At 41.3% G+C, this 144,179-nt stretch overlaps 4 protein-coding genes across 5 annotated transcripts; 2 read left to right on the forward strand and 2 right to left on the reverse strand.

Moving 5' to 3' along the window:
- Positions 1-6,270: 6,270 nt before the first annotated feature.
- On the reverse strand, positions 6,271-12,397 carry TFPI2 (tissue factor pathway inhibitor 2). Of its 2 annotated transcripts, none has more exons than XM_086741517.1 (5): positions 12,000-12,397; positions 11,717-11,896; positions 11,036-11,215; positions 9,582-9,755; positions 6,271-7,346 (listed from the first exon to the last, which is right to left on the reverse strand). In XM_086741517.1, the coding sequence occupies exons 1-5, from the start codon at positions 12,079-12,081 to the stop codon at positions 7,258-7,260; spliced, it is 705 nt and encodes a 234-aa protein (XP_086597643.1). In that variant the 5' UTR covers positions 12,082-12,397; the 3' UTR covers positions 6,271-7,257. The 2 variants fall into 2 exon arrangements, with proteins under 2 accessions (XP_086597643.1, XP_086597642.1); XM_086741516.1 differs by having other exon boundaries at positions 6,271-7,349; positions 12,000-12,390.
- A 2,789-nt stretch (positions 12,398-15,186) lies between these two features.
- On the forward strand, positions 15,187-18,547 carry LOC104486053 (guanine nucleotide-binding protein G(I)/G(S)/G(O) subunit gamma-11). The gene is made up of 3 exons (XM_086741631.1): positions 15,187-15,330; positions 15,493-15,591; positions 18,089-18,547. Exons 2-3 carry the CDS (start codon positions 15,496-15,498, stop codon positions 18,212-18,214), a joined length of 222 nt encoding a protein of 73 aa, XP_086597757.1. The 5' UTR covers positions 15,187-15,330; positions 15,493-15,495; the 3' UTR covers positions 18,215-18,547.
- A 159-nt stretch (positions 18,548-18,706) lies between these two features.
- Positions 18,707-105,990, forward strand: LOC104483594 (putative acyl-CoA dehydrogenase 6). Its single transcript, XM_086742340.1, has 9 exons — positions 18,707-18,862; positions 34,352-34,472; positions 73,062-73,191; positions 80,221-80,327; positions 86,215-86,382; positions 92,394-92,567; positions 98,465-98,626; positions 98,795-98,945; positions 104,976-105,990. Exons 1-9 carry the CDS (start codon positions 18,707-18,709, stop codon positions 105,064-105,066), a joined length of 1,260 nt encoding a protein of 419 aa, XP_086598466.1. The 3' UTR covers positions 105,067-105,990.
- Positions 105,991-108,049: 2,059 nt separating this feature from the next.
- On the reverse strand, positions 108,050-116,965 carry BET1 (Bet1 golgi vesicular membrane trafficking protein). The gene is made up of 4 exons (XM_086741616.1): positions 116,891-116,965; positions 111,886-112,001; positions 109,843-109,899; positions 108,050-109,313 (listed from the first exon to the last, which is right to left on the reverse strand). The coding sequence occupies exons 1-4, from the start codon at positions 116,907-116,909 to the stop codon at positions 109,158-109,160; spliced, it is 348 nt and encodes a 115-aa protein (XP_086597742.1). The 5' UTR covers positions 116,910-116,965; the 3' UTR covers positions 108,050-109,157.
- Positions 116,966-144,179: the final 27,214 nt, after the last annotated feature.

Consider the following 144,179-nt stretch of genomic DNA (forward strand, 5'->3'; position numbering starts at 1 on the left):
AAGGCAGTGGATAGATTTGCTGGAAGGGGTGAGGAAGGAGGGCTTTGCCCCCAGCCTCAGCACCCCAGCAGGCCAGGTCCAGTGGTGGGAGCCCCTCTGCTCACTCCCACTCTCCCCAGAGCCACCTCCCCATTCCCACCGGAGTGATGCACCCAGCGCTGCGTCCCTCCCCATGCCCTGCTCCTCTTACTCTGTAACTCTCAGCCCGTGTCCCTAGCGCAGACCTGCCCATAGCTTTTGCACAGCACGAGGACAGACATCCACCCCAAATCAAAGCAAAGATCCCAGCACGGACTGTGACTTGCACTGGGAATAGGGATTTTCCCAAGTAATGGGAAGTGCCCGGGGTGCCCAGAAGGATGGGCTTATTTTTTGTGTCATGTTCTCAGAAAACTTATTTGCATTTCCAGCATTATGTTAGTCTTCACTCCTACAGTCACTCATACTCATAGGAAAATTTGGGCAGAAAGGGGCTTGGAGGTCATCTGGTCCAGTCCTGGCACCAAGGGAATGGTGAGGTCCAGCGTTTCCCGGCTGTTGCAGGAGCCCTGTGCGGGCAGAGGCTGCTCATGAGGGCATTGCAGGAAGGAGTGCAGTGAGTCAGAGAAGGCTCTCCCCTCCTCCTTTCAGCCTAAGATTCCCCAGCCAGGGAATAAACATCGCTGCATAACTCAAAAATATATCTCGTGACCAGGAGGGAAGCTGCAAGAGGTGTGACTATTTTATTTTCCTCTGATGTATCTTTCTCAAGTGCTTAAGATATGCCCTACCTCTTTTCTCTCCAAGGAGCCATCTGAGCTGTTTCTCAGTGGTTTCTTCACCAGGCCAAGGGATTCAGCAGCAAACAGTTTGAGGGAGTTTTGTGGGTCTGAGGTCCAGAGTCTCACCCTCTGCAACTGAGACTCAGCACACTTTTTTGGGCTGAAATAAGAAAGCAATAAACTGAGAAAATATAAAACAAAATGAGGTTTTTAAAGAAGAAAACCTCAATCTTAAATGCTGCTGAGTACTCGCTATCACATTCAAAGGCATAATTCTGTCTGTTGGGGATAGAAATATTAACTACAGGTGTCAGTTCAAAAACAAGGCAATAAAGGGTTGGATGATTCTCTGCCAGCTCCATTGCAATAGGTTTGGAAAGAGCTTCTTTATTGTATATCTGGAGATGAAGAGCAGCTTTTCATCAGCATAACTGCAGAGTACAATCTGTAATCTTTTTTTGGTCTCAGTTTTAAAAAGAAAATACAAAATTGAAAAAAAAAAAGTGAGTTTTACTTCAGCAGCACATTTTCTTTCCTCAGGTGTTTGTAGGTTTAAATAGTTCTATGAGAATTAGAATTTATTGCGATTCATACAGTACAGTTTTACCACAGCTTAGATTAATGCACACTACAGCAATGCAAAATTTATATTATGGGATCAGTTAAGGAACTCTGTTTTTCTGCCAGTACAAAAGTGACACTTAGAATAGGTATCTACTAACATATAATATATCAGAAGGAAGAATATCTAGCTATCTGATTACTTTAAACCAAACTAAGGAGATTTTTAAAAATTACTTCTTCAATATAAATCGATCTTTATTTATCTGAATATGACTTTAGATTTTAAAAGAAGAGAGTCTTGAGAAAGTTGGAAGGAACAATTCTGATAAAACCTAATCAAGGAAATGCCTTTAATATTAAGCCAGATATTTTCTAATGTTTTTATGTAATAGGCTTCATAGCACTTTCGATCCTGTCCGTATTTGGAGACATATTGGAATAAAGAAATGAGTTAGTGTTTCCTTTCTCACCCGAAAGGAACCTATTTCCCCAGCAGAGCATGCAATCACTCACACTGTACATCCAGCAACCACGTAGACACTGAAATAAAGGTCAGAAATTTTTCGCTTGGCTTTTGTTTATTTTCTTATACCCGCTGATGAACATTGAGGAAGAAGAGCTTGGGTAAAGCAGACACACGTGCTGCTGTAGGAGAACGCTGCTCTATGCAAGATCACATTTTTGCACTTCAAGGAGGTTATCAGCGTGCTTGGACTCACTCCAGGTCCTGTGGGAATCATGGCAGAGTCCCTCCAGTTGGCGCAGGGGGAGCTGGACGGGCTCCCTGCACTCCAGTGCAGCACCCTGCATCCATGAGAGAGCAGTAAATACCATTTGTCATCACAGTTTTTCTCATCAGAATTCCCTGATGAGAATTCCCTGGCACTTTTAGGGAGTTAACAAAGGGAAAAAAGTCTTGCTAGTCTCACTATTTTCTACTGGAAGCATTTTTATAAAGTATCCTTTTTTTAACAACAGTAAAACTCAAGATTTCTGTTTGTTGAAAACTGCTGTGATGATGGAAAGCTTTTTTTCTGTTTTGATAATAAGGTATATTTTTCGCTCTTCACTCTCTTGACTCTTTAAATGCTTTTGTTAGTGTAATCTGTCCTCTTTATCCTGCTTCCCACACAGAGGGAAAAATAGCCCATAGAGAATAGGGTTCATATGCATTTATCATTTATTATGAGTTTTATTATTGCATTTCATACTAATCTTTAAAAAATCTAATAATGCATTGCCCTCCTAGAAAAGATGCTGCACATTTGCTAAGTGAGTAGTACCTTACCTCCAAGAAAGCTCTCTGAGCAAAAATGTTGCAATTCAGCTGGCAGAGATAAGGAAGAATTTAACCTGTAGTTAATACACTAAAGCCTTTAATGAGGAGGTATCTCGCTAGCATGAGAAAAAATAAGGCTTAATATCACTGCATGCTCACCAGCTTGAAGCTTGGCCCCACCATGTAAGACAGTGTGATGTACTTTAAATCCAAATTGCATTTAAAACCCCTCACACAAACGCAGTTAGGCACCTAACCAGCTGTGTCTGGAAGAGCATCCAGTTTGTATATATTCATCTGAGCAAACGGTCAGTGCTGCCAGTACAAAGGAAGCCTTCATTAAAAGCGACTTGGTTTATTCTGACATAATAGATCAAATGTTTTAATAGATACAATGTTTTAATTTCATAAATTAGTCTTTAACTTGCCTGAACTATCTCTCTTCTCTGAATAGTTCAGATATTAGCTGGGAGTGCTCATTTCTCTGGCACTTATTTGGAAATCATGGTTCGTGAACACATCAGTGGCTAATACCTCAAACCATACTTTTATGTGTCTTGTTTACACAGAATTTTTCATATCACAGCTGTTCACTAGGTTTTATATATTATGACTAACATCCCTTCTCCTCAGCAATTATTAATTAATTAATTAATTGATTATAATTATAGACATTACTATACAGGACCATTATACACTGAAAAATTGGGCTCACTTCAGCAGAAGTGAGTATCTCTGTGCTGATTATCACTAGTGATAGTTATGCATAGTAATAAAAAGCTTTCTAGAAAGATAATGAAGCAGATTTTGCTTTCAATAACACTGATGTAAATGCATAATGATTCTGGCTTATCTGGAATGTGGTTCTTCCAGATTCACGTCACCACAGCTGAACTGCGTGTATCCAGTAGAACAGATTTCTTGTCACTGCCTGGATCCGAACAGCTGCCCTCAACACTACAGCTGACTTCAGGCTTAGGGAAAAAATGTTCCACCTGTGAGCTGAGACACAAGTTCAGTGGGGTTTTTGGGTTGTTTTTTTTTTTTTTTATGTGGCCCATTGTGTCCCATAAATGATTAAAAAAAAAAAAAATAGTTCCATGTTTTCCACCTCGTCAGCTGATCAGAAGCAACAGAGGAATGGGGACACTTCTGGCAGTCAGAAATCTGACTCCAGGGACACAAGGCAAACTCATCGCCGTTTTGCTTCTAAAGTATGGAATTATGAGAAAGGAATTTATTGGAGCTAGTCACTGTTAAAATGAGATATGGTGAAATTTTGCTTGACATTATTTAGCTTATCAATAAAAAAAAAATATGTTTCCACGTGGATTTTTTTGTTTTCTCTTTTTGACACTTAAGATTCCACTGAAATACAAAGATGAAGCCACTTTCCTACTCTTGAAATACTTTACAAAGCAATTCCCTTGAGTGTTGCCACAGACTACGGATGAAGAATCAGCACAGATTTTCATTTTTATAGAGTCTTTGTTACAGTTCTTCACCAGATATAACTAAGAAAAGACCTGGAATTATGGGCTGCAATGGAAAGTTAGAGCACAGTGATGTAATTTGCAATGGAGTTTAGTCAAATCTGCTTATTTCAGCAACCCCTGTTCAGCAGCAGGTATGACTGTCCCATGCAGATCACTACTCATGAGTTTCAGCGGCACTTTGCCTATGCAAGACAAGATTAACCTAACCAATTATAATCATGCCTTCCCTGCTCGGCAGTAGAAATTTGCGCTGTGACACAGGATACCAGCTGCTGGACACTGGCTACTATAATAAAAGTTAATTTGCAGGATGGTATGGGCTGCGTTAATTTTCAACATGGCAAAATGCTAACAGTTGACCCAACCTTGGGCCAGTGTTGTTTCATCAGCAAACTTGAAAAGGAAGTCAGTCATGAGTCATATAAAATGCTGCAGATGATAGAGAATTATTTAGATTAGTCAAAGCCACAGGAGTCTGGAGGGATATTACAGTAACTTAACAACACGAAGCAAAACAGCACAGAGGCAGTTGAAATTCTCTGTAGGTAAAAAAAAAAAAGAGATTAAGGCATTCACCTGGAAAGCAGGTAGAAATTTTACAAAGTGGAATAGCTTCACTAAGGGATTGAAAGAAACTTCCATGGCCTCCCTCCTTTCTCCTCCCTCCCCAGTCCTCCAGAACACTTTACAGCCTGCTCACTAGGAAACCCTGCAAGAATTATGGATTATTTCAGTTAAATTTCTGTGTGATATCAGGTAGATATGGGATTAAAACCCAAGCCTCTGATATTTTGCCGAATATCCTAGCAGTAAGCCCTTGGACTTTGAATTACGCTTTTATGCAAGAAAGGAGAGAGCATGTGGAGCAGCCACATTGTAAAGGGCTGCAGTGGCCACTGCGGCATCCGGCATGGAGCCCAGTCCATCAAGACAGCTCTCACTGAGCCCCTGAGGGGCATAAACAGAAGGTTATCAAACTCTTGGATCCCTTTTAGGATTTTAGTTGTGTATTGCATTCCCCAGGATATGTTGTGACATGTGAGCAGGCACAATTCTGAAACTAAGACAGAGATGCTCTCAGATGTTTGGCTTCCTTTAAATCCCGGGTCCTCTTTTGTATCCCACCCCAAGATACTCTTACATTAAAAGTCAAAGACCCAGAGAGGCGAGGAGTCCATTTCTCAAACATGTTACCAGAGATTACACCCCACAGTGATGCTGTTAAAAGATGGCCATCCTCTACAGTTAAAAACGGTGTTTAAATTGAACTTTGACTTCTAAAACGGGCCTGGTTTTTTTTAAGCCATTGTAAGAAAGCTGCAACTAATGCAGCTGAGGTCCTCCAAATGATAGTGCCAGGTATGAAAAAATATTCAGAGGGACACTCTGGGCTGCTACTCCCAGCAGCACGGCCAAAATTCACAGCCCATGGGAAGGGACACAGGCAGAATCCATGGATAGCATGCCCTGCCTCCCCCAGGGAAGTTAGACTGTCACCATGTCTGCATGAAGGCTGGTTACCAGAGAAGAGGTTTGGTATGGGCTAAACACTCAAAACTGTGTCACTAGTTACCTGTAATTTTCTGTCACAGCGCATGCTCATTGCTCTGCACTAAGTGACAGATTAACTGAAATAAGGTTTTTTGAGATCAAGAACAAGAAATGGAGTGGTAGAAACACTATGGGAAGCACAGCTTACTGCTTTAATTGAAAATCCAGCAGTGAGAGAAAAATCAGTAAGAAAAACAAATCTTGACTAGTTTTCCCATCATGTTCCCTCTCTGAAATGGGGATAAAACACACACCTGACATCTTCCAGCTGAAAGCCAATGTCATTTCAAGCAAATAGCCTGCTACCCACACAAAAGCTCTTCAGGTAGTGCAGCATCAAACAGGAGACCCAACAGCAGATAATCGGCTTAACTAAGCACCCCTTTGAGAGCAGCTCTTCAGGGAGAGCCAGCTGAGCTGTAAAAACTGCTGGGGATGAATGACATCAGTGCAATTTACTGGCTTTCTTCAAATAAAGACCTCAGCGTAAGGAAATAATTTAAGAGACAACTAAACTATGCTAGAGTCATAATTAGTAAATAATAGGTTCCATTACACATATTGGTGTATACAGCTAATTCAGGATAACGAAGAGAAGTACGTGACAGAACAAGCTCTCTTTTTTTTTCCAAAAAAACATTTTATTAACATTACTTATGAACTAATATTTAGAAAATATTCTAGGTGAAATTAACTGAAATTCAGACATGGCTCAAATACAAAACATAAAAGAAGGTGCACTAATATTGCCATAGGCATAGTCCACCACAAGAAATACAATAGTGCCTCAAAAGAGGGATTATATGAATTTGCAGAAGCTTCTGCTTTTCTGCTTTAACAGCCACTGCATAAACACAAATATCAAGATCCTCAGCAAATGTAGTCAGTGTAGCTCCATTAAAATCAATTAAAATATGCTAATTTATGCCATATGAGGATCTGGAGTATAACTTAGCAGAAATTTCAAAGGTAGAAGTAATGGCTACATTTTCATTTTAATAGTCAAGTAGCTTATTCATTGCCTTTGTCAGAGTGTTTATCAAAGTTTCCCTGTTTCCAGTTTTCTCTTGTGGGTTGAACCAGATTTAAATTTATACTTCTTTTACTGTTATGAATGCTTCTGAAAGACTTGACTATGAACATAACTGTAAAGGACAGTCTAATTAAATTGCACTTCTGAAACGTTCCTTTTCTTTAGCAAGCAGAGGATGCCAAAAATAAATCCATGGTAAAGATTTAGCTTTGTACTCTCCTTAGTTATACTAAGAGATAATTGATTTTTCAAATCTTAATTGATTGGTACCAAATGAAATATTCTCCGAAGGCAGTAGTAACATTCCCCCATAAAAACATGGAAATCTAAATACATGGCTTTGCCAAAGTATTACTGCAAAGACAACAGAGCAGAAGAACCAAATTTAGGTTCATTCTTCTTCTATTAAATGCAGTTTTTTATAAAAAGTAAGTTGGAAATAAAAAGCAGTTCTGAAAGACAGAACTATGTTGGTGTATAAAACTGTGTGGAAACTATCTTACAAAAGAAGAAAGTGGAATCAAAAGAAGGTGTTTCAAATATCCAAGAGCAAACAAGCTTTAAGACTTCTGGTTATACGTGTTGAGGTTTTTTAATCAGTTTTCTCATCATTTTTCTGCGGTATATATTCATTGGCTTGCTGATTCTTGGTTTCTGAGTCCCTGCTAAGAAAATAAAGGAAGCAGTTAGGAAAACAGTATGACAAAACTGTTAGTACTCTTCATTGTTTGGGGTGGGTTTTTTTTTTGTATTATGCTGTTCGAGCAGTTGATCCAATAATAACAAACATATCAGAAACTGTAAAATGTGTTCTGGACTCCCTATTCTCACACACTGCAATGTGTCCACCTTTGGCACTGGAATCCTACTTTGCTGCTCTTTTCCTGAGCAAGTATCAAAGTCTTTTCTAGCTGCCCTGCAGTGACAGCAGAATGGAAGTAAACATACTGCTCTAGCTGAAAATAAATAAATAAATAAAAGAACTATTACTACATTTCTCTGAACAACATTGGGGCAAAGTCTAAAAAGTCTAAAATATACAGCACTTGTGGGAGACGAAAAGGTAAAATGATTTGGGTTTCTGCACAGAACTGGGTTTCACACAGAATCTGCAAAGTGGCCAAAGACAGTCGGAGTTATCTCCAGAAGTGCTTACCAAGGTCGCATGAAATGTGAGAGTGCAGTTCAGAAAGTAAGTACTTTGCAAACCTGACTGAAAACCTTTTGTCTTTACGCTACCTATTTACCCGCATGTAGAGCCCGCGTGGCCAGTTCCCAATCCTGTCACAAATTTGTTTTCTTTTCCAATATAAACTTTTTAAATTAAATGAATCGGAAACTTTTTCACTCCAAAAGCTATAGAACAATTTAGACAGCAGTCGCATATTTGCACAGGGAAGGTCAACTTAATTCAACCTGAGACTCCAAAAGGTAACAGGAAAGATGCTGGGGAGGGAATTATGGGAGTGGGAGAGAAGGCGTGGCTTAGGTTGCCTGAAAGATCTGTTTAATGTTGCTGTACACTCCCAAGCTATAGAAATGAATATATATAGCACAACATTAATTAGCACTAATTATGTCCTTAACTATGGGCTTTGGTTGTAGCAAGCCCTACTGAATTGTGAAATCCACAAGTTGGTGAAAAAGCTTAAAACTGATCCTTTATGTTTGGCTATCTGGTGCTCTTGCCACGAGACAGATCACATTTCCTTACTTCTTTCTTCCATGAAAAGAGGGAGAAAGGGAGAACCCCCCAATGGATCTGGCTGGGTGTGGGTAGGGACAGAGTGCAGAGGAAGGACGCTGCAGAGGCAGTTCCTTCCTCTTCTCTCTTTGCACACTTAAGCTGGAGCCTGGCCCTACCTTTTCCCAGGTAGTAATAGATGCAAATTAGATAATCACAAGCATCTCAGATAGACTTAGCACGCTATTAAAGACTCTCTTATAAAACTAGAATGACAAAGACACACTCAGACTTGTCACCCACAGAAATATTACTACCATGACTAACTGGCAGACAGTATTTTTACTTCTGAGGACTGTTCTTAGGGTGCAATCCCTGCCTCAGCCCTGGACTTCCAGCCTAGAACTAAAGAATCATATCTCTTTTTTTTTCCACCAAAGTCAATGTACATGCTAGATACAGCCTTATTTTTTTTTCCCATTAGTACCAATTTTTAAAATACTTTGCTGTGTCTGCTTCCTGAGTGCTCTGGGGATCAACATATAATTATGCTTTTCTCTCTCTCATTGATTTACATATCAAATGAATTAAACAAGAGTATTAAAATTTGGAATAGCTAGTATAAACACAGGACTGCAGGTAAAAGCACATCCATTTTGACTTACAAGCACAGCCAGCAGCTGATTTGAATAAAACCATTACAAAAAATCAACTATCATTCCCAATCCTTCCCCTCTACAACCACAGAAACAGTTGACTCAGCGTAACTGATGAGGCAGAAACCTTTAGTAAAAGGAATGGGAAACAGGAACAGGTAGCAGAGAATCAACGGAGGATGGTAACTGGTGAAAATGCGAAGGAAAGAAGTCAATTGATTTCACAACTTACTTTAATCCTACTTTAAAATACTTGGAAGAAAATGAGACCTTAATTAATGTTCATGCTGGTTCTGAACAGTTTAAAGATTGATTCCTTGTGGGCTCTAGTAAGTTAATGTCTTTTTGTGTGTCCTCCTCTACAATCCATTCAAAAATGGTGTAACCACCTCACATCGCCCTGTTCTCGTCAGAAGGATTTAGTCTTGCATCTCAGTTTTCCCTGCCTTTGAAAACACTGAGTCCAAAACGCAAAAAGCATACAGTTGTAACAAGCCATGGTGAGTATTTGCATTGCTTTATCTTCTTGTGACTGACAAAATATAAAAAAATCTTACCTTTTCTGCAGACATTGTAGCAATCTGTTTCAGTAACGAAGTTATTGGCATTTCCACCACAGCCAGTATATTTGAACTCCTTACATGATTTACTCTTGGAGTCGTAGTAATAGCGAGGTACAGAAGAAGAACACAATCCTTCATCCTTTGGGCTATAGCATAGCAAGGGACCAGCTTGAAAAAGAAAAGGGGGCGGGGGGGGAGAGAGAGAGAAAGACAAATTACACAAATTTAATCTCTATGGCTTGCTTCTTAAAATTTATCCTGCAATAAATTTTGTGGCTAAACAGCTCTTGTTCCCATTGAATTGATGTGATTGTTACCAATTACTTAAAAAACTTATTAGATCTTATTCTTGTGACTTATGAATTTGAGAAAGCAACAGACAATCCCAGAAAACAGGATTACTATCCCACAAGTGAAATTCATCAGCTTGCCCCATTTGTGGTGCCGTACATAAAACAGCTGAGATATTTACATAGTCTGGCCAGAAGTCTTATTCCATACATACAGGAATATAACAATAATTCCAGTGGAACTACCTCTGTAGAGGAAAAAGGCACTATTTTGTTTATCCTTGCTATGATTTTGCCAGCAAATCCTGACCCTTGCAGCAAAAAGCACAAAATCCACAACTATCGTCACAAGAATCATGCTTCATTTTGCCTCAACAAAATTTTACTTTTCTTGCTGGAGACCTTTTATCAATTTACTGGATGTGCAAGAGAGAAATTAAAAACAATTCAGCATTCACTTAAGAAAACGCTGACAATCTGTCATCAGCCAAAAATAACTGTCTCATCAAGCACTAATAAAGCTTAGGCAGTGACAGCTTTTATATATTCTGGTAGATCTCTCTTCTTCAAAGACTCTATCTTGCACTGGATATTAGGCTGGTGTTTACGACAACACTTAGCTATAGTCACCTGCTCATAATTACCACCTCTCTTCTTTAAAGCTCGTATGGAGAGACAGTGAAGAGTCACGTCAGGCAAAAACTTTTATCAGAAGTTGAGCTGGTGAGTGCCAAAAACCCAAGCCACTTAACACCATCTCTCAGGCCTGAATTTTAGAAAGGCACTTCCACTTTCTCAGCATATCACTGCCCTGAACGTGACTGCTGCAACGTCTCACGCATCTGCCTCGACACAGACCTCCAGCCTTATTTCCCTGCAGATTGCACACATACAGTTCTCTAGAAGCCAAGAGATCAGTCGAGTGTAGCTGCGGGCATATTTAAGGTCCCAATATTAAGTTAATGTGCCATTTTTCTCTTTCAGCAATAGACAGCTGAGACAAGTGACACATGAAAGTCTGCAGACAATGCAAACATCTGCTTCACAGAAGTCTCCAACAACACCACTGTATGGGTATCCAGAGGAAAATATCAAATAAAATATCTTCATATCGCTTTCAAACCATCTATTTTATTAAAAATTCGGAACAACCATTACTTTTCTCTGGCAGGCAGTGGTCCACACAAGACTGCAGATCTCTGAAGTTGTTGCCATTTCCGTAACAGCCACCGTAGATGAACTCCTCGCACCTCATCGAGCTCAAGTTAAAGGCGTATCTTCTCAGATGGCTTCTGCAAGGTCCTCCATCAGCCTCCATCCGGCATAACTTGGGCACTTCTGCAAAAAAAAAAAAAAATGAAATTATTTCATTCTCTGTAAAATACTCCCCGTGCTGAACAACATGGTTGTGTAGACAAAACGCTATTACTCCGCTCGCAGGCAAGTCCCAGCTTGTCCCACTATCAGCGTTCTTTAATAAAGTGGGATAAGATTCACAGGAGGAATCTGATGCATTAATTAGCAACTAGGTGTAATTTTACATGACATTTAAAACACTTAAATTCTGCACGTCACCTCTGAGACAACTTGCTCTCGTTTCTCTGCCTAAAACTGCCACCAGCGAGAAGTTGCAACAAGCAGGGGGGACAGACGAGGTGGGTGCGAAGCGTCCCGCAGGCAGTCCAACCTCCCCGTCGGGGCTCCCGCAGCGCCCCCCCCCCTCCCCCCCCGCCAGCCCCAGCCCCCTGCCACCCCAGGCGCACTCCGGGCAACCGGGTCCCATCGGGACGGCCCCGGGGACCGGGGAGGGCGGCGAGGCCGGTCCCTCGAGGGACTCACTCTTGATGGTCCAGCAGCTCTTCTCGCAGTCGTCGAGGGTGAGGAAGTTGTTGGCATTGCCGTGGCAGCCCCCGTAGGTGAACTCCTGGCAGCTCTGCGTATGCCGGTCGTAGTACCAGCGCGGCACCAGGGCGCGGCAGGGGCCGTCGTCGGGGGGCAGCAGGCAGGCGCGCTGCTTCTCTGCGGGAGACACCGGCGACCGGGGCTGAAGCCACCTCGGCGGCGGAGGCGGCCGCGGCCCCGGGCAGCCCCCCGCGGGGTCGCGCCCAGCGCCCGCTCCTACCTGTGAGGGTGCGCGGGGCCAGGGCCGCGCAGGCCAGCGGCAGCAGCAGCGCGGGCAGGGGGAGGCGGCGGCCGGCGGCCATGTCGCGGCGGAGAGGGAGAGCCGGTGGCAGTAGGGTCCCGGGAGTGAGCAGCGCTGCCCGGCCCGACGGCAGTGTTTTATATGCGCCGAGGTGGCTTCCCCGGGCCGCCTCCCTCCTTGCGCATGTGGTGGGAGGGGAAGGTCTGATTCAGCGGGGCAGCAGCTCCCCGCTGACCCGGCCGTCACCGGGGCGCGGCAGGCTGCCCGCCTGCCTGAGGCCGAGCGGCGGGGGGCGCGGGAAGACCCCCTACTCAGCCGCCGTCGGGGAGGCCCCGTGGTCGAGGGGAGCAGCCGGGCCCAGGCAGGGGTGGGTGGGGGGCTGGCTCGCCGTCGGGCTTCCCCCGCCCTCGACGGCGGAGTGGCCTCCGGCGCGGGGCTGCGGGGAGCTGGCCGGGGTCCATGGCTGTCCCGTCCCGTCCACACCCCCTCCCCGTGCACTTTACGGGATGATGCTCAAAGCGCATTTCCTGTTAATCACGGCGAAATCCGGGACGGGTCACTTAGCAAAAGTCCTCTCCCCGCTTGGCCTCACCCCTGGGGCCACTGTTGCCCGGTGCCCGCGCAAGGCTCCGGGCAGAGGGCGGCAAGACACTGAAAATCAAAGACGGGAGCCGGGCCTGATCCGGCCGGGCCAGGCACAGGCCCCTTAGCGAGTAACCCTTGCGATAACATCAATAAACGTGGGCGACCAGTCTAAAACCGTTGTGTGTCACTCTAATGAGCTTGAGGAAACCGAGGCACCGTTGGCGGGTTCGGATCCCTGGGAAATCCGAGGGGCTGAGGGGATGAAACCTCTGGCTAGCCCAAAGAGAGCTGGATTTCAGGAAATACCATGACTTGTCTTATTCTATAGATTTTCACCCCGCTAGGCAACCCGGTGAGGTGTGGGGGAGGAGGGGGTGAGCGGCGAACAGCATGCTTTCCCTCTCTAATCTATTTGAGCCATTACATTAATTAGCGTTTACTCCAGATACAATACAGTAAGAGAGATAAGAGTGGCTGCAAATTAGGCGTGCTCTCTATAGAAAACAATAAACTAATCTGATCTCCTATTGTTCTTCTCCGCTCCCTTTACAGCACCGGTGTTGGGCCTCAGTCCTGCATGCAGGCGCTGCTGTCGATGGGATTGCGATACAGGGCCCTGGAAATCTGTGGCCTGCAGGAAAGAAACCGCAGTCCGTACGGGCTGTGAGGAGGAGGAATTTACAGCACCCTCATTATTTCAGGAACTGACTTTCTCTCCATGGCTTCTCTGCTTTTCTTATCTCATAGAGGATTACAACCAAGTTTTCTGATACAATTTTATTTTTCATAGAGGCAAGAAAAAGGAGCAAATTCAACCCCCACCTAGGTGGCTTCTGGGAGTGTATGAACCAGACCTCTCCCCCTCCTTTTTCAGCACTGTTCCTTTTTTCAGCACCTCCGGTTGTCAAAGGACAACTGGCTGCTTTAATGACGAAAAGCCCCCATAAACCCTGGTACAGTTTGAGACATCACCATGGGACAGATCTGCCATGTCTGGGAATGTTCCAGCTGCAACTGCTAATAAGAGGTGTCCTCATTTTTAGTGTTGGGTTTTTTTTAAACTTATTAAGCACAGCAACTACAATACAGCTTAGGTCACTCTGGTAGGGAGAAAAATAAAACAACAAACCAACATATCTTTTATATTTCCAGAGAAAATCAAAAGGCCATCTTTCTAATGTTAGGAAATTCTAAAGTGATTGTAATATGGCTAGACTGATGTCCTCTAGCTTTCATCATATTTAGCTGGAATTGCAAAGAAAATCATTGAACTATCACTTTAAACAGGAAAATGAATGCTGTTGTGCAAATACTATTTTCTGTATTTTCCATTTCCTCTGTGCACGCACACATACAAATCAAAGTTTGAGCTAAATCCACCTATCCAACAGCGCTGGCTCCCCCGGGACCCTGGCTGGCCAGCTCCTTCCACCTGTTTTCACTGGCCCAGGGACCAGCAGCTGGTGGGGTTTGGGGATAAAGCTGCCAGCGTAGATGACGGGGGTGTAGAAATTGCATTCCAACAGCTGGGAAGGGCGGGGATAATGGCCAGAGGGAGAGGAAGATGAACTGCTTTTAGTGAACTGGCTAAAATAAAAGAAATACAAATCCCGAGAGCAGTATAGGAGCAGCACTGGAGAAGAAAGATGTGAATCTTACATGCTGCTGACAGCTGCTTACATCTGGTGAGTGGGGAGAGGAGGAAAAAGAAGTGTCTTTAAGGGGAAAAGCCAGAGGTGCAGGAGTGACTGAAGTGCCAGATAACAGACGGATTCATACAGGCCCATTTTAATGGCCTGCAGCCTTGTTCAGTGTAAGGGGTCGTGGATTCTGCCTCCACTGGTTCTGTAGGAAGGCAGCTGCTGGGATCCAAGATGCCAGGTGCTGTACAAACACGCGTGGAGGGACCACCCTGTTCCAAAGAGCATAGCGCCCTGCTTGGATTATAGACCTCCAAAGTATATGCAGCCACGGGAGAAGTTCCTTGGCCCAGTTCCTTCTTTTAACCCATCATTTCTTCTGCAGACAGTGCCCCATCCTCAACACCCGTTGGAACTCCATGACTGCAGAGATGCTCTGTGCAAGTCAGGCACGAGCTGCCTCTCACACAGAGCTGCAACTCTGCTTTGCAGACCTACCTACCCACCAAAGTTGCTGTGCCTGCCATCAATGGCCTTGCCACCTGCCGGGACGCTTGACCTGAGAGCGGTTCCTTCCCCTACCTTTGGTCCAGTCCATTCGTAGTTTCCATGCAGAAGTATCGAGGAGCGTGCCCCTGCAAACCACCTATGGCTGCCTTCACTGCTCGGCAGAGGAGCCCGCGGCCCAGGGATGCTGGTGGCACAGGGGCAAACAAGGATCATCGCGAAGGCCAGGAGGAGCAGGAGGGCAGAAAGACCTTGCCGCGGGGCCAAAACACCCGGCCGACCCCTCTGCCTTTGCCCCGCAGCGGTGGTGAGGAGGGAGAGGAGGGGAGAGGCCCGCACAGGAGGGGACAAGCCAGCTCAGGGGGCCCGGGGCCCGCGTCGGGGCGACCGGACCTTCCCCGTGCAGGCAGGGCCCGTGTCAACGCCCCGGCAGCGGGGCCGGGTCGGGCGGCGGGTTTTAATCCGGTTAAAGGGGGGGATTAGCGTGGCGGTTTAAAGGCCGGAGCAGAGCCGGGAAGGGGGTGACAGGAGAGGCGGAAAGGAAGCAGCCGCCGCCGAGCAGCGGGGCAGCCCGGACGGTACCGTGTTGAGCGAGCCCGGGGGCGGGCCGGGGGCGGCCGTCCCACCGCCCCGCCACCCCGCGCCCGCCCGGGGGCTCCGGCCCCGCGGCCTCGCTGCCTAGAGGTAACCCTTTTGTCCTTCCCTCCTTCCCTCCCTCCCTCGGCGCTTTGGTGGTGTAGACGATGCCAGCCATCAACATTGAGGACCTGAGCGAGAAGGACAAACTGAAAATGGAAGTGGAGCAACTCCGGAAAGAAGTGAAGCTGGAGAGGCAGCCGGTGAGTTGGCCGCGGAGAGGGGGCTGCCCGGACGGCGGGGCCGGAGCGGGGAGAAGCCCGTTGCTTCTCCGGACGAGGGTGCGGGGGCTCATGCGGCGCCCGGGAGGGGCTGTGGAGGGCGGCGGGAAGCCCTGCTGCAGCACCGCTCCCCGTCCCGTCCCGTCCCGCACCGCCCCGCACCCGGCCGCCGCCGCCGCCCTCTCCCCCCAGCCCCGCTCCCCGGCTGGGCAGCGGGCGAGGGATAGAGGCAGGATCCGTTCAGCCCGGTCCAGCAGAAAGACGAGGCCTGTGGGCCAGTTCCGCTGGTGGTGCCTTTCCGCAGGTGAAGTAGTTTCCAGGGAAAATTTTGTATTTTTTTTTTTCACATTTTCATGGATGACAGACACGCAGAACTGATCCTGCTCCATGATAAAACTATTACTCTTTTTATTTTTTTTTTTATTCTGCATGCCAGCAGAAGCAAACTACATCTAAATAAACGCTTCTAGTTAAAGCTAAAAATACATTTGTATGTGGGAATCGGTGGCATTAGTCACGGGAATTACGTTGCAGGTCTAGGTGTTCAGCCTATAAAATAAGAAAGCTACAGTTACATTTTAGCTGTCAGTTAGGTATCAGTGATTGTAGATGTTATGGTATAGTCAAAAGCTCCAGCAGTATTGAGGACTCCACATCCAAGAACTATAGATATCTATATCCTCCCTTAGAGAGTATTCAAGCAACTGAAATATAATCTGCAGGATGTACAGATTTTGACTTTTATAAGAATAATTATTTAAAATTCTTGCCTAAATTTTCAGAATCAACCAAAAGTCTGATCACGTCAGGGAAATGGATATTTTCAAGTCCCCTATAGTAAAGCACAGGCAACATCTTCACTTTTACCAGTGCAATGTAATACAAGTTTAACTGTGAGAATGAAACCAGTGTTGTAGTGGTCAGAGTCCCCTGGTACCTGTATGGGTGTTATGGGGACAGCGAAATGCAGAAGCCGCACTTCTGTTGTCACCAAAAATAAAAACGTTCAGCCAAAGTTTTCTTGACCTCTTCCTATACCTTTACAGCACAAAGAGGAAATATCCTTTTGAATATTTTTTTTGAGTGAATAAAAATGTCTGAATGTGTATTTAAGCAGACTTTTTTTTTTCTTATGTGTGAAAAAGATCCCAGTGGTGCTGACTGAAGTAAAAAAAACCTTGGTCCTGCACATACTTTGGAGCACAACTGTGCTGTGGCATAAGGCGCCCCAGTTTGAATGAGTAGGGTTTGCGAGGCACCAAAGAGCAAGGCACATGTAATGGGATTTGTAGGTCTAAATTCTTCTCTGCTGTAAGGCAGCTAGGGGTAGTTAGACCTTGTTTTATGCACTGTTTAATTGGGAATTAACTCTTTGAGTTATTTCTGATGGCTTAAAGCTTAATTTTGCTCAGGCCATACTCTGTTGTCCCGTGATAGAGCAGGTAAATTCATCGGTTCTCTTGTCATAATTTTATCTATGGGGTAAAAATATCATTAACAAAGAAGGCAAGGGGCCTTAAATGAGAAGTACGAGTCATCTGGTGGCCTGGCCAACAGCTGGTTCCTGCTGCTGACTCTGCACTGCCGTGCCTCCGCAGGGACTGCGAGTAGGAAGGGAGGAGGTGGAGACAGGGTCGGGAGCCTGTCCTCAGACCTGTCAGGTGTTCGAGCACCCAAGGACAGCTTCTGCTGACACAGGGAAGGGAAAGGAGAGATGTGCGTGGCCCAGGATCCTCTGGAACTGGTGGGATTTGCTTGTGCACCCTCAGGCTCCGCAGACACTGTTACGACACGTGCTCCTGTCTCAGCGAGCAGAAACTAAACTCGTTTCTTCTTCACAGGGGGGTTCTGTGCAGGCTTCCCTACGTCAATGCTCATTTGCTATCAGTGTCATGCAAAGTGTTCTCTCATATCACAACAGTCTGTTTTATTAACTGTAGTGCGAAATAACCCCAGGTAACCTGTAAGTAAATTGTCTTTCCTAGTCAGATCTTTACTCCCATGGTTGGTATCGTAGAACCACAAAGTGAGAATTTGTGTTACCACTGAAAAATCATTACTGCATGTTTTGTTTGGGAAAAACACCTGAAGTCATAAATACTTTGAAATTGAATTGAAAGTTACTGATCCTGAACCCATTGACAGTAACTTATGCTGATGCTGAAGCTCAATAAGGTATTTTAATAAAAGTATATCGGGTAATTAAAAAAAAAAGGCAAGTTTAACTGTGCAGCAGCTGCTGTTCCGGGTGGGATATACATTCCCAGTGCCACTCGCACATTCTGTGAATATCGGGCTGCGAAAAAGTGGAAGGAAGCTGAGTCTGCACATGCTTAGGGCTGGCTCTGCGGTCAGATGTTTTACATGGGACGGGAAGGTAAACAGGAGCAGGAAGGACCTGAATGCAGGGCTTCGCTGTTCCGATGTGCGTGGTGAGCTCCAGCCCTAACGCTGCCCCTTCTCTCTCCTTTCCCTCCAGGTCTCCAAGTGCTCCGAAGAGATCAAGAACTACATCGAGGAGCGGTCGGGCGAGGACCCGCTGGTGAAGGGGGTTCCCGAGGACAAGAACCCCTTCAAGGAGAAGGGAGGCTGTGTCATCGCCTAGGGAGGCGAGCCCGGCGCCCGCCGCCCGCAGACGCTGCGGTTGTACCCGTAGGGAGTCACTAGCGTGTCCCCACCGCCGCCGGTCCTTGTCGAACGAGCACAGGAGTGGATTTATTATTGTTATTATTTCCCTTTTTTTTTTTTCTTACAAAAATAAAGAAACCAAGCCAAAAACAGCCGAGCCCCGCGTCGGTGGCTCGGCAGGGACCCCGGTGGGCCGTCCCTCCTCCCGCGGCGGGGCCGGCTCCTTTCGCTTCGCGCCGCCCGCTTTCGCCGCCCGTTTACCGGTTGCTTCGTGGCTGTTCTTTGGCATTAAAAGAAAACCTGCCCGTAACCCGAGAGCCCTGGCTTGCTGCGAGGGAAAGGAGCTGGAAGAGGGACGGGGACGGGGCACGGGGGGGCGAGGAGCACCGGGGCCGTTACCGCCGGCCGGGCCGGGCCGCGGCCTTCGCGCGGGGCGGGGCGGAGCGGCGCGGGGCCAGCAGTGGCGGCCATGGCACTGCGCGGCAGCAGGCGCTGGGCCCGCATGGCCTGGGCGCTGCGGGGCGGTGCGGCCCCCGGGCGCGGCGGCAGCTCGGGGCGGCGGGACGGCGGGCGCGGCGCCTGTGACACGGCGCAGCACCGCGACTTGCGGGCTGCCCTCAGGAAGGTACCGCGGGCGGGGGGGGTGGGGGGAGTGAGGGCGGGCGGCGGCGCTTTCTCATGGCGGGACACCCGGCCGCACCGCCCCGTACGGGGAGAGCAAGCGGGGCACGGCCGGGAATGTGTTTAAAGAAGTAAACTTCCCGCTGGCAGTGCCAGAAACGAAGCCACGTGTTCCCCCGCATAGAACACGCAGGACAGCAAAACACTTCCCTGCCGTGTGCCGCTACCGGACCCGTGCCGCCACCGGCCGGTACGCGGGAGTCCGGAGCTCCCTCCCTCCCGGCGGCTGCCACAGGCAAGGCCAAGGTTGAAGTTCGGTACCTGCTACAAGGAGTAAATGCCACCATCGCCCCGCCGCATGTGAACATTGGGATGTGCACGCAGAGGGACACAGTACAGAGTCTAAGGACTCCTCCCTCCTTTACCTATAGATAAGTGTACAAATCCTGGCCGGTGCCAGAATTTTAAAATTTTTAATTTTTAAAAAAGTACACACTGGATTGCCAGGTATTAACTCATTTATGTGACTTTGGAGCTGTGGTATCGTATCTTTTATAGATGCTTTTTAAAACAACACAGAGGTTCCAGCATTTTCATGGATAAACTTAACCTTTTCCAAATTTCACCTCTTTCCAGTTCACTGTAGGCCAAAGATAGTTGAGCTACTTTTAGAATCATAGAATGGTTTGGGTTGGAAGGGACCTTTAAAGGCCATCTAGTCCAACCCCCCCACAAGGAGCAGGGACATCTCCAACCAGATCAGGTTGCTCAAAGCCCCGTTCAACCTAGCTTTGAACATTTCCAGGGATGGGGCATCCACCACCTCTCTGGGCAACCTGTTCCAGTGTTTCACCATCCTCAGCATAAAAAATGCTTAATCAATTTTTTTATGACTAAGATGAAATCTGTTATCATTGAGCTGTAGCAGTTGTGGGTTAATCTTCAGTGTTACAAAAAACCAAACCTGAGCGATAGAGAAAAGAGATGCATGGTCAGTCTGCTTCCTAAGAAATTAGTTTAATCAGTCTAAATTCCTGGACTTTCTGCAAAGCAGAAATAAACTGCCAGAGGAAGAATCAGTAGAAGAAGTTGTAAATGAGTCCTCTCCTCTCACCTGGATTAATAGTGAAGGATTGGGTAGGTAATACCATAGTGTCAGATTTGTGCTGATCCCGTCTGGAGCAAGCATCTGCAGAGTCAGCTGCCCTCGCACGCTGCTCCCCGTTACCTGCCCGGGCACTACAACTGCATTAGTGAAATATCAATGTCCTGAAATACAGATGACAAGGACAGACCTTGTGAACGCAGTAATCTGGAAGATTTTAAAAGTCCTGCTTTGTCAGGGGTAGGTTAAGACAGACAGACATTGTTTTGTATCTCAGGTGTTTCTAGCTGTGCATTTACTTAGAGATCAGGTGAAAACTAGGGGGAAGTGGCTGTATTAGTGTCTGCTGGTGGGGTGTTTGCTGCTCTGCTGTGTGACACAATGAATTTTTTTACAAATAGTATTTCCTCCCCCCTCCTTGTTTTTATTCTCGCCATGCCTCTTGAAGTTCAGCTGACAGTGTGCCCTGCCTTCCTGGGTTTAGTGCAGATGATTGCATCATGGGCGAAGAGGGAACGTTTATCACATAAATTCTTGTGATGAATATATTGTACAAGAAATTATAGTAAGCAACATAAAACCAGTTTTATCTTTGCCCTGTATTTTACAAAATGCTTATATAGCATTTATTTTAGATTGTATCTGACCATATAGAAAAAAAATAAATCAACAATTTATGTGAAATCCAGTCTGATGTTGTTCACCGCAAAGCTTCTAGCAGTCAATGTTTATTTTGACTTAAGTTAAACCTGTCCCAAATTACTTCAGGATAAACTGAAAAGTCAAGTCTTTGGGAGAGAATGACTGCTCAGGATCTGTAGCACATTTTTAAGTGTACCTGTTACGTAATTTGGGACACTCTTTCCTCTAACTAAATTCAGATGCAACTACCAGAGACATTGGAGAAATGAGCAGTGGAATTCCACTAGTGAGAACTGTTGTTTTTGTTTTTTTTTTGTCTCCATTCATTTTATTTTTTAATCTATTAAATTAATGTATTTTAAATGGTCTGTAATTTTCCAATTGTTCTGCACAGGATGAGGAAGAGAGTCTCGTATTTCCAGAGGGCTGTTTTTAGCAAGTGTATTGAAATAAGCCTGTGAGTGGTTTCCTTTACAACTTTATAGGTCACCACCCTTCCTCTTGGAAATCGAAAACTTAACTTTTCCTTAACTTGTTGAACAATGCTTGCAGTGCAGTGGTATCCTACGGCTTGCTGTAGTAGTTAAATTATAGTATATCTGGCTTGAAGGAAAAAGATTTAAGTTACTCAGTGTGTGTGTATGCATAACAATATGGATCTACATATAGGATATACACATGCTGTCCATTTTTCTTTTCCTCTGGCATTAGTAGTAAGAAGCTTTGGGAAGTAGGTTTGAAAAGGATTGGCATGTATTTTGCTGGACTTACATATAATATAAATGAGATTTCCTTTTATATCCAGTGGTGACTTGGTCTCGTTAGGCTGTGTTACATCTCTGTAGGATAAGGGGGATTTCCCCTGTGACAGTGAGACTCCACCTAAGGACACAGCTACCTTATTTGCCAATCTTGGCTTGTATGTAATGAGTTTCTCTTTATTAATATATGTATTTTTACAAGAATTAAAGCCCCCTTGTATTAGAGCATGCAGGATCTGAATTAAATATTGACATTAACTTTCTAGTAAAATTAGTGTAAGTTCTCTGTCAAAAGAATATGGCCGGTTTTGACCTGCAAAATACTGATGGGTGACCACCTTTGCCACAGGAGCACCTCGGATGGAGTTGGTTTATTTATATTTGTAGCAAATCATAAAAACCAGTGACAGAACAGTGACATAATGAGTTGCTGGTGTTACACATAAATCACTTAAAAGTTAGTTTCTCACTAAATTGAGGGGGAGAAGAGACACAGCTGGATCTGCAAAATACATGACTTCCATCTGTAATTTTAAAACCTTGTTCATTATGCACCCGAGGTAAAAGTTTCAGGAAGGAGAGAGTTAAAAAATATGACATTAGTAAGGCTCACAGGTTTTGCACTGAGTGCCCTTCTGTCTAAGGGAAGCAGAATGTATTCCCAGATTCTAGGGTGTTTGCAATAGTCTTTGTCATCTTGTGTCTGACAGTTTAGGGGCTACTTCTCTTGCTGGTGTAGATAAACAGAGCGATATCCTTTACTACTGCCAAGAATTTTTGGTGGTAATTTAACCAAGAGGAAATTTTCATAATTGATTTCTGTTGTTATTGGAAAGGGCAGCTGGGATATAACACTGTAATAAGGACCCATCCAGTACATGCACTGCTGCCCTACCAAGAGTTGCTTTTAAATCAATTTAGGAGAGTAGGAGAGAAAAAAAAATGAGCTTCAGCACAGTCAAGCAAGCTCTGTAAAAAGCTTTTTCTGATAATCAGAAAAATGTCACTTAATGTACAAATGCTTCATTGTGTAGCAAAAGTGCAGTAAAGGCAATTTTATGAACAATGCTTTTATTCGCTACTCAGTGTCGGAGTAGTGCATGCATCTGAGATTGCAGCTGCTGTGTCCAAACATTGGATTTTTTTCCTACCCCGTATTCACATTAGAACAAATTGCCACTGCATCTAGTTAGACTTCTCAATGAGGACCTTCTAGTAGGAGAACTGAGCCTAAAGGATATTTTTGTGGTTCAGGTCTAGCTTTTATGTTTCTTTATCATTGTCACGCCTGATCGGGTTATGCAGTGCAATTAAATCTCTCCCCCTGCCCATGTACCCACATTAATGAATGTGACATCTCCCAGCCAGGTGTCAGGGTGCTCTGGAAGCTGGTCTGCGTTTTGGCTCACTTTGGGATAAGCACAATGGTGTGTGTCATGATTGCATTTTCAAAGGCAGAAAAGGAACTTAGAAACTCCTCTCTTACTCTTCAGAAGAAACCAGCCTTTCCCAGGGGAAACTAATAAAATCCTGGAGGAAATCACATTGTTTGGAGAGAAACGTGGAACATTTTATTTCAGTTTAGCATTCTCCCAGTTGCACACACACACGCCCAAAAGGATAAGTGGAGAACAGAAGGAACTAACTAGAGCATGCTGAATAAAAATGTTTCGCATGATGCTGGAGCAATGCAGTAAGTAAATCCTGTGTAAGCTTCTTGTGGTTCAGGTGACAACCCAAATCTTTAGCTGATGATTCAGTATTATGAATTAACAGACCTTCAGTGAGGTCAGTTGTTTTAATCCATGAGGATACCCCAGAATTATTAGATACTTGGCTGGTAGGTGGTGAGCATAGTTTAAGTGCCAGCACATATAAAATGGCATAAGCTATGGGTCTGTGGTGGGTCTCCATCTATAGTTTGGCATGTGCAGAGCCATTCTTTGAGTAGCTCTAGAGAATATTTTTCCTCTTTCAGTGACACAAGACAAATAAAAGGTGAGGGCAACAATAGAGTTAGATCAGTTCCTGGGACTGTTTTCTGTTTTTCTAAAGGATTTGGTCATGATGTAGGCCTCCTGGCTGCAGTCAGTAAATCATGTTTTATGTCCAGGACTGCTTCTCTGGATACATGGGTGATAGCACAGATATCTCTGCATGTGGCCCACTGATGCACTGGGAAGTCCTAGAAGTACCACAGGAGACCCTGGTTGCCACTTGTGGTTCTGGTTGGTGAATAAGCATCATAAACATTTGGAAGCTCTGCTAATGGAGATCTCTTGATGAAGGAAATCCGTCAGTCCAGGTGAATGGTGTAGCCCACCCAGCACTGGGTACAACATATGATTAATGCAGCCAGTCTCTCCAACTGTTATGCAATTTTCAGTTTGCACTTGTGCCTAGTTGAGTGCTGAGCCCTTTGATGGGGAGCAGTGTGTGGGTGGCGAAGATGGATAAACTCCAGAGGCACATGCCTTTGAAGTTGGATCCCATCATATAATTCCACAATGTCCTGGAACCTTGTAGCAGAGAGGTGCCCTGAGATGGTGTTGGCCACAGTGAGATAACTTATTTTGTTCCTGCAGGGCTGTAGCCCAGAGTCAAAGCAGGATCCAAACCCCAACATCCCAAACTCTGGTGAGCATTACACTGTACCTCAGCTCTGCATCTCTGTGTTGGAAAGTATGAGTTACGGGGGAAAAAAAAAAAAAATACTTCACTTGCTCGGTCCTGCATCACTTTCACAGCTGGATACAAGTAGCTAGAGCTTCCTAAATGCTTGTCTGAGATCAGCACCTAAATGGACGTGGCACACATTTTTGCTCTTGTAGGACTACCCTGGTTTGAATGCATCTGCCCTTAGATCCTGGGAATAGCCATAACCTCGGCACTCACTTGTTCCCACTAATTCTACGTTCCCTGCATGCCAGGCCAGGAAAAAAAAAAAAAAAGTCTTTGCCTATTATGTTGTGAAAGTGTGTGGCTTGTGCTCACTCTGGTTCCTTCTGGGATGAGCTCTCCAGTTGAAGGTCAGGTTGATTGGGACAGTCCCATGTGGGAGTTTTTAGGTATGTCATAATCCGCGTGCGAGGGAAGATTAGTGACAAGATTAAGACTATGAAATCATGTGTTCTGGGAGTGGGTGCTGTGGGCAGTCTCACGGGGCACACAGAGAAGTTGTCGAATACAAAGAATCATGATTCTTGTGAGCAGAATTTGTGGTTGCTGTGGATGAGTCTGAACCCCAGTCAATCAATGGCTGATTGGAGGTGGAAAAAGGGATTTCTTTGATCTGTTGCCCGCCTCCCACCCTCCAATGACACCACATGCACATGTGGTTCTTGTCCAAGAAGAACACAGGGCCCAACATGGCTTAAAACACACGGCATTGAGTATCGACTGAGAAGTGCTCTTTTGTCTTTGAATGGAAGATACAGTCGATATTACTGACAGAGAGGTAGCTTAAGTAAAATACAATCTGCATGTGCTCAAAGGAGAGAAGATGAGAAATTCCATGGAACTAAACACAGAACTGATTGCCTGATCTCAGGAGGCTTTACAAATGTGTTCCTGTCCTCCGCTGCAGAACAGATTTCATAGAATCATAGAATCATAGAATGGTTAGGGTTGGAAGGGCCCTTCAAAGGTCATCTAGTCCAACCCCCCTGCAAGGAGCAGGGACATCCCTGACTAGATCAGGTTGCTCAGAGCCTCATCCAGCCTGGCCTTGAACATTTCCGGGGATGGGGCCTCCACCACCTTTCTGGGCAACCTGTTCCAGTGTTCTACTGTTTCAGTATGGCAGCTGCAGTTCTTGGAGTCCGGGGTGGAAAGAAATTTTGGGATCCTTCCTTTTCTGCCGTATTCTTGGATAGAGTAGTGAAGGGGTTGTGATTGGGAGTGTGCAGGGATTGCCAAGACACTCAGGTCTGTGCAGGAGGGATTTTCCCATGCAGGTGTCCTGGGAAGAAGGACATAGGGAGGGAGGAGGGGTTGGCTAGGATCATGTATGTCCTTCCTCAGCTGGAACTGGTCTTCCAGCATCTCATTCCTCAGGAAAAGGCTAAGCTGGGCTCGGCTCCCAGATCCTGGCCTGGACCTTTGAATTTCTTAGTGTGGTGATGATGTGTACCTCTGCTCCAGCGATGTCCCAGGGGTGCCAGCAGCTGCACAGGGTGGAGGGGCAGAGCATGCTTCTGCGCACTGTGGCAGACTTATAGGTTTTTAAGTTTTTGGTAAGCATTGGCAGAAACTTTGTCATTGATTTTGGTTTTTTTTTTGTCTCCTGGAGTAAAAACTGTAGCCAGGTGTATGGAACTAAAAGGTTGGCACTATTCAAATTTATGAACTAATAATCAGATTTGCTTTATGTGTTATGTATGTTGCAAGGAACTGTATCATGGTGAAAGGGAAGAAATGCAATGATTTAAACGGAAGCATGCCCAGTTACTCCCAAATAAACAGACCAGGCAAAATTGCAGAATATTCATGAAGTGCATGCTTTTTTTTTCCACAAATCAGATTTTGTAAAAATAGATGAGGACAGGTATGTTTTATTATATAATGAGATGCTACTCTTACATTATAGGGCTTTTCCCTCTGCTATTTTTTTCCCTTTGAGAAAGGGAAAATTTCATTTAGTAAGAGTTTGCTCCTGTATTTGCTGATCACTGCAGTCTCTAGCAGATTACATGGTTCCTTTGTTGCCTGTGGCACAGCTTAATTGAAGGTACAAAAAGGAATTGTGGTGCTCTAATTAATCAGTTTTAAATACATGTCTTCCCAATTCAGCTATATATTTTCCAGCACTCAGGAAATTTTTCTGGTTTTCTTTTATATGAGCTTACAGAATATTGGTTTTAAATCCGCTGGAAGCTTCTTTGGAAGCTCAGCTCTGGCCACAGCTACGTGTAATGGAAGTGGAGAAACCCAGACATGAGCCAGGCCTGTTCACCCTCGCTTTGCAGGGAGAGAGAAGAAGTATCCTAAAGATAGTCGGGGTGCTAGCGATGATGTTATCTGCCCCTTCGAACTGGCTTTATAGTGCTAAGTCCCTTAATGTCTCAAGCTTACGTATCGCCCATTGGGAAAGGAGAAAGGTAAACAACGTGAAATCTGTGTGTGTTTACGTATAAATGCACACACATGAGCAGAGTAGATTCTGGAGGGGTTATATGTCACATACCTGATGTGGCTGATATGTCTCTTTATTCTGTCAACTGCTTAGTACATTTACAAGCAAAATAAAAGATCGACAATGCAGTCCATGCAGAAAGAGGGTGGTGAGCATAAGTGCCTGCCATGGAGCCCGTGTTCAGCCAGGTCCTTTGATGTGTTTCTAACCTCATCTCTATGTAAACCCACCAAGACAAGGGGACTGGCAATGCTTTTGAGTCAGGTAGATGGAACCATTATCTTGCTTTTCAACATCTACTTAAGGTTTTTATGTATGGAATTAAAAAAAAATATATAGTTGTATTTTACTTGCCTTTTTTTTTTTCTTCTCAATGGTATCTGCTGGCTGGCTTGAAGTGTCTTTTCCTTCCAGAAGTTTTTATCACCAGACTGGTTGTGTCTTGTCCCATAGGCGCCATGCAGAGTGGTTGAATTCTGGCCATGAGATGCAAGGAAAGTTGGGGAGACCAAAGTGAACTGAAGGGCAGAGACAGCAGAGCATGGTCTTTTGGATCTCCCCAGGTCTGGTCTTTTCAAGGGGTAGCCATTCACAGACATCTTGCATGGTGTAGGAGTCTCTAGCGTGTTCTTCAAAGTTTGTGAACAAAGTTTCGAGAGCTACTTACCTGCCTTCTCTTCTTAAGTAATCCCACAACTACTCGTTTCTTGGTCAGAATTATTTGTTTAGTGTTCAAAAAGATACTGATAACAGCCCAACTCACTGTTTAATACCATTTATTTACCCAGAGCTTCTACATGATTGCTTTTTACTCTATGAATTTCAGTCTGTGCATCTCCCCTGTATGGGATGCACTTGGGGTGATTTCAGTAAGCTTGTCTGTAAAGGCTAAAACAATCACATTTCAGATGAGACCTGTTAGTCCTCAGTTATAATGGGGGAAAATGTAATAAAGAGAGATGCAGAGTAAACCACCGATACAACTTGAGGAGCATTTTTTCCTTCAAAAGCAGTAAAGGCTTTTAAAAAAGACATGGATATGTGTAGTAATTCCTCATTCATTTTCGATTTTCAGAGGGGAGAAACAAGATTGAAAATTCTAAGCAGAATAACAAAATGTTTTGAAGTTTCCAGTAGTTGTAGAAAAATACAGAAAGAAATCAAATCTGTTTTTTTTTCAAACCTTTATGTGAAAGGTTAAACCACACTCTCTAGTTTCATTGCTACTAGCTGTAAAGTTTTAAGTTAGACAGATACTTAAATACTGTGGGGTTTTTTGCTGCTATTTCCTCCATAATCAACATGCTACATGCACATTATTATTTAGTATCTTAATGATGGCTTGAAAATATTGAGACTTTACAAGGAACTGACATCTATATTATAATTTTAGAACTTGTTGGTCTGGGGTTTGTAAAATGAATCGTGCTGCTTTAAAAAGCTTAAGTCGAAATTACTTCATTTTTGTTCTTTAATTATCTGGATATTCTGCTTTTAGCATTTTTTTTTTCTGCCAAGTGTTTTTCACAGCAGTATGAAATGAGTGTCTATGCTTAAATCAAACTTTTTCAGTTCAGCCCTGTGTCATTATGGAAAACATTTACTTGGCTATTCCCAGCAACAGTGTGATGACAGCTCAGAGTACAGCAGTTTCCATATCATCATTGAGGCCCAGTCCCAAATCCTGTACTCGAATAGGGCAACTTTTTCAGTGACAGCTCTTGTAGACAGTCATTTGCCCAGTTGTTGCATCGTACATTTGACTGGATGGTCAAGCATGAATGTAGAATGAGAGGCGCAGATTGTATCCAAATGCCAAATCTTCCACATTGTGGGCAGGAGGGAGACTTGCGTTCCTCCTGCAAAGGGGAAACGTGTTTTGGCAGCATCTAGGACATTTGCTACCTTGACAGGACCCCTTGTGTAGTGGTGAATCATTTTTTACATAGATCTGGGTCGGTCCTAACCAAGAAGAGCATGTATGTTTTTATAAGAGAAGGAGTGAGAGCTAGTCTCCTTATTTTAATTAGTATTAAAAGAAAACACACACACACAAAAAAAAGCCCCAATCCCCAGAAAAAGGTCCTGCAAAACTTCCTGAAAACTTCACCCTCTGGTGATGATGCATCCTGAAAGAGGAAGCATTAGTTTGCCGCTTTGCTCTCTAGATCACTTCAGGCCTCAGGCAAGCTGGTAATATTGGATTTTGGTTGCTAGAAAAAAAGTGTTCTAAACAACTTTGTATGAGCAGGCAAGGTTAGCACTGCAGGGAATGTTTTCTGCCTGCTGTGTGGTTAAATCATCTTTGTGTGATGGAGCTATTTTTAACATGTTATCGTCTTGTGCTTCTGCACATGATGTCATTGGAGAGCGAATGATTGCCTCGTCCACTAGCATACCGACCACTGCGGGTCCAGGCTTGTCCCCACCAGGCTGGGCGATCCGGACACTTGGGCAGCTCCTGGCTTCTACCATGGCCAGAATCTCCTAGCACGTGTCATGGGGACTGGAAGCAGAGGAGAAGCTGCTGTCCTGCCAGCACTGGAGAGACCTCCCAAGTGCGGGAGGGACAGCAGGACCCTGCTTTGCCCACCACATGCCGGTAGACATTCTCGTCAGCGAGGTGCTGTGGCAGAAGCGCCAGTCTCTCCACACCTTCTGGAGTAGGTAGCAGCTACAAGGAGCTGACCTCCTTCTCTCGTCTGTCTGGATTCACCTCGATTCTGTCCTGAATGTGCTTCCACATCCCAGTCTTCTTCCCTGCACCCTTACCTTTCTGAAGAGTATTACTGGGAAAGGATTGTCCACCAAACTTTGTTTAGGGCTTTGGAGGAGTTGTAAGGGAGTCGAGGAGGGCCATAGCCTCCATGTCCAGGAGTGAGAAGAAACAGGCAATATATGCTAGAAAACTCATTCTGGTGTGCTTGGGATGTGTGCCTCGGGGTTTTGGAGGCTACATTTGGTAGCACCTGTGGATGACCCATGGGCTTGACCACCTCAACTCTGCATTGTATCTTGCTAAAGCGCTGCCTTGTCCTCGGCACTGGCATCCTCACGGCACTGAATTGTCTTGCAGTGCAGTAGCTGCTGCTGGAGACTGGAATAAAATCACAAGGTGAAATGTTATTTTGTGGGCTGTTAATTATTTTCTTTAGTTATTGCTGGTGTCGAAGGCAGAGGGCACTCTGATCTGTTACCTCCTTCCTTTCAAGTCAGCGTTATCTAATGTCTAGATACAGCCACTAAAGAACTGTCATTAGTGGTTTGTTGCTTATGTATTTGGTTTTTTTTTGGTTACATTAAAGATCCCATTAATTGTGTCATCTTTGGTTATTATATTAATAGAGCTAAGTGCAATTACTGTAACTGGATTTAAAGGGAAAAAAAAGGCTTCTCATAACGTAGTATGGTACAGTTATGTGGCACCACTAAATCCATTTAATCTTCTTCATACAAAATGCCTTTTTTTCAGACATTTTCTCTGCTTTTCTAGTAAGTAAGTTTAATGTCAGCTTAAGTATAACTTACAGGAAGCTTTAGTAAAAATTTATGCTATTTTGTAAGAATTCAGTTTATTTTATTTTTTTTTAAGATTCATCATCTTGCGAATTGTATGCTGGAATATACTACCACTATACCATATTATAAGGGGTGGATAGAAGAGGTATTGTGTGTAGAAGTGGTATGGTCTTTAATTTCTGATTGAAATTGCTTGATAAAAGGTAAACGTGCTGGTTAATAAGGGAGAGGAATCTTCAGTTGCTGTGAAGGACACACTCTCAGTACCAAAGTTAATTCAATTACAATTTCTACTTTTGTAGAAATAGTGGATTTATTTTAGAATGCAGTGAGAATTAAATAGCAATTGCTAGTGTTTCTGGGTAGGTGCTGGTACAATATCAGTAGAAAATACTGAGCATCATGTGAAGGAAAATCCCCAAATGTGTAGGTTTTGTTTCTCTTCTCATATAAATAGTGTACTAAGTTCCAGTGGAAAATAATCAAAACATGCAACTATCTGACAATATTTTGGGGAGATATTTTCATTGCTCTGTTTTAGAGAGAAATCAGAATAATCTATAATTGAAATAATCTGAATTTCTGTCTCTAACCCTTTCCCAACCCTGCCACTGCATTTGTCTGTTCCTGGTCAGGAAGCTACAGGTGCTGTTTTCACAAAACTTTGTCAGGACTATTTTAAATGAAAACACTTTTATTTTTCTTACCATCATTCGACATGAATTGAGTTTGTTGGCTTGATCAGTTTCCAACTGGGCAAATATCCACAGTGGTTTTTGACATAATTCACAGCTGATATCAGCCCTGAAGCCATTCTTTCAGCGGCTCCCCAGAGAGCATCCTGAGCTCTTGCTGGGATGCAGGCTGAACCGAGGCTGCCTCCAGAGCTGAGTCCTTTAGCTCTGCATCTTCATGGTCATGATCTTCATGCATCTTCAGCCTGAGAAAAATACCAGCCCCATATGTGAGACTTACTGTGCCCTCGCTGTCAGGAAAATATCAGAGTTTCTGTTGTGGTTTCCTTGATCAGCAGGGGGGAAAAACATACGGCTTCTAAATTGTCTTTACATTCTAAATGCCACTGAGATTTGGCCAGCTAGATCAGGTAAAAAGATTTCCTTTGTGGCTGGGAATATCTGTCAGATAGCAGCTGCATAATGCAGTGTTAAAATACTTCTACTGAGAGGAGTTTTAGGTCTTGTTACAGTCAGTATCCTCGTGATGCAAGTCTAAATGCTATCACCCATGATTTTCATATTTCTTCTGATAAAGCACATAAAAATAAACAATCCAGCTGCTTACCTACTTCCAAAAGCTCGCTGCTGTATGTTTGCCAAACACTACATGTATACCTTATGATTTATGTTAAGGTGCCTGCATAATTTGTGCCTGCAGCTCTTAGTGTTTGCTTCTTAAACCTGTGTGCATTCCAAAAATTTTAATTAATTTAAAGTTAATTTGTCAAGATTTAAATTAATTTAAGTGTGAAATATTTTTTCTTGGGGCATGGATGTGAGGAACTGGCCAAAGCCAAGGGAAGGAGCAAATTAATTGGTTAGGTGTGTGGCATTATTTGACCTGCATCCACATAAACCTGTCTTTAGCAATGTTTTCAGCACATGTTGTATAATTGCTTGTGTTCCTTCTGTCATTGTTGGCTTAGCCCTTTGAAAATCTCTCCCTCTGTTCAAGTTTATATGAAGGGATGGTGATATCCAGTAATCAGTACTGAAGCATTAGCCAGTTGTCCAGCACTGCAGTTCTCCAGCAATATGGCTTTTGTCTGTGATAGTACAAGGGGAGGTATTTCCCCCAAATCCCCTCTCCCACCCAAGCCATCTGCCCTCTGATTGCCCCAAAGCCTGCTCCTCCCTGCTGACTCTATGTGAATTATCTAAGGACATGTGTTTTCTGAAGGTTTATTTTGAGGAATGGTACTTTCAAAGGAATGAGATTGCATGCCTGAAAGTAGGTTGGTTTGTTTAGAGTCTTATTTATGATTGTAAATAGCATGAGTGATTTTTGCAAACAATTTACATGTAAAGCATAAAAGCTTTAAGTGGATGGTCCAGTGGCTAAGAAAGAACTGTGGATATCCGTGTCTGGACTGTGATATTAATTTTTTTTTCTTGGACTTAGAGGCATGCACTGTTTGTGGTTTGTTAGTTTTTTGTTGTGTCATGCAAGGGAGATCTCATTTTGCTTAACATGGCAAACTGCACCTGGCAATAATTAAACTTTGGCTCTGTTAAACAATTTGAGTTTTACTCAAAGGCAGAGGAGCAAGCAGGTTATAATCTGCAGAAATAATGTAAAATAACTTCTCTCTTGCCTTAGTCATTCTTCTGACTCTGTTTAACTTCAAAGGTAGCTTTGTATCTAGGCTGTGAAACACTTGGCCCTGTACCATCCATAACAAGCGCTGAACTCTGTTAGTACATTCACTTCATACTTTTGCCAAGATCCATCAAAACACTGGGATAACATTCTGTAAATACTTCATAACCTCTTTCAGGCATTTCCCTGGATGTTATCAGATGAGCATTACTAGATGTTATTACAATCAATCAAAAAAGTATTTCACCACCTGTAACTCAGCAGTAAGGGTCGGTGTCCTAGAATCTGAGCATCTAGGATCTGGCCATATAGAAGTTAAATATGGGTTATCCTAAATGCTGTCCTGGTGAGCATTTTGTTACCACTGATCATGAGGCCTGGCTTATTCAATATAAGAGAGGGAGAGGGATGATAATTACTGAATGAGTCAAACATTCAGTATATATGTTTCTCAGATTTTGTTGAGAGAAGTGAAAAAAGTGATTTCTCTGTTACCAAAAGTGAAGTATCCTTATTTCTGTGGCCAACCAGGAAGGAGAAAGCAGCCATATATGGGCTTAAATTCTCCGAAGAATGTGCAATAAATGGATAGCTCAGAAGAAGGCTTTGCAAGGTCTCATGAGCACAGCACAGCAGTTCAGGAGGGAGAGGAGTCTATTTCCAGCTCAAGAAATAGTTAGCACCACAGGACTTGTTTATTTAGTGTGGAGAAAAGACCAAGAGGAGTAAGTTCTTAAACTAATAAATTCTCTCTTTGTAAAACACCGTAACAGCAAAATTGTTGTCACAGAGTAAAGACATTAACTTTCTATAGGGAATTGGTGCTTGTTTTGGTAAGTTTGGTTTGTGGGAAGGAGGATGGCTTTTCTGTTTTGCATTTGAACCCCGTTGTCCGTGCTGACCCAGGTGCATGAAGTGCTTGGCAGCATGGGTTTGGCTTGTGGAGGTAGGCAGGGATGGGTACTGTACAACTGGCTCCTTTTCAGAGCTATTGAAACGCCATCTGCCTCGTGCCTGTCTGGTAGGCAGCAAGATTGGTGCGGCAGAAGCGCGAATGCTTGGTGTATCCCGTGGCGTGAGGCTGTTTGGCACGGAGCCTACTCTGTTTAGGAGTTTCTCCCAGACTTAGAAGTTGGCTGCAAAACTGCAAATTGCCCGTTTTGTTCCCTTCCCTTGGAACTTTGTTGGGTAAGATGTCGAACCCTTATGCATTGAAGCCTGAAAGTGTTACTGAATGTACAGACTGTACTCCAGATGTGTTTTACTCACAACACCTGGAAGGAAAGACAGCAGTCTGAATAGAGTAAGAGTAGGAGCCAGGCAGGTTAGGACACTGACTTTTGGAAGGTGTGCAACAGTAGCCCAGTTGAGAGTTGCCCAGGGACTTGACTTGGAAATGCTATAAAATCTGGAAGAAAACCAGGTTTTTCCAGTACATGATTTGTCAGATCCTAGGGAAGTCTAAATGCAGACTGAACACAAGTGCCCTGAACAGCGTTGATGTCCTTGAGAGCATTTCAGGCAAAGGGAGGGGAAATGAGGTCTCTCCTACTTGCCTGTCTTATGTACGGTGTGTGGTCATCGTGAAGAGATCATCAACCTTCTTTGGCAAGGTCCCTCTGAGGATAGTCCAGATTTCCCTTCCTGTCACTTTCTAGAAATTGTACCCAAAAAAGTAACAAATGATGAGGAGGAACTGCCATTTTCATAGGTCTTGGAGAGACTTAAACCAACCCTGATGACTTCCTGTTGTAGTAGTTGTAATTGCTAAAAGAATTAGTTATATTTCCCTCATTGCATCTGTTGTAATAGTTGTGGGTGGGTGGAGAATCAGGACATCCAGCAGGAAGAAAGAAAATTAATATGCTTTCAAAATTTTCCCTGTACTTTTATCTTCTTTTTAAATTAAAGTTTTTTAGACAAAAAAAAAAGTCAAAGGTGTTTCTGTAGGAATGTCTGTGTTAATAACTTTTAAAATTTATTTTTCAAATCTAGATCATTGACAAGGAGATTAATCCCTTTGTGGACAAGTGGGAAGAAGAAGGACAGTTCCCAGCACATAAAGTATTTAAAATCCTGGGACAGGCTGGATTCCTTGGTGTGGATAAGCCACCAGGTAGGAGAGTGTGTAACTCCTGAGCATTGTTGTTGATGGTGATAGACTCATTGCATTATTTCAAATCACTTTTTGCCGCAGATCAAAACATAGTTCAGAATTCATTGCAAAGTTTACTTATATTCCTCAGTCATAGGCATGCTGGTTACCAGCTGTGCAAATACACAAAATAATGTTACTGAGTGTCCAAGTTGGTATTCTCCTAAATATAAATGTTAAAAACCTTTGTGACTGTTACTTTAAAGTGAGTGAAATGAACGTCACTTCAATTTTCAACATACAATCTGTATAATGACTTTTCTTCTGTATTTGGACACATATGGAGTAATCTGAGTCTTCATAAAGAAACTACAATTTGAAGGCATTCAAAGTGGTGTAAGGTTTAGCCTATTATACTTTCTTAACCTGTAACATCTACATCATTGTAAAGTATTTTGTCTCGCCATTCAAAGGATGAGGTTTGTGTGGGTTTTAGGCTGTTATATCCTAGACTGTCTTTAAAATGCACTATTCCAGCCCACAGAAGCAGGTACGGAACAAGAAGCTGGTGATACACACAGCAAGGACAGAGCAAGTTTCATGTGTACATATATATATAAAAGTGAGGAAAAAAAGTCAAGAAGTGCAGAGGAATAGGAGGTATTTCTGCTCTTCTGCTAAAATATATATTCCTCTATTTTTTTTGTTTGTATGCGATGTAATAAATACTTGTTTTATTTTCAAATGCTACTGTTAGATGTTCCTGTCAGAACTCTTTGGGGTTTTCCCCCCATTTTCTTGTTTGTGGTTTAAAAGTTTAAAACAAAAGCAAGTTTGCATAGGCAAACCTTTAGCAATCTTGGTGAATTCAGAGAAGCCTGATGTGACAATGTTTGAACAGTTAACTGCAGATAATCGCCTATATGGAGCAGCTCACACAACCTTAGCTGTGCCACACCACATCATTATGTTGCTAAGGGGCGGGGTTTGGACTGTGGAACAAATTATGTCTTTTTACCACTTAATTTCAGAGGAAAATTTTTCCTCTTGAAATTAACTTTCATATTCTTATACATTGCAACATGGAACATTTTTTCTCTAGCTGTTCTGCTGTTGGAGCTTGCAGAACTGTTTAGCTATGATCATCTGACAAATCCAATTAGGTCTGAGCTGGTATTTCTTTACAAAAGCGCTGACAGTCTGAGGTTATACTTAAAATCTATTTAAAGGAGAAATAGGATTACTAGGGGAGGGAGAAAATCACCTCTACCTTCTGCTATAATTGTTTGATAGGCAGATTTGAAATGCGTCTCAGTGGGGTCTCCTTCACACTGCTGATATTCATGTTGGTTGTGGTAATGGTGCGTTGCATTGCTGCCAGATTACAGTCCTGTCTTGTTGTTCTCTTCATCTTGGGAAACGCACAGGCCTCAGCTGGGGTAGGGAACCTCAGTGCGGAGCATGCTGTACATAAAACATTGTGGAGATGGGAACTTTTTATAATGGTAAAAAAATAGCTAGGACAAGAAATAACTGGAGTGAAATCTAGTGAAGATGGAGTTGTGGGGGCAGAGATAGGCACAGAAGTTGCATGCACTGACTACACTCATTGTACTTGTGCTTAAGAATGCTTTAGCTTTGGCTTTGTCACTTGTATCTCACTGTTAATCAAATTTGTTGGGTCTCTGCAGCTGCATTTTATAAAAGCTGTAAAAAAATGGATAAAATTCTCAGCAACGTGTGGTCCATCTCAGTTCATCTTCTGAAGCAAGGTACTGTCAGGTACAGAAAACGCACCGGCTCCCTGGAAGATGCTGCCTTTGCAGCATTCAGTTGTGCCACAGAATGTCATCAGATCCAGCTTTGCTCTGTAATGGTATAAGACCGTCAGGTACATCCTGGAATTCCTGAGACCTTCTCATGATGGTAAGTCAGGTGTGTAACCACAGTCTCAAGAGCAGGACTTTGGCAAAGCCTGAAATTCTTTATCTTCTACACTTCTACAAAGTGCTTGTGTTTGCTGTGTCATTAACGTGTACTGGTAGTAGTAATTAAAAAAAGAATTAAGAGAGATACTTTTTATACTCTGCTCAGCCACTTCTGTTATTTAACTGCTGTGTGCAGAGGAAAAGAGGTCTTAAGTGATTTGAGGAAGCCAAGAGTAGGCGGGAGTTTTGGAGGGATGTTGGGGGAGGTCTGGAGAAGAGAGGTTAAATTGATTTGAGGAGAGCAGTTGCGACACAGAGCCATGTGAGTAACAACCTGCCCTACTTTCTCTTTCCAGCACAAACCAAAATTATAATTAACATGTTGTATCCAGATCATAAAGCATTCTCTTTATAGAAGACTGATTTTTTTTTTTTCAAGGGAATTCACTTTAGTAGCAGCTGCAATTTTGAAATACAAGTTTTTCTGAATTTATTTTCCAAGGTCATTCTGTTGAGTGTAGTTTTTTTTCCTGTAAAATTAGTTTTGAAGCTTTATGATTGGACAGAAGCAAGTCATAAACTTGTTTTGCTTAGATAGAAGGAAACATCTGTTGGAACTCAGATTTGTTGAAACTGGAGTTTTTCCTGTGTAAACACCATTCCCTTTATGAACAAAGAGCTGCTTAGTGGGAGTCTGGTTTTTAAAAGAACATGCCTTACATGTGTCCCTTATCATTGGAAACTTTCTCTGTGGAGAACTGATTTGGGGCACTATTTGTATTGCAAAGGCTCCATCAGTTCCCACCATATGCAGTTGTGGGCTACAAACTTGGCAAGATTTTTCCTGTATATTTTTTCACAGTTGTTTACGATTGTAGTGAATATTGGCTGTAGTGCAGTAGTTCAGGATGTTAGTTGGAGGGGTCACATAAACACTTTGGGCAAGGCCCAGCCACGCACCCATAGTTGGAGAATCCTTAAGATGATCAGTGGATTTAACTTACTATACTGTTTGGTCAGTCCTCTGCCAGAGAAAGATTTTTCTCATTGAACCGTTTCTCTGCTCTGGTATTCTTTATACAACTCAAAAATAGTGCATACGCTGGTTTTCCTTGGGAAACAGTGTGCATTATTCTGTTATATTAAGAAATTCTTCCCACTAGTAAAATACATGCTGAAAAAGTGAACATTGTGCATAAAAAATGTCTTTTTGCTGTATGCAAAATGTGTTTTACAGAACCACTGAGCTCAGACTAAAATATTTAGTTTGAGGGAAAAAAAACCCCAACATCTCTATATACTTATTATTCTTAATTTACATTTACTGTGTGTTTCTCCTCAAATTATAAAGTTTCTGGGCTATTGAGGTACTGACAGTCCCAAAACTGAGTAGAAAATATTAAAGTAGGCAGCAGAAATATTTTAAACAGTCTTGATAGTTGGCCCTTGTCCGTTTTGCTAAGGGAAGTGGGTAGGATGTATTCTTTGGAGTGTTTTATGTGCAGATTAGATGAAAGATTGAAGTAAAAGCTGAAAAGATCTATGTGGTCATTTGTGATCGTATGGTTTATGAATCAAAGCCTTAGCTGTTGCTAAATTTTAGGATGTGTTGCCAAAGGCACAGGCTCAAAACGTACTGTTATGTGCCCGTGTATGCCGACGCAGATGATTAAAAGTTTTTTTTTTATCAGCTGATGCAAAAGTGCAAGAATCCTCCTGTGAAGGCTCAGGGAAAGCAAAGAGGAGGGGAGAGAAAGGTTTGTAAGAGGGCGGTGTCTGATGTCCTGCAGATTCCCATAGCATCACTGTGAGACATCAGCGATAATGATTGTCCGCTCTGGGATTTCATTAGTGTTTTCACTGGCAGTCTTGTAGGAATATTTAGCAGAATGCATTAGCATGTAGAAATAATTATGACAAGTATGTCCAAATAGTAGCCTTCATTTATTTCTGTCAAACACTTAGCATGCAATTGCAGAAGTATGTTTTTTAAATATATCAGGAAGCTCAGGAAACTCTGTGTTAAGACTTGTACATGGATGGGAAAGTATAGTTTTATGCTATCTCCTTCCCCTACTGCTGGGTGTATGTGCTGGATACGGGACTGGAGAAAGTAATAAGCAGTATGTTCTTGTCACTTGAGACAGATAAGCATCTGATGAAACAAAACAAATGTTTCAAATGATTGATTGCACTGCAGTTGGAAAATGATGCAATATCTTTCCTTAAGAAAGCCTGTTTATTGCAAGTGTCTGTGTGTTGAATGTAGGAATATGGATCTAGACTATCCTCTAAGGTTAATTTCGTTGTTTTCTTCCGAAGTATACATTTCCACTACAGTTTGGTAGTGGAGATTAACTTGGAAAGAGTGTGTGGGGTTCTTTCTCTTTCTTTTTTCTTTTTTCCCTTTCTGTAATGCTGAGCCTTATTATTATATGGAATGAGCAAAAGAAGGACCTGGGGGAAGCAGTGAATTCTGTCACTAGAAAGGGACTTGGTAGTTCAGGTGAAAAAGGGTTTTACGGCCTCTGAGAGAGTAACTGAAACAAACTTTTTAAGGTGTGTCTGTGGATAGAAGCTAAAAGGGACATATTTGGCAGAAGATAATTCATTTGCCCAAAGCAATTTCTGTATGGCAGGAGTGGAGCAGCTGCAATGCTTGTGCTTCATTCAGCAGATTTAAGCATAGCCAGCTGAACTAATTGCTTGATCTCTTTCTTGCTTACAAATGAGTGCAGTAGTAGTTAATAATAGTTGCACTCTGAAAGTTTGATAATGAAGCTGTTGTACCACATTTTCAGGTATGAATGAGCCAATAAATCATAGTTTACCAGCTATGAGATACACCTGGTTTGCAGTCACAAAATAACCTCGATAAGCCTCTAAGAAACAATGGACAAAAATTCGTCATGGCTTTATTTGTATCAAATTGATGACAAAGTTAGTGATGGATGGCAGTGGTTTGGAGACCTCGAGCAGATAAGAAATTTCAGGTGCTTATCTGACCTTCTTAATTTGGAGGATTGGATTGAAATCTCAGGAAAACAGGTTTTTGTATGTGTAGATACATGTTCTGTATGGGCAAGGCTTTTTTTTTCCCTCCCCTCTTGTGAAATGTGGACAATTCAAGTCTCATCTAGCATCTTACAAGTGCAGGATGAAATGCAATTGAAAATGGTAAGGAGGAGACAGTGAGTTTGGCTGCACTTCAAGGATCATCAGATATTTCTGATCAGACAAGGAGATGAGCACTTGAGTTTGTTTCTTCTTGACTCTGCACGTGACTTGGAAACACGAGTGCTTCATTCTTTGTGGCTGGTTAGGAAGTGCAGCCGTACCTCTGGGAATAGCTTGTTTGGCTCTCAACAGCAGTTTTGTAGAAACACCCAGCAGAGAACAGACTAACGGAAGGACAGCGAGTCTTTGTGGAAGAGATAATCTTCCTTTAAATGTATTGTTGATAGAGGGATCAGATTAGTTCCTGGGGTTCTGCTTTTGTGCTTGAGATAAGGCAAATCCTCGCACTTGTGACTTGCAGTGCAGGACACAGCAGTAACTCATCCAGTTCAGGTATGTGTGTACCAAGACCTTAGGGGCAGACTAGGAATTTCTGAGATCTGGTACATGTACCACTGGTAGCTGTAGGTTATGTCAAAACAGTATTGAGAAGGAAATTAGAAATGCCTCTTCCTGGGAATAAGTGAGACATGTCTAACTAGGGACAAATGCTTAGCCATGTACATGCAATTAAGTGCTTGAATGCTTGATGCTCACTGCCCTCATGGCATACCAGTTGTGCCAAATTTGCTTCTGCATGTTACAGACTTTGCACAAACCAGCAGATCCAGGTGGTGTCTAGAAGTTGACTGGGAGCACTTAGTCTCCGTTTATAGCTACAAGACAGTTACAAACAGCTGTCCCAGTTCCATCCCCATTCTGCACGGTGTGCAGGGTTGTGTTCCAGGTGGTGCAGGAGAGTCCATCCCCCTTTCTTGTACTTGATTTTAGGTTAAGCGTGCATGTCGTAGTTCAGCCCCGATCAGGACCAGACTACGCAGTCTGTCTCTCGCTCCCCCCACCCTCTGAGAGAATAGGAGGAGAAGATATAAGAAAAACGGCTCAAAGTTTGAGATAAGGACAGGGAGAAATCCTTAAAGTTACCGTCACGGGCAAAACAGACTTGACTTGGGGAAAACTATTCATTTATTTCTAAAATTAGCAGGAGAATGAGACAGGGAACAAGATAACCTCCCCCCACCCCTCCCTCTTCCCCAGCTTAACATTATCTCTACTACCTTCCCCTCCCGAGCGGCACAGGGGGGGAAAGGGAATGGGGGTCGCGGTCAGTTCATCACGCGTTGTTTTACGCGTTTTATCATAGTCAGGGGAAGAACTCCTCGCATTCCTCCTCTGCTCCAGCGTGGGGTCCCTCCCATGGGCCACAGTCCTTCGTGATACTGCTCCGGCGTGGGTCATCTCTTCCACGGGGTGCAGTCCCTCTAGAACAGCTGTCCCAGCGGGCCCTCCACGGGCCACAGCCTCCTTCAGGTATCCACCTCCCCCGGTGTGGGGTCCTTCACGGGCTCCAAGTGGATCTCTGCTCCTCCGTGGACCTCCATGGGCTGCAGGGGGACAACCTGCTCCACCATGGTCGTCACCACAGGCTGCAGGGGAATCTTGGCCTGGAGCCGCATTACTCCTCCCCCTCACTTCTGAACTGACCTTGATGTCTGCAGCCGTTCCTCACAACAGGCTGGTAGATGTCTCTCGGGATCTTTTTTACATCTTATGCACTTCTCATCTCCTCTTCTCTCTTTTTTTTTTCTGTTTTCCCCTTCTTAAATACGTTATCGCAGAGGCGTTATCACGGAACATTCTGCTACCAATCGGCTCGGCCTTGGCCAGCAGCGGGTCCGCCCTAGGCCCGGCCGAGTCCACTGAACAAAGGGGAGCGACTTCTAGCAGTTTCCTAGAGAAGCTACCACCTTAGGCCCCCCCCTCACTAACAAAACCACGACAGTGCACCAACTTGAGTGCTTTATGTGAGGCTTGTTAATGAGGTTTCAAGGTTGCACAAAGCTCTATGTATTCACATGTATGTGTCTTTGGGGTCCGGAAATAAAGATGGAAAAGCCAAGGAGGAAAAGTAAAGATACAGTTGTGATGATGTTGGAAGGTCACACTGAAATGGTGTCAGAATCCAAATTTTGGTGTTATCTACTGCCTAACTGGCTGGGTTTTTTGTACTAATGCCTCAAACTTCAAGACAGACAGATCTAGCTAGAGTTTTCTCTTCTGCATAATGCTGAAGTTGCAACAACAGTAGTTTTCTTACTTGTGTAAAAAAGTGAGAAGAGGACCTGGATACTGCTCTGAGGTCCAGGTGCTGCATCAGGAGCTAGATCTGACCTGTGAGAGAGAACTAATTTGACTAGTTGGCACTGAATGGGACCAAAAGCCAGATGGTATTTCTCGACATAACTTCATGATAAAACCCTGGAAGAAGCAATCAAGACTTTTAGTAGTATCTTGTGATCATTTATTTGGAGATTGACCTGTTTCAGAAGCTGTGGACCAAACACTTAGATTGAATTGAATATTTCAATTAACTTCCATGACTACTTTGTTTTTATCCTTTTTCCTCTTGTTCCCGTGCTTCTGAAGGTCTCTGTATATAACTTTGGCTTGCATTTCCTTCAGTTTTGTAGAAAATTGTTGAGTTTGGGGGTTTCTGAAGAGACAAATTTGGTTTAAAAAATTATGTTCTTAATCTTATAATTGTGACTAGGAAAAGAGTAGACACTAAAGAAAGCAGCTGAATAGATTAAAGAAATATGAAATATAACATCTGAAAAGAATGTAGGAGTTGAGACATCACCAAGTAAGACACACTGTTTAGGAGTTTCCGTTAAAGGAATTGAGTTTATCCTTGTACTTCTGTGGACTGAATGGCAGAGCATGGGCCAATGAATGAGCTTATACTAAAATAACCTTGGTATTATAAGTCTCTTTAATTTACACATAACTGTATTTTCCCAGTCTCAAAAGTTTGATGTGAGGTTCCTGACATCTGTCATATACCCAGATGGCATAATCAGAAAGCTTTCTGAAAGGTATAAATGCACCTTTATGTTTTGAGACATGACAGTACACTGAGCGTGGAGAGCATGGGAAAATTATCTTTATGAAACGTAGGCTTGATTTGCTTTTACCCACTCACTTTTGCATTATTAACTGCCAGGAGTGAAGGCTGATTTCTTTCCTGGGGCTGAAATGGGAAAAAATATTGTGAAACTGTCATTCTGAGGTTGACATGTAAAATCTCTGAAGAGCTGATGACTTGCCAACGCTTGCAAATCCCGTAGGCCAATAACCAAATCACAAACTTTGAATGACATCTGGGTTGAAGAGAGGGTTAACAAGATTGCAGTAAAACCGCGTTGTTCCTAGGTAAGTGTTTCTATCCCCAGCATTTGAGCAAGATGAGAAGCTGGTGTCCAGCCTGCGTAAACCAGAACATGTGTAGCTGAATAAGATGAAATGAGGAAAGAAAAAGACAAGAAATGTGTTTAGTTTTGGTTCTCCTATTCTGATCTAACATTTCTAATACCTACTGACCCAGTTCATGCGAAATCGTAAGCATCGTTAATGTAATCCCTGGAGATCTTGCATAAGCCCTTAGTCACTTCAGCATGTGTAAGGAAGTTGAGGGGTCCTCATACCAGTGAAGTGCCTTTTTGTACAAGTGAAAAACAGGTCTTGGCAATATATTTCTCCATTTCACAGATGACTAACAGTGCAGCCACCTTTGTGAACCTTGTCATTACCCTTGCAACACAACTGTAGGGCTTCCCGTGCTGTAAACTGGGCTCCTGGGGCTAGCACTAATTCTTTTTGGCATTTATCACAGAAAGGAGGACAGGCAAAGGCATGGACCCCGTATTTGTGTATCTGCATGTGGCAGGCAACTTGCTTACAGGATAAATAATGCAGACAGTGTTTAATGACTTCATGTGCTACATGGCAATAAAAAGAGGTCAGGGAAGGAGAGCAATATAAGGAATTTAACTCCTTGGGGCTTAATATTTAGATAAGGTTAGAGCTGTCCATTAGCGGCTTTCTTGTTTCCTGGACTGGAACAAATGAGTTTTGAGGTAAAGATGCAGAGAACTGAAATTGCAGTGTTTTTAATCATGCTATATTTCATGGAATAGGTATCGCCATTTCACAACAAACCTGGAAGTGAACCATATTTAGTTATGTGACCTGGGGCTCATGTTTATACTGCTTCTAGGTCTACTTTCATTTCGTTGTTTACCCTCATGTAATACTGATACGCACATCAGAGACTGCCTGATATCCTCTGGGAAGTGAAGTAGGAAATGGAAAAATTGGTTTTATTCCAGAATACTTCTGAAGTCTTTTAAACTGATCTGAAAAATATTTGGAGCCTACACTCTGGTGTGTTGGCACAACCATGTCAAAAGTCTTTTATAGGCTTCCTCATTGATTTGTAGATTTGTGGTCCATACAAACAATCGATCCGTGTACCCTCAGTTTATCAGTTGACTAGTAAACGTTAGAAACACATGAATTGTTTTTGAAGTGAAGATATGTTGGAGGCAGGAGTGAGTGAGGCTTTAAAACTTCAGAACTGGTTCTTTTGACCAGACAGTCTGACCAGTTTAAGACAACTGTCTGGCTCATTTGTGGAGAGACTAGCAGGTGTTTGGTGCCGTCATAACTTGGATCGCATTATTTACTGTGTGCTTCACAACTCTGAGGACTGTGTAAATTCACAAGTGGGGTGTGTAAACTGAGCTGAGGGCTCAGGTGTGTGCGACTGCTCTGTCCAGATATATAGCATACCCCATATGGAAAAGCAATATTCTGTCCTGCATAGTAATTTGTAGTGATAAACCTGATTGTATATACATTATAAATTATATATATATTGCAGTAAAGTATGTTTCATTTTGCACATATATTTTTTTAATAGAGAGAAGGATTTTTTGATAATTTTTGTCATTTTAAACCTCTATACAACTTTAAAGAAAGAAATATCCATCTAGTTTGTTTGGCTCAATGTTGCCCGGTTGTTTGGTTTTAATATATTTTGAAGGCCTGTCCCTACTTTCTGTGCAAAGTTCATATTTCAAATCTTACTATTTAAAATAACACTGCTGTAGCCCAGTGCTGAGATACCATAAGCACTACTCAGGAGACTTGCTGCAGTAGGAAGGCTTTCTACAGTGAAGACTTCGTTTCCTTTCCTGTCAAATAATTGCCGCTGCTGTGGGGATTGCTGGTGGGAAAGCTGCTTTGAAGTGCTCATATGTGCATGCCTCAAACTTCTGAATACATGGAAATCTGCACTCAAATTTGGAGTTGGTAAGGGGTTCGGGTGAGTTCCCCCGCACGCATGGTTCCCTTGGGCAGAGGACAGCTCTCAGTTTGTGACCCAGCTGTGAAGCTCGGTCTGGGGAGCACCATGCCCCCCAGTGCACCTTCCTGACTCCAAAGCTTCGTCAGTCACAGACTGCTTGTCCTGGTCACCTTTTATGGCACTTCACTCTTTAGCTAAACAGACTTCTTTTGGGACTCTTACTGTTTCATTCACAGGGATAAACTAAATGATAAATGTAATAGTTTAAGTGCTCGAGAATGTATGGGCTGATTATTCACAAATACTCACCAGTTCTGATCAACATTTTTTATTCTTTCCCGGATTCTTTTTTTTATTCTCTCCAGAGGAATTGTGTCACATTGTGCCTCTGTTGGATGAAAAAGGAGCTGTAAATTAGCGTTCAAAAACACACCACTGTGATTGTTACCCATACCCTCTCCCTATAGACCCAGACAGCCGTACATCCATACAGCAGAGGAGAAGCGTGGGCTCTGCTTCTGCTGCACTACTGTTACGAGAAGCAGCATCCCATTCCCCAGCATCGCTCTGGAATTTGTTGGCAATTACTCAATTCCATAACATTTCCCAGGAGCTGAGGGGCTCGGTAGTGCCTTGGGGCTGGCAGTGTCCCAGGGGGTGGCCAGGCCCAGCTGTGCCTGGGGCTTTGACCTACCAGAAGGAAGTTGTCTGTCTGACCTACAGGTTTTCTGACCCAGCCAGTGCTCAGGGTTCTTGCCTGACGCATAAAATTATTTAATCTAGAGTCTTCTGTACACCACTAAATGAGTAATTGTTATTTTGGCTTATTTTCACAGGAATAAGGTTTATTCATGGGTCGGTGAGTTTTTACAATTAGGTTCATTGCCCTGTTTCTAGGAACCATAAACGGTCTGCCAAGCAGACAACTTCTCAGCAAAGCACTTAGATATGTGCTTAAATGTTGTGCTTTAAGAAAATAAGATAGGAGAGTGCCCTTTGCTAAAACAAGAAATAAATCTAGAATGCAAGTTTATCCAGTCTTTTTAAATCTATCATAAAATAAATGCGTGGACTTTTTCTCATGGACAGAGTATTTCTGGCCGGTGACAGAGTCAACCAGAAAAGCTGGTGCTCCTTGGCGTGTCAGCTGCTCCTCAAGCCTTTGATCATGCAGCACGAGATACCTTTGGCCCTTTTCTTTAAATATATCCCTAAATGCATTAAATGTCCGATCTTAATGCTTTGGTTCCTAATGGACATGGCTGCGAACTGGTTGCCGCTTGATGTCAGATACTAGCACTTCAGCTATTTTTTTCTAATGTCCAAGGAGAGCAACACAAACATAGTTTCCTGCAAACTGTAATCCAATATAGAGACAATATTGATAAGATATTGATAGCTATTTTTCTTAGAATTTTGAATGAAAGCAAAATAAATTATTTGATTTGTGCTCGAGTTTTTCAGATTTTCCTTTTTTTGTGCACCTCACAGGACCAAAAAAGAATGTAAGCAAATGTGCCTTTTTGAAGCTGCTGAGGGATTGGTTTGTTTGGTTTGGGTTTTGTTTGTTTTATTTTGTGGGGTTTTTTTAAAGTCCTGCTTAAGTAAGGTGCTCTCTCTGCAGACTAGCATCAGCCTGCTGACAGATAATGTAGTAGTCTTACTGGGGTTTGTTTTTCTGATCTCCTACATGTTTTGAAAAAATGGTGCAGAGATCATCTTTAAGTGGGAACACACACAGTTAACATTGAGGGCAAACTGGATCAGCTGTCACTGCAGTCTCCGTGGGGAATGGGTGCACAATGCAATGTAAAAATGAAGGATGGGAAAATAACGCAGCCCCAAGGCTCTGTGAAACAGTGTCAGTCTTCAGGGCTGGAAGGAGCTCTGAGTGGGACTGGTGGGTGACGTCTGCTGGGCAGAATTCATTGCAATCTTGCCTCTGGGTTGTGGTGCCAGCGAAATCTGAGTAGCTGTCTCAGTTATTTTGCAGTTGACCTTGTGGACGGAGACCTTGGAGGAGATGCATCGGAAGTTTATGGGGACAGAGGTTGGAGAGTGGGCATGGGATCATAGGTTTCGGGAATAAATGGGGAAGAAGCCACAAGACGATGTGAACATTTGTTCAACGCTTTTATTCCAGGTGTGTTTGCTTTTGTGCTGTCATTTCAAAGTCATAATCATCTGGAGGCAATATAGCTTCACCCTATTTGAAGAGAAGAAAACAAAAAATAAGAAAAATGTGTGTCAGTTTAAAAATTGTGAAAAGGAAGGCTGAATTAAAACTTCATTTTTTAATTATTTTCCTTCTGTCCATTCAAAAAACCCTTTAAATACCTTAATCTTCTAGGTTTTTTTCAGTAGCATAAAGAGCTTGGAGCCTTCTTGGAATGCAGAGAGTTGTTAAAAAGTGTCTGGTTTAAGTATTTGAAGTGTTGGCCAACTGTGAAGGACAGTGTGATATGGAAAATATTCTTCTAAACACCAGAATTGTGCATACACTGAGGTTTAATACCAGTTTTCTGTTTTATAGAATCAATTTCTAAATCAGACTTCAGTGTCATATTTTTTCTTTTTTGTTTGTTTTGTTTTGTTTTGTTTCTCAAGCAGATGCATGGGAAACCATTTGGGACAAATTATTTCTTGCAGGACAGTGGTATTTTCTGAAGAATATGTCTGGTTTTTACCTTTCTGCCTTTCCTAGGGCAGCCTAGAAGAGCTGGTTTCTCAGTTATCTCTAGTGCAATAGCTATTTTTTCCTGTAAGACCACAAATCCACTCTGTGGTCTTGTCTGCTCTGGGAAATGTCTTCAGGCCTGGGAAACAGGAGCCAGGAACACAGCACGACTCTGGAGGAGGGTAGGGACTTCCTTCTGGCGTAAGACCTTTGAAATACCATGGCCTGTGTATATGCACTTTTCTTGAGCCTGTGAAGCTGACAGAAAATGTGCACTTGCCCAGAACCTCAAGCATCTACAAATCAGCTTCAGTTGTACAGATAAACAGGGAAACAAAGGGCAGAATTAATGGAAAATTTACTTGAATGAGTATCACAGGGACAGGTATTTGAGTTTTTTATGGCATCATTAAATGGTTTAAAAATCTCTGAAGATTACTTTAGTCAACATATCTTCTGCTTCCTATTCTGTACATCAGAGGAAATGAATGAGACTTATGCTCACCCTCACTTCATTATTCAAGCATTGGGGTGTCTTGGTGGAGTGGAAGATCAGTGAGTAATAAGCCTGCTGAAGGGAATTTTTTTTTTATTTTTACATTATGTATAACCTGTGAAATTCACTCCACAGAAATTACAAGGAGCAAAGTTTAATAGGAATCCAGAAACTATTACACACTTCTGTAGATGGTGGGACCATCCACAGTTACTTCAGGGAGAGTACTTGTATTTCTGATCATCAGCTACTCACTTACTCAGTTGGTGGATACACCATTTCACAGCTTCTTATACTCTGTGGCCTCTACTGGGTCACTAATACCCCCCAAATAGCACATCTGGCCCTGCTCTGTGTGCTGGGGTCTAAGTCTGGGATGGGTAAAGTAGCCTGTCGGTGGATAGTAGCAAGTAGGTACATTAGAGCTTTAGTCTCAACAAGAAGTTGTGGTTTTATGCCAGAAATCTGGACTTTATCTCATGATGTTAGTAACTCTCTGGGCTGAGATGTGGTGTAGGATGTTGGTCACATCAACTTGCTTGAGAGCAGAGTTCAGCCTTTGATCATGGCAGATACTGCTCAAGGGTGGTTTGTGCTCCTCTGGATGAAGTTTAGTGCTTCACTGAGATGCGAGGTGCAGCCCTGGTGCTTTGGTTGGACAGCGTGGGTACCACTGTGTACTCAGGGAGGATGGCACGTTGCCCTGAATGGCTCTGGAAGAAGGCCGAATTTTCTTGACTGAAACATTTCTCTCTACCTGTTGACCCATGGGGAGCTTTGCAGCTTCAGGACTATGATGGAAAGGGTTGTGTGCTCTTACCCACTTGAGAGCTCTGTGGTGAGCCCTGTCTGAGGCCAGGCTCATGTGGACGCCCCGTCAGGGCCCTCTCCACGCACTGGTGGAGCACCAGAGGGAAGATGACATCAGGCTGCAACCAGCTGGTCCAGAGGTACTAGGGGTTCGGATGGAGCATAGCAGAGCCAGGGCTTGTGTAGAAAGAAAATAATCTCCGGGGGAACTACTTCTATTAGGAAAAAAATTGCTCCAGGCTCAGTTTTGCCAGGAATGAAAATCTGAAGTAATTTAAAAAAAAACCAAGCGACAATGGATATTTCAGCTTTTCAGAATCCTCCCCCAGGCCAAGAGAGGAAGCTTTTAATTTTTGCACTTCCCTCCTTCTTCATATATTGGAATAGTTACGATCACATTTTTTACAGGCTATCACTATCCATATTTGTTTTCTAAACCTTGCCAGTTGTTTTCAGCCACCTCTGTCTGCTCGTGTTTTCCCACTGAACCTCTTACCTCTTTCTTCTTGCATTTCTTCTCCTCTTGAGAGGATTCAGGTGGGTCCTTGTGTTACTTACCTAACAACTGCTATTTGCTGTTTCTTCTTTTTTAACTTTGGAAAGACTGAGGGTAATAAAAATATTTTGCAAAAAACTAATGAAATTCTGGGTGTAAGAGGGAGAAAATCATGTTTTACGATCAGACATTCTTGACATTACTAAAGACCTTAAGGTCTTGAGGGTTGAGAAAATTGAGGCTTTTTTATCACCTACTTGATGTAGATTTATTCTTCAAAGCCAGTGCCATTTAAGAGAAATTTAGATAGGAGTTTATTTTGTGGGGAACGCTTATTAAAAATTAAATTGTATATTTTTTTCCTCGATCTCGTAACATCCTGCATTTCTTTTACCTGATCTTTGGTTTGTTCTTGCTCAATAACCTTTTCAGGAGTTCTATTTTGGAAGATAAATAGAATAACCTACTCCTTCGGATTTGCTTTCCAAGTCTCTCTTCTCACAGCTGAGTAGTTCAGATAAAATAATGGAAATCTGTATTTGCAAACCAAACAAAAAAAGTCTGAATCTATTTTACTTGCTTTTGGGCTTTGTTTGTTTGTTTTAGGTAGAATACTGAGGGGTTTTTTCCGCTTTTCTTCTAAGGGAAGCAGCACGGAAGCAATTTGCTCTTCTGTAGCTGAGGGAAAGAAGCTGTTAGCTGCGCTTGTCACTCACAGTGAATCAGGAAATTCTTTGCAGTATGTCCAGATGCTTCCTGTGCACAATGCTTCCTGTGCACAAGGCTGGTGTCATACTTGGCATGAGATTTAAAAAAAAAAAAATCACACTGGGGCTGCTTTTTATTTTGCATTTAGCCAGGTCCTTTGGCACCATGGAGGGAAGATAGCCTTGCTGGTTGGACAGTCTTACCGTAGCTTGGGTTGGAAGAGCAAAAAGGAACTGTGTAAAATGTAATCTTTTTTTTTTATCTGTTGAAAGCCTCCCTTGGCTTTCTTCTCCATGCCACCTGTATGCTGTCCTCCCTGAAGTAAGAGATGAACTCCTATTCTGCACATCAGGTTCTGCATTGCTGAAAAAGTAGTTACGGCAGCTGATGCTTGTAGCATTGCTGCATTTCAGAGGAGGAGGAGATGATGTTGGCATCTTTGCACTCTCGGGGGGATTTGAGCTGACCACGATACATATTCTGACCCCTTTGCAGACTGTATTGTTCTCTTTACATACCTCTGCATGGGAAAAGTTGAGTAAACCCTACATCCTGCTTTGTGCTTGTAAAACCTGTGGGCTGGTGGAGCTGTCAAAGAAAGTATGATGCATTTTCTGCCTTTGGACAGATCTCTCCTGGACTCTCAGTCACTACGCTAATAAGACATCCAGATAAACTGGATTCTCTCAAGAGTAAAAGCAGTTTCCTATGCTTTCTCCTTATCTCCTTCCAAATACACTGTGGGGAATCCCATCCTCTATCTCTGCTCAAGTCATAGCTGGATGTCATCAAGTCCCATAGTCCCAGGGGAGGATGTGGAGAGAGGAAAATACAAGAGGAAACAAATACCAGGAGGGAAATTCTTTAAGTAGGAATAATTTCAACAGGAAATGTTCTGCTCCTTTCAGCCAACTTGCTTTGTAACCATTTTCAAGATGCTAATTTCATTTTATTCCAGTTTTGTATTTATTTCTTGCTTCTGAGAATCTGATTTCTTATCTCCTAGAATAGAGATGTGTATTTTGGTTTTCAAAAACTTTGACTGCTGTTACTGATCACCAACTTTGAGTCACCAGCAGATCTTTAATGTAAAAAAAGGTATTGTGAGTTCTGCTGCGTGGTACTTCTAAAACTGAAGGAACTCTCAGTTTTGGACATGCCCACTGAACATACTCATGCAAACTCATGTGCACGAGAAGTGACCTTGCGCATGGACTCACTGCACTGTGTAACCCCTAAGCGGCTGCAGGGATTTCAGAGTTGCACCTGGCTGTGATAGATCAGAATCTGGCTGTTTCATGGTTTCTGTGGTGCTGCCTGCTAAATTAGGGAAAGGAGGGAAAATGCCAGTTTTCTGTCAGGAAACAAGAGAAACAGAGTGGCACAAAATGAGTCAGACTTTCTCTAAGGATATTTTTCAAGCATTTTAACTATGTGTCTGAAGTATAAAACTTGTAGAGAATTAAAAAATCTTCCAACTCTGATCTTGCTAAAGCTTTAAAAGGTTTTAATTACTCCTAGGTTTAAGACAAGTGGCTTTAAAACAATCTATGATTCCAAACCTAAAAATATGAGAGTATTAACATTGGAAATTTTTACCATTGCAGTGACCATTATCTAGATCTATAGCGTAGTGCGATTTCTGCAAGGAAAAGTGTGGAGCAAAGTGGGGAGGGTGGGACATGCTGTGTTGTACCTTGTGCCTGCATGATGAGGAATCAGGAGATGGCATCTTCCATCCTACTTCTGAGTTGCCTGGGACTTATGAGTGCTGTGGACGCAGCTGCCCTGCATGGCTTTAAAATGTTTTGCCTGGATTTGGGTAGATTTGTGTTTGTCCCTTGGTGTGGATTATCTTCTACTGATGGATTTAGTGAGGAGAAATTGGATAGAGAGTGGATATGTTGACATGGCTGGTAGTTTTGGAGGGTGAATCTGCCCCCTTGCCTGCCACTGAGCACTGTAACAAGCTCATCTGTAATGGAAAATGGAGGAAATCTCCAGCGGAAACTTTCAGTGTCCTGAAAAGGAGATGGAGCAGCAGATGTGAAAGGTGGTGATCTCTACCACTAGCTACCATCATCCCCTTTGCTGTCTATTGAATGAAAATGCTAAGAGTGCTTAAAGGGGAAAAAATAGTTGGTATGTTAAAATAATTTTCCATTCCTTTCAGTATTTTATTGATTCAGTGGATAGTAGTGAGCTGTATTCTGTAAATGCCTCCACATGCTGAATGATCTCATTTTCCATGTGAGAGTACAGAATAAACTTCAGAACACAAAAGATTGCATGAAAAGGTGGCATTAATTATACAAAATTACCATAGAAGGCAGATTATTATACAGAGCATTCTTTTTGACATTGTGAAACAACTTTTAATTTAATATTGTGCTTAATCTGACAACACTCAGAAATAACCACAAAGCTCTGAAGTTTAACTTCTGGCAAGGGAATGTCCTTAAAGTTAGTTATTGAAGCATACTAATAGGTTTTTGGGGAAAATTACTTTAAATCTAAGTTCTGCTGAATAATAATGAAGAAGAGCTTAATTGAAGTCAGTAATTTTTAGTTATAACATAGCTCGGTGAGAAAAGGTGAAATGCAACACTACTCAAATTCTTCTCAAAGTTTCAAATATCTGCTAGCTGTGAAGTAGTTAAGGTTATGGGCATACAAACGTGAACATTAAAGTTTGCAAAAAATATGAGTAGACATTTAATTGATGTATTCTTTAAAAAGAAAGAGGAAAAATAATACAGCAAATAAGAAGAGAAATCAAAGCTTAATGTAGATAACAGGCACCAATTTGTGGCCACAGTTGCAAAATGTGGAGTAAAGCTAACACTGGTGAGGTAAGGCTTATATTTTGCAATTATCCCTGGCTTCAGAGCTGCACAAGCCCTTACATTATTCCTTTTTATCTCTATTTATGCCAAAGAAATACTGGCTTGTTCTAAAAGGCAAAAAAAAAAAAACCAACCCAAGAGCTACACATGCAGGGTTATGAAAGTGGGATGGAAACTCTCCTATTGTCAATTATTTTTGCTTGTGTCTGGAGGCCACAGCTGTCAGCAGGGCCCATCATGCTGGATGGTTGGTAGGTGCCCACCCAGAGCTCATCACTGGCCTGAGCCAGCTGCCAGGAGGAGGCTTCACAGCTGGGAGCTGAAATGCAGAGGTGGCAAAGGCAGTCTGGAGCAGAGCCGGAAACTGGACCCTAATTTGATGAGGATGAGGCTCTGAGCAACCTGATCTGGTTGAAGATGTCCCTGCTCCTTGCATGTGGGTTGGACTGGGTGACCTTTAAAGGTCCCTTCCAACCCAAACCATTCCATGATTATATGATTCTATAGTTTAAGGAGACTGCGTAGCTGTGATCAACACGTGAGATGGGGAATTCCTGATTTCTTCTTTCAAGATTTCTTTCAGAAAATCTTGGGGGAATTACTGTAGTCCAAGACTTGAAAAACCCCAGCAGATGAACCAGGTAGAGAAGTGCTTACCTCCAGCATCTCCTTACATACCAGTTCAGCTTCCCCTTTCCCTTCCCATTTTCGTCTGTGATGTTTTTCAGTCAAGTTATTTTTGTTGTGAGAGGTTAATTTCAGATATATGGGGAATGTTTTTAAAACGTTAAAAAAAGGTTCTTGCTGCTCAGACAGCAAGCTATGAAATCACTTGGCAGGGATTTTTTTCTTTCAGCTGACCCTAGAGAATCTGAAGGATACCACAAATGCGTTTTTAATGGTCAGCTGCAATTTTACTCATAAGTAATAAATTGCAATCATTCAGAGCATCGTTCAGAGCAAAAAATAGCTCAGCAATATGAAGCCATTATGAAGTGCAGGGCCAGTTGAAAATATCTGTGCTCAACATACTTTGAACTCACATGTTTGTGAAGATGGGCAATAAAAAACAGAATCAAAGCATTGCTTTATTATTTTTTGTGTGAGATGTGTGTCGCAACCTGTTATGTCAAGGACACAAACTCGAAGGATTATAGTTAAGCTCATTTTCAAGATGATACTCTGTGAAGGCCATTTGTCAGCATTGTATCTTATTCTTGCAGCAATGCTTGAAATGCTCAGGCTGCTGGCTGAGACTCTGAGATAATGGAATATAGCATCCCTGTTGCTTACCTGGGCCTTTTTTTCTGCTTAGGGCCGAATATCAACTTGTATTTAAATAACCTCTCTGCAAGATCAGCTATGAAAGGCCTGAGTGCTAGTTATTGGCTTTTTTCCTATTGAACATCAATGAGAATTGGGCATGTATTTGCAATTTTAGTTTTTTGAAAATTGAGCTTATAATGAGAAGAAGGAAGGAATGTGATAAAAATGCCTCCTCTTTGCTTACCTCCTTAGCACATCTTTCCTTAGTGGTTTCTAACAAAGCCTTCGAGCTGCCTTGAACTGCGTAACCAGATCGGTTGGTCTGCCCTAAGTGTTTAACTGCTGTAAGTCTCTCCTCTCTCCCAGAACGATAACGCTGGTGCAAAGCAGAGTAAGGGGAAGATGAGACAGGTAGTAAGGCCTGCTTAGAGTGATTGTAAAGGCAGTGTCCTCACTGACTTTAATGAGCCCTGGATTAAAGGGCAGGAAACGTCTCATGCAAGTAGTCTGTAACCGAGGGAAGCTCCCTGAGCCAGCCATGGATGTGCCAGCTCTGGGAACAGGCAGATGTCACGGTACCTCCTTTCTTGTCCAGAACAGCTTTTAATGTTGGGGCAGAGTTTTACCCATGATGAAATAACACTGATGCTACCTGGGCTGCAGTAGTGGTCGTTGGGGTGGGGGTGGGGACAGGACAGGACAGAGAGTTGTTATTGTATTTTTTTTTTAAAAAAAAAAAGCTCTTACATTTTTAAGTACTCCGTTTCCTTCAATACTTTTGGATGTTACCATGCTTAGCCAGATTAATTCAAGGTCCCAAAGATAACTGGTTCCTGCATGTCTGAGAAAGTCTCTAAAGAATGAGAGGAGCGAGACAGCAATGGATGCCACCAAGAAAAGAAACACGGTATTTTGAGCTGAAGTCCCCCACTTCTTTGGCCGGATACCTGTCTTACCTGCTCCCCTGGTACCATCTCGGGCAGCTGTGTTGGGAGCCGATACCCTACATGGTGCCTCTTGCCTGGCTGCTGCCTGGGGACATGGAGGGGGAAGCTGGTGGTGCAAAGCCCTGAGAAGCACAGGACGGTGGGAGCAAAGCACCTGGAGCTCTGCTTTTCAGACTAGATTTCCCTTGATGTGATGGCAAAAGATACCACAGTTTAATTCTTTTTCCTTTGCTGGGTCACCAGGCAGAGTAATGATCATCATTGATGCCATAAATCTTTATGGAAAAAAAATCCATCCCATCTTCCACCTTCATTGGTGTTTTTTATCCTCACTGTTTCTCTGCTTTTTGTTAATTTATCCATCTGATTCATTTTTCATCATATATACTCCTCACTCTACGCTTGTGGACTACTGTAATATTGCATATATTCAGGTTATTGTGAGAAGAATTACTGTACTATTTTTGGAGGAGTGGTTTTTTACCGTATATTGTGCACACTGGTAGTAGAGTGTTTCTATATTGCTTTGAAGTAGTATGTTACTATTGTCAGGTTGTTTTTCCTACATTAGTTACACAGGAATTAAGCTTCTTTGACATTTTAGAGAACGTTTCACTGGTTTGTTTTTTTCTAAGGAAATCTTTATAGAGCCATTTTCAGTAGCTGTGCTTTACATATTCATGCATTTATACATATTTTACACAGCCTAAATATGTTAAAGAAAAATTAAGGGTCAAGCAGAAGCTCACAGATCCAATTAATGAGTTCCAGTAAATGCCCTTAAATTCTTTGTGTATTTGGAGTGGGGCACAGAAAAAAACCTCTCCTGTTGCTGATTTCCACTTATTGCTTCAATATTTAATTAGCATGGCTTAGTTACTGTAATTTTCAGGGAGTTTTTTAAAGACTTAATTTGAAACTAATTGGACTAATGCACTGCCTATTAGTTACCCAGGCCTGCAGATGTAGGAATGGTAGGAAGTCGGTCTCTGTGAAGACACTGGGTGCAGTTCTAGGTCAAGATTGAAGCTCAGGTGTGGCTGAGTAGACTCAGGGGAATCTCTCCAGCTTTTTGTCATATGCAGAGAGGGAAGAGGTGAGTGGCATAACAACCTTGTTGCTCTGCTTGGTGTCTGTCTTACAAGGAGACTTTTGAAATAACTTTGCTGTGGTGCTGAACTGCTTCTGCCAGGAAAAGACCTAAGTTCAGTAAGTAGCACTGAACCATGTTCCGAAGTTTGCAGTTATCCTTTATGTAACTGTGAGCAAAATTTGATTGCTTCTTTGTTTTAAGAAGTTTATTTATTTTCCCTCTTTCTGCAGCTGTTTACCACACATGTTGCAAGGGTCATCACAGTAATTATTAGCGAAAGCTCAGAAAAGAGGGAATCAACCTTGTGATTTGGGGAGTTTTCATTTACAGCTCTTTGCCCAAACCCAAAATTAACTGCATATTTTACCAACACTGACATGGATTTAGAGTAAGAGCTCTTAGCTGGGCATGTCTTGGCCTGAAAGTTTTTGGCAAACTAATGAGTTCAGGGAAGAAACAAAGAAAGCTCAAAGGATTGATTTGTAGGAGCAATTAAAGAGCTTGGTAGTTGAGCTAAGGAGTGATTAAAGGCATGTAATTACTTTGTATGTGTCAGACATAAACAAGAAAAGGAGGAACTGTATAGGACAGTGGAAGAATAGGAGAAATATAACCTGAAAAACTGGCAGCAAATAAAACTGAGATTATGACTTCTCACCAAAAGTTGGTAACCTTACTGCTGGAGACATACCAGTTGTATTAAAAGGTCAAGAGAAGATACGCAGCTAGAACTCATTCTTTTGGAACTCATGGGATTCTTTAATTTTTTTCAGTCTTTTATTCAGATTTAGTGGCAAGCAGAGAACTGCTTGAGCATGTAATCTGACTTCAGACTTAGCATGTGTAATTAAGTTCCATGCAGTAATCAACTGATCAACTCCAGTACTTGTGCATAAATTAGAAGAGTAGGTTTCAGCCTGTGGCCTATGAATCTCCGTAGATTATTTCCAAGCTGAATGCAAAAAGTTAATGAGAACAGCAAACTTCTTGTCAGTAAGCTCAAATATTTACTATTAAAAAATTACATCCCTGAAGGAGGGAAAAAAAAAAAAACAACAGAAAAAAAGAAAGCATATGTCTATATATGCTTTAAAAGACATCAGACTTGAATTTTTGTAGAGAAATGGTCAGTGTGCTATTTGGCCAGATTGTTGTAGCAGTTAGCTATAGTTACTGTTGAAAATCTGTGTCTTGTTTCACTTTGCTGTTTTCAGCTTCTGGCTATTGGATTGTGTATTACCTGCCTTCCCCTGAATCGTTACTTTGGTCACGGAATCGAGGTGATAGCAAGAACTACCACAGAGGTATCAAAAAGTAACATACCAATATGAGTTTGCTGACAAATACTTTACGAGGGAACATCTCCAGCAATTTCAGGCCAGATCAGGTAGCATCTTTCAGTTTTGGAGTTGGTGTGGAGTGGGTAATCTCATACTGTGTCCTCTAGCTAATGTGACAGAAATGTGCTCGTGCCTGACCCAGGCGGAATTTTTACTGTGATGGAGCTGCTATCACTGGCCTGATATCAGTGACTGGGGAGTTCTGGCTTCTACTGATCTTCAGAGGTGCAACTGTTTATGATGTGTTCTGTGTTGCAATGCTATCTGATTTTTTTATTATTTTTTTTCAGTTTTTGTAAAAAAGCACTGACTTAAATTAATTCTATACATGTATTTTTTCTATTAAACTCAGGAAATGCTTTAAAGGTTTTGCCTGTGAAATAACAAGGAAGTAACAGTGCAATGAGTCATTTCAAATCTCATTTTCATAAGTTAGTGTAGGAATTGCAGTAAGTCAAGATAAAAACAGGAGGTCCTATGGTCAATATCAATACTTACACAGTAAGTATATAAGTAGGATTTCAAAAAATGAATATAATTTATATACAAACTACTTTTACACTTAATATATCTGTAGAGTTGCTTGGCTTTGTTTCTCATGTCCTTAAGTCTGTATTGTTTAATCATCAGTAAGAGCATCTTTCTTTATAGGTAAGATACAGATATAAATAAGTCCATTTTCAGTGAACAGTGTCACAGTATCAATAATGAAGAGAGAATCAAGTTGTTATTGACAACAGGCAGTTAGTCTTCAGAATTTTCATAAATTTGTTCAGAGAAAGTGTTTATTAAACAATTTCAAATACATGTTTTTAAGTTTGTTCTCTGTGAACAAACAGGCAGAAAGACCATCCATTTCTGACTGCAAATTATTTGCTGTGAACATTTCAATGACATATATGACTTCAAGTATAAATTTTCAGTAGTGTATTCTCTTGTGAATTTTTAAACACATTTAAATTTTTTTTTTAAAGTTCTGCTCTGTTTTTGTGTAAAAGAAACCTGGCTCATGGCATCATTGAAAACAGTGGAAAGTGTTAAGTAATTTATCATGAAACTAATGAGAAAATAATCTCAGCTGTAAACAGAAAAAGATAGGCAAGAGAAACATCAGTCTTTAGTTTTCTTGTTACTCCCTCTAGACAGCTTGTTAAGTCACATTGAAGTTGGAGAGTATATGCAATGTAAAAACTGAAAGTAAATTTTATGGAACAAACCACCAAAATTTGTGTCATTTTGTTCATGTCTTTTGCTATTCTGTCATCTAAAAGGCCCAAGCAGGGCACTAAACAGACAAATCTGAAACTTTATAGAGAGACTGGATGTGAAACGGGGTTTTTCATATACATATACAGTTTGATTTTGCAGTATTGAGACAGTTCTGTTGTGGTTAGTGGCACTCATTGAAGAGTGTGTAGCGTTGCTTGTAACATCAGAAAAAGGGAGTTTTTAATTGGAAACATAACTTCTTGCCACAGAAGTTCTTTGAAAGCTGATGTAAATAGTACAGGTTGATTAAACAAAAAGGAAAAAAAAGGTATAGTTTTAAAAATTAAAAGTAGAGACCCAGTATGTTGCTCTGGGAGACAGAGTAACCTTTGAAGTATACTGTGTTATAATTTAAGCCAATCTGCTACTTTTAAATACCAGTGATTTCCTATTTCTGTTGCATTCAGGCAGTTGTGACTGTATGGCTGAGGGATGGGGAAATAGGTGGAGGCCAATTACGCCTAGGCTGAAACACCAGCAGTGCTGCTGACAGCAGGATGATGTGCCGGTCACCACTGCTGCAGGAGCCAAAAATTCTCCTCCTGCTGACTTCTGCTTGCAGGAGGGGCGGTGGCCCATACTTACTTAGGGGTAATCTGTTATCTTCAAACCAAGCTTTACATTGGGATGAGGAAAATTATGATCCCAGCTGGTAAAAGCCCCAAATTGGTGTTTGAGGCGGCAGTCTCTGCGGGGCTGTGTGCCCTAACCCTATGGTTAGGTTTGTCCTGTATCTGCCCCTTTCCATGGCGGCCACTCTGCACCAGACAAGGTTATGGGATGGCAATGAGACAGTTTAATCTATTAAGACATGCAGCTAGATGCCTGGCCACAAAATTGGAAATGCAGAAAATATTTTTATTTTTTTAAGTTCTGGATTTAATTTAGCAAGAAGATCTCAGTGGTGTCCCCATCACTGCTCTGGATAGTGGACACTGGCAACTTGTTCTCTCCATCTGAGGGCTGGTTTGCTCTGGAGGCCTCCAGCTTGCCCCTTGCCCTGCTGGTGTTGGAGGAGTCCCTCTGAGTTACTCCGAGCAGTGGAGCTCGGTTGTGTTTCTCCAGAGTCTCCACCTGCCTCTCGAGCAGCCTTCTCTTACTATTTGCTTTTACAAGAGGAATCTCCCGTTAGAGCACGTATCAAGTTGGTTGTGAGGATTCATATTTCCTTCCACCCCTTGCTTTATTGAATTACTTTTAAAAATAAAATACTTTTATTCTTAAACTTCTTTCTCCTTTGTTTTGTGCAGTGGAGAGCATCACTCTCCCCATCTGTCTGCCTTCCTTCCCCATGCACTTCCCTGAAATTACTCCTCTATTGTGTTCCTTAATTAATTACGCTCTTCCCAGCTTCAGGCTTTTTTTCCCTCCTTTGACTTCTTCAAGGCTGTGGCAAAGTTCTGTGATTTGTGTATGAGGAGACTTGCTTGCTATACCTCTGTTAGGTGTCTTGCAGCATCTACTTTGCCATAGAGACCATAAACAATACAATATAAATTGCAGGCAGTGCGTCTTTTTCTAAATTACTTTGTCCTGCCATACTGTTCTCTTTCATGCCTTTTACCAGTTTTGTGAATCCTGCTGTCGTCATTAAGGGGGAAGATTTTTTGTTTTTCTACTAAGTAGTAAGACATTTTAAAAGAACGTCCGTGGTGTAATACCACAGCATTATTGCCTTACTGGCCTTATTTTAAAGGCATATTAAATGCTTCTGTGCTTATGCAAGGAGATGAGAAAATGAAGGTAGATGAGTGGGTAAATGAGGAATAAGAGGTACAAGTGTTTGGCCCCGCTCTTTTGTATGCTGTTTTCTCGGCAGGAAAGACCTGATAGCAGATAGTGGTACCCTGTATCTCCAAAGTGAAACCTGACCATCAAGAAATGGGGACAGCAGCGAGGCGGCGTGGGGAGGTGAGGGCTTCGTGCTCAGCAACTGGCAGAGCTCAGTACTGTGGCTGTTGTTGGCCGCAGTTGAGAAACCTAGCTAGAGGTCAGATTTAAAAAAAAAAAAAAAAGAAAGAAAAAGTGAGTCAACAGGGAAATGTTAGGGATAATGAAATTCCAATATGATTAGTTTTTATATAACCTTGTTGTCACACATTCTCCATTGCTGGCAGGCTAAACAGAGAGGTCTCCTGATCCAGCTGTAAAATCTGTACGAATTGGTTTTGGTTTTTTCCATCTTTTCTGTTCTTGTTTCAGATCAGCAGTGCCCATGCATCTCACTAGGGTATTCCAAAAGCATCTTGAATGTGCCAAAAAAAAGGTAAATCTTCACTAGCATAAGGACAGGGCTGGGTGATGTACAGTGCCCAAAGCTGGGTTTACACTGGTGAAGACCTTTCAGTGAAGGAGAAATTAGGAGGCAGTTTCGTCCCAGTTCAGGTTGGGAAACACAAACCAGAGGACAGGTTTTGTCTGACAACTCATTCTAGCTCTGGAAAGTCAGCATGGAAGGACACATTGAGAGATAGAAAACAACTGGAAGAAAAATAAAAATAATATCAAGATGTGTTGTTTAATTTATCCATACTTGTTTTCAAAGAAGAGTAACCAGTTTCTTAAAGCTCTTCATTCCAATGTAATGAAGTGTGGTAGGTTTTTTTCTAATTTGCTTAAAGCTATTTAGCCTTAAGACAATTTTTTCTGGAAGCTGACAGGCTGCACCCATCTTTTCAACTTGCAGGACTGGATTAAACAGAACTCCCAACAGCACCAGCCACCTCAACACAAAATCAGGAGCAAGCCAAATATTGCAGAGTGAATTGCAATTAAATTGCAAGTGTGAGACATTTTCTAGTGGTAAAACATCAGCCAGAGTAACCTCACTCTGCAGCACCAGAGCTCCCAAACACAGAAATTTCCCTAAAATGGTAATAGGTTGAGATTTCTTTTGTGCTTTCTTTTTCTCTTCTGTGCAATAAGGAAATATATCTGATATTTTTGTGTAAACCTTAAAATGCAGAGAAAAGTGACTTGGTTTGGTTTGAAAGTGTCATTGCTAAGGTCTGTGTTTTAGCATGCTGTTTAGGTGAGTTTGTATTCGGTGCATTTTTCGTGTCTTGCTTTAATTAATCACTCTCAATTTAGTCCATACTTTTATCAGTGCTACTCTGAAATTTAGAAAACAGCATTAGCCACAGTCACAATGTGAGAAGGATTTCAAATGAGAAAAGACTCTTCACCAACAGCCAGTGTTGTAAGAAAAACAGAAAATCTGTAGCTCAGTCATTACAGTTACCATGTTGGCATAAATATGAGCAAAATAACTGAGCCAGTTTTTTTCCTTTGTTTCTGGGATTTTATTTTTTCTTTTTAGTGGAAGAAGATATGCATTAATTCATATTTGACTTGTTTTATGTCCCATGATTTGGAGTGATGAGGTAGCCTAGGAGATGCTGTGATCTTTTCCAGGCAGAAAAACTTATTTCACTTTTAAACTTTTTTTTTTTCCCTCTTTTTTTTTTTAATGGAAAGAGAATTTCAGCCTTACATTTGAGGAATAGTCCTTGTAACTTTTAATTGTTTCAGTGAAGTATCGCATGGTCTTAAGCCTTATTGCACATTTCGAGGCCATTCAGTATCCAGTGAACCCTGGTTTTGTTCTTTCTTCAACTATTTTAAACACAGAGTAAGAGTGGAGCATAAATTTATGTCTTTGGTGTAGGCTTTCTTATTCCTCATGGTTGAGTATAATGATGTAGTTGGGAGAAAGGAGACACAGCTTTGCTCGCTGTTAATTTAGAGTTGCCAGAATTGCTCAATTTGGGACTACCTGATGCTGAGAGATTCTATAAACTGGCTTTTCGTTAAGCATAATGAGCTAGCAAATAGTTGTAGTCCTTAAAAGAAGGAGAGAAAACATGATAATAGTGCAGCACTGAAAGGATGCGCAGTATGCTCAACATTGTAAAGCGCGTGAGTTTTAATATGTTTATTATAATTTTGTGTGAAACATTGCAGGAGCTTCAGAATGGGTCACTGGTTAAAATCTGTGGCTGCTTCTCACCTTGCTGCTTCTGCATCTAGCTCTGGTCTATGGTCGTCCTAATGTTGCTGAAACAGCTGCTTCACAAACTTGAACAACTGATCTGGCTTTTGGGCAGTCTGGAGTCAGAGTGGGACTGGTGTCTCCACCAGAGTAAGGGTATGCAGAGGTGTTGAACGTGCTACATTTTTCCATGGGTGTGAGATACAAGCTTTATACTGGAAAAACATCTTTGAGCCAGAGCCATTCCGGAGTGGATGTCTGTGTGCCCACTGCCTCTGCCAAGCAATGTGGAAAGCCTGCAGCACCTCAGCTGCAGGTTACCTCCAAAGGTCCAGCAGCGATGGACTCCTTGTGTGGTTGAGAGAGATGAGCCCTGCACGCCCAGCCACCTCCCATGGCATGCAGAAATGAGCAAAAATGTTCAGCCCAGCATGCCTTTAGAGTGTGTCTGAAATACTGGGAAGCTTATCTCCATTATTTGGAGATCTGGCTTAAGACTAACCGGAAGGTGGTGGAAAATATTTCTCTCTTTGAACAGAAAGAGTGTCTGGGAGATCATGGGAAAACAGAGGATGCATCAGCAGCCTTAGTAGAGTGGCTACACAGTGAGCCATCTAACCGTGATCAAAGGTACCTATGGTAACAAAATCGTGTTTACTTCCCTTTCTTGCAGCCCTGTGCTGCGCAGAAGGGTCTCATGCTCAGAGAAGCCTGTTGTGTTACAGCTGGATGGAGGGGGGCATGCAAAATTTGGGCAAATATTTCTATGACTGTTGGATGTGTTTCTAAAATAGTGCATCTAAAAGCATTGGCTTGAAAAGCTTGTGAGGTGGAAAGGAATGCAACTTTCAAAACACATGGCAAAAAGCCTAAATATATTAAGATAATTTCATAACTGTGTGTTCTGTTTCTGGAGATTCTTACACCTAGGTACCAATAAATTGACTGGGACTTTCTTTTTGATTTCAGATGTTTCAGTTACTCATTTAGAAACAGTACACACAACACTATAATAAACCCCTGGTATCTGATGGATAGTTGCCTAGCCTATCGTGTTTTTAAAATTGTTGGCAATTAGATGGATCTATTGGAAAGTGCACATTACAAGACAAACGTAAAAGAATAGTAACAATACGTGGTTTCAACAAGTGCTTTTTCCGTCATGAAAAACCTACCTTTCCCTCCCTCATCCTCCCCAGTTTCCGTCTACTTGTGGATGTGTGGGAGAGATGGGGGAAGCACAATGGCTCTGGAACATTTGTCTCAGGAGGTGGAAGGTGGAGAGGACTCCAGCCTCACTGGTATCTTTCTTCTGACTTGAAAGGAAGGTATGTTATTGGCTAGATTATTGAGCTGTGAAGATAATAACTCAGGTATTTGGCAGTACTTCTAAGATGATTTTTTTAAAGATTTCCTGGAATAATTTTCTAATTTCTGGGAAGAAGGATTTCCCCACCACCCCCCTAAATATGTAAACTTATTTTGCTGCTTTTATTTTCAAATTGAATATTTAAATCTCAGTTTCAGAGCCATCGCATAAGTATGAATATATACAATACAATATATAGTTTGATTTAATATACTTTCCCTTTCAGAATTACTCAGCCTATGCAATAAAATTTAATTCCTTTGCAAATTTACATTGTGACCACACATTCAAGGTGTTCTTTTAATGAATAATACATTTATTGCTGTGTAACTCTAGTGTGATATTTCAAGAACAAGAATTTAAGATATAGTTTGTTGTATAGTTACTTATAAAAAAGCAAATGATTGAGATGAATAGCCAGCCTCTGACGTTCTTGGAGCTCCTGAGTAGCAGCTGAATGCATGAAGGTCCCTGCTTGGGTTCTTGAATGGTCCATAAATAGCAGAGAGAGTATTCACGACTGGGAGAGGTCTGACTTCAGCTGCAAGTGTTTGTGCAGTCAGTAGTGCAAATACACTTTTACTATAGACTTTAATTTGCTGTGGCTAAATCTATTTTCTATTCCTGTTGTAAAAGATTACAGGTAAACTGTATTATAAAAGGGTAGTTATACTACTGGGTGCATAAACGCTTAGTGTCCTTAGTTGTAATTCAGGTAGGAGCGTGAGTCGGGGAAGGTGGAAAGGATTTGCTGGGGGTTTTTGTGGTTTTTGTTGTTTGGTTTTTTTCCTTATCTCACTTCTATGGATACCTTTACTCACGTCATTGTTCCCTTTTGTCCTATGTTATTCTCTAGGTATGTTACAGACCTCATTGTGTCGGTCAGATAATTGTGTATTAGGCACTTTGATGTGTTTTTGAGTCGTAAACTATATTATCTGCTCTGCAGCTGGGTGCTGTCATTTCCCCTTGGAATAACTTGCTTTTCACGGTTTTGAATGCTGATTTGTTACCCATTTCAGAACCAAATCAATAAGAAGAAACAGATAATCCTTATCAATGATGATTTCTTGGAGCTTAGCACAGGGGATTGTGAAATGCTCATAAAAATAATATAATATTTTTTGTAGAAAGTGCTCTTGAAGAAAATAATCTTGAATGGGGAATTTGATTTCCAGCATGCGTTTCACTATACTGAAAATAGTTTAATTTGTGGCCAGTACCACATATAAGGCACACTCTCCAAATTCATTGTAAATAAAAATAGCAGTGTAGTGTATTTCACATTGGAGATTGTAGTTCACATTTGAATCCTGTTGTGTTAGCTCTTCTACAAACAGAGAGGGATAATCTGCTTTATGATATGGTGCAACCAACAAATCTTAAGGACAAGGATGTACACAAAATCATAGGCAAAAATGAGAACCAAACCAGGTATTTTTAGTCCTAGAATAGTGCTTAAAGTGTTTGTCCACACTTCTTAAACAAAATAGAAGTTGACAATGAAATTTTTTTTCCATTAAAATTATCAAGAATAGAGTAAACATGGGAACTTGTCAGCTTTACTGAAATGTCTATTTTGGAGACAGGTAAGGAGAAATACATTGGAAGATTTTTCGTAGTGTCAAACATTTTCATTCCAGAAGGATTTTTGTTGTGAAATTTCCTTTGTATGTCTTTTGGGGAAAAAAAAATCCAAACTGACAAAATAATGCAATTTCATGTCATAAAAATATTCAGACTTCTGCATTATTTGACTTTTTTTTTTTTCCCCGGTCTGAGATCAAACTCAAGACTCTTCCTGGAAAAAATAAAATTTTGTCTTAGACAGCTAACCACAGTCTGTTGCTCGGAATAGAAATGCTCTTTTATTGTGTTGCTTTTGTTAACTCAAAGCGTTTTCAAAACCAATCAGATTTCACAACAGTCACACAATACAGAAGATGCTCTCCTTTGGTCTCTGCTGCACTCGGGAAGGGAAACATCTGGAGATGCAACCTCCTTGCAGGGGGTTGGACTAGATGACCTTTAAAGGTCCCTTCCAACCCACAGTATTTTATGATTCTGTGATTCTATGCCCCAGCAGTGCGACAGGCTGTCCTGCAGGGCAAGGGATTGGGAGTTAGTGGGGACTAGGAGCTGTGGAACTGGCGGTCCCAGTCCTGCTCAAGTAGATGGTTGCATCGGCCTGTGGAAGCAGATATTGCCAGCTGAAGAGAATTTTGCCTGTTAATACTTATACACAAGGAGATTACCTAATGACAGAGGGATGTGCTTCTTGCTGCGGCATTAGTTGATAGATATCTCTTTAATAATGTTTTCACTGTGACCATGCTAAGAATATGTTAATCGACAACGTGACAGGTGTTCTGAGATGGCATGGTATGGGGTTTTTTCACTATCTGGCCAAGGTTCTGGAGGACTTAAGGGGTCAGCTACTGGAAAATAGCTTGGTCCTGTAAGCCTGTTCTGATCAGAAATTCCTGTGGAAGCCTCCTGTGGTGTGTTTCTGTTCAAGCTCTGTGCAAGCAAACCCCTTTGCTAGCCAGCCTTGCTCCAAAGCATATCCGAAGTTCATTTAACTATTCACTGCACAGTTCTGAAATCCTTTTTACTGGGATTTATTTAAAACTAGCATTTCTCAAATTTCTCCCCTCTGTACCCTCAATTTTAATTCTCAGTTTATAATTCCATTTGGAGATCACAAGTTCTGGAATTTGTGATCTAGTAAAAGTTGTGCCTTTGGGTGTGACGTCTTGAGCTAACAGGCTAAAGTTTTCCATGGCAGATAAATCTGGATTTCCAACAAGCTATTTATCAGCTTGGACTGGAATAAAAGATCTTGTAGGAAAGTAAGTTAAACACAGCTTTCAGCTGATAAGCAGTCAGCCTTTGTAGTAAATCTTAGTGTAGAAATTTTAATAAGTGGTAAATGTAATATATCTGTTTAATCTCTGGAGCACGTAGTATTGCTTTTCAGCAATACTGAAGTTCAGTTTAATTATTTATTTATATGGAGTTCAGAAGAGCCAGAATGAGTTCTGGATATTTTCAATATTGACTCTGTGTAGATTTAGATTGGAAATTAGGAAAAAAATTTTTACGATGCGAGTTATAGAACACTGGAACAGGTTGCCCGGAAAGGTGGTGGAGACCGCATCCCTGGAAACGTTCAAGGCCAGGCTGGATGAGGCTCTGAGCAACCTTATCTAGTCGGGGATGTCCCTGCTTCTTGCAGGGGGGTTGGACTAGATGACCTTTAAAGGTCCCTTCCAACCCTAACCATTCTATGATTCTATGATTTATCTGCTCAGTGCAGGTACTACCAAGTTCCCACTGGGTATTTTGTGTTGTTTTTAGAGGGGTGGGAGGGTGTATTATCCTTACACTGTGGGGGAAGTTTCCCCTGTATTTTCAAGTGTGACTCTGTCTTAATCTAAAACGGTGCTAGAGAGATCTGATCACCTTTGTCACCTGAGTACATTTAGTTTCTGAGGTGGCAACCACAATGACTTCTGTAGCAATGAGTATTGCAGGAATCCATAATTTGCATTGTTATTGCTCAGGGATTGTACCTATGCTGCTAACTGTATATGTTTGAAGAGAAATGAGCAGCCAAGATGTATTTTTCCTTTTCCAAAGAATACTGGATCACAAAAATTACTTTACAAGTAAAACTTTGGTTAGCAGAAGAGGTCGTTATCTGCCTTGGATTTTTTTGATGAACTGGTGAGTATCTGTGAGAGATCAAGTACACTGTGTGTGTGGTCATGGTCTTTCTAGGATCAACCAAACAAATTCATGAAGCACTATAATCTTTCCTGATTTGGGACAGACTTCCAGTCAAACTGAGGGAGTTTGATCTGTCTTATATTAAGGTAATCTGTTAAGGAGAACTTTGCATCTAGTACAAGCTATTTGGTTTGGGGTTTTTTTGTTTGGTTTTTTTTTTTTGGGGTTTTTTTTTTTTTTTGTGAATTGGTCCAGAGGAAGTAACTAAAAAATATGTATGTGTTCATCTCAACAAGACTAAAGTGGGCTCCCCATGTTTCTGTTACATGAAATGAGAGGGTTTTATTCCGCTGCACCCAGCAAGAATCAAACAACCAAGATGGCAAGAGGTGTTTTCTTAGTGTTGATCAGCCTCAACTTTTCAGACTGGGTTTGTGGGAAATTGCACAACACAGAGAGTACATCTTTGGTAATTCTTTAAATTCCTTTTATGTAAAGAAGAGGAAAGGAATTACGGTAGGACTTCTGTACTGTCCTACCTGATTACATTTGCAATTATGTAACTTCAGGGCTCTCTGTAGTCCTCTGGAGTTGAAATCACTGAACTATATTTATGATGGGTTAGTAAGGTTTGAACACTTAAATTTTGCTTCTGTTGGTTTAAAATTGTAGGCTATGATGAAAACTGGCAATTAGCTCTGTCATCCTAGTGTCAGATGTAGGAGTCTCTCAGACCTGTCTTCAGAATGGGAGTTGATTCATGTTTTATTTGTCTTTCTAGTCACTAGAAATAAGAGCACACTTCTGTTTTTCTTGCACTGAGTTAGATGCCAATAGCAAAAATAATACTGCATGGTTTCCCTTGGTGTAGATACGCTTCATGTGAACTCTGGAAGTTCTGTAAACAAACAAGGTAAATTACGTAAGTATTTAAGATTGAGTTACTGATATTGCTATATTGTGTTTTCACCATTCCTTTCCTTTTTCCAGGCTCACTCACATTCTTAAAACATTCTGAAGACCCCCTGTTTCTCCTTGCTTCAACTCACTTAGAGACTCTTTTTACCACAGATGATGTCGTTCCCACTGACAGCTACTAAATGGGGTTCAGAAGCAAATTCCAATTGGAGACACTTCTAAACTTGTACAAAATTCGAACTAGAGACTTCAAGCCTGTCTCATCATTGAACAGAGTCATATCTGAACAGGGAGATTGTAGCTGAACAAGTGGCAAGAAACATATTTGTCTTCACAAAAATTGAATTATTACGTGAAAGATCTCAGCTTCTCCTTTGCCTTTGTGAGTCCTTTTTCATAGACGTTCTTCATCTTTGTTTTCCCAGCTGATCTCCTCACCAGTGTTTCTGTTTTGACGTGTTGTAGCTGAAGATCAGATAGTCTTGCTCTTTTATTTTATTTTGTGGTGGTGGTGCTTAGCAGAAAAGCACAGAGGCAATTTAAAAGAAAAATAGGTAAATATACTGACCATGGTATGGTGGATTCACCTTGGCCAGCAGCCAGACACCCACCCAGCTGCTTGCTTACTCCCCCTCCTCAACAGGACAGGGAAGAAAATACAATGTCAAGGCTTGGCTGGCTCAGCTGTTGAGATAAAGTCAGGGGGTCTGCTTACCAGTTATCATCATGGGCAAAGCAGACTTGGCTTGTGGAAAATTAATTTGCTGCTGTTTAAAATAGATTTGTATAGTGAGAAACAAAGACAAAGTAAACCAACGTGTTCTCCTTCCCCCATCCTCTCCCACGTCTTCCCAGGCTCAACTTCAGTCCTTCATTCCTGAGTCATCCACCTTCCTCCCCATCCCAGTGGCTCAGGGGGACAGGGATGAGGGCTTGCGGTCAGTCCATAGCAGCTCCTCTCTGCCGCTCCTTCCTCTTCACGCTCTTCCCCTGCTCCGATGTGGGTCCTGCCCACGGTCTGCAGTGCAGCATCTTTGTTATTTATTTGCGTGTTCATGTGTTCTTGATTTGGGCTTTACAATTGAATTTCTTTGTAAAATAACCTGAAAGCGAACAATGGATAAGATATCAAGTTAATCTGTTTAACAGCAGAAAGTTGTGCTGTTGTCAGCAAAACAGCAACAGTTTCAATGTAACAGATTTGCTTTTTTCTGCTTGTTTTGAATTATAAAAGCATTAGTACATTAGACTTTCTGCCTAGTTTTGCTTTGTTTTGTTCTTTTAATGTTTCTTGCAAATCAAAAATGGAAATGTAGCCAAACAATTCCCTAAAGGTCACTCATCTTATTTTAAAGTTAAATGAAATATTTACCCTAGAAATATTTTACACATGAATATTTACATATAGCTTGTTATTTTTTTTTTTTAAAAAAACAATCAGATCTGAAATTGATTTGGTTCCTTTCGTTATGGATTTTTCACCAAGAATTATATTAGGTATGGTGTTTGCTTTTCTGAATTAAAATTAAATTGATCTATTAGCATTACATCATTGTAACGAGACTGGCAAACACGACCCTCCTACCACCAGCTTATTCCCTTATTGCAAATAGGAGTTATTCCAAAAAAAAGTAAGTCTTATTCCAAATGAAAATTAAAGTTTCATTCTGTAAAACATTCGTCGTCATCACTGCAGCAAGTGGAAATAAGAACGTCCTGGTGGTTTTGTCTCAGTTAAAGAGCTGAGTCCTGTGGCACACAGGGTGATGTGCCCAGATCAGCCCCAAAATAGCTGGCTGGAGCGCAGGCCGTGGGGTTGCAAAAGCCAGGCTGCCTCCATGTCCTGGGGAAAAAAGAAAGTTGCATTGGTGCAGATGTGTCTGTGATACTGCTGGCAGCTCATCTCGGTGCAGAGATCGGTTCTCCAAACAGATGGGACGGAGCTGGTCATAGGTTATCCAGATTACCTGGGAGTATAGCTGCACCGGCTGCACTGGCAGGTGAATGTCTGTCTCCATCAGGTGCTTTGGGCTCAGAAGAGTCATTCCCTGTAATCATCTGCCAAAACACTCACGTTTCTCCATGAAACCCTTTTCTCCTTGGCTTCTGGAACAGAATTGATGAAAAGTCGGCTGTTGTATGATTAATGTTTTTACAGTTTGCTTCTGCCTTCCTGCCTGTCTGCATCTGTGGGTGTCTCCTCCATTATCTATCTCCAGATTATAAAATCTTCGGAGGATGTATCCTCTCTTTGTCTGATCTCTGCTCCTCCACCTTCTCAGCTCCTGAGGCTTCGTTCCGACTCGTTTCCTCCCTTTGGTAGGAAATTCCTTCAGTGTCATCACTTTGAGAACTGGCCCTTTGCAGCATTTTGTTTTAAAAAGTACCACTTAGTTACTAATCTGCAATGAGAGCAAGGCAAGTCTGCTATACAGTAATATATAATGAATTGTGGTATGAACAACAAATGTATGTAAGCTGCAGGCTTGCATAAAACAATCTTTCTTTGGGTCATTTTTGTGCATAGCATTCCTCTTGTGAAGTTGCTTTGGGTAAATCAAGGAACTAAGGTTTTGATTTGTGAAATTAAGTAAAAGACAGGAATATAACTGCTTGGTAGACAAAACCAAAGACAAATAACTGTATGTAGTTTGGCAAGAAAATTATTTGATTTTAAAAAAAGAAAATCAAATGGAAAACACTTGTGTGGTGCCAAAACTGAGGTTATCTACTATAAGTCTGCTATAGATTCATATAAAATTAGCAAAAACTCTGTCATACCACACAGTTTTAAATAGCATTGCCTTTGCATGCTCATACATTTCTTACTGTTCCTCAGAGCACTTGTTTATTGATGGGGCCTTTGTAAAGGCAAGATAATTGGATTATATATTATGCTAAACGCATCCCTATATTACTGTTGTTTCACTGTACTGCTTAAACTCCCAGTAAGAATTTTAATTTTTTGTATATTTTTAAGAAACGTTCTTTATTTTCAGGTAGAAGTTTGGAAAAGTAGCTAATTTTAAAACTCTGATAATCCAGACTATTCAGGATGACCTAAGGAGAAATGTTGTTTGAAAACTGAGCTTCACACTTACTCTTTTCCATTTGTGTTTTCCTTTCCTTCTGCAGAAAAAGGATGCACAAAGATAGTTTCTGTGGGTTTAGGAAACAGATGATAGCACACAGAGCCCTGTGTTTATATGCACTGTGGTGTTTTGATTTTTAATTAATTGTGTTTTTTGAAAACTTCAAAGCAGGTCAGCAGAGGGGTGAGCGCAGATAGTGTTTAATGTCAGCAAGTGAAAATGGAAGAGGGTCGTGTGCCCCTTATTGTGTGTGAAGGGCGGAGGATTGTATCTATTTGTTTGCAATTGTCCAAGTTGGTTTTCAAATGAGTGAAAAAAAAATCAGAAAAAAAATGAAAGAGGAGGAAAACGTTATCTAATCAGTCAGTCAACTGATGACATCAAGCAGTAACCTTCTCTTTCTCACCATGTTTCCTTTGGGCTGTGAACTATTTAATACAGCTAGAAGTTACCTCATCCATCATAGCAGTGTGGCACTTTTCTGCGTTTCAGTACGTGGTGGGTTTATCAGTACTGGGCATGGGAAGGAGGTGAAAAATAATATCCTCTTTAATTGAATTTGCAGATTGGAATGTGGGGAGGAGGAACAGCTCATGCTGGTGCCTGGCCAGCGCCCTGGGCTGGTGGCCTCCCGCTAATGAAAAATGCTTTAATAACTGCAGCAGCCAGGTGCCAGGATATGAAATATGCCCGTTCTGAATTGTACTTGTGTCTAATGTGGATTTTGAGCTACAGCGATAACTTTACATAGGGACATGACCTGCACCTGGTCTTTCTTGTGCTGGCTTGACTGCTGGATGTGAGGAAGATGGGCTCTGTGCGAATGTGTTGCGGCATAAGAGCATGCGTGGTGGGGGTTATCACAGAGAAACAGAGGCACTTCTTACCCTCTGCTGATTTGTTCATGTGACCTGTTAGAAAGAGTAATTTTGCCTTTTGATGTCATTTTCAGCTGCAGTTCACTTTTCCCTCCTGTTTCTAGTAAAAGTAATGACGCTACTTAGTATATCCAGAGGTGACCTGATGTGCACGCAAGTAATTAGAGCAGGTGTAATTTTAAATTCTGGTTTGGAAAAGAATAGCGTGGCATCACTTTTCTGAAAGGAAAGCTGATAATTCTCAAATATTTAAAAATTAGCATTGAAATTGCAGTTGGCAAGTCCTTGCAGTAGCAATATTTTATTTTTTTTTCCTGTCACTTATGCCAGTCTAGAACATCAGTATCACAGATTTGTTTTTTTCACAGAATATGGTGGCATGGGCTTGGACTTCTCCTATAGCGTGGCAGTGGCAGAAGAGCTGGGAAGTATCCGCTGTGGAGGTATTCCTATGGCTATTGGAGTGCAAGCTGGCATGACTACTCCTGCTCTTACAAGGTAATTTTCAGAAAGTTTGGATTAGCCAGAAACTCAAACCATCATGTACTTAGACCTAAACCCCAATCTGTTTAAGAGTAGGAAAAAAACATTACTGTACAGATTTTCTTCAGTAATGCTTGAGGAAGGAACCTGGTCTCTGCCTCTTTCAGATAGTTTGGTTTAAGGGAGAAAATATATTTTTTCTTAATATTAGAGTATTATATATTAAAACATAGGCCTAGTTTGATAGTAGATGATGTGTTTCCAAACATAGACCCTTAATGCCACAACCAATAAAACAATCTTAATTCCAGAATCTCCCTATTCATGTTTGTGTTTTTTCTTAGCCATATATTCCAGTGCACTCATACTAAGGATGTATTTAGTTGTAATGATGAGGATCAGTCTAATTCTGTTTTATAATTTACATCCTTTTTTCCAGCTTTACAAGGTGCTCCTCGCTGATTGTGACTTTTCAGAAATAATGATCAATATTGGTGTAAGTGCTAAAATTGTAGCAGACATATCATTCTTCCTAAATACACCCATTCCAGGCAATTACTCATCTTGCTTTTTCTCATTTGATTGTGTCAGTGTTTCCATTTTATCACTTGCTATCATTTAGCCTCCTGCACCTTCTGAATCTGTTTGGGTTTTTTTTTCCCCTCTCAATAAAAGTGGCAGTTACCAACTACTTCTTCATGTAGCAGTTTCACAGATATCCTGCATCAAAACAGCAGTTTGCAAAACTAGAGGGAAGTGACAGGCTGGTCCAGCAGCTTGCCCCTGGAGTATGGATGTGCCTAAAATTCTGGAAGGTGGTGGTGGGGATTAAATTCAAATAATGATGGTGAGTCAGAACCTTACCTGCACAAAACAGGTATACAAGAGGGGAATTTTTGCACAGAAGAGCATTTTAAGGTCGAGTTGGTTTTTGGTGTTTGTTTTTTTTGTTGTTTTTTTTTCCCCTCCATTCTGAATGAAAATCCCTGTAAATTCACTGTAGAGCCTAGAATTTAGACTCTCTTCCCTTAACATCCATCTGTCCTTCAGTGAGGTATGTATGACTTTGGAGGTCATACATTTCCATTGGACATCTTTCTAAAAGTTTCCTTCTCCTTTGTGTAGTACACCAAAAGCTTGCTGAAAGCATGGAGTTCATTGTCTGTTGCACCAGTAGCTTAGTTATAGTCCAACTGAGAATAAAACTGGTATTTTAAAAGACTTCAAAGAATAGTATCTTGCCTGCATGATAGCCTCTTATTCCCAGGGGTTTAAAGAAATTTATGGGTAAAAGAAGATGGGATTTTATTCCAGTGCAGTTTTTTTTTGGCCGTATGTTACTCTGTTCTGCTGTAGTAAAGCAGTGAAGCTATGTACATTTGTGCTAGAGAAATCCTAAAGTGGATGTTCTTGGAAAGTAAATCTGAAAATGTTGTTAATATTATGAAATCTGTAATTGAATTTGCATCTGTGTTAGTGAACTTCTCCTCCACTATTAAGTTAATTCCACTGACTAGTTATACTGTACACTGTCCCACTCTTAAGATGTAAAAGGGAAGCCTGGTAATTGAAAGAGAGCCGGTTGCTACAGGAATTCTTGCATGGATGCAGCTTTACTTCATGCACTATAGCGAGAGGGCAAACTGTTTGTCCTGTGTCGTGGATTCACATTGCATTCACAACCTGGATGGTTTCTTTAAAGGTACCTGTGTACTGTGGTTATCCTGAACAAGTAGAAGAGATGATCCAAATTTTGCATCTTAACTATGCATTGTTACACATGATACATCAATGATGCACAAAGTAAACACTAATATGAGAATCAAGCATGATCCTCTAAAAATTTTTTAAAAAGAAGTCTGGAGCCTTTTGTTGGCTTTCCTAACTTTGGGCTTTATTCAGCATTCGTAGAGGATCGTGAATGTGATGCATCATGAAGATGCTCTGCCACTATAAATTAGAGATGCTCCCTCAATTAGATATATAGACATTGCAGTAGTTTGAACAGATGGATGCACATACACGCGTGCACATACACAGAACTTTTTACATTTTCATACTTTGGAGAAATAAAGTCTTAAAATATCTGGAGTTGGGATGCCTTCTGCTGCTGTTTCTGCAACTTCGATGTGTTTCTTGCTTCAGTGAGAGGCTCTTGCAAGGCTTAGCTTGTGAAGGTCTTTGAGATATCCAGTTAAATGGGAAGTACGTTGTAGTAACATCTTTAATTATACAAACTACAAAGAGCATAGTAACTTTGAAAATGTTGCCCATGTCTGTTTACCTGATCACTGTTGTTGCCACTTTTCACTTAATTCTTTATGATTTTTTTCTGACAACCCTCAGAAAGTTAAATTTGTGGTCATACTTGGAAGCAACCCTGAAGATTTTGATTTATATATGTTTCTTTCTATTGTGCAGCCAAATATAGGAGAAAATACTTTTGTTTCACTTGAAGATGCCCAGCCTGCTCCATCTTTTTGTACTTGGTTCTGAACATAATTCTCTGTCAGGTCTTTCAAGTGCATTTAGATACAATACTTCACTTGCTCTCATGCTTACAGGTAGAGTGGAGAAAGCAGCTCTCAGCTGAGGCAGTGAATGAGATACATTTCCCTGGGCTCGTAAGCAAACATATAGGATGACTCATCCATAGTGATACCAGATTACTGTAGAGCTCCTTTATCTTGGTAGTAAAATTTCCTTTTTTTCTCCCCCATTATTTATTAAAACCCAATAAGGATAATGATGATTATTTGGTGGAAAGAGAATGCTTTTCTGTTTCATCAGCTTACTCATCATTGGTTCCTTCTCCACCCTGATACAGCAGCATATCTGAGAATTAATGTCAAAAAAGATACAGTTTTTACTGTCTTTTTTCCTGCTTACTGTAAAGCAGAAAAGCTGTAGCTGACAGTCAGAACAGCAGTTCTGATTAGCTGGGAAAATGGTGAAAATAGGAAGCGGTCATTCAAGAGCCAAGTGGCTTTCTCACTGGCGTAGCGTAACGAAAGCTTGGCTTTGTGCTTCTTCAAGAGCAGACATACTGAGTTGTCTCACTCTCTCACATTTGGTTCTTAATTTGCATAGTGCACATAAGGTAGGCCAGGTCTTGCCCTGAGCCAGAGCAGAGACTGGTAGAGGTGCAGCCTTCAACGTATCATTAATAAAAGTTATGATGGCTGGTTATGTTGCATCCATAGCCAGTTGTGCTACTTTGTGGTTTTGAATACCTATGAGGGTCTAACCTGGCCAGAGCAGTACAGTGGGGCAATATGAAGTCAAGCAGCTGCTTCTGAACTAGCTTTTCTCAAAACAGCTTCACACTGTTCCTGTACCTTTGAGGTTTCTCCAGCTCCTGGTGATGGCCTCGCCATGCTATGGTGACAGGTTGTCTGGTGGGCAGCCTTGAGGTCTTCAAAGCTGGTGTGGTAGGAGCAGGACATCAGCCACATGAATAGCTCTTAAAAAAAAAAAAAATCCTAAAAATGGCTTGATTTGAAGAAGGTAATCTTTAATATGACTCCGCTTTTACCATACCTGCCTTTTAGTGCAAAATACTTTCCTAAATAAATAGAAGATTGACATAATCATTCTTAACCAAAACCCTTCAGGTAGTCTCATCTGCATGAGGTGGTCATACCCATCAGGTAGTCTTATGCAGATTTCTCATCTATATTCTTTTCGGAATGTAGCAGTAGCTCAAACTGAGCAATTTATTTAATAAAATCTTCAAATAACTGAAGCTTAAAGGCTTGATAAAAACCAGGAACCAGAGCACTTTTCTTATTGCTTTTTTTTCTTATGCCATTTTTCACAAAAAGTAAATAAGTTTTCTAAATGCAGGTTTTTTAAACTCACATGTCTTCTTTTCTTGACTGAAAGAGACTGAGGGAAGAAAGCTGATTGCAGTGTGGATTTTTTTAAATCCAGATGATGTAAATTACTGAACTTAATGAGGCTTCCATGCTGCCCAGAGGTGCTTACTGCCGTTCACCATGCATTTCTAACCCTTTCTGTGCCTGTAAAGAGCATCTCTTCCCTTTTGTTTTTTTCTTGCTTCTTTTCCTGTATCTTGAAGATCCAAGGAGTACTGTTCAGCTGGACCTGGATGTCCGAGGGTAGGATGCCTCTGCAGGACTACACTGAAGCAAAAGCGTGGCACATGGCTACTACATTAGGAGCAGAACAGAAACAATTGTGAGAAATTCACCTCTTGCTAGTATGTAAGAAGTGAAGTGACAGTAGGTCAGAGTTACCATCTTCTTTGCCTAAGGGAAATCTTCTTTATATTCCTAGGAAATCTTTATATTTCTAGGGAATCTTCTTGATATTCATAGGAAATTCGTGAGTAAACTGTTGTGTCATCTTTGAGATACAGTAGAAAAATACACAGATAATCTGAAAACTTTTTTTTTTCCTCCTTCTTTATTTTTGCTTTGGTGATGAATAGTGCTTGAATGTGTGAGCTCCAGTTCAAGAAAGCTTGAGTTGATCAAATACTGAGAGCCGTGTTAGAACTGCCTGCAGCTGTTCGTATTCAGAATTTCAATTTGTACGTAGCAGTGTATCATACTAGCGTATCTGTCAGATTCAAAACTTTCCTTACTAATTTAATTCCGTTTAGCTCAGCTTTTTTTCCGTAAAAGCCAAAGAAACAGAAGTGAAGAAGATCTGCGGTAACAAGACGGTTATCAGCCCAATTAAGTCAGAATAGTGATGTGCAACAGATGTATTTTCATTCAGTGTAGCAATCTAACCTGTCATAAATCAGATTTTTATATGTATTTGAGATGAATAAAGGTGACTTCGAATTTCTAATTGGCCGAGCGCATTAACAGAACTATGTGGATCAAGGAAGTGTTCTTACATCTGTATTCTGCCATGGTTTTATTCTCCTTTTACCCAGGATTATATACCATTGCCATTTTTGTGTTTGTATTCATGACATTCTGCTAGTGTTCCTTATAAAGTGTGGAGCAAGAAAGGATGGGCCACTTTCGTGCAACTCTTAGTGTGTCAGAATCTCACACTTGGGACTTCTGGGTTACCCAGAGTCAGCAAGGAGCTCAGCTTTATTTGCTGTGTGTGTACGTACATACACACGTGCATGAAGATGTATTTTAGAGCGATGCCAAGGCTGCACAGTTAATCCCATGGGAAACTGCTCTAGGGTATGGCCCCGGCCCAGAAAGCAGACAGAGTCTGGTCTCTCTTGAGCCAGAGCATGATCTCATTGCAAACAGAGTTTTCTAATTCTGGAGCTGTTAACCTGGAAAGAAGCGGGTATTGCATTTACATAAACCTGAAATTTTTCTTGAATGTATTCAAGATGGGTAGAATTTTACAGAAACAACATATTTCTAACACAATAGCTAGCTGCTTGCTGAGCTGAATGTCCTTCCCACAAGGCATAGAGACCCAAAATCTTCTAAAGATAGTGTTGCCAAATTTTATTTTGTTTTTATTGCAAAATAACTTAATCTGTAGCCTCATTTTTGGGAAGAGCTGAACTGTTTTCTGGAACTTAAACCAAACTGAAAAAGATATCAAACCAAAACTATTATTCTGAGAAAAGTTATTGTCATGGAAATCCTCTGTTGAAATAATTAAAGGTTGGCAAAGTTTCTAGCATCAGAAAGCACTGCTAAAAACCCCTGCTAGCTTCTCTCATAATCTAATTTTTCATGTTGTTGATTGGGATTTTTTTGTCTAATGGCAGGCCATAGCTTCAACTGGCTGTACTTGATCATGTCCTGAGGAAAAAAAGTACACTGCATAACAGACCAGGAGGGGCTTTTTCCCATTATAATGGAGGAAGGAGTAAACACTCTAAGCTTGTTTATTGTGTTTATTTGGGATTGCTGCTGTGATTTGTTACCAGCAGGGATACGACTTGGAATTCAGCTCCCTGTGTGCACAAAGTGAAAGTGTCTGCCGGCAACCACTCTGTTCTCTGGCCATCTCTGTCCTTTGTCTGTTTTGTGTCAGGGCTGGAGTGGAGAGGAAGAATCAGAGTCTTGGCTAAAATGGCATCACTCCTTTGGAAGTACTGGGACAGTGTTTTAGACAGAGGGCCCAGGTAACTGCAGCCTGCTTAGGCAGCCAGCGAGCCTAAGGAGATGAGTGGAGATGCTGGCCTGAGAAGCCTCATACCAAAAAGGAGGCTGAGGAGGAACTTGGCTTTTATGGATTTCTGCTCACAGAAGAGGCATCTCATGACCTAAGGAATTTTTCACTCTGGCACAAGAGAGTTTCAAGAACTAGACCACGAGCTCATCGTTCACACTGCAAGACCAAATCAGTGATCATTAATTAGGACAAATTTAACCATGAAATGAGATGGACCATGTTTTGAATTGATGAAGGCAGCTAAATGTTGGAAAAAAAGAGGGTGCCTCTTAACTGAATTGAAATATGTCCGAGTGATTTTTTTTTTTTTTTATGTTAAAATGCCATCAGCAGTTTGCTATTTTGCTTTTTATTTTTGTGAGGACTAAAAGAACGGCTGGGAAGACGCACTAATGGATTTCACTGTGCGATTTAAATGCAAATGTGAAATACTAATAATGTAAATACAGGTATTCACAGAGGGTGGCCATCACATGTCATGACTTTTCAGTCACCACTAAAACCTGGCAAAGAGCTGGTGCAAATGTCAGAAGATATGCAGAGAGCAGGTCTTCCATCCTGGGTGACTGCAGATTGATGCAGGAGCACTGAGGGGAAACCGCAGGGACTGTGTTTATTTGGATCTGATAGATCAGATTTTGGGCATCTAGACCACATGTTTCTGTGGGATTAAGATGCCTGAATACTTGTAAAATCCTTGTTTAAAATGATTATGGTTGCACTTCTGGTGAAGGCTCTGAATCATACATAGCTTTGGACGGTATCCGTTCCATCTTTTGGCTCTGGGATAGTTTTCACCTGGTCATTGGAAAATTGATCTCTGTGTGGGTGGAACAAAATTTGTAAGGAACTTGTAAATACAGTTTATCTTCAAAAGCTTCTAATATCCTATCTTTCATTATATTGTTGCAGGTTTGGTTCTGATGAGTTGAAAAAACAGTTCCTTGTACCAACTATAGCTGGAGATTTTGTGGCTTGCTTGGGAATCAGTGAAGCTGGAGCTGGGTCAGATGTCGCAAGTAAGTTAACCTAGCAAATTGCCAATTGTAGACAGCCTGCTATTTTAGTGGAAAGAACCTGATTTCCGTGACCCTTCCCTTTGCCACTATCATTCGTAAGAAATACAAAGAAGGAAAGTCTGGTGCAGTGAGGGCAAAAAGTAATATTACAGAAGCAGTAATGCTTGCCTCTATGCATCCAAAAGCAATCAAATTGAATGTATTTGTCAGTGAATCAATAGCAATAATCCTGCATGGACTGAGCACCACAGATTAATATGCAGTTGTCCAGCTGGCCCTGGATTTCTCCTAGTCTTTATCCTGCAGCTGCTGCCTTCCCTGTCCGAGCTCACCACTGGAGTTGCACAGCCACCACCAGTTGTGCAAACCTGCAGATGTACGTGGTAGAGTGAGTGGCCCGTTCAACTGTGCTAAAAGTTGCACTTCCTTAAAACAGACCTCTCTACTGAACATGAGGAACTTGCACAGCTAGTCCATTCTGCAACTGATGGCATCACACTTTCACAATGGGTTCCTCTTGCTCATTCTTACCTCACCTCAGCCCCTTCCATCATTCCTGCGCAGCAAAAATGTCTCTGAACTGGTGATTGTTTTATTTAGAGCTACTGAAGAATTTTCTATGTCAAATCTATTAGCTTTGTGATTTAGTTACTTCGCATGCAACTATTTTTCTTGTTTTAGTGCAAGAATATGTTTTAAAACATGGACAAATGAAACTATTATTCTGAAGTGCCTAAGGCCGTAGGTAATATGAACAATTAAAATAGAAAACATAGAAGAAGCGAAAGATATCTCATCTGACTGTGAATTGAGGACTTCAAAGAAAAGAGAATGACAAGAAACTGCTTTTAGAGGTTTTGCTGTTGGGCACAAGATGGCTGAGTTGAACACCTTATGCTCTTACAAATTCCTGAGACGTCTTCCTGCAGACCAAATTGATGAGTTTGACAGAAGTTTTTTGATCAGCAAAGCAGAGTCCTATGTCTGTCACCTTAACCAAACTCATGTTGTTTTCTCAAGACAAACAGATCATTATTCAGTGTTAGAGCAAGGGTGTAGCAGGTAGTTTCCAAGAGAGTTAATGGGAATAATGAAATAATGGAACTAAATCTTCTTGCATGATCCATTGCTGTTTTCCCTTTTAGTTAATTGATTTTGTTAGTTAGAAAAATTCCATAATTTCTATAGACTTGTTTTTCAATTTAAGAAATGAAATTTGAATTTTGCTAATGTAGGAAATACATAATTTATTTTAATTATTGCCTCTCTAATTTAATTAGATGTTTATCAGAACTTTCTACATGTGATTTTAATTTTTTTTTATGCAGTGTTCCAGATAATAAGTAACATAAATATTTTTAGCTGCATGTTGTTTATCATCTAGTTTAATTGGAATGTTATACTTGGATTAATACAGTTAAAAGAGAAATTTGGAATTGCCTAGGATGATCTGATGAACCCAGACTGCAGCTGGGAGTCAGGCTGGAGGATGAAAAGGTAATACTTTTCCACCTGTCATAGATCTGATCCCTGGTATAAATCCAGAAACCAGCTTACAGTGCTTCTAAAGGGTAACTGAATGGACCACTTAGGCATGAGCAGCACTAGCTTATCTTCTCAGTAGCACTGTTTTGCACAAGGCAGAGAAACCATATAATCTCCAGGTGGCCCAGCTTTAAACTGAACTGAACTGTGTGAAGCTGCACTTGGTACAGTTTCTCTTGTTATTAGGATGTTTGTCTCCCTTAGATAATTGAAGGGGTAGTAAAGTATAGTAACTGTTCATGTATGAAGCCTCTGCTGTGTGAGCAGGTGTATTTTAAACTGAAGAATGCATAGAGTAAGGTATCTCTAGCATTTTCTTACACCAGTTCCAAAATTATTGATGGTGATGGGAACACAGGAGGAAAAAAATGTTTTTCTCTAAGTGAGAAGTGAAAGCCGCCTGAAATTAATTTATTCAAAATTCAACAGAACAAAAAGGACTGTGTATTTTAGTCTAATATAAATTTCATGTCAATTTGAAGGAGCACTTGTCTGCTTTCAAATGTAGTTTATATTGTACATAGTATTGATCATATAAAAAAAAAAAACTATCACAGAGATGACTTGGGAAGAGGAACAGTAGAGAACAGTTGGGATAGAAAGTATCTGTCTTGAATTTCAGGATTCTTGCTACCACAAAGCATACACATTCCTGGTGATTTTAATGATTTTGCCTCATTTTGTGTCACTATTGCTCCTCAATTTGTATACTATTTTGCTGATATTCTGTGGGGGATATGTAAGAACACATCACGGAAGGCACTTCCTCTGTTCAAGTTATGTCCTCTAGACAGCTGCACCAAGTAACCCCATTCATGTCTGCCTCCTCAACAAGGATTCCTTGGCCCATTTCCTCCCAGCGGAATTCAGTCTTTCTGCTTTTCTGTTTTTAGGCTGTCTTTTTTTGAGCATGAAAAACTAAAATTGCACGTGGTGTCTATAATGGCACAAATACTTCTCCAATCCTAACAGAAATATTACTGTCCAATATGTACTGTTACACAACAGTTTGCTGGCTTGTGAGTTTTGCCATTAACTCTGCAGATCATCTTTGTTAGCAGTTTTCTATCGAAATATCATAAGATGGAGCAATAATTTTTACTGCTTTGTGCCTAAGTACTTGTACTTGCCATGTTGAATTTGAAAACTCAAGACCATTCCTTTCTTGCTGAGCAATACCTCAGTTGTCTGTTTTGGTGATATCTCCCAAGTCTGTGTCACCAGCAAACCTCATTAGTGTATTCCTATGCTTCTTTGAAAGGTCATTAATGGAAATATTAAATAGGTTTCATCCAAAGGCTGATATCCAAGGAGAAGCCCCAGTAGTGCCCTCCTTGCACTTCAGCACTTCTTCTTTTAATGCAATTTTTGATGCAATGTCCCCTTTGCCAAGTTTATTATTCACATTTCCACCTTCATCCTGATTCTTCTATTGTAAAAAAATTTAACTCGTAGTTACCTAGTAATATCACATTTTTGTTTGCTTGGGTCCAACAGGATTTTTCCTGTTCTGGATTTCTCTAGAAAATCCATTTTCATAATAAACAAATCAGGTTGGTTCGAAATAAGATACCACTAGTAAATGGAATTCTCTTTTCTCTCCAAATGTATTCTGAGGCTGTGCAGATTGCCAAAACCAACAACCTTTGTTTTCACTAATTTCAGTTTCTGTACAGTCCTTCCTGTAGACGTCTTGCTTTGTCAGCTATATTACACATCTTTTTGTAATCTCATGTGAAATATTTATTTAGTTTTGAGGCATTCTCTATATGCCTCATGCTTTTTTCTCATTCTCTTTTCATTTCTGTGGCTGAAACATGTTTGTTTGCTGCCTCAATCTTCTTGGATTTTCTTGGGTTTCATCTGCAAGATTTAACTTAGTTTGACCTGTGGCAGTTCTTACCTTATGACCTCCAAACTGTAGCTTACTTTGATGATTAATCTATCTCCTTTCCTGTAGGCCATCTCCTGTTTTTTGAAGTTTGGTTTTTTTTTTGGTTTTGGTTTTTTCCTGTGCAGATGATGTAAATTCCAGATATTTTAATTTTTTTACTTTAAGGATATATGTTGCCTGTCTTTGATCCTAAGATTTACCTTAAAGGTTGAAGCCAACCTTGTCAAATCTGTCTGGATGCATGGCTGTACTCAAGAGCACAGTGGAGAAAGAAACTTCAGTCTCAAGTGTGTTGTGATTTGAATGGTGAGATGACCGGCCCTGGTTGCTTATCTGGCACTAACTAGATCATGTGCCTTTTGATGATGCCTTGTGGCCTTTCCTGGAGGGGACCCTGACAGTGTGCTCTGTAAGCTGCTGAGTTGTAGACACCACAGGGCCAGTGGTGTGGACCTGACAAAACTGAGTCATGGAGCACCCACTAAAGTAGCCTTTTCCCAGAGCCATGCTCTGTCAGGGAGAATAATTACAGTCAAATATTCCAAAGTATTTTCATAGCCATATCCCTGAGACTTAGTCCACTTGACTCCAGTAAATTAAGTAGGTTTTCAAAGCCTGCTGTATTTTAAACATAAAATTTACTGACTTAGTCATCTTTCTTCTAATTAAGGTTAATCAACTCTTCATAAGTTGATTTGAAATAGTCACTTCTCAAGTATTTGAAACAAATGGTCAACTGTCACATTTGGGAATACTTAAACATTTCCATTAGTAAGGCATTTGTTCTTTAATCTGTATTTGAGTGGTTAGTCTCCTGTGACGCCATGCTTGCAAGAACTGTTTACGTTTGTGATAACATCACAGTGCTTATTGTTCCTCTGCAGACCTTCTATGGGACCTCTATCTAATCTCTTCAGTAGCTGTTCCAGAACAAAGGGATGTGTGATGTAAATCACTGTATTTGCTCCCATCCTTTTCACGCTACTTCAGTACAGTGTCATACTGCTTATTCTAACTCTTGTGTGTCCTTCATTTATCTTCATTTATTAGTTAGTCTCCATGTATATGATTGTGCAGTGTCTGTGTCCATGTATTACGAGCATCAGTACTTTAGATTCGTTCAGTTTGTTGGCCTTCATTATTATACAGAAGTTACATCAAGGCCCTTGGACAAATTTAGCGTAGTCCTTTCATTGTCTAAATAGCTACATGGCTACTGGTTTTATTGACATTAGTACTATGTCTTTCCCTTGCTGTTCATCATTATCTTCTTGTAAGTCCCTTTATCCATAGCTATATCAGATATTCCCATGTCTTATACAATTTTCTCCCATAATTTTTCCCCAGTTCCTTCATTAACAAGACTTCTTTTCAGCCATGCCAACCTCAGTCAGTTTGTCTTGTAAATGAAGATCAGATACTTGGTTTTGCTTTGAGTTATGTTTAGAGCCTTTGGGAAGAAGGTTCACGTGCAGACTGAGACGAGTGTGTATGAAAGCAGACCCAGCTCATGTAAATATGCCTGCTCACTCCAGTTGGTGTCTGACTCCAACCCTCCAAGTCCATTGTCTCTTTCAGTAGATGGCCTCTTTATAGTCTCATTAGATATAGTCTCATTAGATTGACAGGTGCTATTAGGGGTATGGTAGAGTTCTCTTGTACCATCACTTACTTACAGCAAGATATCTGTTGGAAAGTCTTCCTCAGTTGGGGTTTTAGTTGAAGTTCAATTTCAGGAGAAAGAAGCCAGCCCTTCTGAAATTCTACTGGAATGTAAATAATAACTAATGATTCACTCCAGCTGTGTGTTGCAGCTAGGGCTGCTTGCAGCATGATGTGAACACTCACAGATGAAAATAAGATTGTTTTCTGCCAGAGTTATAAATAGGAGGTGTTTAGAACTCCTTCATATACAGACATTCTTAGCATTTAGACTTGGCCTTTTGAAAGTTTCCTAGCTTTGAATTCATTACGTCATTCTGACCAAGAACATGCAGGAAGTGTGTGTATGTATATTGTTATGCATACACAGATATTGAGTCTTATGTTTGTTTAAGTCAGGGCTCTGACATTAATGGCCTTCTCCGTGACTAACGTGCACAGTAACAGAAATGCGTAATAGATCGCCTCAGATTGAAATGTTTCTGGCCTGAATTTTTGACGACCAGATTTACTTAGGGAAAGTAATGCTTTCATCCACTGGGGTGAAGACTCCATCTAAAGGAGGGTGAGAGAAGTGGTCTGGTTTTCCTGGCTTGCCTTCCAAGAGTTGTCCAGACAGGTCTACCTTGTGCAGCCTGGAAGGGTTAGAGGACTTGGGGGTCTTGAAGGGAGGACCAAATATTACTTCTCTGTCTGAGAGTGAGTGAAGGACTCTGCTGGTCATACAGGGATCAGCTGATCCCTCCTTCACAAGAATAACTCTTCATTTCCTATGTTTTGAAACAGATATAAAGACAACAGCTGTGAGAAAAGGCGATGAGTATGTCATAAATGGTGGTAAGATGTGGACTACATCCGGATGCCAAGCGGACTGGATGTGCCTGCTGGCAAACACCAGTGAAGGGCCTCCTCACCGAAATAAATCTCTCATATGTCTGCCAATGAATCTACCAGGTAATAGCACAGAACTCTTCTTTTCCAATTTGATTTTTTGGTGCTTTTGTGTATGCTCAATACAAGAAAGAAAGGTGTTTGACAGGAAGGACTACACCCATAAATGATCTTCTAAGTTAGGTGTTTCACTGTCATACAGAATTGGTTCTGAAATGCATTTGCACACTTCCATGAAAAAAATAAGGGACAAGAGGAAACAAGAAGAAAGGAAAATATTTTATATTTTGCAGACTTCAGCGTATGACTCCCAAATAATTTTATATGGAGAGTCCTTTTCAGCAAAAATAAATTTTTAAAAGATACATTTGCATGAGGATATTTCATAACCTTCTGTGAGAATGAATAAATCGTTAAAAATAGAGCCAACTTTTTTTTTTTTTTTTTTTTTTTGGAAAGCGATAACGTTCAGTGTCTTTTAGTTTTGGAGAATTTCTACAAAACTTTTATTTTGGTTTTCTGTCTCCAAAAGGCATGAAGGCACAAAATAAATAACATGTTACTCTACATAGATCTTTGCTGCATATGAACTATATGTAAAATATTCTTAAATTATCTTTCCAAAATGGCATTAAACTCTTTCCTGTTTTGCATAAGGACTTTTTTCAATGAATGGAGAAGTATTTTTAAGCTTGCTGTCTTACTTCTTCTTCAAAAATATGGGAAGTGGTTGAAAATAAAAGGATAAAGAGTTCAGAGATTTCAAACTTGGGAAATACCTCTCAAGACAATTTTATCCCACCTGCCAACACTTGCCTTCCAGGAGCCCATAGGCAGTATCTGACTCTATTAGAGTGGGTTTGCTGGCCAGCTGTGTTGAATACTGGAAGGATGCAATGCTGTGCTGTGATTGTATTGTGTGGATGGTCCTGATCTTTCTCCGATAACTGTCCTCCGTCACCCAATCTGGTGGGCTTGCTGTAGAGAAGTGCTGGCATACCCAGGGTGCTTCATGGCTATGCTCTGCAAAGGGGTCTTATTACCAGGGCACTACTATAATTCTCAGTTTAAATTACAAAAACAGTCTATGAGTTAGATGTGGACTGGAGTGAAAGCTTCAAAGACCTTGAAAGTAGGGACTTGTTTTCGAAGAAGACTAGTAATTTGGGTGGAGACACGTAAGAAATACATCCTGATCTAAGGGTACAAGTTTCGTTGGTGCAGTCCACGTGGTGTCTGTTCCTGAGTAGTCTGCAGACTTTGCAGCAATAGTGCACTGTATGCATAATGGACGTCGTTCAGAGAGGGCAGAGTTAATGTTGTGTTGGCAGGGACCTTTGGCAGTTTTAGCACCTGTTCAAAAGGTTTTAACCTCTTTAGTTTTCACTCATTTTAATATTCAAAAATTATGTAATATATTAATTGAATACATGCATGTATATTTTGACATGTATTTTAAATATATTATCTATATAATATATAATAATTTCTATTAGTGTAATATATTAATAAAAATATTAAAATCTGTGGCATTTTTGTCCATTCAGTTCAGAGTATTTTACATACAAAATACATGTCATTATCAGCATAGGGACACCACCATGGCAGTGAAGTGAAGGTCCATATGTTCACTTAATGGATCAGACTGAGAGCAAACCCCAGGTCTCCAATGTTGCGAAAGCAGGTGATGACAGCTACTTAAGGGAATGTCTTGTAAGTGAATGTCAGTATGGAGTAAGTCAAGCAAGTAAGTGAGTTGCCTTGGGAATTAAGCAAGTTCTGAGTGGGTTGTGAGTTTCTACAACCTCTGCTAATGCAAGACAGACTTTAAATGGGAGCTCACAGACAATGGACCTGAGCTGCTTCTCTAGCTGTTAACTGTCCTTACTGATAAGTGATGAGTGAACATGTAACTTGGAGCCAGAATCTCCCTACATTTCCAGGTGAACTCACCTACCAGCATCACACACCCTATACACAGACCATCTTTGCCTGCAGTAAATAGATTTTGAGTAGAAAAATTGCCTGAGTCACCTGAAGCTGATCTGCAGAGGTGTAGTCTTCCTAGAAACAAAAATTGCACTCCTCAAAGTATATATGCTTTCATTCTTCTGTGTGATACAGATCCTGACCTCCAAAGGGGTCACTGTACCAAGACTGGTGAGCTTTTGAAATGAAATATTAAGACAGTTGATTGTGCTCCTATCAGAAGTGAGATTTTTCAGGAAGACAAAGAGGAGAAGTATTAAAAAGGCTGCCATTTGACACAGATGTGAGGAGGAAGCTCCAGCTGTTCTGATACATCCTAAGGATATGTCTGTCTGCCAAAGATTGTTCTCCTTGGACGGCCAAGGAGACTGTACACTTCCCTTACAGACCAAAACTGTAAGGGAAGTGTCTGGAGGACATCACCAAATGATGCACTATCACGCGTCTGTAGATGTATGTGTGTCAGAGCTCAAGAACGAGCGTGTTATCTCTGACAAACTGCTGCAGTCACCAGCCTATGTCGCAGGGGAAGGAAGGATTCTGTAGCACAGCAGTAAGTCCTTCCTTGCTAGCAGCTGGAAGGATGTAGGAGACTAGTCCAACACTTTTCACAAAAATCTTAATTATATAATGATAAAAAAAAAAATTCAAAGTCTGAAAGCTAATTATTAACTTCAACAAGTGGTAGTTTATTGGAGATATGAAGTAGGATTTGCTTCTTCTAAATTTAGGTGTGTACAGTGTCTGTTCTTGGGTGAAGCAAATAATGGTCTAGATTTGACAGACGCTGCTGAATACATTTCTCATAAAGGGAATTCGGATAATGGCAGTGTGGATGCACAGTAGATAACCAAATTAAGTGAATACACCTCATACTAAAGATTAAAAAAAACCCTGCGTTTCTCATATGATGAAAGAGACTCTGGCAAGTCATAAAATGTCAGTATGTAAGATATAGAGACAAGTGGCTTGCAGCCTTAATCTGGTAACTATTTGTGTACTGGTTTGTCCTCTGAGTCCTCAGATAGCACTAGGATAGATTGCGAGGAGGAGATAATAAAGAGAAGAGCATCCAGGAAAGGGGAAAGAGCATGTTTCTCACGTTGCAATTTAAAATGTGCCTCTTTCAATTTGTAATGGCACTAAATAGCGTCAGGTGAGAGTGCCTTTCTCTTGAGATAGAATATTGGAAATAAAAGAGATTGTCAGAAGGCTGGAGGAGGGGAAGAAAATGAAAAATCAAAGACGCCTGACAAGAACTTCCCAGGAGGAGCTATAGCAATCCATCTCAGTGATTCTGGTGCAAGTAGCACAAATCGCTCTGTTAGAGTGATTTTAGTAAGTCAGGCACTTGGCCTTGCTAGATTGAGATTTGTGTGCTAGTGAATGGCTTGTGATTTATTTAATACAAACAAACTCCAGGAGCTATCTGGGCAGATGATTTCTACTGCCGCTGGTAACTTTTAGGATATGCTACCCCTTAGGAAGAGGATGAAGATAAACTAAGTAAAGGAATATTTTGATGCTCGTATTGTAGCCAAATAGATGATTATTTATAATTTTCTTCAAAAAAGAGACAGTGTAAAGCATGTACTAGCAACAGAGAGGGCACTACATGAGGTTGATGAGTTTGACCTCCTTCTGAATGAGAAACAGGAATTAATCTAAGAGCAAGTGAAACTGCTAAGGCATAACAAAGGGGGTATGGTGCCGCATTCACGAAACTTGAACACACAACACAATCTGGAAGAAGTATGGATTGAAATCATTAACAGATTTCGCTAACGAGAGCTATTTGCTGTAATGAAACCTGTAAGATTTTTCTTCAGTAGTTGTATGCGGATCTGGAGAAGTACATGACGGGATTGATGTAGCAATATAAAGAACTGCCAGCAGTTGTACTTCTTCCAGCAGAGTCCTTAGTAAACCACCTGCTAACAAGAGCAGTAGCTGCATCTTCATATGGGTGAGGAGCAGTGATTGCATAAAACCAGCTGGAAGTAGACCGAAGACATGAGCTCTGAAACTCTGAAAGAAACCAAGCAGTAATATTCTATGATTCCAACAGGAAAAGATGTTCCAGAAATCATTGGGGCCTGTAAATGTTTCAGTGTATGTTTGTTTAGCTCTGATTTTAATACAGCGACAAACCACAAATGCTTTTTTGGCATGACTGGGTGCAAATTGCTGGATAATTTTCAATCTAAGAGTCAAAGATTTTTATACAGCTGTCCTGATTTTCTTCCTATGTTGAACACATATCAAAGCAAGTATTCCTAACACATAATCTGTTTATAGATTGTCTGATGGAGAAAAATCTTGAGTGGAAGGTGTGGAAATCTATGTGGACCTTATTTTGAGAGCAGTCTTGGCATTTGGAAATGGTGTCAGTATTTCATCTCTGCTGAGAGATGAAACTTTCCATAACCTTATTCAATGCAGCCAGAGAGAACGAATTTGAAGGAAATGACTGCCAACTTCTTCTGCCTTCAAAACCAAAGTAATTTTCACATGACTGAAGGCATCCTGTCAGTAGAAGTTGATATGTCTGTATTAATAGTTCAGAAAGAGATCTTCACTGAAAGCCATGAAGGATAGCAAGGTACAAACAAGTACACAGAGGGACCACAACAATCTGTCTAGTGACCAACTCCTGTGAAGCCATAGAATCTTTAAGATTGGAAAAGACCTCCAAGATCAAGTCCAACCACCAACCTAACACCATATTACAGAGTAGTAGAGGATTGAAAGAATACAGAGGAAAGTATTAACAGAATACTGCTTTATCACAAAACTGCCTAGAATAGCATGCATATGGGTAGTAAAATGTTTGGTTTGCTGCAGAAGACATATGCTAATTCGGAGGACTGTTCTACATGTATTAACTTGGCAGATGTAATCAGCATGTGGATATCACATAATCCTCATATCTGATTGTTGTTCTTAGTTTACCCCTGAAAAATCCTTTACTTCCATCTCAAATGTCACATTAGTCCCAGAGCAACAAGGAGGTAAAAACTAAAGACTTCAAAGGAATTGTCACAAAATCAGTGGATGTCTGTTAAACTCTCATGGCATAGTGGCAAGCCATGCTTACATCTGAACAATAGCAAGAAAGAACTTGTAGCTAGGGAAAAACAAACAAGAGGAACCAGTCCTACCTGGTGTGACTAGGTAGCTGAAGTCTTACATGGCCAAACCTGAAGGAATTGAGTTCATCTCCAGCAGACCATTGCATATGGAGTCAGAGTCAGTGCTGCGTAGAGAGGTCTGTGGGGAAGCAAACCGTTTTCACAAGAATGTCCAGATGAAAACTCAGAGGAATGAACTGTGATCTTTATGAAGCCTTCTGTGACTACTAAGATGAACTAAACAGTATTTTGTAGGCCATCATAAAATATGTAGCTTGAACAAAATTTAAGTTGATATGTCATTGTTGAATGTTTGTAGTAGTTATGAATTTGCGTCTAACATTATTATTATTAGGAAAAAGCAGTGCTGGTGTGATTATAAACTCTGTCTTGTACTGGTACCAGAAAAGATCAGGATAGGCTAGACAGGGGAAGAAAAATGTGGAAGAGAGGAAAGGGAGAGGATTTGCAGGAGGAGAAATTCTCTAGTTGCAGCTTAAAACATAGTTGTGGTTTTGTCATTATTAAATATTTCTCTACGTTTCACAGCAGTGCAAGCACTCAACAAATACTGCTAAATTGAATTCCAGCATTTTATTATAGCACACTGAAAATCAAACATAAGCAAATAAATATTGCATTGTTTCAAGACGTGCATGAAGTAAGATTACTACTGCTAGTAAACAATTATGATTTGGGAACATAATAAAAAGTGGAACCTTAGAATTGCAGTTTCTGATTTGCTAGTTAAATAAAATGGAAAAGCTCTTAAAAATAGGATGTGGGCTATTTTACTCTTAAATTCAAGAATGCTGTTATGTTTTTCCTAAAGGTAGGTTTCTCTGTAGTCTTGGCACATACCTTCACATCTGCAAATTTCACTTTCTTAAAATGCCATACTTGTACAAAGTGCTTCTGCTTTTTGTGGCCTTTCTAATACCTCTTTTTTATCAGGCATTCAGGTCACTAAAAGGATAGACAAACTGGGCATGAGGTCATCGGACACAGCTCAGATCTTTTTCGAAGACGTAAGGGTCCCCAGCAAAAACCTCATTGGTGAGGAAGGAAGGGGTTTTACGTACCAGATGTTGCAGTTCCAAGAAGAGCGGCTGTGGGGAGTAGCCACTGGTAAGTCATCGTTTGTGCTTCTGGGGCTGGGCAGGGACACAGGGGTCACCCTGAGCATGACTAACAGCACTTTCCTTTTACTGTGAATTGCAATGACCTCTTACGATCTGTTTTTGAAGTCTTTCAATAGCCTGGATACAGGCAACCTTCCCTTTCTCTAGGAAAACTTGAAATAGGAAACATTTTTTGTGAGGCATCACAGAGGCTGATTTTGCCTTGTTTCTTTTTCTTAGTGCTTTTCTGCTGATAAGAAAATACGACATCATGTTATGTCTGCTACAAATATAGTACAAAGGCTATCAAAATACTGGCATGAAATAGGATGGTGACTTTTCCTGTAGTACCGTGAACTATGATGTTTATACTGGATTTTAGAAAATTAACTTAGTGGGTGTATAAAGAAGTGTCTCTTACAGGATGTAAGAGCATTATTTTGCAGATCTATTTTACCTCTGTACACTTTGGACATAAGCAGTACGGCACCAAGTTCCTTTCCCTGAAGTTGTGCTATCAGAGAGTTCCTGTTACTCTGAGCTCAGGCCGTACTCGAATCCACATATTTGAGTTATACAGATTCTGGATATTCCAGGTAACCACATCCAAGTCTGGATTGCCCATTTTCAGCCGCCCAACTGTCCCCCTCACCCCACAGTGTTTCCTTCTTCAGCTTAAATATAATGTGGTTCATTGTAAGAAGATCGATCCTCTTTAAATTTCAGGGTTGAATAAATACTGTCACCATATTTGTACTCCTGTGCATACCCTGTCTGCTACTGTCTGTGTGTGGCTGGGGAACTGGGAACTCTAGTTCTAGAACTGGGAACACTGATTTTCTGATTCAGTGACCAAAGAAAAAAATCACTCCCTGTTGTGGGTTGATCCCAGACCAAATATTTCAGAGTTCAAATGCTTTAAAAAAATCTTTAGTTTGGGCTTGAGATAAGTAATAAATGTGAGAGTAGTTTTAGTAAAGAACAAGAAGTTAGACTTGCAAGGGATGCCACTGCAAGGAGAAGACATGGTCCTACTGCTCGTCCTTCTTTGATCAAGGCTTACACAGGCTGCAAGGATGTGTATTGTGCATTTTTATGCTCAATTTCTAGTCTGAGTTAAACAAAACAATCAGAAATTCTGGATTGCAGTGATACTCCCCAGGCAGCAGAGTAGCCCACCATGTTAGTCATGCCCCAGGCAAGAGTGACGCGCACTGACAGCATCAACACACGAAGCCTGGCAGGTTAGATCACTCCTGTTAAAACCACTGCCAGCTTGGTACTGTCCAGCCTTGCACAACCATCACTGTGCTCTGCCAGGAAGCAGGACATCGGTTTTCAACTCTCCTTTTTGCCCAGAACAACGTGTCGGGAGCAGGCGAACCCTCACCCTGGATGACCAGTTTGGGCAGGGCATCTTCACCCCCCCTGCCATGGCCAGGCAGGGGCCATCAGGGAAGAAGAGCCTTGGAGTTCGCCAAGGGAGAGCGAGCTGCCTTCTGCAGTGCGGTGCTGAGCCCCCTGGTTTTGCTTTTATCCACTATCTGATGTAAAATGCACGAAAGCACTGGGAGCAGGGTCAAGACCCACGGTTTGGGCTGAGTTGCAAACTTCAGAGGTAACCAGTTGTGGTAAACAAGAAAAAAGAGTAATCAGTGTTCAGAAGGGAGCCGGGTGCTTGGCAGATGCGGTTTGTTACACCACGACCTCTAGCTGTTAGCTTCCAGTCCTGCAAATGGTTTTATGTATGTTCCACCAGCAGTGTTCTGCTGAAGGCAGAGATGTGCAAAACTATGTACATCCCTGCAGCAGTTTTGTGATTAGGTCTGCGTGTGTAATCCTGGTCCTCACTTCTGGCCCTCAGAAGGATATTTCTGTTCCTTCCCAGTTCATAACTATTCATGTCACATTGAAAATCATCAGTCTGCTTTTAAACACTTTAGGGACCAGTCCTGGCATCCTTGCTTTCACTGTCTCCTAAAATGTGGAGAAGGCACTTGACTGCCATTCTTTTTGCTCTTTCCTTTTAAGGTGTTTTTTTTTTTATTTTGTTGTGTTTGGTGTGGGGGTGCTTTGTTTTTTGGTTTTATGTATTTTTAGTATCAAGAATCATGTGCTCCAGCCTTCTCTTTGTTTATTAATTACCTTCTTTGTGGCAAATCTCAGAATGTGTGTGGAGAGTTTCCTTCTTTCTTCACCTTCTTTTTCTTTTTCTTCCTTTAAAATGAATTTTCAGTCAAACAGATTTAAAATATAAATAGAAAACTAATTTCCTGGAGTTGCAAAATTTGGTCACAGGTGAGGTCTTTTCTTCCGAGTGACGTTATCAAGGACATTGGTAAAAGTCACTGTGTTTCTTGCCTCGTTGCAAGAGAATCACTGCCATGTATCTCTCCCATGTTGTGACACTTGGTAAACACAGTCCACTTGTGAACCTGTAGCGCTGATGACAGGAGAATAATGTTGCTATGGCAAGGGAGCAAACAAGTTTTTTGTGAATTGCTTAACTTGGAGGCAAAGAGTGAGTTCAGTGTGCGTGAGAGAGCAGAATGGCACTTTGCTAATGACTTCTGTCTGCTCCTGTAGCCTCCATTTTACGAGCACCATTGAGTCATGGCCAGTAAGCAGGATGACGGATCCTTTGGCATGGGCAATGCACATCCTTAAGAGGCAGATTGCTCAGCTTGGGGCTCACTGTACATCTCACTAGAGAGTGATCAGCCGCAGCCTAAGAATAATGTATTAATTTCCTTTTGTTTTGAGAGGAGATGTAGCAAGGCAGAATGTGTTTACGCTGAGCAGAAGTTTCAAGTGGAAAAATGTTAAGTTGGATGGAGGTACAAGGAAAAGATTATTCCGCATCTGGCAACTTCAAGCACTTTCACAATTCTCGGCGGTGTGGTAGAACATGCGTCCCTTAAGCTGCCCAAGAGTGACATTTCCTGCATGTGCTGTCAGTTGAAACCCATGGGGCCAAGTTTGTCTGAGGATGTGGAGAACATTATATGACAAAAGAGGAAACGAATATATAGCAAAAAAAAAGCTCAGAGAGAAAATGAGTTTCACTGTTAATAATGGCATTTCTCTGTACTTAGATGACTGCCGAAGTATTGCGTGCTGTTATGTTGTCCAAAGCTGCTGGCAGTAATGGTGCTCATGACGTGCTGCGTTACATTGCTGTTTGCTGCACAGCTAAGCTTTGGCATTTTAGAGCTATGCTCATAGCTGTAAATACCTGTAGTCATAGCATCACAGAATGGTTTGGATTGGAAGGGACCTTTAAAGATCATCATATCCAATCCCCCTGCCATGGGCAGGGACATCTTTCAGTAGATCAGGTTGCTCAAAGCCGCAACTTCTCTGGGCAACCTATTTCAGTGTCTCAGCACCTGCATCATAAGGAATTACTTAGAATCATAGAATGCTTTGGGTTGGAAGGGACATTAAATATCATCTAGTTCCAACCCCCAGACATTGTTCCTTATGTTCAGTCTAAATCTACCCTTTTTCGGTTTAAAACTGGTACTCCTTGTCCTGTCACTACAGACTCTGATAAAAAGTCTCTCCCTGTCTTTCCTGTAGGCCCCCTTTACGTATTGGAAGACCGCTATAAGGTCTCCCTGGAGCCTTCTCTTCTCGAGGCTGAACAACCCCAACTCTCTCAGCCTGTCCTCACAGGAGAGGTTCTCCAGCCCTCTGATCATCTTTGTGGTCCTCCTCTGGACCTGCTCCAACAGGTCCACGTCCTTCTTATGTTGGGGGCTCCAGAGCTGGATGCAGTACTCCAGGTGGGGTCTCACCAGAGCAGAGAGGGAGACCTGCTGGCTACGCTCCTTTTGATGCAGCCCAGGACTGTCATCAGAAGATTTCCTCTGTTTATTTCTGTGTGCAAATGGCAGTTCCAGGAACAAGCAGAAGGGTGGTGATGGCAGTTGAGGATACAGGAGAATGGATCAGCAGAGTCACAGGGCAGGAAGGAGGCAGTGAAGCAGAGAGGCGGACACTGAGAGCAGTTTTCTCAGGTCCTCCACTCCCAGCCCTGATGCATGGTGACAGCCTGAGCAGAGATGGGCCAAAACCTCTTCATGACCTTCAGCCCTTTTGCAAACAGAACCTAAATAGGTGCTGTTCTGTTCCTTCCCACCCCGTTCTGCTCCTGCCTCTCCTGTACTATTTTCCATCTTTTCTTTCCCTGGTGCTGGATGCTGGAAACCACATGAGCCATGCTGGAGCACTTTGCTGTGACAGACCAACACAAGACTAATCCCTTGTTCTTATCCCTCCTACCGCCCTTCTACTCTCCTAGCACTGGCATGTGCTGTTTGGTTTCCCTCCTAGCAGCTCAGACTCAGCTGTATGCTTCCCAGGTATCAGTTTAGGGGCAAGGGACAAGAGATGCCCAGACACTTCTTGCTCTTTCTGTAGCATCTCTCAAGCTGCAGACCATAGAAACACAAGTGAAAAAACTGTTAGTAGTGTACATGTTACAGCATTGTGTTACGTGGTCCTTGGAAAGAATGGGGATGTTCCTTCTGTACAAGGGATGTTCCTGAAAAGCGCAATTTATTTTCTGGGCCAGAAAGCATTCCGAATGAGGAAAGCTGATCACCCTGTGGAGTGTGAGGACAGCGTGTGAAAAATAACTGCTCTGTGAATAATCATGGCAGAGTGCGATTGGTGCGATGCAAAGTCAAAGTCTACATATGAAAGCAATATAGGGATTAAATTTAAATAGAGGTGATCTTGAAAGTGATGCAAAAAGGAATGTGGAAGTACACCAGGATCTGGTAAGGAACGGTCGTTTGAGTAACTGGAGGAGCCATGGCAGGTGGGGAAAGGGATTTTGTAGTAGTCCAAGGTTTGGTTGTATTTTGCATCTCAGATTTGGATTTGTGTTATTTTAATTCTATATGTGGATGGATGTGGATATGTGTATTTTGCAAAGGGAAAACATGATCCTTCTCATACAGACAGATTTGTGAACTCTCTCCCTCTTCCTACTGCTTGCCATAGTCACATGGGTCCACGTTTGCCAGACAAAATTCCCCACAAATTCAGCACCCGCTATTGTCCTTAGCTGCAAGGGACTGATAGTGTAGCCCTTCACTTCAAGGCTGATTTGCCTTGGAAAACAAACTTTTCCCTTTTCTTCTTGTTTTAAACAGTCTCTCTTAAGTTTGCTCAAAAAGTACCAGTGAACTAGTTCTCTTGCTTTAAGGCAGTGTCTCACATCTGTCACCTGGCTTCCAGCAGTATCATATTTTGATTCAGTTTCCATTAGAAGAACTGTTTAGCATTTACTAAAAGTGTCTATGAATCTTAATGTTTTTTCTCTTTTTTTCTGTACTGGGATCTGATCACAGAATGCAGACATAGTAAGCAGTCTGTTCGTGTTCTTTGATCCTTGAATAGGTTTCTGCCTTCTCCATGAAAGCTTCCTTGAATGTACATTTCTACAGCATTCCTTAGTGAGGACACTGTCTTGCCTTCACATTTTCTTTCAGGATTGTAACAGACCTTCAGGACTCAGGTAGCGTGGAAAGCAAGAGTTGCCACAAGCTTTTTCTAGGACCCCAAATGAGGCATTAGGGATAAAATTTACATACTCATCATTACATGCTGCTCTCTGTAACTTTTCTTCCCTCATCCTTCACTCTCCTCTGAGTTTTGGCAGTTTGGGGCTCAGGTGAAATAGGGATAAAGAATCTGTATTCAAGGTTCAAGGAAATACCAGATCTTTTTAAGAATTGAAAATCTGCACCCAAACTGAGGATATGGAATAGTTTTCTGTAGAAAACCTCATGTATTGTTTGTACAATGTGAAAAAAAAAATCTTTTTCAACAAGAAGTAAAACAACAGATCTGAATAAAACAATGTCTTGTTCTGTTTTTTGTTTCTTCAAGTCCTGACACCACTGGAAACTATAATACAAGAAACTATCGACTACACTCGCCAGAGGAAAGTGTTTGACAAGTCCGTCCTGCACAACCAAGCTGTGCATTTCCGCCTGGCCGAGCTGGCAACTGAGGTGGAGCTCCTTCGCTCGCTGCTGTACCGCACCATTGGTGAGCTCCCACATCTGCCTTCCCAGATGTGCTTCTCTGTGCAAAGAACGTTGTCAGGCTGAAGGAGCATAGGGAGGTGGTTGCCACAGAGGCAGGCTGTGATCAGTGACTGTATATAACTGTCCTTTTTATTTCTTTTTTTTTTCTTTTTTTTTTTTTTGTTTTTAGCTCTCTATGTGGAAGGCAACGATGTGACAAAATTTGCTTCCATGGCTAAGCTAAAGGCAGGGCGTCTGGCCCGTGAAGTGACTGATAGCTGTCTCCAGTTTTGGGGAGGAATGGGATTCACCAGCGAGGTTCTGGTGAGCAGGTTTTACAGGTAAGCAAGCGAGTGGTAAAAATAGGAAATGGCTTTACTGAAATTTGGCCTCTTAAATGTGCTGCTAAAAGATCACCCACCTGAAAAGGGCACCAGCTCCTAACCATGTGAATGTTACTGTTTCACTGAATGGCACATCAGTGATGCACATTGTGGATGTACAGCTTCCACGGTCCCAGGGTTTGGGGTGACATGTGGGAGAGTCAGGATGTAGGCTGACTATTCCTTTGCCAAATCTTGACCTTGTATGACAAGTGTGTAATTTGAACTACTCACAAGTCAGCTATAATGTCAGGTGAAAGTAGTAAACTCCTTGTTTTCCCTGATGGTCCTCTGGCACCTGCCAGACAACAATAGGACAAGGGAAAAAAGGAGAAGCCTACCAGCAAGTGATTTTTTTCCTCTTTGCTCTTTGTTTGCTTGTAAACTTGATTACAGGAACAGAACCAAAAGCTTTCTTCCAAAACCAGTGAAAATCAGCTTTATCTTTTTTCCCCAAATATATGTGAAACTGGAGTTCAGCATTAGGCTCCTGCAGTAGTCTTGTCTGATAGCAGTCATCTCCACCTAAGTAGTCATACCAGATACCGTGTGAGATGTATGAGAGATGTAGCTCCTTCCAGCAAGTTGTTAATAATGAAAATGGTACAGAGGCCTTTTTGCAAATTAATTAAGTCCATTTTACTATGTATCTACTGTAGTACATTTTACCATATATCTACTTAGAGAAAAATTCTCTCTAAGCAAACAGTTTTCTTAGCAGCTGTTAGGAAAATTCTAGCCCCGGTGTCTTATGTTTGGTGGAAGGATCAAAATGGAACTTGCATTTTTTTGCAATAACAGATTTCAGTTCAGCCCTTATAGGATACCTAATCAAAGGTAAGCAAAATTAGTTAGGGGTTCAGTTGAAAGTTTTGGCAAATGTGTCTGTGTAACATGAGAGCAGAACACTTTAAAAAAAAATCTGTAAAAAGCTTGTTTCTTTTTAGTAGGTTGAGTTTCTTTGTCTGTTTTTAATAGTGTATTATGAATAAGAATGCCATTGTGGTAGGTCTGAGATATCCGCAGTCTTTTATGACTTGTTGATTCCTGCCATTTTCTGGTGAAGGTATAGACTGCTATATGGTGGTGGTTTTAAGCCACCTGCAGATATGATCGGTTTTCTTAGTTACTTTTTTCACAGTCTCTGTATTAGTGGCTAATGGTCCCTGGTGATGCAGATGTTGAAAGCTACTGCAGTAGGAACTCTGAATAAGAGGAATCCTTGTCTTGAAGCACTTCCTGTCAGTGTCGTAACGTGTACAGATTAATGTGTATGTGCTTTTATATAGCTTTGGTTTGTATTTGGATTTCCTGCTCCAGTGTATTATTGCTAACTGTGGGCAGGGTTTTTCTGTGCAAATTCCAGAGTGGTTTCTAAGTACATCAGCACAGTCACATTTTTCCTTGAGAAGAAATCCAGAGTATTTCTATTGGAATAAAGTGTGTCAGCTGGCTAAAGAAACACATCTTCCTGCCTCTAAAACAAACACTGTTATAAATGAGGCTAAAGGTGATAGGATATCTATACTCTAAAATTTTCTGTGAATCAGTAAAATTCCATCATTGAGTAACCATAAGCTCCAGGAAGGGAGAAGTAAAATATTACCTAAATAAACAATGACAGGTTCAGGTCAGAATCTTGCTAATCTGTAACGATAAGCAAAGCACCAACTTTCCTAAAGCCGTTCTTTTCTGTACAGCGCTCTGAGTAACCATTCACGTCACTGTGATATTCGTCAAGTAGCAAGCGGCATAACTGCACAACATGACATCTAGTCATAATGGACAAAGATTTTTGTAGCATAATCCTTACCAGGTTTCCAAGGAAATGTTAGTCTTTGACTAGACTTTGACTAGTCTTTGACTAGACTTTGTTAGTCTAGCCTAGCTAGAAACTTTGAGGGCTGTTACTCCTCAAAGAGCACGCAGCCTAATGCACGGTTAGTGCATGAAGTCTCTGGATTTTAGTTATTACTGTTGGTGGGGAGATGATAAACAGACCTGGAACAAAACTGTCTGCCAAATGACTTTATTCACATCTGTCATTTTAATCATTAGTCTTGTAAACTTTGCAGAACAAATGACTTTTCTGAAGTGCCGTATTCTCTAGAAGACATAAAGTTAGCTGTTTCGCCATGTACCTGCCTGTACTGGGCTGGATTTATAGACGTAAATGTCTCATTTTGAGTTGTGGGGATTCTGAGAAGGAGAATGGGTTTGAAAAAAATGTTTTGAGCCCAAATACCAAGCAGTTTAATAGAAAAATACAAGCCAATATAAAAAACAATAAGAGTGCACTTTCCAGACTTTAGCCTACTAGCAGGATTCTGGAGAAGGAGAGCGCCAGACTGGAGTTGTGTTTATTTTTCTCTCCCCTGTGTGAAATGCCTCAAAGACATCATGACTTAGGAAAAATCAATTACTGAGCAAATGCACAACCTATATGAAAACTCCAGGTTGTGAGAGGTCAGAGGGAGAAAAACTTTTTGTAGAAGTATATTGCAATTTTTCAGACTGAGTTTTAAAAAATTTCAAGTAGTGATTATATGTTTTAATAGTAATTACATACACTTCAGTTGTTACAGGAAGAACTTGCCTAGTCTTCTTTAAAAAGTTGGGTTCTTTTTTTAAATTAAGATTGTTTCTAAGTACTAAACACTGCGTCTAACTGCTGCCAGTTCTTACAAGTTTTAGTCTTGTGGGTGTGATGGGGAGAATGCTACCATTTCTTGCTGCATTGTGAAAGACTTGAGAAAGCAGTAGTGACAAATACTGGTTGACTACTCCTGTGAAATAGATGAAGTGTAAATAGCATTGCAAATGCATATAGCTGCAGAAGAGAAACAGATTTCTTTTTTTCCCTCAACTACCACCTGGGTATTGCAATATGAAATCGTATTTGTAATTTAGAATAGTTAAAAATCAAACTTCTATAAAGTTTTAAGTGATTTTTTAAAAATAAGTAATGCATTTCCTTCTAAATTACTTTTTCTATTCCTCACGTTTAAAACATCAGTTGAAATATTTTACTCAGTTTCATTCTTCATTTCATTTTTCATATTCTTTCATTCTTTACAAAGCATGTCTAAACTAGAATGAGTCTAAACAATTGGGTTTTTTTAATCAGTCTTTCTCATTATCACAGTTTATGGTTGTACCAGACAAAATGAAATCTATCAGTTTCTGCTGACAAAAACAATTTGCTTTGAAGTCAGTAGCTAACCGTTGGGACAAGACTTTGTAACGATTCCTCAGTCATCTGTGAAAGCAAATCCGTAGTTTCAACATTTTTCCGCAGAGGTTTTAAGACAGATGCCTGCCTAGCACTGTGATTGACTTTTATGAGTACGTTGAGAGAGAATTCAGGAGATGAAGTACATGACGCCTAGTAATACAGTCAAGGTCAAAAGCTTTCCTTGTGCTGTGAGATGGGTACCTGTCTCTACTTCGTGGCTACAGGACTCAGTGAAACCTTCTGCCCTGTCTCTCCAGGGGAGACATCGGCATTAGGCACCTGCCTCTTTGTTCCTTTTGCTGCCTAGCTAGAAACTATTGATAACCTGGACTGAGTTCGGTGCATGGGAAGAGCTCCTCACCCTCCCTCCTAAGTGCAGTTTTTTAACTCAGCACTGAAGAAATTATTTTTTTTTAAATCTGTTAAAAAGTGGATTGCTTTTTAACATTTATATCTCTTGATTGGTTGATTAGAATAAGTCTTATCATCTACAGTGGATGTTTCAGGTGCATGAGATTTCCTGAATGAAAGGGAACTCTTTGCAGTGTTTTAGGGGGGGCAGAACACAACAGTCAGGATTTCTCTCTTTCATCAGGCAAACTCCCACTCTCCAAAGAAAACAGCATTCAACAAGCAGCTAGAGGTTCGGTCCCTCAAAATGACACCTTTACGTAACTGTGTGGTGCACTGTAGGTGGTTCCTCGCTATCCTTGGTCAGGGTGAAGCCATCAGAGGTTGGTGATGATCACAGGGCTGCAGGTAGTGCAGGACATGCTGCTCTGTCATGGGGCAGCGACAAGGTGATGGAGAAATCAAAAGCAAAATGTTGCTGTGCCAGATCAAAAGCATTCCAGGGTACTCTACCTAAAGCAATAACATTATAAGACATATGTATTAAAATATTTATATACTGTATTTATAATGCATTATTGATATAATATAAACTATCAAACCATAAATTTACAATAAATAGCTGACATCCAAGCTTACTTTACTATGTAATCTTGCCCAGCTTCCTCACAGAGTTCCTGGCAGGATAGTTAGTCTTGTGGTTTTGTTTTCTTACTCTGAGAGCAAGTCTCTTTCTCAGAAGAAGGTTGCTAGACTGAAATAATTTGAGTCCTTTGTAATCTTGATCCTCTTAATTTAAGTGAAACCTTCTGTCCTGTCTCCCCAGGGAAGAAATCGGCATTAGTCACCAGCCTGTAGATTCTGTAGGAAATATTCCTTCTCTCACCTATAGAGACAAAAATATGATCACTGGCAATTTTGTAAAGACATACACACATACACAGAATATGTGAAAGCTGTTTTGGTTTTTTAAAACATGTATTTATATGTGATAACCTGACATGTCTGTCACACACCACCAAAGCCAGATCTTGCCATTGCCTATTTATAACTTCATATAAACAAGCCACACGTGTCCAGGATTCCTGCTGCAAATGGAGGATTTTCTTATCGACATCACAGAGGAGTTCTGAGGATTAATTACTTACGGTTGCTACAGTGCTGTGAAGATGCAAGATGCTAAGCATTGGCAGGGGCTTTCTGCAGTTTGAAAAAGCAGACAGCACCGCAGCACGAAGAACAAGTCACCTACCATTGTTCCAGCTCTGTTGCCTTCAACAAGGCCCATAGGAAGGTGGGGAATCTTCAAGTTATTGAATTAAGTAGAGGTAGTTTAGCAGAACTGTTTCAGTGTTTGGGGTTTTTCTCCTTCTCCCCAAAGGCAAAAACAAATTTGTGAAGAAAATCGCTAAAGGTTGCAGTAGTTTGCATCTGGCTAGCACAGGGAACTTAGGCAATCCTGTTAGGGATGACTCAGTGATGCTAATGGCAGTTTTTAAATGAATGCAATTAGAAATACCAAATCAAAAGTGAATACACTTGGAGCAGCCATTCATTTTTAAAGTAGAGAAGCTTTATATACTACACTATAATAGTATATAATACTACATTATAATACTAATACAGATTATGCCAGATCTCACATAGCCATTAGGGAGACCAGGATGCTTGTTGGTTAAAAAACTTGAATGAAAATTGTACCTTCTCCATACAGTTCTCCAATACCTCATGTACTGATTGGCTAATGCTCTTTTTACCACATAGTGAAGCAAAATTAAGTCCTGCAACACTTGTTGCTGCTAGCAACTGCAGGCTTAGGCACTTAGAGCTTTGGCAAAGGAACAGCGGGGACGTTGCGGGAAGTACTGCAGAGCATCTCACCAGGAGGAGGCAGTGGATGAGGTGTTCTGCAGACAACGGGCGTTAGTATGGACCGTGTAGGTAATCTGAGCAGGCAACCCAGTAGAAAACCCTGGGAAAAAAAAGTCTGTGATGCTTTATATGCCAGTCCAAAGTGGTAAGACCGAAACAGAAGTCTGTATGGAGTTCAGCTGCAGGAGGTCTGGCTGGGCTTAAGCAGAGGCAGTTGTATGCTAGGAGAAATTTTATTTTATTTCGAGATGAAAATACACTGTTATGCAAAGTTAAGGTTATTTTTGAAAGAATATGAAAATTGGATGTGCCAAATTGTATTGTAAGCCTTTTGATTTTGAATTAGCAACATCCCTGTCACAGTGCTGACAACACATTTTTCTACACCATGTATGCACGTCTGTAAACAAGGGATTTCAGTGGAATAAAAGCAGCTCCATAATAAATGCATAGAATAAATGGGTATGTACAGTTCTGTATGGGTTCCATCGGTATAGCATGCAAATGTTTAACTCTTTACATTTCTACAGAGACTTGAGGTTAATGTCAATAGGAGGTGGTACAGATGAAACCATGCTTTCCATCATATGCAAACACATGGAAACACTTCCAAGCAAGTGACGCATCTCCACTCTTCCTCGAAAATTAAGCAAGCAAGAGCGTGGCTTGTACTGCACACTGAAGGTAACAGCCAGTACATGTTTCAAGGGTAAAATAAGTGGAAAACGTAACATTAATTTTGCCAATGAACTGCTTATCGGGGTCTTTGACTGTTAACATTCTATGGGTTCTCCAATACAAAATTTTTGTTGATATTAAGTAGTCTGAAAGCATGTGGCCTCCTGCTATTTTTTTTTCCTTTTTTTTCGCTGGGTTACTTTTTTGGGGGGAGGATTTAGCAATCCACACTAAGCACCCAGAAAAAAAATACTTTAATCAAGGTACATCTACATTTTAGAGCATCTAAGCCACCAATTAAGAAACATAACTTCCATATGGATACAGCTGTGATTTCACTAGTAGCCTAATCTGATTTCAGTGTAACTTTGCTTTCAAGATCAATATTTACGGCACAAATTATTCCCTGCCATATTCAAATATTGGAACAATGGTTTTGCTCTCAATTACAAGTACCTTCCCTATCTTTCAATTTTAGCAAGTAATCATTAAAATGGGCTGTTGTCTTTGCCAAGTTCTTGGACTTGTACTATACTCTATCATGGATGTTTGGTGGTGGGAGTGGGGGTTGATTTTTATTTGCAGAATTCTACAAAAAACTGTTTAATTGTATCTGAAGCTTTTGGAGGCCTGAGCTTCAGCAGTAAGGAACCATGTGTTGTGTGTAATTATTAAAGAAAAATATTTTTAAAACTTGTGTTAATATGAAAATTGTGTGTTATTACTTAAATGAGATGGTACAATTTATGTTGTACGTCACAGTCACCTTAAAGCAGAACTGTATACAAAGCATTTTCAAAATTACGATGTTACCCAAAAAGTCTCACTGAAATACGCATCTGCTATAACCATAAATTCTTAATCTGATCTTTAAGTCTTATTCTTTACGTTTATTTGCATATCAGCCATACCTTCAAAACCAACATCAGCGATTCTTCCTAAAGGAGCCATTTAAGTCAGAACAGACAACCTGCCTTATTGCAAAGAGAAGCTTCAGTGGAATTTTCCTTGTAACCAAATGGATGTGTTAAGCATTTTCTGAGGAATCTCCATGATACTGTAAGGTTAACAGTTTGATAGTTAAAAGATTGTGTTTTTCTTCTACCTGGAAATAATCTGTGTGGTTGCTAGGTAGAGTCTAAGTTACATTAAACTGAGAAGCACAATATATAAATATTGTGTAAGAAATATTACAAGATTTCAAAACCTTGTAAGAACCAAAAGAGTAAACATAACTGCAGAATTCCTGTTCAGCTGCTATTAAGTACAACTTTGTAAACATACAATTAAATGCTACTAGTATTTTCCTATCATATCCACTGTATAATGTATTTTATTCTGCAATATCAGACTATAGCATCCTGAAATCTTGCTAACTGTGAATTTTAAGGACTGTCAGAGTTATACTTTTCTATCAGGAAAAAAAAAACAGTAAACAAGCGCAGATACATCAAGGAAAATTGTAAGGCTGCAAGGCATGGTTCCCACCACTTGCCATTCCTCTTCCCAAGTGAAACATTCTCAAAGAAGTTTCACCTTTACGTAAGTCACTGTAACCACTCTAAGCAAATGTGTAGGATTTCAGTCCAGACTTTAAACTGAAAATTGACTTTTTACTGCAAGTGAAGAAAGGGAAATGTGCTACATCCTGTACTTGCTCCAAAAGTAAAATAACATAAAAACATACAGAAATATGTCAGTGTTGACTATGTAACTTTCGGTTACCTTCCAGTTCAGAAAGTTCATGTTAAAAAAGCCTAACAAACAGAGTTCTGTTTTAGCACTTAATTTAAAAAGCCCCTGTGTGTTTTCTAATAAACATAGAGCTCTAGAAAGTTGTTTGAAGGCTTCATATATTCTTCATGCTTAACCTTTCTCCCCATTTCCCAGCCTATCTAGACAAAATCTACAAAAAAAAAAAAAATGGCAACCCTCCTCAAATGAAGAAACACAGGAAGTTAGATACAGGCTTAAGATTCCCCCCACCCCAGTTCATTTCCCCCCTCACTCCTCTGCACCACTACAGAATGGGAAGCAGGCAAGACAGGGGAGGAAGACAAGCTGGTTCCTATTCTGCATTAATTATCTTTTAATTTGATTTGACACTGAAAAGTAAAATCCTGTGGGTTTTATACATGATCTGAAGGACTAGTAAACATCTTTCTTTTACCAATATGTACTCTGTCAAGACTTGAAGGACACCCTAGCATATTTTTCAGAACAAAGACAGAAGATATATCAGCCATATAATGAGCTGCATCCACCTATTTTTCTGCTTTATCTTAGGTAGTTAAAAACTTTTTCCACTTACTGGTATGGCAGATTGATTGCTAAAAATAAAAAAAAAAGAAGGCTAGAAATTGTTCAGACACCACATTTCAGAGCCAGAAATATATTTCTAGAAGATGGTCAACTGTCAGGTGAGTGTGGTTGTCAAACAGATTATGTTGGTAATTATAATCTCACCTGTTAGGTACCTTGCACTCCACTCTGTCATTAAAATTAGACAACTGCATCAATTTTGTAAGTCAAGCTATACCTATTGGCTAGCTTTGGGAATGCTACACTTGTTTAACAAGCCTAGCAATTCTCATATAGACAATGCATTATCCTGGTGTTAGTATTTAGATGTTCTGTTATTTGTAGAAGTATTGCAGGTCTTTTAACAGTCTAAGATTACAACATCTAGAAATACTGGAGCTTTAATTACTTTTACACATTCTGTGTGTTTTGTATTAGGTAAGTGGTGTATGTGTCACACTTCAGTTATGCATGAAATCTAACATGAAAAAAAATGTAGCATACACCTCTATTTCTTATTTTAACAGTGCTCCCCACATAAGTATAGCCCCTTAAATGCAGCACTATTTCCAGAAAATGCATTGGTATTCTACAATAGAAAAGAATTTATATCAACAACACTAGCTAGAATACTACAGGACACTTTATTTGTCAGTTTGTAATTAGTTATTAATGGCAGCATGTTATACAAGATTTCTAGAAAAGTTTTTCAAAAATTGTAGATACAATTTCAGTATCTAGGAAACAATGTTTTGAATGTTAAACTCAGCAATATAATAGCTTCAACTATTAGAAACTATTTGGTAAGTTAAAGCTAATTCTTCAAACTAAAAAACCTTAATATGACAGCACCTCCAACAGGTGCATAATAATACTTTAATATAAAATTCAAAGTATCTGACCTCGTATTTCAGACATCATGAAGTGTAGACTTCGGGATCATCACAGATTGAAAAGTAAACATACTAATGGTAAAAGTTCTAGCGATTCAATGGAATCATTAAGTTTTACATACTTTAAATATAAAGAAAAACATTTGTGATGTGTTGGTTGATCCCAATGATCAAAGGCATTTGCTTAGAAAAGTAGATGTGTAAGCATTATTTGTCACATGTAGATTAAAAAAAAAAAATCCAGTTTTAAGTAACTTCTCCCCAAAACACACAGTATAAGCTACTTAAACACATACAGTATCAGACCTATCCACAAAAATAATTTTTGGGGGTACCACTATTACATGTGTTAGTTTCAGGCCAGCCTTCTAAAAATCCACAGATAAAACTGATTTAGAAAGATCGACGTATTTTTCATGCTTTTGCAACCTAGCAATTGCTTTATGCCTGAAACTGGAGCTCTAATTTAGAGCATGGCTCAGAATGAAAAGCAGAATGAAAGAGAAAATCTTGTAATTCTGCAATTACTTCATATCCAAACAGCAACTGTTTTCTGTATTTTTTTAAATCAATCCTAAAAACTATTTTTCCCTAAAAAAACCAACCTACTATGCCAGCAGTTTCTGCATATTTACAAATAATCCCCCCAAAACAGGAGATGATGGGAAAAATTCTAATACATTAAGAAAACTATAGATAACATTGCATTAATAGTTAATGCACTTTACAACAAATTTCATGGTGTTTTATCAACAGAATATGCCACATTACATCAATGTCTCCATTAATTAAGACTGCTTTATAGGTGAAATTACACAATTTAAACCAAAATAACATGCATCACCTCAGTTTAATAATCCAGTATATTACAAAAAAAACAAACAATGCAAAGAGCATCATGTAGCATAACAGCTTTGTCTGGCTTCCTCTGGAGAGTGTTCTCAGTCTGCCCATAGTTGCACCTAGAAGTCCACCCGTAGAGTCAAAATCATTATCCTATATTTAAAAACAAACAAAACAACAAAAATCATGTTATTCTGAGAAAAGAAAATTACTCCTAAAGCTTGCTAAGTGTAGTTTTTCCTGTTTTTTTTTTTTTTTTCAAATTTTCCAAGACTAAAATTATTTCAGAGGTGGTTTCTGAAAATTAACCAGGAAAAACTTTCGCCCATTTATCCAGATGGATGCAAGCAAAACGTAATTTCTGACTTCCTTATTTTTTGCTTCCCTCTTCTCTTCTTAAATATATTTAAATACAGAACTGCCTTTTTAATAGTGCTGTACATTTGCTAATTGAAAACACATAGTCATATATGAAGTATAAAGACCTTGGTTGCATCTTGGAAGTAATGTATTTGCACATCTATCTTTTTAACAGAAATACTGCTGCTGAATTAGTCACATCTTACAGTCAACAATAAGCTGTCAACATTTTAATAGAAATGTTCATACTAAAAGAAGGAACACTTTACTAACTTCTTAATTCTGACCCACATTTAAAGAAAGTTAGTGACTAAAAACTTACCATTTCTGATAACATTTTATTTTGGTTTTTAACTTCTGTTCCAATTTCAATGGAAAGCTATTAAAAAAAAACCACAAAAAGTATTAAATATGAGTAATCAGTTACACATGGATTAAAGAAACTAGTCTAAAATATGTGACTTGACTAGCATTTCCCCAGGTAAAATGTGAAAACAGTACCTGCAATTTTCAAAAAACAAAACAATACGCACAGTGTTCTGTCAGTAATCTTTAGGAAAGTAAATATTTGTCATTTGATCAGATGAATCTAGAGGGTCACAGAAAGTACTCAATGCTCCTCCTTGCCTATTCTCCATCAACAGAGAATTTCTTGTTAGAATTACTGGATGGACTTTCAAAAATTCAAGATCCAGTCAAGTCTAAGTAGCAATTACCCATTTCCTGGAAGAACTGTTAAAACTACTGGCACACAGCACAGAGGACCATGAGCACTCTTCCTGACTTAGCGTGACTGGAATTGACACCTATAACCTGCCAACACATCTCTTTTGACACACTGCAGCTGTGCTATAAATGGGAATTTCTTTTGTGAACTTGTCTATTCCTTCTCTGCTTTGTGTCATGAAACAGCAAGGGCACAGCAGGACAAGGAGGCAAGTGAGAGTCAGTCCAGAGGCAGTAACCAGGGTCAGCAACAGCCTGGTGATCAGCCAGCACGTCCACAGCTATGAGACAAGTGCAAGGTCAAGCCAGAGAGTCAAGTCTGCAGGTTAGGGCCAGAATCAGGGAGGTATGAGACCAGGTGCAGACAGAGCTGCAACACAGCTGCAGCACAGCAAAGGCAGGGCCAGCCAGGAGAATCTCAGCTTAAAAGCAGCTCCCAAGTGAAACAGGGGAGAACCCCGCTGAGGCTTCTTAGCAGCTCCTCCTCCGTAACAGTTCTTATCAGCACACTGGCCTCGAACAACCAGCTCAACTGGCAGAAGGGAGAGAAACACGCTCCAGACTCTGATGCCAAAACCTGTATGTTTTTTGTGACACAACCTAAATCTCATTATTTCTTACTGCTGCATTTCACCACTATCTATCATCAAGTCAAGAGTGAAACATGAGGCTTCTAGGAAGATTATCTGAAGATTATTCCATACTCCAAGATCACTACATTGCACTAAAAGATGCAACTGCAGAAAGACCACACGTGCTACGCCATGGGGCATTATCAACCACACTGACACACCCTGGGAGAGTGATTTGAAATACAACATGCCATAGAAGGAGACAAGAAACAAAATTCTGTAACAAAGGTCAAAGCTTTTCTTTTTACCTCCTTAACTTACTCTAAAGTATTTAGGTGGATGATTTCTTAACTTAAACCCAAGGTTTTATTTTCTATTTGAGACTAAACAAATTACTTTTAAGCAACAGGGTATTATTAGCAATAGGACTTTGAAGGAGTTTAGGCCTGAGAATTCATTGGCTTGTACTATATACATTGAAACAGCACTTATTGCTAAGAATGTATTAAAAGGAAATCTGAAGTTGTTAAGAAAAAAAACCACACAACTTTAGTCACAGAGCTGTCTTTCAGTTAGACTCGCTTGAAAGAAGTCCTCAATATCTGGAAGGAATCAGAATCATTAAAACAACAAATTTATGTTTCAGAGTATATTAGCATGCTATTTCTAACAGCTGTTTTCATATTAGAGATTTATCAGCAGATACAGCAGAAGCTGATGAGCCACAAGGAATAACAAAATCAGGCCATCCGTTTTCTTAAACGAACCTGAGACTGTTTACTGACCTAAACACAAATGTTATAGTTTCTGCAGGGACAGTAATTCATTCCGTAGGACAGTAAGCCGTAAGTAACGGCACAGCTGTCCACAAGATTAGCAAAAAAAAGGACACATCTAGCTAAAAATCTAATTAAAGGAACAATCAGTTATACAAATGATTGTGCATTTTGGTTAACAGTAATTCTTTCTTCTATTAGATTTATGTTTTAAACTAAGTCTTGCTGCTTCACTGGTCCATATAATTTAATTCAATAAATGTGATGATACCACTATAATTGAATACTTACTGATTTAATGGCACTGACTTTTGTACGCAGACTTTCTGTTAACCTTTCATTTTCTTCTTCATAAACACTGTATCCACTATTGGTATAGCCGTAGCTACCAGCAGGAGCTCCATCGCCTATGAACACAAGAGTCAGTAGTTAGGCAGAAAAGACCACTGGAGCAAGTGCTCTTTACACGTGGAAAAGCACTCTTTCCATTTAAAAATGTATTTCCTTAATACCACTCTCTGCAATCAGGAAGAGGTGCAGCTTGTTCCTGAGACAGAGATTCAATATTTTTCAAATGTGCAAATATGCACATTCAATCTTTTTTAAATGTGCAAATATGCAAATATCCAAATCAAACACGGAAAACTGAGGAATGGTTGTAATGTAATACTCCAACATTTTTCCCTGTGTTGTGTTTTCAAATGACTTATATGGAAATCAGCCAAGGCATGACATGGAGCTGTGAAAGGTGCACTGAGGCCACTACACAGAGCAGTAAACCTAACTCAAAATGGGGAAATTGAGATCTTTCTGTAACAAAGACAAATACCATTTGATCACATCCAGTGGTGTAAAGGAGAGAGCATACTCTGATCCGTACATGTATTTCTCCACAAATAAAACCTCAGCTGAGAAGCCAGGCCTCTGAGCACAACACTGCCATTTTTGTCACCATTCTGCAGTTCTATTCCCACTCCTGCCTTTGCTTTTTGGGTAATGGAGTTTCAGGACTGTTATCCAGACAACTGACTCGGCAGAGTAAGTGGAGCAGAAGGGAATGAAAGCTCATCAGCTGTACTCATTCGCTTCGTCCAGCCTCTAATAGATCTCCTACAGACAAGAGCTGGACAGCAGCATGGGCACAGAAGAATTAAAGTTGTGTCCTGTCTAGACAAAAATCAGTCTTAGGCCTCAAATCAAAAATTTGAAACCACAGAAGAGAGACCAAGAGGAGAAAGGCAAACAGACAAGAACTGTTACAAGCTTTATTATAAAGATCCTACTTGTCCTGGTTCTGGCCAGGATAGAGTTAATATTTACCTGAGCTGGGTGGAGAACTGAAGCTGGTAGCCCCTATGGCTGGGATAGTTAACTAATTAGCTAACAGCTGGGGTTAATTTACCCAAATTAGCCAAAGGGCTATTCCATCCCATCTGACATCATGCTCAGTATATAAGTGAGGAGGGTGCTGAAGGGAGGCCCTCCTAGTTGGAAGAGACTGGATGTGGAGATCTGTTGTGAGCTATTATACTGTATTTGTGTTCCATCACTCTCTTGTTTTCTTCTGTCATTACTGTTAAATTTACTTTTTGTTCAATCTCAACCCACGTGTTTGGTTTTTTTTCCTGGTTTTCTTTTGTTTGTCAAATCTCCTCCTATTCTCTCAGAGAGTGGGGGGGAGTGAGAGAGAGACTGCGTAGTCTGGTCCCCGTTGGGGCTGAACTACGACACTACTAGATTAATTCAACTAGCAATTCAGCTGTAACATTAATCAATATTTAAATGGCTAGTCAGAATGTCACACTAAAATTGCCTGAATGCCTTTAGTTAATTCCTCTTCAATGCAATGTAAAGATTTCTGTGTTTGGGTGCCTTTTTTCTTTTTGAGGAAAAAGAGAGAGAAGAAAGACTCCAACCACATTCACAGATAAAGCTCCATCTCAAGCAGTTTCACTACGTGTTTGGCATACATAATATTCAGATTTTAAAAGACAGAATTATGATGCTACTTTCATAACAGATATCATTTTATATTAACCCATAAAGCTGTTCTTTAAGTAATGACAATTTTTTTGTTTGTATTTGTAAACTGTTTTAATATTGTTCTATAAATTAAGCTAACGACAAATTCTCAACAAGTCTGGGTGAAATCGTAGAATCATAGAATGGTTTGGGTTGGAAGGGACCTGCAAAGGCCATCTAGTCCAACCCCCCTGCAAGGAGCGGGGACATCCCCAACTAGATCAGGTTGCTCAGAGCCTCATCCAACCTGGCCTTGAACGTTTCCAGGGATGGGGCTTCCACCACCTCTCTGGGCAACCTGTTCCAGTGTTCTACAACTCTCATTGTAAAAAATTTTTTCCTAATATCCAATCTAAATCTACCTCCCCTAGTCCTATCACAACAGGCCCTACTGAACAGCCTCTCCCCATCTCTCTTGTAGGCCCCCTTGAGGTACTGGAAGACCGCTATCAGGTCTCCCCAGAGCCTCCTCTTCTCCAGGCTGAACAGCCCCAACTCTCTCAGCCTGTCCTCATAAGAGAGGTGCTCCAGCCCTTTTATCATCTTCGTGGCCCTCCTCTGGGCCTTCTCCAACTGGTCCATGTCCTTCTTGTGTTGGGGGCTCCAGAACTGGATGCAGTACTCCAGGTGGGGTCTCACCAGGGCAGAGTAGAGGGGGAGAATCTCCTCCCTCGACCTGCTGGCCATGCTCCTCTTGATGCAGCCCAGGATGCGGTTGGCCTTCTGGGCCGCAAGGACGCACTGCCGGCTCCTGTTGAGCTTCTCGTCCACCAGCACTCCCAAGTCCTTCTCCTCAGGGCCCCTCTCCATCCATTCTCCGCCCAGCCTGTTTTTGTGCCTGGGATTGCCATGACCCAGGTGCAGGACCTTGCACTTGGCCTGGTTGAACTTCATGAGGTTGGCACAGGCCCACCTCTCCAGCCTGTCAAGGTCCCTCTGGATGGCATTCCTCCCTTCCAGCGTGTTGATGGCACCACACAGCTTGGTGTCATCGGCGAACTTGCTGAGGGTGCACTCTATCCCACTGTCCATGTCGCCGACAAAGATGTTGAACAGGGCCGGGCACAACATGGACCCCTGAGGGACGCCACTCGTGACCAGTCTCCACATGGACATTGAGCCGTTGACCACCACTCTCTGAGTGCGGCCATCCAGCCAACTCCTTATCCACCGAGTGGTCCGTCCATCAAGCCCATGTCTCTCTAGTTTAGAGAGAAGGATGTCATGCGGGACAGTGTCAAAAGCTTTGCACAAGTCCAGGTAGATGATGTCAGTTGCTCGTCCCTTGTCCACCGATGCCGTCACCCCGTCATAGAAGGCCACCAAATTGGTCAGGCACGATCTGCCCTTGGTGAAGCCATGTTGGCTGTCACCAACCACCTCCTTGCTCTCCATGTGCCTCAGCATGGTTTCCAGGTGTATGTTTCCATTTCATCACAGTAAGAGTCAAGAAGTTCCCCCTCCCCCAATCAAAAGTACGAGTGCCAAGTATAGAAAGTTGACTTGTCCTGTTTTACAAATGCATAAGTACAGTACTTCCTACCCAATTTTGAATATGTTTATAAATCAATATACCATATAGTTTCAGGCCAAAATACCATAACTATGATTATTACATAGACTGTGTCATAAGTCATAAGATGTGAACAACTGTCTCAAAGCTTTTAAACAGGCACAGTCGCTTCTGCATATGGAATAGAAAGCACTGTTTCGGAGCCTGGCTGCTGCCATTTACAGGAAGGACAGAAACTTCAGCATGTCAGTTCTACTGGCTGTTTTGCAACACTGTTCATGGACAGGACATGTAATATGGACGTGACCGTAATGTAATCACAGGCTAAAAAAGAGGTACCGCGTACCTAGTGCCCACAGCAGAAGTACTGGTGCCTGGATTCAAATTCCAGTCTGCTAAAGAAAAAAGGGAATTCTGGACTGACAGTTGAAATGTCAAGGGAAAGCAGCAAATTCTACTGCAGCTGATAACAGTCATAATAGACATTTAAATCTTCTGCTTGACCTTCCAGCAGATTTTTTTAAGAAGTTATTTCAGGGTGTTCCTTAAGGCACTGTTTGCCAGAAACATGCTAAAAGAAGGCATGCACTTTCCCCTGCACTCCTCCCATAAACATTCATCACTTCCCTTTTTCAGAATCAGCATACTGAGCTGGATGGTCTTCAGTCTAACCCCTCTCAGTCCATATCCAAGTGAGCTGCTAGCATGAGAAAGAAAAGGATGGAAGGCTATCATCAAATGCCCACCTGTTTATGATAAACAGATCCCACTGCCTCTCTTGATCTATTAAAAAGTGTATGTGAGACTTGCTTTATCTTGTGAAAATACTATTACACAACTCACACTGAAAGTGTAGAACTAACTCTAGGATGGTGTTACAGACACACCTGGTTTAGCCACATGGCATTTATCAGCCCCTCAATATTCACTTTCTAGGAAGAAGTACCAGAATTCAGTCATAACCTTCTGAGGCATAAACATTACCTAAGCTTTACAGGGCAGTCACAGCACCTACATGGTTGCAGAACATGACACGGGAGTTCAAAGTTTAGTCATCAACGTGTGTGCCAGTTGAAAAATGGGGCCTAAGCTTCTCAAAACACTCAGCAGGAACTCTGAGATTTCTGCCTTTGCATCAAATTTTATTTGTCATAAATTGACAACAGTTGGGTTTTTTTTTTCCCCCTAAACATAGCAGAAAAACATTCAGAAGTACTAAAATTAAAAAAACAACTGAGAATTTGGAAAGCACTTGACTGAAGAGTGACAGATCTGTCCATCCACGGAAACATGGCTCAGACTAACACTAACTAACTGCTTTAGAACCACTTATGAACACACTTAAATACAAATCCCAGTGCTGCTCCATAACTCCAGCTAAGCTTGAAAGAAGAGAGAGACAGAAGCACAGGTAACAGAGTACTTTTCCCACCCAAAGCTCCCGAGCTCTGCCGCAAGCCTACACCCACCAGCACAGCCCCTCTCACGCTGAGACCCCTCCATCCCCGCCAAGCCCCTACCCGGGCCCTGCCCAGCCAGCTCCAGCAGCGGCTCCCACGGGCCCGGGCACGGCGCGACCCACAGGGGAGCATGGACTACCCCGTCCCGGCCGCCCCGCCGAGCTTTTCACTCTCTCTCCCTCCGTTCAAACCCCGAGACCAGCCATGGGGGCCACGCAGCCGCTGCCCACCGCCGGCGGCGCGGCCCGGCCCGGCCCTCAGGGCGGCTGCAGGCCCCACCGCCGGGGACCGCCGCGCTTACCCAGCCCGGCGCGCCTCATCGCCGCGTCCGGCGCTGCCGAGGGAGAAGATGGAGGAGGAGGAGGAGGAGGAGGAGGAGGAGGAGGAGGACGGGAGCGGCTCCAGCGCTCACAGTGCCTGAGGGAAGCGAGGCTCGGCGGGGAAGCCGCGGCCCAGGTCCAGCTCGGTCACCGGCCTCATTCACCCGCCGAGCGCCACGACAGCGCTCGGCCCCGCGCAGCCCGTTGGGTACAGCAGGGCAGGCTGCGCGGGGGCTGATGGGTGCTGTAGTTCCGTGCCGATGGTAGGGCCGCTGCTGAAGAGAGGCCCGCCTTGGCCTGGGCCCGGCGCCGGACCTTGACAGGGGCGGTCCGGATCCGAGCCTCTCGCCTCCTCCAGCCCCCATGGCGTCTGGGTCACCCGCGCTGGAGTGCGGTGTCAGTTGGTCCTGTCTGCAGCAGCCCAAGGCATTGAAGCGGCCTCGCGTTTCTTAGGAGGCAACGTGGCAGACCATTCGGCCCGCGCACTGTCCGTGTGTACAGCAGGCCCTGAAAATGGTGTAATTTAATAAAAGTGAGCACTTCAGGGAGCTGGACTGTGAGGAAGTGGTTTAGGGGGTGGAAGATGGTAGCGTGGCTGCCAGCTGGAGCGGGCGTTGGCAGAGCAGCTGCCTCCCTGCACAGCCACCTCCCTGCAGCTTTAGGAGAAGAGCAAATTCTGTTAAATACAACCAGTAATGATTTTTTTTCCAATATATTACGTGTTTTAGTTTGCATTAAACTTTTAAGAATTGATCCTGAAAGGAAAAAATAAATGGCCTTTGTTTCAGGAGTCCATCAGTACATTATCATTTTATTCCTTGGAAAGGGAAGATTCTTGGTGGTTGTCTTGCAACAGGCAGTCAAAACACTAAAATTCAGTGCTGATTAGAGCTTTACCACCCCCCCCCCCCCCCCCCCCCGTTTATTATGATGTAACAGGCAGGCTGCTCCAGCATACAGCAACTCAAACTGGAAACCTGCAGATTTCATTATTATTGAATCTTCAGTTCTGTGAATGACTGAAACCTCATTTCCAGAGATAATTTCTCCTTCATTCTTTAACCTCTTGCAATGCTTTATCAGAAATAGGTTTTACCTGCTTTTATTAAAGGTGTGACTCACTCTGTATACCAGTGGATTGGATTTATTTCCCAGAATTTATCAGTACTTCAGCGTAAAGCAAACAACATCATGCAGTCCATTCAGAGTTCACTGAACTACTAGGTGTAGCATCCGCTGGACTAAAGCGCCTGCGTTGGCTTTTGCAATTATATCTGCAATATCATTAATTGCTTTAGTATTTGGGTTCTGGTAGGAGCTAAGACACTCAGTGTTGGACCAAGACCCACTGTATCATACAAGCTATATAAACGCTAATCAAAGCTCCTACTTCAGTGGGCTTGCAGCGTAACAGGAGTCTTCGTCTAGGCAGGTAAAGTTGTAGAAGGAAGAATAAAATAACTCTTCTCAATAAGAAGGCCTATGCCCTTCTGCTGACATCCTGTGTAATTGCTGTAAGACAGCCCATATATCTTTTTGCAGTGCATAAAACCACAAATAATTGCAGCATTCTTTTTCCTCTCCACTTGTCAAAGTTCAGTTGAGACATTAGTCTTGTATCAGCCCAACTTTAGGCTAGACATTGAGAAACTGTTCATTTATTTACTTCTCAGTCACATATGGATGCCTGCATCTCAAACAGCAGTATAAAGAGTAAAATAAGTATACTGGAGAAACTGGCCCTTTATTTAATATTTAATAATTTAAGCAGTTTATCTAAAATTTCAACTAAGGCATTAGTTGTACATATGAAACAGAAGAGAAGGCCAAGGAGAAGAAGTGAACTGCACAACTGTCACCCGTACTGCACAGTGTGAAGCTAGCCTCCATGGGATTTTGTCTGGAACTCAGCAATTCTTACAGGAGTTTACAAGCTGCCATCACTGATGACTTGATACTTGATTTACATCAGTTCAGGAAAATACATCAGTTGTTTCAAAAAATGGAGAAGTACTATCACCAGATTAAAAGATGCTGTTTGTGCTAAAACCATCTGAAATCTCAGATGGGCCCATTTCTTACCTTGCTGGGACAGAGGGATCTCTCAAAGGATTATGTTCAAAACAGCAAAATATAGATGTCATAACATTTACAGAAAATGAACAGATTCTGAGAAAACCTTTTTCATGAGTGCTTCAGATTTGAACTAGGGCTCTGTTAGGAGCAATATCCTCATCAAATGCAGTTTTTGAAGGAGGGCCAGGGTGACGGTCTATGTAGTAACTAAATAACCAGAGAGTAAAACAGAGGCTCCAGGAGGCAGTAGAAAAATGTCTTTTAGTAACAGCTGGGCTGAATCTCTTTGTTATGTATAATTTTATTTACTTTCTTTTCTTCATACACCACCCAAAAAATGATTACATTTGGTGGCATTGCTATATTAAAACATTTTTCTTTAACAGTATTTGCATATTGTATGTCACCCTTCTTTTTTTCTCTCTATGACTCTTCTTCAATTTTTCAATAAATATGAAATTATACATAACTAGGTTAAAAGGTAGATTTCCCCACTAGGACTATAGTTATAATTCATTGTTAAGGGGCGCATTTTTCATTTTCACTTGAATTTTCTGTAAAATAAAATCCCAATTAGCCACTTGTAAGGTGTTCACAACTCATAGTGTTTGTATCTATAATCTGCTTATGATGTTTTGAAGTAACATCAAGTCTATATGCAATTTATAAATAGTACATTTAATTCTTCACAGTTTCTTAGAGCAAAGCATGGAAACAAGACTGACGTGATTAATGTTTCAAATCAATTTTTATCATATTGAATTTGTATTTTTTTTTCTTACACTGGAAGTGCCTCATACAGAAGTTAATTTTAATTAAAAGTTAATTAAAAGTTTGCCTGAAATTACAATAATGAAGTCGGGATTCCATCTCACAACACAGACTGGACATAGAGGTGAACTGGCTATCATTAATATTTGCTACGTTTGTGTTATATTTCTAGTGGTAGACTTTATTCATGTTAATCATTTCACAGAATGAATCTATGAAATAAGAACAATTTTTCTGTTGACATGATTAATCGTCCTGCTGTTAGCTTTCAGGCCTGTTCCCTGGCAGCTCTCCCACATGGAGGCCGTGCCCTAGACTTTGTAAGCCAGCTGTGCGTGGTTAGCAGGTGTGGCTGCAGCTGTTCCTTAGCATCCGCAGTTCTTCCTGCCAGGAAGCCTAAACGAGTGGTCAGCAAGTGGTTTTAAGTGGCTGGCTCATCAACATTCTCTTTATCAGTGGCAACATATAGGAAGAAAAAGCATTTTTTAAAAAGTGTGCGGTCTGTAAGCCTGTCTTGACTGTGTTTTTATAATCTTTTAATTGTAGCCTACTCAGGTGTGTCATTATCAGACCCACTACTTAGGCAATGTGTACTCTCCTTTCCTCAATATATTAATGAACAATTACTTTTTTTGTTTTTTTTTTTAAAGGGGTGTCCCCCATGTCCTACCTACTGTCCTACCACTGCTGCCATTTTTTGGTTCTCTTCACTGTCTGCAGTTAAACTACATGAATATTTTTTACATAGCAAACAGCCCACTTTTCTTTTTTTTTTTTAGCTGATTACTCCATGCCTCCATCACAAAAAGCAATTAAAAAACCCAAAAAACCACCAAGGAAGCTGTTTGGAAAGATCAAACTTCCAATACACAACTGAAAGCCAAGGAATCTTATTAACATGATAATAATGACATGATTATCATTGAATTATTAAATAAGTAACCAGAATGTCAATGTTCTCACATGTTTGATAAACAGGTTTTTACAGTTGTCATTATTAACTTGCTGCTTTCAACGATAATAGACTGTGAAAACAACGTAACAAGTCACAAGCGTCATTAGAGAGTTGAAAAGCTGATATTGCATGATATTATGTTAGTATTAAATATTTCAATCACTGTTTTGTTAAGCAGTAAGCTTCAATTACTAAAAAAAAAAAAAGTTTGCTAGTTACAGCTTGATCCATTGTGTGATTAGGTGACAGCTGATGAGACATTTCTAAATAAAACTATTACATTAACCACATAGAAGCAGAGCTATATCACAGAATATTTCTAATTAGGATTCAGTATCTTCAGGAGTCATATCAGCATCTTTCATCAGTATCCTTGTCAATTAATATCCTGGTTTATTCTAATGCTGTTTAGCAAATCAGAGTCCTCAAGAAGTTTCTATTAAAACAAACTCAGCCAAATCACTCAGGTGTTTCTTCCCTTATTCTGAAAGCTGACAAAACTGACACTGGACTTAAAATGTCACTAACCTTATCTTCCTGGCTATATTCTCCAGATACTACCATCACGAAAACCAGAAGATGCCATGTGAAACCACACCTTCCGTAAGCCTTTAAATGGTGGAAGGGGGCTGATCACAGCTGCTGCTTATTGCCACCTCAACTGTCAAGCAAAGAATTAACCATGCAAGTCACAACAGTATGTGCAGTTGATATTCAAGTTCTTTAATTATGAGAACGTAGGTAAATCACTGCAAGTACTGACAAACCTATCAGTTTCACCCATCACAATGATTCAAAACTTCATTATCTACTGCCAAAGAGAACCATGGTTGCTTCTGGTCTTAATGCACTTCCATCATGCACGACAACTTCTTTCTGGGATAAGGTTTGGAGTCACCTCAGCTCGTTGTGATTTCAAACTACATTCATTTTTTAAAAATTATATTATTTTAATAAAACCCTTGCCGACTATCTGATGAAGTAACCTTTTATTGGTTTTCAAAGATACTAAGAAGATACCTGGACAAGATCTGGGAACTGCTGTTATCTTTGCTAAAACTGTGTTGCTGGGAATCAGGGGAGCTTCCTTCAACCTATGCAATTGCACTTATCCATGCATAGTCGTCCTAGGCCTTTCCATACGCAGGTTCAAGGGATCATTAACACTTTGTACCTATAAAGACTTCTTGTCTCGTAGCTTTGCACATGCATGTGATTACAGGTTGAAAAACCATCTAAACTCATAATAAGATTTTACAACTCACTAAATATGCTCAGAACAAAATTTACAGTGGGTGTTTATGTACGGTTGTGGCTGTAATGCATTTGATATGATTTTCTTGTTCTTGATTTCAGTATCATCTCAGTTTTTCCAGTCATAGTGAAGTACTATCCCGAGGGAGGCCTGAGGGAGCGTAGTTGGTCAGGCACGCATCAGCAGCAAAGGACTAGCTGAGGGAAGGAGAAGCAGTATGTATGGCTGCATCGGCAGAAAGCACCTAGTAAGTGAAGAAAATATGTAGAATATGAAAATGCAGTCTTTTTTACATTTGATTAACAGTGAAGGCATCTTTCTCCTCACTTTGATATAAGCCACGTTTGGGAAGTCTTCAGCTTTATGGATAATATAATTTAAATATAATTATTATTTACTTAATTGTTTTTCCTAAATACTGTGATTCTGCTTATTCTTTCCTTTGGTTACTTTTTAGTAGCTTAAGCTGCTCCATGTCTTGTTCGATTCTGCAGAGAACACAGCCAGAAATATCTCCTATATTTTTATAGATTTCTTGTCAGTGCTGGTAAATTACATCAAAATAGAGAAGGAAGGCTATGGACAAAAACTGCTGGTGTCCCTCCTAAATTTCATTACGTAGAGCTAGAATCCAAATTTACTGAAGTCATGGAGAATTAAAAAAAAAACCAGCTCTGCCGATTCTTTGTCTTCCAAGTAGTGTATGCTGTGTAATCTATGAATAATTCCAGTCATGATTTCTTTCTCTAATATTAAGGTACCATTTCTGATGTCAGCTTTGACTGGGTAATAATATCAGCTGAATGAGTGATAAGAATTCAGAGCCATTGCATCAGCCTGAGCATTAATAACGGTAATGTCTGAAGAGGAGGACTAATACATTTAAAATAAAAAGCGGAAGTCAAAGTAATTTTTCATTTCAGTAAAATAAATGTATGAGATGAACGGAGCATACAGTTCCCATGCTTCATAAGATGCAATTAAACAGTAATTTGATGATTTGCGTTCTGTTTATTTTGAACTTTCAGATATGTGGGAAAGGCTTTCACCAGTCAAAACAGAGAATTCAATAAAAACAGAGACTTTAAGCACAATGAGTTTCAGCGAGGAGAGAGCTATTTTGCAGACCTCTATCTAGACAGAGAATTTTCCTGCAGCACGTTTCTCAAGACAAATGGGACAGACATCATCCTTGTTTCCTTGTCCAGCAAGGCAAAAGTGAGAAAGTGAATCAGGATTCCTGGATGCTGGAGCTAGCTTTGTGCTAGCTTTGTGCTCTACTCCTGGAGAGTTACTTGGAAAAAAGAACCCAACAAACCCATCATGTACTTCTTTAATTCTCTTTGGTTTTCTCGTAGGTCAACAAATCATGTACAAAACAGTTTGTTTGATGACTAATTAGAGAAGCTAATGCCTGAACATAAATCTGCAAAAGCACTTGCAAGTCCCTTGTTTTCCAGAAAGACTATTACAAATAAATTACCCATTCAAAGCACCTTTATAAAGATCATTTTCTCAGGCTGTTGCATGGACTGCAGCAGCAGGGCTAATTACCTGTGCTGGACGGAGCATGGTGCTAATGGGAACACGTGGCTTCCTGCGCTGTAGGGGCTCGTTCCGAGTTTACATGTGTATTTCTGCATAGCACTACATTATGCTGCAAGAACATATATTTAATTTCTGTATTCATATTATTTGCCAGATGCAGTGTACCAACTGGGAAAAAAGTATGTAATGCTGTTCTCCATAAAGATGCATTAATGCACTTCTAAGAAAAAGCCCTTTTAACTTATTGAAAATCTGAGCAACTTACCTAGCTTTTAATGAAGTCAGTAACAAAATTTCATCAATTTTTATGGCATGGGATCAAAGACTGAAGTAATTATAGTGTGGAAAGGATCATTAATTATAGTGAAGAAACGATCATTATATTTCAGAATTAAAAGTTGTTGGTTCTTTTCATGGTTTTCTCTAAATATAGATAAGAGAAAACTTAAATTATGTTTTATGGTATACTGTGAAGAAAGATTTTAGCTCCCACAGCGCATTCACCAACAGAAGTAATTTTTGCTTCAAACTAACATGAAACTAACATGTCACTTGTACAATCCAAAAGGACATGATATATGAGTTAGAATTAAATTCCAGTCTACATATTTTTGCCACCACATACAAACTGTACGGGTACAAGCCATACTCATAAACCCATAACTGGACAATAACCAGAATCATCTATCCCTTTGGGGATCACATTAGGCAAAAAGTCTGGAGAACTGCCTATGGGATAAAAGGGTTTCTACCCCATTTAACCACAGTCTAAGTCCACCAAACCTGCATCCTGTTGTGGGTGTCCTGAGGTCCACCAGCCCATGTCTAGTGGTGGGTTGCTCCTTGGTTCAAGGTCCACCAGCTAGTGCTATGTTGTGGATTGGATTCTGGCTTACAGCTCAAAGTCTGCCAGGCTGCTCTTATGTCTTTTATCTCTGAGTGCTGGCCTTGGCCTGCTGGAACTCTGTACCCTGCTGTTTGACTTGAGACAAATTAAGCAGCTGTCTTATCCAGTGTATTTTCCTTTCCTTTCCTTTCATCCTTTGCTGAGGACGCCTTATTCAACTTATGCATCTTAATGTGAAAACACCATTTTGACACCCTGCTGCTCAGATAACCACCATCCCCTTGAATAATTGCTGTCTTTAATTCTACATAACTGAGTAAAGACATGCTGGTATTTTTGAGTTCTTTTACTCAGGAAATCCAATGGTTCAACTGAACTCTCTTATCCAAATCTCTTTCCTAACATCCTCAATGAGGGGAAAGGTTCAGGTTGATGGTTTCTACAGAGTAACTTTCCCCAGAAGGGTTCAGGAAGGATGGAGAGGAATAATACACAAGCAAACTCTGCTCAGAGTGGTGCTCCTGAGTTGAATCCATATGCTACATGATAATTCTAATTGATTATCCTTTAGTTGCAAACTCATAAAGTTAAAATGCAAATGTTAGTTTACTACAGGAATACTGAGTGTCCATATACCCCACCAAACATTGATTGTTTCAGGAAGTTGAATTTTCTGTATCTGGACAAATCATGACAGCTATGATGTGACTGAGTGCATATTGCTTCAGGCTTTTTCTAGAGATTCTAGATCTTAAGAACTTAATAATAGAAAGAAGTCTGGAAAGGATAGCAAAACCAGACAGTAAACAAGTAAACAAGGTAAGTCTGAGGCACTTGGCTCTGGAGTCTGGCATTTGCTTGGCACAGATCAGCTCATCCTGTGCCAAAGATCAGGCTGGAGAGGCACTGGAGCCGTCGCTGGTGTGTGGTTGATCTGATATACGTCTAACGTACCCAGCATGTGCCGTGTGTGTGCAAGTTCAAGAGGCTTGTGCACATGATGCTGGATCTACCAGTCTCAGATCTGACTCATGATCTTTGTGAGTCACAGGAAACCCAAAAGATCTTGGGCCAAGTCCCAGAGAAAAATTTTGGTGTCCTGCTAGGAGAGCAGGTCTAGCTCTTAATTCTAGATTTGCGCCTCCTAACGTGGTGGCACATGAGAGGTGAGATTCAGTGTAGGCTCATACGCTGCAGCCTGGAGAAAGGGCAGTGTTCCCTCATTTCTCCTGCAGCACACAGTGTAGATGCTGAGTCACAAAACATGGCTGGGAAGTGAGATGCCCCACTGTCCCCCTGTTGGCCAATCACATGGCAGCCTTGGCGCTGGTCCCAAAAGAAACCAGGAGCAGGGAGGGAAGGAAGGGGTGGGGGACAGATCTTCAGAGCTGCCCATGCTGTAGTCAGCTCCAGGCTTTACCATGAGCAATAAAGGTAATGAAATTTTTCTCCTCTGTTTTTTCTCTGTTGCCTGAAAAGCTTAAGAACTTGCATAACAGCTTTCCCTCCACCAGCGTGTTATTAGGGGCTTTTTTACTAGTCAGGCATTTTCAGGATACTTATGGGAATTTAACATCTTTAAGGCCACAACCCTTCTCAAATTTGATAACAATTAGCTAGTGCTTCTGTTCAAATGGATTCAGGGGACTGAAGGCAGTCTGACTGGGAGACAGATGTCCTGCCAATAGTTGAGCAAGCCTCTTCTGCTGGGGAAGTGAGATAAAAAAGGGAGAGAGACCTGCTTAGGCTGGAAAAAAATAAGTGGGGAGGCAGAAATAACTTTATTAAAACTTAAATTACATCCCACCCTGTGTAGGGGATGCGGTAAGGGAGCTGAGATGTTCAACCGTCCCTACCAGAATTCTCAAAAGATGTTGAATCCTTACTGGACGCTCACATGGTGTAAGGAATGTGAATATCATAGGCACCTGAAAATGAGAATATGATCCTTTGTGGTTCACTTTTGCCACCTATTAACTAAGAGGTTAATTAGATGAGTTGTTACAGCTTAACTTTGAGGTTCTTCAGTGAACTGTATTGTATAAAACTGGCTTTCACTAGTATCTCATGTGAACTTTGGTAGCAACAAATTCTAGCCAAGATTTTTAAAAGATTCCAACTGTTCATCTTCAATCTTTTAAGAGCCTATTTTTCCTAAAACTCTGGAGAATATGAACTTAAATAAAATTGTTTACTTTTACTGTGAACAATCAGCAAAACAATTGAAACTCTTACTGGGAGACCATAACACACTGATGGGCAAGATATTATTTCATGGAATACTAGTGAGGATTTTAAATTACATTTAAGAAGAGCATATGAAAAGATTTTTTTCTTTCCAGAGCTGAATTATTAGTACGTTTATACTGAGTTGCACGATATCATTATTATTTTTACATCAGTAATGCCTTTCTAACCTCAATTAACAGGAGAACAGAAGCCACGCTATGAATCTTTCACTGAAATGCAGTTGTCAGCTATGTAAATGACTTTATAACTGTGTCCTGAAAATGGAAATGGTTTATGCAAATTAACCTGAACCACCGTGTGCAAGATGAGAAGTATAGGAAAAGATAGGTTAACTCAGTGGTGTTGGGAAGCAGCATTGGACTCCACCTGAATGGAAAAGCTTCACTTGGAGAATCTGTTGAGTCCCACCAGAGAGCGGAAAGGTGACCTAGCTAACGTTATCAGAAGTGCTAGGGTAGGTGGAGGATATCCATGCTGCTCATGCCTTTCACGTGTAAAAGTATTTTTTCATTCTCAGAATGTTTCCTCTCACGTGAAATGAAGCGTAGTTTTAAATACACACTGGCCACTTGGAAAAACCCTACTACGAATGGAAATAGATTTAAAATTAAGAGGTTAATGTTTCATACTCCTTACTGGTAGCTAGCACTTAAAAAGGCTTGGAAAGAAATGTAAGAATCCTTGAAACCATTCACTTTTAATTATTTGAGAGCTGGCAGCCTGACAAAAAGAAATTGAATTCTTTTCTCGTTCCTTTGCAAGTCCCGAATATTTGCTAATATTTGGTATTTTATCCATTATGTTAAAGACTCATCATGAGCTCTTGCTCTGAATTTGCTTTAGTCATTGATTATTAATGTCTCACACACTGTCATGTGAGATATTGTTACTCAATGTCTTTAGTGGGTTTAAGTCAGTAAAATCTGCAGTTGCTGCTCCTTGGAGAGTCTTTATTTTGCCTGTGTTCATACAACTCAGGTGGAATTTCTGACCCAAGAGGTATTAAGGGAAGTGTCAGTATTGACCTTAAAAAAAGTAGAATTTCAATCCTGAAATCAGAATGAATAGCTGAAAGAGGACCAGAAAGCTATCTGATGTGAAACAGATTCAGGTGTTAGGTTTTGGTTTGTACATATATAATAGTACAGATTAAAAAATACACCTTCCTCAATTCTAACAGCCATATTTTTATTCTGTAAGATATAGGGACCCTGTCCTAGATGCTTTCTTGGGTGTTTTCCTGATCCTTTAAAATTATTGATTCAAAAATGCTGATAATTGAAAGAAGGGGTTAAAGAAATTTTAGTAGATATGGCATTGATTAATTATTGCTGTGCATACTAAGGAATCAAGTTGATAAATAGTGCTTAATGTTTTGCTAACTACTTAACAATTTGCTAACCATTGTGCAAACTCTGAAGCAGAAAGTCTTGCAATTCTTCACGAAAGACAGTTCCTGGTAAGGACTAGGTGGTCACTTCAAGAACCAGCTGACCCTGCAGCTTGAATAAAAGCCAAGGGATAACTGAGTTTGCGCAAGAACAAAAGGTTACTAGCGGTGACGAAGAGGAGTCACCTACCTTCATCTCCACGACCCCCGATGACCACCACCAGGAGGCACTGCGCAAGCCCAGATGGGAGGAGTGTGTGAAAATGACCCCTTGGGACTAATTTTAATACTAAGCAGGCATAGGTCATGCGTATGTATAGGCGTATTGTGAAACTTTATGTATATGTAACACTTGGTTATAAAAATTTAAAGTGAGTTGCCGCATCAGGTGTGCACAGCTTTGGTGGGACTACCCCCCGTGCTGCCCAGCGCTGAATAAACATACCTACTTTACAATCTTAGAGATTGTGGAGTCCGTTTTCCACATGTCATAACCTTTTGTTAAATGAATTACAGTTTCTGTCAAACTAAATGAAAATAGCAAACCACGGTGATTTTAGAGGTTGGCCATTACAGTGGCTTCCCCCAAAAATGTAAGGCCAGTGCCACTTAATAAGCTGTTATTATTTTTACATGTTTCTGTTCTAACTTGCATTTTAATGAAATTGCCAGGTCACTGTTACAAATGTATGTCATCTGATGCATTCTTCATCTTCAACCTTGAAAGCTCTCAGATAAACTGAGATATTGCACGAAGTACCACAATTTATTTATAATTTCCCTAAGTATCACAAATCTCTATCAAGAATTGATTAAAAATTCTCCAGGTGAAGGGGCCTGAAAGCTGATCTGTGCAGCTAAAATACAGACCACTCACTAATAAAGTAAAAATAAAGACTGCCAGGCTCACAGAAGAAATCAGCTTCACAGTTAATCTACAAGGCTTGTGGGGGTGATACAGTGTGACACGCTCCACTCCGTGATGTGAACATTGACTTCTAACAGTTATGTGAAGCAGAGTTGCAATTTATAGCCTGTAATAGGAATATATATACTGTGATAAGTACGGTGCTTTTATTTTCTTTAATCTTCATTTTGTTGCCTTGTGTCTCAGTTAAAAAAAAACAAAACAACAAAACAACCGACGAGCATGAAACAGAAGGTGGGACCAGCAAAGCAGCTAAACTAGAAGGCTGACAATAAGACAATGGGTAATATTTATATATCTGGGTCACAGAGCATAACACAACTGTAATAGCCACTAGAAGCTTCTGAGATAGAACCATAGAACGGTTTGGGTTGGAAGGGACCTTTAAAGGTCATCTAGTCCAAACTTGCTTCAGAGATCAGCTTCAAGCAGGTAAAACCGCACTGAGGAAGGAAACTGAAGTGAAGAAAAGTGAACAGAAAAGCTCTTTTTTTAGAGTTTTTTTTTGAGCCAGCAGCAGTGCTGTGCCTGGGCTGGCAGCTTGTGGGAGGGCTCCTGACTCACCAGGGGTGGAGCTGACACTGCCTGCTCTTTATCTCTGGTAATTGACCTTGACCCATTTGCTGTGTGGATAAAGAGAGACCTGGGAACTAGTTCCTGCCCACACAATGCAACACAGAAGGTGTGGAAAGCCTTTCTGAGCACCTAGGGTGGAGGTAGTCAGTATCTGAGGGCTGCCTGCACTGCCCATTCAATTAGGTGGCAGTGGGAGTGGAGGCTGTGTCTTGTATCAGCACGGGCGAGTGCTCTTGTCTTTTCTCAGGTAACTTGCTCTCTGGTTGACAGGCCCCGACACCAACACGTCAAACATGGTCCTCACCAGGAAACGGGCTTCCCACGTGAAGACTGTGGCAACCCAGACAGAGGGTCTGCTCCATAATGTGGCAGTTCAGGTTTCTGGCTGCCGGGAGTGCCTCAGACTGCTGCTGCCAGGGGAGGATGGGAAGGATGTGACTTGCTTGCGGTGTGAGCAGCTAGACGAGCTGCTCAGCCTTGTGGTGGAGCTTAGGGAGGAGGTAGATAGACTGCGGACCATCAGAGAATGCGAGCAGGAGATTGACTGGTGGAGTGACTCTCTGCGAGAAAGGCGCAGAGATTGCACTTCCCAGACTGAGGGAGTATTGGGAGTAATGGCCCCTCTCTCTCACCATAGTCAGGCAGGGAGAGACAGCTCGAGAGGAGAGGAGGAATGGCAGCAGGTCTCAGTCCGGCGTCACAGGCAACCCCCATCCCGACCTACCTCGGTTCCCCTGGTCCCTCTCTGTAACAGGTATGAAGCCCTGAAACCAGAGGGAGAGGTGAGTGATGATGACATGGGAGCGCTGCCGCCAAGCTTGCCCAAGGTGAGGCGGATGGCTCCACGTTTGAAGACTGCCTCCTACAAGAAAGAAAGGAGGGTGATAGTTGTGGGCGACTCTCTTCTGAGAGGAACAGAGGGTCCAATATGTCGGCCTGACCCTACCCATAGGGAGGTGTGCTGCCTTCCTGCGGCCCGGGTCAGGGATATTTCTAGAAAACTCCCCAGCCTTATCCGCCCCTCTGATTATTACCCTTTATTGATAGTTCAGGCTGGCAGCGATGGGATTGCTGATAGAAGCCTGAGGATTATAAAACATGATTTTAGGAGGCTGGTGAAGTTAGTTGATGGAGCGTGCATACAAGTAGTGTTTGCCAGTATTCCTTTGGTAGCAGGGACAAACACTGAGATAAGCAGAAAAAGCCATCTTATAAATGCATGGCTGAGAGGCTGGTACAAACACAAAAATTTTTGATTCTTTGATCACGGGGCGGTCTACTCGGCACCTGGCCTGAGATCGGCTGATGGGAATTGCCTGTCTCCAAAAGGGAAACGGATACTTGCCCAGGAGCTAGTGGGACTTATAGAGAGCTTTAAACTAGATAGGAAGGGGGAAGGGGATAAAGCCAGGCCTGCTAGAGATCAGCCTGGGGAAGTGGTATTGGGATTAGGAGAGAGGCGAGGGGCTCAGCTGAGGTGCGTCTACACTAATGCATGCAGCATGGGGAACAAGCAAGAAGAGTTGGAAGCCATAGTGCGGCAGGCAAACTATGACCTAGTTGCCATAACAGAAACGTGGTGGGATTGCTCCCATGACTGGAGCGCTGCAATGGATGGCTACAAACTCTTCAGGAGGGACAGGCAAGGAAGGAGGGGTGGTGGTGTGGCTCTCTACGTTAGGGAATCCTTTTCTGCTACTGAGATTGTGACTGGGGATGATAACATTGAATCCCTATGGGTAAAGATCAGAGGAAGGGCTGACAAGGCAGACATCCTGGTGGGCGTCTGTTATAGACCGCCAAACCAGGATGAAGAGACAGATGAGGTATTCTACAAGCAGCTGGCACGAGCTGCATGGTCGTCAGCCCTTGTCCTCATGGGGGACTTCAACTTCCCTGACATATGCTGGGAGTACAGCACAGCACAGAAGAAGCAGTCTAGGAGGTTTCTGGAGTGCATAGAGGATGCCTTCCTAATGCAGTTGGTCAGAGAGCCCATGAGAGGAACTGCCCCGCTAGACCTGCTGTTCGCAAACAGGGAAGGTCTGGTGGGAGATGTGGAGGTTGGGGGCTGCCTTGGACAGAGTGACCATGAAATGATAAATTTCTCAATTCATGGTGGAGCTTGGAGGGGGAATAGTAAAACTGCTACCTTGGACTTCCGGAGGGCGGACTTTGAATTGTTCAAGAGACTAGTAGGGGGAGTCCCCTGGCATTCAGTCTTAGCAAACAAAGGGGTCCAAGAGAGCTGGTTGCTCTTCAAGAAGGGAGTCTTAAGGGCGCAGGAGCAGGCGGTCCCCCTGAGCCGCAAAATGAGCCGGCAGGGAAGAAGACCAGCGTGGATGAATAGGGAACTATTCTTGAGGCTCTGGGAGAAAAAGAGAATCTATCGCCTGTGGAAGGAGGGACGGGCAACTGAGAATGAATACAAGGAAGACGTTAGGATGTGTAGAGGTGAAATCAGAAAGACAAAAGCCCAGCTTGAATTTAACCTGGCCACTGAGGTGAAAAGGAATAAGAAACTCTTTTATAAATACATTAACAGTGAGAGGAGGACAAAGGAGAATATCCACTCTTTGCTGGATGAGGCTGGGAATGTGACCACTGAGGATAAGGAAAAGGTGGAGGTTCTGAATGCCTTCTTTACGTCTGTCTTTAAAGGTCAGACCAGTTATCCTCAGGGTACTCCTCTCTCTGACCTGGTAGTCTCAGCTGGGGAGCACGCTAACCCCCCCTGTGATTCTGGAAGAAACAGTCAGAGACTTACTATTCCAACTGGACTGCCACAAGTCCATGGGGCTGGATGAGATCCACCCAAGAGTGCTGAGGGAACTGGCGGAGGTGATAGCCGAGCCGCTTTTCATCTTCTATCAGCGCTCCTTGTTGACTGGTGAGGTCCCGGAAGACTGGAGGATTGCCAACGTGACTCCCATTTACAAGAAAGGTTGTAAGGAGGATCCGGGGAACTACAGGCCTGTTAGCGTGACCTCGGTTACAGGGAAGGTTATGGAACAGATAGTCTCAAGGGAGATCATGCGGCATGTGCGGGATGGCTGGGGGATCAGGCCTAGCCAGCATGGGTTCATGAAGGGCAGGTCCTGTTTGACCAACCTGATCTCCTTTTATGATCAAGTGACCCATCTGCTGGATGAGGGAAAGGCTGTTGATGTGGTCTACCTAGACTTCAGCAAAGCCTTTGACACTGTCTCCCACGGTATTCTCCTGCAGAAGCTGGCAGCCCATGGCTTGGATGGGTACACTCTTGGCTGGGTAAGGAGCTGGCTGGAGGGCCGGGCTCAGAGAGTGGTGGTGAATGGAGTTAAATCCAGCTGGCTACCGGTCACAAGTGGTGTTCCCCAGGGGTCGGTGCTGCGGCCTGTCCTCTTCAATATCTTTATTGATGATCTGGATGAGGGCATTGAGTGCACCCTCAGTAAGTTTGCAGATGACACCAAATTGGCTGGGAGTGTGGATCTGCCTGGGGATAGCGAGGCCCTACAGAGGGATCTGGACAGGCTGGAGAGCTGGGCTGAAGCCAATGGGATGAGGTTCAACAAGACCAAATGCCGAGTCCTGCACTTCGGCCACAACAACCCCAGGCAGCGCTATAGGCTTGGGGCGGAGTGGCTGGAGGACTGTGTGGAAGAAACGGACCTGGGGGTACTGATTGATGCTCGGCTGAGCATGAGCCGACAGTGTGCCCGGGTGGCCAAGAAGGCCAATGGCATCCTGTCTTGCATCAAAAACAGTGTTACTAGCAGGAACAGGGAGGTAATTGTCCCCCTGTACTCGGCACTGGTGAGGCCGCACCTCGAGTACTGTGTTCAGTTTTGGGCCCCTCACTGCAAGAAAGACATTGAGGCCCTGGAATGCGTTCAGAGGAGGGCTACGAAGCTGGTGAGGGGTCTGGAGCACAGGCCTTATGAGGAGCGGCTGAGGGAGCTGGGATTGTTCAGTCTGGAGAAGAGGAGGCTCAGGGGAGACCTTATAGCTCTCTATAACTTCCTGAAGGGAGGTTGTAGTGAGCTAGGGGTTGGCCTTTTCTCTCGTGTAGACAGTGATAGAACTAGAGGCAATGGTTTCAAGCTGCGCCAGGGGAGATTCAGGCTGGACATTAGGAAGTATTACTTCTCGGAGAGGGTAGTCAGGCACTGGAATGCACTGCCCAGGGAGGTGGTGGAGTCACCGACCATGGGGTTGTTCAAGAAACGTTTGGATGTTGTGTTGAGGGATATGATTTAGCTGAGAAGTATTGGTGATGGTTGGACTGGATGATCTTTTAGGTCTTTTCCAATCTTGATAATAATTCTGTAATTCTGTAAACTCCCTGGCAAGGAGCAGGGACATCTCCAACCGGATCAGGTTGCTCAGAGCCCCGTTCAAACTGGCCTTGAATGTTTCCAGGGCATCTGCCACCTCTCTGGGCAACCTGTCCCAGTGTTTCACCACACTAAGTGTAAATAATGTCTTCCTTATATAAAGTCTGAATATGTTTCCTTCTATTTTAAAATCATTACCCCTTGTCCTATCACAACAGGCCCTGCTGAAGTGTTTCTCCTTATCTGTCTTATAGACCCCTTTAGGTACTGGAAGGCCGCTTATAAAGCCTCCCTGGAGCCTTCTCTTCTTCAGGCTGACCACCCCCAGCTCTCTCAGCCTGTCCTCATAGGAGAGGTGCTCCAGCCCTCTCGTTATCTTCGTGGCACAATTCTGGACTTGCTCCAACAGGTCCACATCCTTATTTTGCTGGGGGCTCCAGAGCTGGACGCAGTACTCGAGGTGAGGTCTCATGAGAGTGGAGTAGAAGGGGAGAATCACCCCCCTCAACCAGCTGGCCATGCTTCTTTTGATACAGCCCAGGATGCGGTTGGCTTTCTGGGCTGTGAGTACACATTGCCGGATCATGCTGAACATGGTCCACCAGTACCCCCAAGTCTCCTCAGGGCTGTTTTCCATATGCAAGGTTAGTCAGAATTAAAGGTACTGTTTCTGGTGATGCTTACAAAGTCCGATGTCCTCTCAGTCACCATGTACCATACACAAGTAGCCCATGCGAGAGAGACTGCTGCTTAGGATGAGTGTGCTGTTCAGAGCAGACTAATGAGAGGAGGTAGCTTGTGGAGGCAAAGCATTAACAAAGTGTCTGGTGTGGAGCTATGAGGAAAAATGGCATTTAGGAAACAGAAGAGAAGGGAACAGGCCTTTCTTATTTTTTTATCCTTTGGCATCTAGCTTTATCAGATATCTCAGTTTCTGCTCAGACCTACTCTTCCTTCCCAGAATAATTTTTTTACTCCCCTGGAAATCAGGCTGTCTCTGAACTATTGACTTTTAGTTCCAAGAATCTGGAATAACTTCAGACTCCACATTATACTGAAATACTTCCAATTTTTGTTTTAACATACAAAACCATCTGTTAAATTTCTGAAGATGAGCTCATAATCTTATTTTCTACTGACACCACAAAATCAGAGAGCTTTTCTGAGTGGTCTAAAACTCAAAGTTAATGATATAAGGTTTAAAAAGTTTGGTTGATACACAAGCCACAATCCTCAGCAGAATTGAGACAACAGAAAATGTAACATTTTATTTCTGTTTCATGCTTCCTAGGAATGGCTATCCTGTTCTACGTGCCTTGAGACCAGAAACAACTCATTTACCAACATAGAACTATGGTGAAATCATTCCATCGTAGTAAGGGACATGCCAGCTCAGTTTCAGACCAAGGTCTACATTTACTGCCTGGGAAAAGATTTCAGAGATTGCTAGGCCTTTAGGAGGTGTGACAAATAGCAGATTGGAAACTGAGGCTATACTCATGTAAACTAGATGAGGTACAACTGTTAGTGGAAAGAACATTAAATACCGCAGCTTCCTTAGCAGCATGGAATAAGTTAGTTGAGACCTGAAAGTCAGAATTAGATGGTTTTTCTTGACAGTTCAGATAGAAGTTAGGGCCTTAATGAAACAGCTACTGTAGCTTCAGTGTGATGACTATTTAATTCCCTTTGTGCTTGCTTGTATGACTCTGAAAAAATAAACTGTTTTGTAGAGCTGATTAAAGTCCATCGCTTCAGCTTGAGTTCCTTATAAAACCTATTCACAGAATCACAGAAGGGTTGAAGTTGGAAGGGTCCTCTGGAGGTCAACTGGTCCAACCCCCCTGCTCAAGCTGAGTTATCAGGAGCAGGCTGCCCAGGACCATGTTCAGATGGCTTTTTAATATCTCCAAGGATGGAGATTGTGAATCCATTACCTTGTGTCTCTCATTGTTTCTTAGAAATATTCTGAAGCAGGCTTAGCATTTTTGAGAAAGCCCCCAAGACAATTTTGACTGATTCCAAGCTGTGAAATACGCAATAATGATTACACTGCTATACAGAGGGGTTACCTGTGAGCCTGGGTTGAGATTAGTGTTTTCCTGAACACACTGGGATGGTCCAGTTATGTCTTAAATTTAATATTTGCCTCCTACTGTGTTTCAGTTGTGTCAGAAATATGCTGAGGAGTTTCAAGAGCAGTTCCAGGTTTTTTATGAGTTTTCAAATTGTATTTCCAGTCCAGCTTATTTATCAAACACACAACAGTTTGCTGAGAGCATTCGCTGCTTCATTTCAAATGCTCCACTTATCAACTGGTTTCTGCTGGATGCTTTCCCTGCTTTTTTAAAAAAGCTTAATCTGAGATATGAAGCAGCTTTCTTAGTACTGAGTCTATATATTAGTCAATATGGTGACAAACAAAAAGCTTACACACATTTATTACACCAGACAAATCTGCAAATAAAAAACTTATTTAGCAGCAGTTTCTTATAGCATCAGGAAATAACACTGGTTTTAGTGCAGAGGGTTTCTGCGAAGTGAATAAATAAATAACCCTTAACATACAATTCTATCATGTGGAGTTAATTCTATTTTATGCTTTTATTAAACTGTGTCAGTTGGGTTTGTCATTGAATAATGGCACATTAATGGGGAAAATCAGACTGTTAGGCTGTTCATTCATTATACAGCACAAAATGAGAGCACCTTTTCTTTCAGTTGACAGATTTGGACTTTTTATTCTGTGTGTGTAGTATCCCAGCAGGGATGTGTCTTTTTATACCTCACCTAAACAAGTGTTCAATTGCCATTTGCTAACTGCAAAGAGCAGTGCTGGGAGTGAAAAACATGCTGAAAACTAACAATCACATTTTCTCACGTGCATCCTACTAAATAAACTGGCAGAACTGATGCACTACCCCAGGCCAAGGATGAAGGAATGAGATGGAGTCCAGTGGTTGTGCTGGCACTGACCAGCTATCACGTCCGGTAAGGGCTACATTCTCAGTAAGTTATGAGTATAGAGGTCTTTGAATTGGCACAAATATAATGCTGTCTTCCCTTGTACTATCACACACAATTAGAAATTCATAGCTAAGAGTTGCAGTCTGACTTAAAAATGGTAGAAGATAGCAATACTGGACCCGACATCAGCAATGGGAGTGCAAAACTTCCCAGTTACCGCAGAGGAGGCTCTGGGAGCAATTTCTGTGCACAGAATAACAGGGCTGCTTATATTGCCATACCTGTGCCCTATACATGCAGCAGTGTGCAAGCTGGCATACGCATGTCTCTATGTCCAGCACTTTGGAAGTATTTCTGAGGCTATTGTCAGTTCATTCACAACAGACTAATGGATATAGTTTAGTTTTGCAATTACATTTAAAGAGAGGAAAAACCCTCAAAAACCCTCAAATAAGTAGTAATTAGATTCTATTGCTGATATTCTGCTGTAGCTTTATCAATGATTAAGAGATTAACCTGTGCTGAATAAAGATTTTTTTTTTTTACTGCTACTTGATCAAAAAGCAAAGATACTATTTTCCCTGCTAATATTTAATATTGTATTTTTGTACATATTAAATATTAACAGATGCATTATTAGAGTCAGCTGAATATTGGTTTTCTGTGTTCATTTCCATTGTCTGGCTTTTAAATTTCCATTTGGTGTCTATCCAGTAGATTCAGGAATCATAGCTGGTTTATTACTTGTTTCTGCTTAAGGCCCAGGCTGGAAATCTCTCTCCTGCATTTTACAGAACCTTTGTGTTATGCTTCCTAGCACCAATCTTCCACATGCTGATCTGTCCTGAGACAATCTTGAAGAAAATATGTATTCCATATATGTTTGATTTTCTAAATTAGTGTTTAGGAATTGCTTTGTCAGAAAGGCCACTGCTTTTCTCAACAGAAAATGTAAATTATATCTTATTTCTCTAGGGTTCACCACTTTGGAGGCCTTTTTTTAATATTTTGGAAAGTGTTAAATGTCTGTTCACCGGTGATCATCAAGTTTACTCCGCACAAGATTGCTGTGTCTGGATCATCTGCAGTCCTTAATGTTTTCATTCACAGTGTCTAAGTGATGCAAGAAACACTGGTATTTCTGCATTGTGGGTGGAAAATAAAAAACTTAGTTTAATTAGGGGACTTAAGAAACAAAGTTTGTGTACCTGATCTAGTTGGAGATGTCCCTGCTTCTTGCAGGGGGGTTGGACTAGATGACCTTTAAAAGTCCCGTCCAACCCAAATTATTCAATGATTCCGTGATTCTATCTCTGAAAGAGGGCTTTAGGCAACATTTAGCCTTCAAATCCCAAACTGCAATCCTAAGAACCTCTCCACAGCTGGCATCTCATAATGCACACACCTCAACTCATAAGCTGCTCAATCCTCCAGACTCTGAAGTCCTCCTACACATATGCAGAAGCATTTCTGCTCGGACAAGGCTGACCAGGTCAGGATCTTTTGATTTAGAAATCAGATACCCTGAGAAGCCTCACCTAGAAAGGCTTTTGGTGCGAGCAGATGCACAGCCCTGCCTGGGCTGTGCCCAAAGGCTGTAAAACAAGGCAGAAGTAGCACTTCTTTTTTATAAATAAGTGACCTTTTTGGTGTTTTAACAAGATCCAACAAGTGAGCTCTTGTCAAATAAAAGCAGAGGAAAATGTGGCTAGGATAATATGCCTAGTATAAATTTCACTGGTCTGGCTTCAGAGTTCTGGACTCTTTTTTCCAAATCCACTTTGGACAAATCCACATTGCTGCAGTCAGCATCAGTAAGTTTTCAGATATTTTTTCAAGCTTCCGGAGGTTAAACTCAAATGCAACTGAACTTCTTGTGCCTCACCATCATTAATCCTCCATTGGTCTACAGCCATGAAAAAAAATGGAGCAAAAAAGCACGTCTGGTTCTGGGCTGTAAGATTTGTACGCGGGAGCTGTACGTGAGTTAGCGCACGTGTATGTGCTTTGATGACTGATGCGTACTGAGGCCTGCAAAATCCTGACTTCTGAAAGATAGAATGGATACTGAATAATGAATTCAGTTCATCCTCCTTCAGTGAAGCAGCAGAGTGAGCTCAATTATTTGATAGTCTCTTGTCACTGTTGTTCCACAATGGGATTTTTTCTTTTTTTTAATGTTTCATACTTGTTTTCCTATTTGCGCTGGTGACTAGCAGCCAGTACTCTGAACTGGCTAATTCTATTGGTTACCATATGAATACTTGATTTTCTATTGCCACTCATAGCTTTTATAGCAAATCTAATTGAATTACTGATTTTTTTTTCCTCCTTTGTGTGTTTTTTGCCTTGGGGTGATTTCTGGAGATGCTTATCTGTAACTCTGATCTCTTTACTAAAATATCATTGCATCTTAGGGCCACGAAGATAATAAGAGGGCTGGAGCACCTTTCCTACGAGGACAGGCTGAGAGTTGAGGCTGTTCAGCCTGGAGAAGAGGAGGCTCCGGGGAGATCTGATAGCGGTCTTCCAGTACCTCAAGGGGGCCTACAAGAAAGATGGGGTGAGGCTGTTCAGTAGGGCCTGTTGTGATAGGACGAGGGGTAATGGTTTCAAAATAGAGGGAGGTAGATTTAGATTAGATATTAGGAAAAAATTTTTTACAGTGAGAGTTGTAGAACACTGGAACAGGTTGCCCAGAGAGGTGGTGGATGCCCCATCCCTGGAAACGTTCAAGGCCAGGCTGGATGAGGCTCTGAGCAACCTGATCTAGTCGGGGATGTCCCTGCTCCTTGCAGGGGGGTTGGACTAGATGACTTTTGAAGGTCCCTTCCAACCCTAACCATTCTATGTTTCTATGATTCTATGATCTTCAGTAGTTTGAAAGTTTTAGCTAGTATATGAGCTTGCAAAAGGATTCCTTCTTCCCATTTTGTTCTAAGCAATTGTTCCTAATATGTACAAAGGTTTTGCTCCTGGGCTATAGGCATCACTTTTGGTATTCTGACTTTCAATGAGCTGCATAAAAAATCTGGAGCAATCGTTATGGAGACAGCAGATTTCATGATGAATAACTGAGACAGCTACTAGAAAGGTGAAATCTTAGGCACACTGAAGAAGTCCCCTGCATGTAGAAGTTCCCTTATATACAGACCTCATTTTAATTTGGGGTATTTACCAATAACTCATTGTGATAAAAAAATTGGGCTTTCTGTCTTGAATGTCTAAGGGCTTAAGAGCTCATTAAAAAAAAAAAAGATGCTATGAAGTGTACACATAATGATACCCTGAAGTTTTAATGAAAAAAAAAAGATTCCTAATTAGTCTCAAGGACAATATATATTCTCACTAAGTCAAAAATATTATACTCCACAAAATTAATACGTATTTCTGTCAGACACTGGAGGAGAGTAATGTTTCACTAATTTGGCTGAATCTTCCAGTTTTCCCATTCTTTCCACTTCCTTCTAACCAAATAATTTATTTCAAACTTGACAACTTTCTGTATTATGATCTTGAACGGCCTCCAAAAATTTGTTGGCAGATAATAAATTTTAAGGCAAGTCTGACTCAAAAGGTATTTTTCTCTGATAAATGTTTGTATCTCTGAGTAAGAAAAGTTCTGAAGGTATGACATTTGTGAAGAAAAAATAGGGAAAATAGCAGTTAAAAATCATTCTTCATGTCTATTTACAGTAGCTATGTGTTAAAAATATCTGCTGTTTAGGCTACCATGTGGGTAGCCTTTGTTTTCAGAACAGATGTCTTTACATTTCAGAAACAGAGAAGAAAAGGTATTGGCAAACCTTTTAGAGGTAGTGCTTTCGTTTTTTTGGCAGATTACTGACTCTAAATATATGATGCTATTATAGAAACATCCTCCTGTAGATCTAAAATGTTGGAGAAACACCAGGTGGGAATAGGAACTGATTTTTATCTTTAAACGAAAAAGGGTTTTCATGTAATTCAAATGAGAAACCATTAAAATATAGTCTGGCTGTTGGGAATTTGAGATTTTTGTTTGTATGTTTTTTGAATCTATAAAATAGCCTGTTCTTTTTCCTTTGAGTATTATGGTCCATGTTTATGATTACTGAGCTTGTTTTCTAATCAATGTGCTAATCACTTCCAAGGTGGGGGCTATTAGCAAGTCATTATGAGCTAGCAGCAAGTAAATTAAATGGATGTAAAGAGCTATGTGGTTCCCCCTTTGCTTAGAACAGTAGCTCTGTGGGGGAAAGGTGCAAGGTTGGAAGAAGCACTAACAAGAAGTAATTTTGTTTAATGCCAGAAGTACTGAGTTTGTGAAGTTGCCAAATTTCTGTCTGGCTTGCTCCACAGCTCTGAAGAACAATGTATCATAGGTAACTATGCTGGTGACTGTGCTGTGATTGCATTTCTTTTGCAACAGGACGATGTGCAAAGTTAAGTGGTTAGTCTCCAGACCATTTCCTAGTGTCTGGGACTGATGGACCTGGTTGTAGGTGGGGGTTTTTTAGGGTTGAGGGGAAAGCCACAGACAGCTTTTTAAAAATTTCTTTTTCCTCCTTCCTTTTTTTTTTTTTTGAGGGGGGGAATACTACTTCCTTCTGTACTAGCAGAAAACAATATAGGACAAATGAGTTATAAATGAGTTATTGCCAAATTTCATAACTTAGGTTCAGCTGAATTTAGCTCTAGAGTCCATTGTAAACAAAAATCATACAAAATCTGGACCCACGTTTTTAGTGCTTATGAAAATCTGTTGTAGCCTGAACTAAAGGTTGGTTTATGACTTCATAACCTGATTAATGTCTACAGTATGTTCAAGTCATGTGCTGGTGGAATATTATTGGCAGTATCTGCTATGTGTTCTATGAATACAGTAAGCTAAGGCACATAATGTTCAAATTACTTGTTCGGGCCAATTTAAAATGTCACAGGGAAAAATAGAATCAAATCCAGGAATTCTAAGTCCCATCTTTTATCAAATAAGCTGAATTGTCTGTGATAGGGAGGAAAGAAGAATCTCACAACAGACATGTTTCTTCTGGATTGCTTGAGCATCATGTGTGCTGTCTTTAATTAAACTGACAGATGCTAATTTTGTATGCCTTCATATCTTAAGATTTCCGTAAAACTAGTAAAGATGAATACTACTTTTAGAGTGAATAGTTCAATGAAAGCTTGTTAACGAGGCTTAACTCTGGGTATTCTGTTACCTGGCTTTTCCCAAAGTCTTCCTCTCTTCTTTTTACCATTTAGCTGAGAATCTTCCTTTAATATCCTTGAGTAGATATTAATAAAAAATAAAATGCAGCTTAGAAAAGTACATCTCATGAAATTCCAAGTGCGCAGAGGTGTGCCTATAGTCAGACATGCCTTCGGCAAGCAAGGAGTTACTGTTGAAGAGATCTGATTTAATTTGCTCTTAATCAACAATAGCTGTGAATCCACTGTGGTTTGGGGCCTAATTAGGTGATTGTTAATTGCTTAGTGTGTTAAGGAAAAGTTAGTGATACATAAGGGAAGCTTCTGTTGCTGATCTCAAAAACCATGAGTAATCCTCAAGAATCCTCAGCAGTGGGAGCATGGCTGGCTCAGCTCTGCGTAATATCTAGAAACCCATTGGCAGAGCAAGAAACTGGGGATTTATTCTGGAGAGAACTCAAGGGGGAAGTGATTTCCTTTGTCACTGTTCCAGATATAGGAATAAATGTGGTCTTACTTTAATTTGGTGTCACTGGTGGGCTGCAGGTTTTTCACTGACCTCCATCATCTTTAACACCTGCTCTGTGCTTATTCCGTCTGTAAGCTAAAAACACGTGGGCTGTGACTCTTGTTAAAACAGAGGACAACTATAATGCATTAGATGGTTTGGCAAGGCAGAAGAAACCAAAACAAAGGTACCTTAAGGGTAGGGGAAGCCCAGCAGATGTGGTAGAAGCTTGTTTGGAGTGGGAGCCTGGATGGAGGAGGGGCCGGGTTAGGGGAGCAGAACTGCGGCTCCAGGCAGAAAATTATTCATAAACTGATGTTGAATACAGGCCAGTGTAGGGTAAATAGTCCCACAGTGGAATTCAAGGAAGCAGAACAAGATTCATCATCAAGAGGGACACCTTTTAATCCCTTTTCTCATTTTGGAGGCAGAGATGCATAAGGCTTTCCAGAACTGAGAGGCAGGAGAAAAAATGAGCTGGGATCAAACAACTGTTACCTTATGTAATGCTTGACCTTTCTGCCTTGTTTCTAAGTAGCCATTAAGCTGTAATTGTAATCTGACTTAAAAACAAAGAACTGTTTGAAACAGAAAAGAGCTGAATTTGGGGGTTTGGAAATGTCAAAAATGATACGTTTGATGACCTCAAAACATTTTCTTCAATGTTTTTGTTATTTTACTGGAATCAAATACTTTCTGCAAAGTACATCAGCTTTGATGGATACATTTTCCACTACAAAAATACTTAAAATTAGAAATAAATAGAGATTTTTTTTTTTACAGATCTCTAAGTATGTCAGAGTGTGTTCCCTGTGTGAAGGACCATGTGTCTTTTCTTGCTATAGAGATAATAGCAAAACACAGATAGGTTGGTTTGTTTGTTTGTTTTTAAATCAAGAGGAGTTATACAGATGCTAGAATTCAAATTACACTGTTTGAAATCTGCATGCATTTAGAGCAGCTCACTTATGTGCTCTGCTGAAAATTATCTGTGTTTTAGCATCCTCACTATAATTTTTTTGTAGGTACAAAGCTGTTTTGTGTACCAATATTGGACAGTACGGCCTGTTGATGGCCTCGCTGAGCTGGTAACCTGAATGTTTTTGTTTGACTGAAGAATGGCATGTACCAGCCTACTGTGCTCATGTAAAGAAAGTAATTTTCTGCGTCTCCATAGTCAGTCTTTAGTAGTATTTATCTCAATTGTACATACAAAGGATTTTGCTGTTTCTTCTGTTGTCATTTCTTCTCAGCAAGTCTCAACTGAAAATTATAATTTAAGACTTCCTACTGCAAAAGATATTAATTTTCATAATATTTGGTGCTCTGTCAAAAACAGAAAAGTCTTACCATGAAAACTTTTACAATTAAGACAGTTATGTCTGCAATATAAATGATGATCAGCCAGTATCAGGATGAATAATAACATATTTAGATATCCATTTCAGTGCTATATTAATGCAAATACAACCTGTTTAGCATAAATAAATGTTTTCCTTGCACCAGAATCAAACTGAAGAGGAACATCTTTGTCTTCAAGAGTAAGAATGTTTTTTTTTCTATGAAGCTCTGTTAGCTACCCATAATTGCAGCATGTACTGTGTATGCATGGCCCTTTCGGAGTGAGCTCTGATGTCTCCTCATAAGTGAAGCTCTAACTTTGCCACCCTGGCAGGGACGGGTTTGGTGA

The sequence above is a fragment of the Chlamydotis macqueenii genome, chromosome 2, assembly GCF_036417535.1.
Source record: "Chlamydotis macqueenii isolate bChlMac1 chromosome 2, bChlMac1.mat, whole genome shotgun sequence".
Lineage (NCBI taxonomy): Eukaryota > Metazoa > Chordata > Aves > Otidiformes > Otididae > Chlamydotis > Chlamydotis macqueenii.

Bases quoted from the DNA above. Each gene is read 5' to 3' on its own strand.
- LOC104486053 (XM_086741631.1), top strand. From the start codon at position 15,496: ATGCCAGCCATCAACATTGAGGACCTGAGCGAGAAGGACAAACTGAAA. The intron at 15,592-18,088 runs GTGAGTTGGCCG...CTTTCCCTCCAG, and splicing joins TGAAGCTGGAGAGGCAGCCG to GTCTCCAAGTGCTCCGAAGA.
- TFPI2 (XM_086741516.1), bottom strand. From the start codon at position 12,081: ATGGCCGCCGGCCGCCGCCTCCCCCTGCCCGCGCTGCTGCTGCCGCTG. The intron at 11,897-11,999 runs GTAGGAGCGGGC...TGTCTCCCGCAG, and splicing joins GGCCCCGCGCACCCTCACAG to AGAAGCAGCGCGCCTGCCTG. The intron at 9,756-11,035 runs GTAATGGTTGTT...TTCTTTTTCAAG, and splicing joins CCACTGCCTGCCAGAGAAAA to CTGGTCCCTTGCTATGCTAT.
- LOC104483594 (XM_086742340.1), top strand. From the start codon at position 18,707: ATGGCACTGCGCGGCAGCAGGCGCTGGGCCCGCATGGCCTGGGCGCTG. The intron at 80,328-86,214 runs GTAAGTTAACCT...GTTTTGAAACAG, and splicing joins AGCTGGGTCAGATGTCGCAA to ATATAAAGACAACAGCTGTG. The intron at 92,568-98,464 runs GTAAGTCATCGT...TGTTTCTTCAAG, and splicing joins GCTGTGGGGAGTAGCCACTG to TCCTGACACCACTGGAAACT.
- BET1 (XM_086741616.1), bottom strand. The intron at 109,900-111,885 runs GTAAGTATTCAA...TTTTTTTAATAG, and splicing joins AAGTCAGTGCCATTAAATCA to CTTTCCATTGAAATTGGAAC. The intron at 109,314-109,842 runs GTAAGTTTTTAG...TTTTAAATATAG, and splicing joins ATAAAATGTTATCAGAAATG to GATAATGATTTTGACTCTAC.